The sequence below is a fragment of the Maylandia zebra genome, linkage group LG4 (assembly GCF_041146795.1).
Source record: "Maylandia zebra isolate NMK-2024a linkage group LG4, Mzebra_GT3a, whole genome shotgun sequence".
Lineage (NCBI taxonomy): Eukaryota > Metazoa > Chordata > Actinopteri > Cichliformes > Cichlidae > Maylandia > Maylandia zebra.
This window is the reverse complement of record NC_135170.1, coordinates 28,027,035-28,171,213: the sequence shown is the minus strand read 5'-3', so window position 1 is coordinate 28,171,213 and position 144,179 is coordinate 28,027,035. Positions and strand designations below refer to the sequence as shown.

The 144,179-nt window shown below is 37.8% G+C and overlaps 1 protein-coding gene and 1 long non-coding RNA gene across 3 annotated transcripts; one reads left to right on the top strand and one right to left on the bottom strand.

Moving 5' to 3' along the window:
• Nucleotides 1–41,860: 41,860 nt before the first annotated feature.
• elfn1a (extracellular leucine-rich repeat and fibronectin type III domain containing 1a) lies at nt 41,861–124,535 on the bottom strand. Its single transcript, XM_004552230.3, has 3 exons — nt 123,953–124,535; nt 68,441–68,521; nt 41,861–47,705 (listed from the first exon to the last, which is right to left on the bottom strand). The coding sequence occupies exon 3, from the start codon at nt 47,367–47,369 to the stop codon at nt 44,997–44,999; it is 2,373 nt and encodes a 790-aa protein (XP_004552287.1). The 5' UTR covers nt 47,370–47,705; nt 68,441–68,521; nt 123,953–124,535; the 3' UTR covers nt 41,861–44,996.
• LOC143418526 (uncharacterized) lies at nt 85,382–86,542 on the top strand. 2 transcript variants are annotated; one of them, XR_013098513.1, is made up of 4 exons: nt 85,382–85,551; nt 85,741–85,848; nt 85,967–86,174; nt 86,364–86,542. It is a non-coding gene; the product is annotated as an uncharacterized LOC143418526 (long non-coding RNA). The 2 variants fall into 2 exon arrangements; XR_013098512.1 differs by having other exon boundaries at nt 85,741–86,174.
• Nucleotides 124,536–144,179: the final 19,644 nt, after the last annotated feature.

The window sequence follows — 144,179 nt, the reverse complement described above, 5'->3', positions numbered from 1 at the left end:
TTTTCCAGTTTAGTAAAATAATTTGTTGGAAGATAGAAATGGCAGTGCTGTAATAGTATGTATAGTTTTTTTGTTGGTCACTGACCATTTTCACACTGACTACACAAGTTGCCTGACAAGGACTAACATCTACAAATAGTACTTGGACAAGGAAACAGGTTTGTAATCTTACCTCTGTGCATCACCACATTGGACTTTAAATCAAATCAAGATGTGAGTGAAGTTCATACTTTCAGCTTTAATTCAAGGGGTTTAACCAAAGTGGTGTGTTAACTGATTAGGAATTGAAGTCTTTTTCATTAATATGCCATCATTTTCAGAGGCTTAAATGTAATTGTAAAAACCAACATAATATCTGATGTAAGGATTGGTTTCGATACTTTGATGAAAATCTTTTGCAGTTTTGACTGCCTGGAGTCTAGAACCCACAGACATTACCAAGTGCTGTGTTTCTTTCCCTTGAGATGCTCTGCTAGGCCTTTACTACAAGGACCTTAAGTTATTGCTTGGTTGTGTGTCTATCCTGACTGAACAGCATCCTCTGTTGGATTGCAATTAGCTGCCTGACTTAGTCATGGAAGAATACTTCCTTTCTGTCTTCAGCTTACTGCATTTTGAAGGACAGTTCAGTCAGATTTGTAAGGTTGGGCTCGAATCTGAGCAAAGAGTATAATCCTGCACACGCCAGAATTCTTACTTCTCTATATTTTTCCTCATCTCATCATTTTGGTGCAAGTTACGATTTGTGTGACTTGTCCAAATGTTTTTTCCCCCTTCAGAACTGTGCAGGCTGTTTTAGATACTTGCTGGCAAAGTCTAATCTGACCCTCCTGTTCTTGAGCTTAACCAGTGGTTTATATTTGTTGTAAACCAGAGATGTCAAACTCATTATAGACCGTGGCCACATACTGCCCACTTCAATTTAAGTGGGCTGGACTGGTAAAAATCCCGAGTATAAAGAAATTTAACTGCATATTTAATCCCTCTGATATCCCCTGACTTCTTGAAAAGAAGTGCAATTTTAACAGTACTCAGTTTTTCTACATGATAAAGTATTACTACTGTAGTTAATGAATTAAATCTGTAAGCACAAATCTTTGGGCTTAGATTATAGAAATAAATCTATAAAATTAAAGAAAAAGTTCTGGTAGCTCATTGCTCAGTCTTATAATGATAAAGTTGTACGGGCATTGTAAAAACATAATTCTATTGTAGATATTCGGGAAAAAATGGGAATTTATTGTTTCCTCACTTTGATGTAGACACATTGTGTTAGGAATTGGCATCACTTTAATAATCGTGTTAGTATTAACACATCTGTTTTAAGAGTGTACTTCAAAATTGGCTTTAGTTACTTTTTGCCCATAAACATAGTATGGTGTTAAGTATAATGACATTCAAGAGATGGTGCAGAAAGCTGCATCAATATTGGAAGAGTTGGCCAGATTTGTGAAAAATAGCTGACAATGGACAGGTGCAAGGGTACCAATGGTTAAATCCTCATGCAATAAAGAGGTTACATGCTCGCAAAACACAAAAAGTGTCAGAGGGGACTGGAGGCCAGTACATGGGAGAGGACCAAGCGCAGAGACCAAGCAGAAACAACACTAAGATTTATTGCAAACACAAGGACAACAATTACAAGGCGTGGGTACGACACGTGGGGTCTCTGACATGAGGCACTACAACAGAGGTAGAGAGTGTAGTTAGACTTGGGAGTGAGGAATGAGTACCAGAAGGTGACAAGAATACTGATCTTAGCGCTTACTTGCAGGTGGAGGTTGTGAAGCTTTAAGGGAAGGCAGTCGAGTGAGCATCCGGAAGGTGATTGAGTGAGTGAGGTTCCAACTTTATGTTTCTGACGATCCAGAGGAGGCGGGCAGGAGGACAAGTAGGTGAACACGACGAGTAGTTTAGATTCCAAGGATTAGATTAGATTAGATGCAGAGAGGTGTGGTGAATCTTGCCGATATGACCGGTGTCCAGATAATTAACTGCAGGTGAGCAAGGTGATGACTTGATGAGGAGACCTGTAGACAGGGGGAAATCATGGTAAGTACAAAGCATGAGCAAAATCACAAGAAGCATTGAGGCCAAGTTACCACCATGAGGTAGCTGACAGACTGGTGGAGCAATGATGGCAGGGCTGGTCTTTTAAACAGCCTCACTGATTGCCATTAGCAGAAGAGAATAGATGGATGGATGGATGTCAGGTAAGCAGGGTAAGTTTCAGAACAATGACTCCACCCAGAAAGCGGATACAGGTAAACACAGGCAGGCAGTGGAAAACACCAGATGCTCACTCGGAAAAAAAAACCAGCTGATTAAGTCATTTCAATAACTTGTACGCACAGGCATTTTGTACAGGGTGGTCTTTAGCAGCTGTGTTAGTTGTATGACTTCAAACAAGAACTGTAATCTGTACTTTTCAATTTTATTCTCAAAATATTTTTTCAGTTTTATCTCTAAATTAACACCAATTTAAATATTTTTTTATGTGGCTCTAATATCCCGATGTACAACGTCGCTTGATGTGTTTTTTTTCCACAGTGTATTTTTCGAGAGTGAATTTTTCACAAAAACGCATCGCTTTTGGTGTGAAATGAGCCTGCACCTTAGGAAGCAAGAGTAAATACATTAGCCACAATCAGCTACACATGAGTGAAAACTGAAAATATTTACGTTCTATTTGTTGGATCATGAAATATGTAAAATAAAAAAGCATGTCTGAGCGATGAGTGGCAGTGTGAGATATCAATTTATCATGGACTGTTACTCAAATGATTGAAACAGGATTTGCTTAAAAGCTATTTTAATGCCATATGTATACGGAGACAGCTGTCATTAAGTACTCTCAATAAGTTGGTGAGCCAAACCTTCCCTGTGGGTAAGAAGTGTAATGAGAAAGACCTAACTCATATAGAGAACAGAGCAGAATCACATACACTTGACCTTGCAGGGCCACTGTAATGAGGAAAACCTTTGAAGGAGTGGACCACCACTTCAGTATTTCATTAAATGTAATGATTTCCTTTAATTACACTTTAATTGCACAACAAGTTTGAGCAATAACAGACAGACCTGTTTAATCATGCGATTCTTTCAGTTCACAGTAAGACGTGGTAGAACATGAATCTAGTTCTTTACAAGACAGAATTGTCAGTGGGTGATGGGGATCGTAAATGTAAAAGTACGTAAAAATTCTCTGCCACACCATGAGATAAGGGCTTAATTAAAAATTTAAATGGCTGCATTTACTCCAAACTTAGATTCTTGGGATGTCCGTTAATAATGTCTGTACTTAAATATGATGAAATTTAGCAGATCGGGATTCTCCTGCCTTAAGCTCACATAATAATTATGTAATTGGCGCTCAGAACACCGGATTGCAAAATATGCTACCTCTATTATTTGTGTCACTGCAGAGCATGAAATGGTATGTCTGGTTTAAAATTGCAGTGCATTTTTAGTGTTCACTAGTTTCTCTCTTACAGTTAAACCTGTGACCGATAACCTACACAGAAGCAGTGTTGTATGGGATCCCTGAGCCAGTTTGCCTTTGATCAATGTTTGTCAGATTGACTGAGTTAACAGCAGCCTGGAGTGTGCACCTGTGACTTGGCTGCAGAGATTATTTATGTCACTGTTCATTAAGCCAGGACCGTTGAAACTAGCAGGACCTGCTTTGTCCCTGCTCAGCGACACCCTCCCAACTTAATGTTATGTGCGTGCATTTAGCCCGCCTTCCACAATTTCCACAGCACAACTGGAACGTCGCATTAAAGTTTTATTGTTGACTGCTTTCACTAAGTACTTCAGACGAGAGGTGTTAATTTACATGGACACATTTTGCTGTCCTTACATTTCCAAGAATTTCTGGTGTTTCCCTTCCGTGGGTGTAATCTCTTCTTCAGTTAAAGGGAGCTGCTGCTCACTGCTTAGTCAGTGTAGGTCAAGTGAAGAGGATGAATTTCCCCATGAGGGTTTATCAAATAATATAATGCAGGTAGTGCTTTTAATTTCTGAGGAATAATCATAAGTCAGCTCATTATTGTTTCAACATTTAATAGACCTGGAACTAACATTTCTTTGTTTTTCCTTTTCCCTTTTTTAAAGCTCATTTCTATCACTAGATAAACAGCTAATTAGAATTATGAATAGTCTTTATCTTTAGCTCTATGGAGCTCTCAAGATGTCTCAAGGTTTAGCTACATACCACAGTTCATACAGAAACAGGCATTGAGCATGTTTTATATCCTAAGTAACTGTGTTCATAAAAGCGTTTATAAATTATGATGACAGAAACTGACTGATTGTTGATTGTTATTGTCCTATTATCAAATAAGATGACATGCACTGAAAGCAGAGGTCTATTTTGTAGCTGTTGTTTCAGATTAGTTTACTATGAAATATCTGTCTGTCTGTCTGTCTATCTATCTAGTAAACTGAATATGAATGCACCACACTCCTGCTCTCTGATGATGTATCTACTGTTGCTTTTTGGTTCACTTTGCCCAAAGACTAGAATCTATCTGTCCATCTGCTATAGCATTTGTTATTTCACTTGAGGACCATGGCCTCCCTTTAATTTGTAGAACTCCAACAAACTGTCAAGCACATATCAGTGTTATCTCTTCCACTTCAGAGAGCTCCTGTTTTGCCTGTTGCAGTAAACATCTCTAAGCTGTAACTTTAAGACTCTGCTCTTGTAATGCTCAACTTGGGAGCAACTTGAAATTACAAAGCAGGCTGTTCTTTCGACGGTTTTAATGCGATTTTGAGACATTCTTCAATAAAGATTAACACAACCAATAAAAGAAATGTCAATAAGAGTAACAGTGTAGTTGAAAGCTTATAAATATATAAAGAGATCTTTTCCTTTGATTCATTCCAATAATTGTCTCAAGCAGATCCGTTTAACTTTAGACTGCATATGAGGAAATAAAAGCTAAGCCACACATATGGCCCTCAGAGGACTCTTACTGTTGGCCTGTTGTTTGTTTGAATGTACGACAGAGGATTTCATTATTACTGGTGCTTTTAGAGCAAAAAATTTCAACATATACCTGCTGTTAGAAGACCCATAGAGCATATGTTGCCTGTTGATGCAACAGAGATTATACAATTAAGAGACACAGGTTAGCTGCTAAGCATATGTTGTTTGCTCATTCTCTGGTACTGAATGTCCAGAAGCCTCATTCCAAGAGATGCAAGAACCAGGGAGCCATGGCTCCTCTGGCTGTGTTTGCTTTTAGATCTAACTCATGTGAAATTGATGTGCACCAGACACTGATCCGTGCTAAATTGGGACAACCGCCGAAACAAATGTCAAAATCATTCTTATCTGTGTCTCTTTCAGTGTGCTACTATTTTTCTTGTCCACAGCAATGGCAGCAGTGGATTTCAGGCTTTCAATTTAAAGGGGCACAGGAAGAGCAAAGGGCGACTTTTTAAGCATCTCCACATGCCTAATGAATCAAAGTCAAGCCAACACATAATGAAGGGGTTTACTTCCTCCTCTTCAGGGACATCTGGCAAGGATAAGAATGTGCATCCATATCATTCTTCCCGTAAGTGTGACAGCAGTGCTAAAAGACAGCATGGATATTTTATGTCATATAATTGATGAAGCCATTTGTCCTCAAAATATAGAACTTTGTAAGCATACTGCCTCTTTTTAATACTTTTGAAATTATTGTAAGGTATCATTAACAGCATCTAAGTATTTATATTCATAAGTTTATTTTTATGCTTTTTGATTTGCTGTGTAAATGTACAGTGCTGCACAGTGTTTTTAAATGCTGGTTATTGAAACCTTTTAATGTTCTGTGTTTTTTAAAATTTCAGCTCAATCTATCTTCTGGTTAACTTAATTATTATATTGTATTTATGTGCTCTAATGGCAAACGAAGCACATGCGAGGCAAACTGGTTGAAAAACATAAAGCAAGCATCAGTGAGAGACTGGTAGCGATTTACAGAAGTTTGGTAAGAAGTTTGGTGAGCACACACAAATAAATCCAAACGCCTAAGCAGACATGGGGAACATGAAAATAAAATATGGTGACAAATACAAGGAGAGAAGGGAGGAAAACAGGCAGGTGAACAGGTGGGTAAACAGACAGAGTGACAAAGACTGAGAGAAAGACAAAACTGTATAAATACACACAGGGCTGCTTGTATGACAAGAAACAGGTGGAATCAATTACGGCAGGCAAGACAATCTCAAAGGTGGGAAATGAGTTAAAAATAGAAGACAACACTGGAGAGAAGTAAGGTAAGATATTTTTAAAGTATGAAATAATTAAAAGCGAGACAGAAAACACATATAAACAAACCACTGACAAAGAAGTGCAGGAGACATACAGCGTTAGTGAGACATATGAAATAAAATCCAAACCATGACAGTGACAAGATTCAAATGGCAATTTGCTTTATTGATGCTTCCAGGATACTTCTGTGAGATACAGATAAAGATCAAAATAAGACGATCAGTTTGTTATTTGATGTGCTCTTCTGAGAGTGTCTATGTGCTTTATTGCCAAGTTTCAATCTTCACATGCAGCATTTCAATAATGCATTCAGGCCCCTTCATATTTGCATTTGAACTGATTCGTTCCCACTTTTGTTCGACTCCCTCTTAATTTCATCTTTTTCATCAGAAAAACAAATAAGTGACATCTAGGGGGCCAGGTTGTGGGGGGCAGCAGCCTAACCAGGGAAGCCCAGGCCTTTCTCTCCCTAGCCATCTGCTTCAGCCTATCCAAGGGGATAGCTGAGAAAAATAATCTCTGGGTCCTGGGTCTTCCCTGGGACCTTCTCCCAGCAGCACATGCCTGGAACACCTCACACAGGAGGCATTCTTGCAGATCCCTGAACCACCTACTTTCGGTGCGGAGGGGTAGTGGTTCTACTCTGAGCCCATAAACTCCTCACCCGATCTCTAAGAGCTAGTCACCTCTCAGAGATGGCTCATTTCTGCTGTTTGTAGCCGCGACCTCATTCTTGTAGGGATGTAGATCAACTAGTAAATTGATAGCTTTTCTTTCAAGCTCAGCTCTCTCTTCATCATGAAAGATTGGTGCAGCATTCCCATCCTTTCAGATGCAGCCCCAGTCTGTCTGTTACCTCCTGTTACCCTCCCCCTTCATTCTTGAACAAGACCTCAAGATACTGAAACTCCTCCACTTGGGGTAACAACTCCCTGACCGGGAGTGGGCACGCCACCCTGTTCTGACTATAAACCATGGCCTCAGGCTTGGAGGTGCAAATTCCATGTCACACTTACCTGTGAACCATTCCAGTGTGAGCTGGAGGCCACCACTCGATGAAGGCAACAGAACCACATCATCGGAAGAAAGCAGACATGAGATTCTGATGCCATCAAAGTGGAAAACGATGTCCATAAAAATTACAAACAGAGTTGATGATGAAAAGCAGCACTGGTGGAGTCAACATCCAATGGGAAACAAGATCTCACAATGGTTATCCAGAGATCGACATACCTTGTAGCAACGGGACAGATACCTCATACTCCTGAAGCATCTTTTACTACACTGAGGGACGTGGTCAAACAACTTGTCCTAGTCGGAAAAAGATGTAGACTTGGCGGTGTAACTCTTAAGCACACTTGAATATCTTTGAGAGGATAAAGAGCTGCTCCAGTTTTCCACGGTTCTTCCTGAATCCAACTGTGTCAAACATTTTTTAGGTCAAACTTTGCAGTCGGATTGATGAACAGACTTAATGTACCGCATACCTATACAGCTCTTTTTAAATGTTTCTGTAAGAATCATGCAACGTACAACGTTAGTAATCAATGTATCAGTGTAACCCACTTCATCTACGGTTTGTATGAATTTTTTATAATATGTAAATGAAAATAATGACATTAATATTTAAGAAAGGCTGTAAAAGGCAGGTCCACTAGTCAGCAGTTCAGAGTGGGAGGGAGAAGGCGGTGTATGTAGCCTGCTGTGTTGAAGCATTATCACTAGCTATCACAGTACATGTCTGGATTTTCTGATGAAGCTGTCATTGCCTGAGAGCAATGATGCATTTTGCTGGAAAGCCAGTTTTTAGTTGATGGCCGTGGTATCAGTGGGCATCAGATGATAATGTTGCAAAGAAGGCGCTGAAAAGGATAATCAAGTAGCTTGCGGCCATCATGAGAGGGAACAATGCAAAAAAAGAGATGCCGAGCCGCTTTAATTATTAATACTCTGGCAGCAGCCTCGTGGGCATCGTTAACCTGCTGCTCGGCCATTCACAGGCAGAAAGGAACCATAGGAGGTTCTCATGTGCTAATGTGCTCTGCAAAGTGTCACTGCTCAGAGTACAGAGAAAAACCCACTTTCATTATCACTGTGACAGGACTAGATGGGAAAAATTCTCCTAAACACTTCTAAACTGCCATCTGGCCTAGCTGTCATCAGAACAAAGCAAAAATAAGAAATTCATTCGATTTTCTGTTTTATTTGTTGTACTTTCTTTGTTGCATTTTGTTTGAAGTGTTTGACATGCCATCTTAGCAAGTATACATATTTACATAATAATCACAATATTTATACAAGTTTGTGATGTCCCTGTTTATTTAATCTAAAAAATGCACTAAAGGAACAGCAAATACGGGTTTTGATAAAACATTACAATAATTACATTTTGAATAGGGAACTATTCAAAATGCTATAACTCAGCAAAAGGAATAAGGAGAGTGTCAATCCTAGAGCATTAAATGCATTTTTCTTTCTTTCCTTCAAAAAAAAAAGTAGTAGCTTAGAGAGAGTAAGAGTAATAGCTTAAAAGAATTGTTCTAGCAGTAAAAATGGTGTGCAGCACATATTGATTCAATAAGTACAGACAACAAAAGAGGTAAGAAAGTACCATTTTGCTGCGTATGCATTCTTGCTCTAAAGTAAGAAGCTGTTGCTGTGGTATTGCTATCTTAAAAAAAGCTTACACACAGGCTTTCTGCTTTGAGAACAATGTGTCATTTGGTACTGAATGGGCTGATGCCATTCAGTCAAAATACTGAAGCAGAATTTTCATTTGACAGGTTAGTGTTAAGGGGTTCGAGGCCTAAAAATAGGCTGTAAAAGCCCCACAAAGCTGGCGTAAAGTCTATTCAGTACTGATAAAACACACATGCAAACCCAAAGTTGAACTACAGAATAGAGATAGAGCAAAGTACACACACACAGTAAAAATGGTTGTCATTGTGAAAGAATAAAAGTCCAATCTCATGTAGGGCTCCATCTAAGGACAAAAAGAGAAGAGACAGGTTTACCAGATGGCTAGGTCCAAACATAAAACACAACATCAGCAAAACCACTAAAACCTCTGAATGATAAAAAATGATCAGTGAATATAAAAGCCAGTGCTCTAAAGGAAAAGAGCAGGGTGCTGAAGGACACCTGCCTTTCAGTTTAATTTAAGATCTTTAAAGTTGTTATGTATTTATTTATTTTTTTAGTTATAAGATAATTTACAGAATTATCCAGTGCATAAAAAAACAGAAACAGTGATGCTGCTATTTTGACTCAAACGATCACTTAGATAGGCCGTCCTCTTTTTTCTCTCTTTTAGTGTGCACAGCCTCTGCATGACAAACCACAAGAACAACACTCAGCATGTGCTCTTTCATGTTTGCTACTACTGTCTCTCCACATTCATTCACTGAACAGAGTAGATACAGAGAGAAGTGTGTTAGTAGTAGGGCAAGCCCATATAAAAAGAAATAGAAAAGCCTTCCCATTCTCAATTTCCATTTGCTTCCAAAAGTAAATGTTTGCACAACTTTAATAAGGTGTACATACATTTATTATGCTAATTTACTTGTGACTTTGTAATATTTAGCACGTAGTATATTTTTTCTTGATTCGTACTTAGTTCTTACAATCATATTGAATTAGGGAAATGTGATATTCATTAATAAATTGTAATACATGAAAAAAGTCTTTGTGCTTTATTAGACCTGTTATATGGAATGAACTGACAGACTGACTGACCAAACTGGAAACTTACTGACCAGTCAAAAGATTATTTTTATTATTAGTATTTGGCCCCAACTTTACCAGTTAACAAAATGTATCTGGTTTGTTTTTTAAGTGTCTGAGACAAAGGACAATGTTTAGTACAGTGTGGTGATAAGATAGTCAGAATTGACTTACTGATGAAGCAGCTGCCAAACAGACTGACCCTGATGGGTTGCCGGAGTCCTGGCCCCTGAGGTTAATTAGCCTGGACAGGCTAGTAGTCTATCATGCTTGATGCACGAGTTAGCATCTCTCTGTCTCCCTGACAGGCATCTGGCAGAATATTGACATACGTACACGTCAGGATGTCCTTTGTTGTAAATGGACTTAAAGTAAAATACAATACAATTCCTAAAGTCAGGAGCAAACTAGAGGAGAAACATGGAAACCCTGGTGACAGCTCAATTATCCACACATCAATCAGCAGGGGATGTGATTGGTTGTGTAAATGGAGCTGGAGTGATGTGTTGTGTTAGATCAATGGCCCAGCAGTCTCTTTCTCAGACAAGTCCAGCACCACTATCATCACGTTCACCCCCCCCACAGAGTTGTTTGCATCCTGTTTCTTATCATGCTGATGACTTAAATGATGCAAAGTTATCTGGAGTAAAACGATTAGTTGTTTTTTTTTTAAAAATCTATTGTTCAATTTGAAGACACGTTTACAGATTTGACTATGTGGGAGATCCCCTGATCGTGCTGTACAACACATAAATGGGGAACAATCCTCAAATTCAAATTCAAATTTATTTGTCACGTACACAGTCATACACAGTACGATATGTAGTGAAATGCTTGGACAACTGCTCATGACCTAAAGAAAACAAAAAAAGGAAAAGGCTATGAATAAGATAGGAAATAAATATGAAAAATTAAAAAGGGTAAATTTAACTAGGAAGGAATAAATATAAATTAAGGTTAAAAATGAAATAACTGTACAACACAAATTAGAATGAAATCCTAATACCATCATGATTACCACAGGTCTTGCAGCAATTATGATTAGGCCTCAACTGCATGTATGTGTTTTCAAACATTAGATTTTTCTTTGGAGACCCAGCACTTACATAAAAGAAATACTGTGTGTTATTAGCAATAGCAAAAAGACATTATTACAGTATACTGATACATTTTTACAATAATTCAAAGACGTCTGAGCATCTCTTACATTACATTCTGATGTGTGGTATCTTTCACAGTTATCACTGGTCAGTTGCTTGTGGTTTTTTACGATTGTGCACACTGCGTATTTACATATGCCCCACATAAGAGGCTTTTTAGTGGAAGCTTTTTAAGATCTGGTCAAAGTAAAGACTTGTTTAATTCAATAGGAACTTGTTGCACCTCTTCTGCTAGCTCTCTCTCTCTCTCTCTCTCTCTCTCTCTCTCTCTCTCACACACACACACACACACACACACACACACACACACACACACACACACACACACACACACACACACACACACACACAAAGCAATAACATGTATGTTATCCAGCATCCAACCCTGCAATTACAGAACAGCCCAGTGTACCACCTGAGCCATGTGTGGCGACAGTAATTAAACACCAACGTTTTTCGACGGAGAGCAGCGCTTGGGAGATATTCCAGCTTCCCAAGTTGAAAGTTAGGCCCAGAAAACTAGTTAGACACTCTATCATCTATGCTGAGTCAACTCAATTAACTACAAAGTGTAAGGTTCCTTCATCACTTATAACTTCTTTTGGGACTGCTATTTGCATACTGGTCGTTGTCAGATTTGAGCTCATATTGTCTGAGGTTATCATTATAAATGATCTGATTCATATATGCTGCAAATCTAATTTCTTATCAACAGTAACCTTACGTACATCTTTATTTCCAGAGCTGCTGTCAAAATACCTCCAGTATCAAAGAAAAGGCTGCTCTTCATTAAACCTGACAAGCCAGTGCTATGCCATCATGTAAATGTGACTGCAAGATACTAATATTAATTTCTTGACTGTGTCTCTATTAATTTATTGCAACACTGAGAACTCTGGGTTAAACAGGAAAGCACATTTCAACATACTGATAAAAAAGTATTCAATAATTGTTATTGAATTGTAAAAATTGTTACAGAAAAATATGAAAAAAATGTTTTAATTTTGACCCTTTTGACTCTTGAACCTTGTTAAATATAAATAGTGTGAGCAATACCATGCAATTTGGTGCATAACTCGACTCTACTTTAACAAGTTTCACAGTGTGGAGTCACGCTAGAGCCCTTCACTGATTTCAGAAGGAAAATATTGTGGATTTTCCAGCATTTAAGGCACTCTTGTCCAGCAACATGGCATCATCCTCGTAATGGTCAGCTGGTCATTGGTTTGGCAGACTTATGATGCTTAGAGCAGTGTGCAAAAAGACCAATCAAAAACACACTCCCTGCCAAATGAATGGAGCCTGACTTGACATAAAGACAGCTTGTTATAAGACAGTACTCAGAATTATCTCATTATTGCAGAATGTTGCAAAAGGTTCTGCCACAAAAAATAAAAGTTTATTGTAACTTTGGATTGTTATATAAGTTGTTTTTTTTTGTGCATATTCAGTGTGTGTATTTTCACATCAAAGATACTTATTTATGTTAAATTATGTAATAATTTTTCTTTGGCAACTTATATTATATTATATTATATTATATTATATTATATTATATTATATTATATTATATTATAAAAAAAAAACAAGATATAAAAATCCACTTATAACCTTTTTTTTTTTTTTTTTTTTACCCCAGATCATGTCTTTTCTTTTGTGTGTTAACTGCTTTGTGGAGATGTTTTCAGAATGCATAAACAGCATATGACACCCATAAAAACCAAAAGGGCATTCTTCACGGAGCATATGAGTGCAATGTAATGGAACAGGTAAGAGGCAGAGCTATAGTGATGGGAAGTTGATTGCAATGCCATTATCTATCATGCCTTAAAATGGAGCACTCTCACACCCATTTCTTATATTATGTGCCAACACCCCAGTCCCCTCTCAGTTCTCAACATCACTCTGATGTCCTCTCTTCTACTCACATGTACATCACAGGGAAGACAAGAGTGCTTTTAAGGAGTAATTTGCAGCACGCTGTTCTCTTTCTATTATCCTGCACTATTCCTGAAGTGACCCTATCGCCACTTCTTCTGTCCCCCACCACGTTGTCTTTCGGTTCACGATCATCTCTGATAATAGAGGGCACTTTTAATCTGAAATTGAACAAATAATTCACGTCTCCCCGCATTAGTGATCATACGCTTACTATGAATGCAACTCCTCTCCGTTAATCAACCTTGTTCATGCATGACGCTTCATCAGTCAGCTGCTGCAGTGAGATAGGATGTGTAGAAAATGGCCTCATTAAATTTTACAACAGTCTCCATCAATGGCAACCAATTCAAACCCTTTATTCCCGCTCCTTCGTCAGAGAAAATCGCAAACTTCTCCTCAAGTAATGAAAACTGTTTAGACAGCGTGTGGAGTGTATTGGCTTTATCAGACTGTCATACATACTGTACCTGTTTGAAAAGTTTTCAAATTGAGATTTTGATTTGAAGTTCGGGATGGCGTTTCCGCCTTTCTATCTGTGATAATCAAATGCAGCAGGTGGTGAGGAAATGTGCATCTCAGTAATCATCTCCATTGACATGTGTTAATAGCTCATCAGTCTAAATTGTACTAATAACTGCTTTCAGGGATCGTGATTACACATACTTCAAGGTCTTGATGCCAGGGGTTGTGTTTAATTTCTGAGTCATGCTTTTATGAAATGTTTTGTGAACCTATGCTGAAGTCTGACAGATGATTGAAATGTAATTGAACTGCTGTATACAGTGAAAAGTCAAACTGCCGTTGTTTTTGTTGAATGGTTATATAATTCTCTTTAGCTTTCTCACCGTTATACTCCAGCAGATGCCAACTAAAGCACTTCCATATCCAACAGCTGTCTACCCTGTTTTCTGATTTATTGCTTATTGCACCTAAATCTGAATTTAGCCTTAAGCTGGCAATGCTGGATGATGTTGTTGGCTGCATCCATGTGGCTAACAGCTTCACACACCTGTGTTGCAGAAAGCAGAACTGAGGTACCGAGGCCATATAATAGAATTGAATCATTCAAAAATTCCCCTTTAGGTTCACTGTTTGTTTAGGGACAGACTATCTACAGTTTGAAGGATATGTATGTAATGTCGATGTCTGACAAGAGGTATGTTTTCCATTGTCACCTTTATTGCAGTGTCAGGAAGTGAAGGAAGATATGTAAGGAATTTAATTATGCCTTTGTTGATAGCTTCTAGATGAAAATGGAGTCTGTGTTAGGCCTGTGATTGTGTGAAGACATGTCCATGGTGTTCAGTGATTTACCTTGTTACAACCCTTGCTGGATTGGCTGTTTTTGGATGCAGCTGGAAGTCGGATTTAGTCGTTCGTCACATCACATACAGATATTTTGGGATCAAATTTAGCCCACGTCACAATCACATAGTTTAAAAAAGCAATAAAATGAACTCTATGCTAAAAGTTCATTGCCATAATATTTTGCTGTGCAATCGTTTGGATCATTATTGGTTGCACATGTCTTTCCCTTCAAAGAGTTGATAATACAAATTTGTTGGCAGTATACAATTGGAAAGTAGAATGGAAATATTGGAAATATCTCAGAACCAATGTTTTCACACTATTTCAGCTGATATTGTGAACATCTATGTTAAAGTCAAATTATATTTTGCTGGGATCAGTTTTCATTGTAAGTCAGCTTCTTCCACTCCCTGTGTAGGCCTTCATATCTGCTACAGAAGCAACATGTCCAGCTTGTCAGCTCATCTGCTTTCATTAAGTGGTGCTCTCTCCTTTTACAATAATTGACATGTTGGTGAGCAATGACTTACAGTGTGGAGTTTCACAGACAAGCCAGCTGAAGTGTGTATCAAGAACCAATCAATATCGATAACAAACAGCCCAAATTAGAAGAGCAGACTGCTGGGAGGGAGTTTCTGTTTAACAGTCTGCAAGAGCGGACCGAGAGACTTCATGGGTAGCACTGGGAGTTTTAATAGCATAGAATCAATGAGCACTACCCGCAAACCTTTCACGGTGAAGTTATTAATTGGCAGTGGAACAATGCAAAACTGCAGAGCTGCAGTGCTGTGGGCTTCCAGCAATTTAAACAGGGTCCATTTACCACGACAGGAAGGATCCGTGTCTGATTTGTAATGATGCTTTGCAGTACTCAGCCAAGCTATGGCCACTCTCTCTCCTCTCTGTGTAGTTAACACCCATGGATTTGGAAGATGTGGAGAAATTCAGTCTGTGGTCTCCCGTGTAAAATGATGTTGCGAGAAACACCCTTTCAGTGTCTTGTTACTTCTCTATATGATCTAGAGGTTGCAGAGTAGGAGAGCTTTGTCCTGACAGTCCAGCATTACTCACCAAACAAAGCAGAGTGATTTATCTCAAAATCTATTATCAAAATGAGTAGGCAGAAACCAGGGCTCATAATTCAATTGACACTTTATGATGTTTGTTATTGGGAGCAGAGGGGTGGGAACAGATGTTAAAATATGGCTGCTGACAGAGTCACTAATAGAGCCACTGCTCTACGAATATAAAACACACACTGCAGTGCCCTCATTTTGAAAGTATCTACCTGACCAGAGTGTGGATGAGAGAGAAAAACTGAATACTGTGTTTTATTTATTTATTTATTTTAAAATCAGAATCATCCTGAACCCATGTCTTGATGGACCTTTAGATTTAAAAGAAAGAAAATGAATTTGTGCATTTTTGAAACAATATGATTCTGCTTAGTTAATTTGTTACACAGGATTTTAAGGTGTTTCTTTACATTTCTGCAGTCCTTCCTCACAGCAACAAAAAAGGACCCTAGGAGACAAACCTAAATCCTGCAAAAGCCAAGGTTGGCCTACGTGTGCAAAAGGACAATCCAGAATAATTTACTTTGTTCTTAAAGGTAGAAAAGCCAAATGGCTGCTCTCTGGGACGCTGTTCACATAACAACACATCAAATGCCAAAATGACGATAATGGAAAGCAGACTCTGAAGCAAAACCCAGGACATGCAGTTTCACTGGTATATTGAATCAAGGTGGATTTGCACTGCAGAGAATGTCAACGAAGAAAGTTCGAGGAGACTGAGTGTGTTACTGGGAGAGGTGTCAATGAGAAAAAAGAGAGGTAGGTTAGTCCAGGTGTATCTTGCCCAGGTTTAAATAGAGATTCTAGAGAGATGTTTCAAATAATGATTTGGAAAGTAAGTAATGTAGCTTACTTTGCAACTCCAGAGAGGGTAATCGGAGGGAGACCACTAATTAGTGGGCAGGCAGGTGAGTTGATGCAGTGAGTTCTCCGGTGTGGGATCTAAGATGGAATGGCTCAGCTCGACAAGAACAGATAAGATGAAATGAAAAGGGAATTGCTCTTTGGCCATTTGGAGAATATTGGAAATGACAAAACAAGGACTTGAGAGCAGAGAGTTTAATAGTCTGGACAGATAGACAATCCAGAGCTGGTCCTTAAGTACTGGTTGTTTACAATCACACTATAACTTTTGAAATAAATTTTATGAAATGGTGTTAAATGTGTTAAACAGTCAAAATTACTATTGATACTTAATAAGGATATTCAATATTTGAATAATATTGTCAAAATAAAAATGGGATCTGACTTAAATACTCCCATGGGAGTCAAAATACTTGGTAAGTCTTTGACCGTTTCTGTAATTTCCTTTGAAAGGTACTCAAAGACACCTTTGCCAATCGTTATAATTGGCCCATCTGGACATAATGTGCCTCTAATAAGAAGAATAACAGCACAGGCAGATCGCTGAAGTCATGCTGGATTTGGCTGATTTGCATCATTATAACCTGACACCGCTCACTATTACTCTACTGATGAGCTCATGTCAAACTGTTTCCTGCATCATCTCACTCCACCTGCTCTTTACCATTTAATGTGCTATTATTGAGATTAGACTGAGGTTCTTGTTCATTTACAATACTTAATTAATGTTTGTTAAATAGTGGGCTGTCGGTTCAAAGTTGAGAGCAGTTTTATTTGAGTTCTTTTTTATTTACACACTTACATGCCGATGATGTATCAGAGGACATTTGGAATTCAGTATTTGCCCAAGGACAACTACATGCAGACAAAAGGAGCCGCAGGTCACATCACTGACCTTCTGATTAAAGTATCTGATATGGTTCACCCGCTCCACGCTCTGAGTCACATGCACTCTCAGCATCCGTGCACTTGTGCTGATCCAACTTTTTCCATTTCCTATACATTAACCAATACTGCGACTTAAGGTATCTTTCAATGTAAAGATGCCTGATTAACAAGTACCAATCTGATTAATAAACACTATCCTCCACGTCTTTTGTGTAAGACAACATCTCACTCAAGTTAAACATTGTTATTGCTCCTCCTTTATCTTTAAAATGCAATGTTAAATTTAAAACAAAATTAAAAATTAAAATTGATTGTCAAGCGCGGCCTTTTATGATGTTTCTGATTTGCATCATTGTGCTTTGACTCTACATGAGAAGTCCTTTGATGTCAGTGCGGTGCATAAATAGACCAGGCACCTCTGTAAATGGTGCAGAGACTCCCATCCCTATAATTTCAGAGACTGATTAGAGATCTTATCTCATGTGAATTGTCCATTAACATTACAGATGCCCTATGATAGAAATTACTTTGTGACAGCCCAATCTGTTCATAAGGGACTTAAGATCATTATGAAGAGCTTTGTCAAAGTTGTGTATATTCACGCTGTGCTCTTGTGTTGCTTTGTTTTCTGAGTTGGGGTGCATCATGGCTGAACCCATTAATCTTCTTCAGCATGGTAATGAATGCAGTCTTGCCAGCCTGTGCTGTTTGTTCTTCAAATAATTATAAGAAGACTACACCTAAAGTTCACAAGGCTTATTAGATCAGTGATACTGAGTACATAGAAACTGACACTTTTGATGTTATATGAATGTCACATGGATGCTGACATTTGGCATTTTGTCACAGTGACACGTTCCATTCTGCAGAAAGTGCAGGTGTTTCAGGAGAGTGGCTACAATGGCCACCTTAACCCAGTCAGCTGCTGCAGGAAGACGATGAACTAAATAGGCTTTAGGCTTCAGGTGCTTGGCTGATCTGTCGTTGAAAGTCAAAACCAACAAAGGTGAGAGGGTTGCAGTAAGTGCAATCGAGTTCAAATCCTTAGCTTAGAATAGAGTTTCAGCATGAATTAATGCCATTGTGCTTGAGGGACTATAATATAAATGGGTTTCATGAGGACTGAAAAGGTCAATGCACAAAATAGTGGGGCAGCTGTGTGATGTTGAAACAACCTAGAGTGGTAATTTCCTGAGAGGCATTGTACTTAAATGCAATGTGAATGTTCAGATAGTAAACATAATTGTATTGGCAGACATGAAATGACACCTGTGTAACTCTAATGGCTTAAAGGTCCCAAGAAATGAAAAATGTCTTTTCTGTAGTGTTAGCCTGTGGCCCTTGGTCTGTTGTTCTGATTTCACATGGCAGAAATCAATGTTTGATCCATGTTTTGTATCTAAACATTTTTCCCCAATAAAATAATGACTCTATTTTTCATTGAGCACAAATGTATTCATAGAAATATATAAAACAGAATCTGTGATATAAGTACAGCCAACCTGGAATTGGACACAACACTTAAGCAACAGCCACTTCCATGAGGAAATGTCATCTTATTTGCCGACAAATCGACGACCGTCAACAAGGCAAATATCAGCTCATCGGATGTTTGGATGAATTTTTAAATATCTGTTTTGTAAATTAAAAAAGTGAGAAGTCTGAGCCTGTGTGCTCTTTATTTAATCAGCAAGCTTAATATTCACACAGTAACATGAACACCTGGGAGCTGCCCAAATGAACCATTATGTTCCGAGTCAATTTTAGACCAATTAGCAGCTCTACTGGAGCCAATAGTGGTGGTAATACTTTGCTCAAGGGCACTTTGGTAGCTGAGGAAACTTGTGCTAATTTTTATTTTTTGAATTTATTTTTTTAATTCCAGGGAGTTTGGCTGTGGGGGTTCAAATTGTAACATAGCACTAGCACTTGACAATAACATCCTGGCTCTATATTAATATCATACTGTTTACTTTTACTGGGACACTGTGAGCAACAATGTAACATTTTATTACATTGCATATTTGATGCAATTTTAAACAATCGAATAATTTTAGGAGTGCAGTATAACAATTAAACCGTTTTATGTAGGCTACAGAATAATATATTCACAATTTTAATGAAAATTAGACTGAGAACTAACATTGTGTGGCTTTTACACCTTTTTGTTGGAAGGTTTTGATTGTCATACGTTCCATCTAGTCAGTCAGGTTTACAGCCTAGAGCTGACAGCATGAGTAAGTAGTGCCACTAAAGCTGTCATTTCAGTGAGAGAAATTACTGCTGTCTGCCAGTTATTGTCGAGGGTTGAAACCTGTGTTACTCAGGTTATTGTCACCTGTGCACACTCCTACGCTTTTTATTTACATTTATTTAATCATGCCGTCACTGATGAATTGCATAGCTATATTTAATATTTCAGTTATTGTTTTAATTTTTAATCAAGATGGGTAAAGATCAAGATGTGTAAATAAGAAAAGAAAACATAGTTTAACAAGACAGGTAACGCAGAAAAAGTCATGGTAATGAAGTCTGTAGGAGGCAGTTATTTATGATGAAAATCATCATTTCTTCGACAGGATTTTAAAGACATTGACATAAGACAGTCTGTGATAAAACACTAAACATATTCTGACCATAATGAAGTTACATAATAAATAGCACTAAAAGAAACGGATTTAGTCATTTAAGTACATTTCACCGATAATCCCCATTTTCTGAAATATCACACCCTACAAAATTATATTGTAATGTATTATTATATTGTATTTAAGTGCAAAGAAAGTGAAGAAGAGTTGTTTTATGTGTTCAAAAATATATTCAGTGCTGTGCAAAAGCTTTATACTCACCCTTGACATTTATTTTTACGCCGTCTGCATAAGTATATAAGTATTTGAATATACTAGGCTATAATATATAATATAATGTATGATATTTCCAATGAACTACTGCAAACTAAGAAATATGCCAGTATCATACCTTTATGTAAGACAGTCCACTTTCCAGATGAAAAATCCAAAGCATAATTAACCAGAAAACTAAAACATGTTTATTCTTTTTTATATTGTGGAAAAAAACACACACTAAAGTTTAATGTGATGTTAAAGAAACTTGTTTCATCAAAATTTTTTATCCCATGGCAACAGTGAACACAGCAACAAGACACATGCTGGTCATCGTGCATCAGCCAGTTCTGTCAGGCAGAAAATTCGCAGCAGACAGGTGTTGCCAGATATTGGCTCTTCTACAGAAGCACAAAGGAAAGGACATGGTTGAGGACTGCAAACTGAGGAACTGGCAAAGAAAACCAAGCACAGCAGACTAAAGACAGATCAAGCTGACTTCCTTTCGAAAATGACCAGCAGCAACATCAGCACTGGACTGGCAGAAACCAGTAGGACCCTGGTACACCCGTACAGCTCACTGAAGCCAAGTGACTCAGCTATGCATGAAAACACAAAAACCTGTGTGTGGATAAATTGATGCAAGTCATCTGAATTGAAGAATGGAAATTTTAAATATTTGGCTCAGAAGGCACTTTGTTCACCCGAAGGAGTGCAACAATGAAGTAAGCTGGCTACCCCATTTCAGGTTTGGTGGGGTAGTTTTGCTACTGCAGTTAGGGACGCTGTGAACACTGAAATAAAATGATGCACAATGTGAAGCAGTCACCTTAGAAATAAACAGCACCACAGAGAGATAAAATAATTAACTGGAATTAAATTGTTTATCTTACCACTATGTGCACTAAATCGCCAGATTAATGATTTGCCACAACATTCATCACTTGTCCCTTTTACAACATTGTTGCAATTTACTGGTGTATATATATATATATATATATATATATATTTGTGTGTGTGTGTGTGTGTGTGTGTGTGTGTGTGTGTGTGTGTGTGTGTGTGTGTGTGTTGTTGTAAGTGGCACTAATAGGGATGATTTTCTTTGGAAGAAAAGTCATATAGCCTGCAAAACGTCCCATTTAGATTGGTTAGATGCTGCCAAGACCACCTCTTATATGTAAATGTGCTAATAGTGCTTAATAATATGTATAAGAGCCCCCTTTATTGTACAAATGTACAAATTGAAAATGTTCACATTCAGTGATTACAAAACAGATGATTAAAAGCCTGAAATAAGGCACTCAAGAGAAATAAGTACAATTAAGCAAAATGTTTCCAATCAGCTGCTGTTAGTTGTACGTTACAATTTTCTATATCACAAAGGATCTACAAAGCACAGATGTCAGGTTTTTGATAGAAGCAACATTATTTCAAAATTTTATCACCCAAACAATTACATTCTTATAATTTTTCTTGTATAGTAATGAGGCTTTCCTCACAGCTGGAATAGCACTTCATTTTATTGATAAAATTTTAATGACGCCTCTGCAAATTTCCCACTTGGCAAAGCAATTTAGTGGGACGTATTGGTCCCTGCGGCCAGCCGGTTTTGGCTCTTGGGCCACATATTAGACCGTGATAAACATAAACATGGAGGATTTTTTAAAAATGATCTACTCTTGTTGAGTACAGACATTCAGATTCGCGAGGTCACTTGTCTGGAAATGTGACCTTACAGTAAGTCAGCTTGATCAAACAAATTATGGGGAAAACTTCCATCTATACATTTAATGAATCACAGCACATATAAGAAAAATACGCCCATTTCCATACTTTCAGACAGATGAGTGAGTCCTTGTCTACTTTGTTATGTCTAGTCGCTCCAATGTGATGACCTTAGGTCGTCAGCACAGTTAAAGACAGGCAGCCTTGTAAATTTCCCTCACTTCAGTCTTTTCCTCTCTCTTAGGTTAGATTTTCAGAACCTGCCTTTATAATGAAAAGTGAAAATATTACATCAGATTTAGTTACACAGGGTTATAATTTTACCACACATGTTTGAGCTGTTTATTTTGCACAGGAAAAATCTGCTGTACCTTAACACAGATATTTGTTTTTGTTTCAAGTCTTGGTCACAGCCCATTTGCCACTGCTGTGATTTATGCCACAATCTAATTTCGAGTCTTTTATTATCCTGGTTGTTTAAATCATGCTACACGAGCACAAGGGAGATGTGGGAAGCATCAGCAAAGAGAAAGTGAAGAAGAATTCAAAGAGTCTGTAAGAGCGCGAACTGTCCCCTGCCTCAATGAGTTCATTTTACACAAATAAGACCTCCAAATCTTTAAAATAATCTGTGTGTTTCACAGAGAGGGGGGAAAAAATCTCTCTGCTTTAAACAATACTTATTTTAGCTTTTGTTTTCTATTTTGAGTCTTAGATAACACATCTATGAAAGAACACTGAGCGTCAGTATCTCTCGCAAGAAACATTTTTACCAAAGAGGAATTGCACTGTTTCACTGATGTGCTTCTCTTTGTTTAATGTCCTTGCATTATAATCACATTAGTGCATTGTCCATCTTGTTAGGAAACTTGCTGTGCGATTTCCAGCTATATGTGTAGATCAGAGCCAAGGGAAGTTAAATGAGAGCATTTCATTTTAATCTCATTCTCATTTGCAATGAAATACTTATTGACTTTTATTGGGATATATACATACTCCAGCCACATAGTGCCCAGAAAATAAAAGCTGTTTGTTATGTCATAATATAAAAGCAAAAATATGTATTGTGTACATACTTCTAATCATTAGTTTGATTGATTTATACAATATTCAGATTTAAAATCTGTGTTCTATGTTTTTGTGTATTTTATTGGTTCGTATATTTATTCGGCCATCATTTCTTTTATTCATCACAGTGATAAGGATTTATCATTTGGATTCTGGTGTGGATGATGTTAGGACATTTATAAAAACAGCTCTAATACACCGTATGTCCTTGGTTTATATACTTGAGTCATCTAATTTGCTGGATCTTTCCTTCATGTGTCAAGTCAGATCAAATCTATGAAACTGGTTATTTTGCTTTTAAGTCAGAAAGTGCAGAGGCCAGAATTTGTTGAAAGAGATCTTATCAAACAAGCTAACAAGACACTGGGAAAGTTTGCAGTTGAGCATTCATCTTACTACCCCCGCAGAAGCGTTAAAAAATGTCAACCCCTGCCACTGCTGCACCATGACCACAAGTAACACAAGATTAAACAACTGTGAAAATAAACGTGGATTGTTGGAGCTTATTTTGAAGCAGTCTGTATATTGGTGCTTACCAGGGCTTGAAATGAGCACTTACCTTCAATTAATAAGAGTGTAATTGTTGGGAGCAGTGAAATTTGCTACCCAATTTGACACGTGACAAATTACCTGTGTTGAATATACCTATGCAAAGTATAGTCACCTGAATAAATTCTGTGAATTTAGTCTTACTTAGTCATCCCGTGGAGCTTGATGACTTGACAGCATGCTCACATCACAGCAGCACATTAATATAGAATAATGATAAGACCCACTTTGTAAAAGCTATATCCTCTTATCTGAAATTAAACATCCCTCAAGTCATTCTGAATCAAGAATTTATTGCACCCACGGTGCAAAAGTGATTACATTTATTAGATCTAAAATTGTGTGATCCTGTTGTTATGACCAATGAGAATTTGAGACCCAAAAGCAGATTTGGGCTAAGAAAAGTACTTTAACAAGGTTTAAAGCATAATAACATGAAGCTGCAGTGCTAGTGGTGGTTGGGTGACTAAGAGGATGAGAAGAATGCTGCATGCAGCTCTGTGACGAGTGAGAAGAGCTGGCGTGGCTGATGAGGCAAGCTTGGTTGAAGCAGAGTTGGAGGCGGAGAGGAAGAGTAGGAACCTGAAGCACAGATGCAGACCTAGGAAGCCCGAGAGAATCTGCTAGCCAAGTACAGTGAGCAATCTTGTGAACAATGACTGAAAAACTGGGATCTAAATGCTGTTTGCTGATGAGATGAGGAATGAGGAAGAACATGCAATTTGGCAGAGGCATTGAGGACCAGGTGTATTGGCTGATGCAATCTGAAGGAGGTGTCACACCCAAACACAAAACAAACAAAAGCCACAAAAGCTGAAACCATATCGAGCAGGCACTAAGCAAAAGCAAAGAAGAGGGGAGAAAACTAACAGCATGGCCTAAGCAGTGAGACTTAGAAGAATAATGCCAGAGTTATTGAGCCTATTGCTCATCTCAAAGAAGAGAAATGGCTTTCTTTCCTCCACAGATATTTTGGTTCTATTCTCTGCACCAGAGGCTTTGATCTTAGATGTACTTACCTAATATCTCCCAGTGCCTACTCAGTGCATTTAAATGTTTATATAATTTGGATTTAGTCGTAGTTACTTGCAGTATTCCCGTGTGAGCACAAAAAGAGCTTGACTGCTCTATTTCTATTTTGCTCTGCGTTTTACCTGCTAACGAAAAAAAAATCAGTGGATTAGATGATGAAAGATTGGATCCCTTGATTTTCTTGCAGTCTGTCTGTCTTTCTGTCTGTCCTCCCATCCATAAATAAGCTGGAACATTGTAAGAGCAGCATATAATCACCACATTGTGCTCTTCAGTCCACCTACACTTTTTTTTATATAAAGACTGCTGCCAGGAGCCAAAATATGAAACTATTCTGTTCAGAGAGCTGACAGACGCGACAAGGATGTCAGAATCGAAGCTCCTTAGTGACTGATGTAGCGACCTGAAACAGTGAATTAACAGTAAATTGGTCCCGTTTTTGAAGACCTAACTTTAATACAATTGATCAATAACTGCAGAGGTCCCAACTCTCTGTGCTATTGTTAATTACCACTACCAGTGTACCGGCCAGGGGTGTGCTTAGATATATCACTTGTTTAAGTCACGATGCTCTCTGCAATGAATTTTGTTTAAATGCAGGGCAGCATTTGTTCTGGAACTCTGCTTAATGGTTTTAAACTTCATATAATTGTACTTGTCAGCGTAAAAACTAGCCACTGTCCACCATAATAATCATTTCTAGCAATTACTATAAACAGTTGTGGAATAAAATATGTGTATTTTGATCTGTGTTCAACTGGAGAAAAATTTACAATGCTGAGTGGAGTTTAGGGGTTCCTCTCATTTTCTACAGACTCCAATCTTCCCTCTTGATCACCACTGGAGTGAAGGGTGAAGTACTTTTGTGTTTTAACTGCCTTTTGTGCCATGTAGAGTCTTGATATCTGTCAGAATGAACAGAGTAGGTGATGAGAAATTTTTCCTTTTGTGTGACGGTGTTTGATTTCAGTATAATTTTCTTTTTTATGTATTTTAAAGCAGGACACATTGGGGTAATTTAAAGCTGAATATTGTATTATTGTGATTTTGTAAGGACATGTTAGTAAAATAAAATATTAGGAGGGTTGCGAAAAAGACTAAAGCATGTTACATATAGCACAACAAAGCACACATGTCAGAACAAGTATCCTGTACAATGTTTCATCTTTTAAGAGGTCCTCACTGGGGAAAACAGTGGCTTTGACTCTGATGATTACTGGCAATGTATGCACTGCTCCTAATTAAAAATTTCAATAAGCATATCTCTTTGTGAATCACAGTATGGGCAAAGAATCCAAGAGACACCCTCATTTGTAATGTAGTTTGTAATTTTCTGTTTAAAATAACAGATTAAGTGTACATCTTCTTTCATATCTTTCACTTCAACACACCTGCAGCAATTTTAATCAGAAGTTAAGTTCATCGATCTTCCAGATCTGTGCACTGCTTTTAATACATCTGTAAAAATTGTAGGATTAGAGGCATAATGGGAACAACCAGCAGATTGGACACACTGCTAATTTGCAGCTGCAGTGATATGCATGTGAATATGGCTTTAATTTATGCATAACATTATAATGCACACTTAATATTTTGCATTTTCAGTAGTTTGCAATGTAAAAAATATTTATGAAAATATTCAGATTGCACAAATGGTCATAAAAGGACAGACTCACCACTGGAAATTCCATTTAAATTTATATTTAAGCGCCTCTCTTCATAGTCAAAGCAGGTCATCGAAAAAGTTGTCGACCTGAAACTGATGATGTGCTGTCTTGAGTGCAGAAGCTGTGAAGGATTTTGAGTTTAAATATGCACATAGACTGAGTCTGTGCCCAGAACTGACCAGAGAACACTAATAGGAGCACAGGAGGCACTGGCTGAGGGACACTGTGTCTGACCATTGGGTACAATTACAGAGTTTCAGATTGCTTTATTGATTGTTGTTGTAAAAGGGCATTACCTTTAACTAAGTTTATTTTGAAATAGAGTAGCTATTAAGGCTGGGATAAAGACAATTGTCACTTGGCATACACAAGATTAATAATCACTAAAACAACACTGGCTTTACTTTGATATAAGTTTTCAATTTAAGGATCTGCTAATAGACCCCAGAGGCAGCACTGTTAGCCCTGATAAAGGATATTAAAGCCAAAACAGGAATAATCTTAGAAATCCAGCTAATGTTCCTTTTTCCTTTGATTATGTTTTGGGCTTTTCTTGCCTTAATTTGATAGTTGAAAGCAGGCAGGACCCATACACTAAAATATACACCACAAACACAATCAGGAGATTCCGTTTTGTGGCTTGAAATAGTTGAGATGAGTAAAATTAGACTTTACCTAACTCCTAATTTCAATTACTGAATTAAACAAAAATATTTCCTGTATTGATAACACAACTGAGGAAGTTATAGCAGATGAAGAGATTTTTTTTTTAAAGGAGCCTGTAAAGTTGTCTCAAGCCTGCCAATAAGCTGGAACCAACAGGCAATTTAGTTTGCCATTTATTTTTATCAATGAATGCCATGCATGATTAATCAATTTTAAAAATTGTTAGGAATTAATTTTCTGATTACTATTAATCATTCCACTTACACAACTGCATTATTGTGTCCATGAAATCTAATCTTGTCATTATTAACAATGCAAAGAAATGCTAGATATCGCAGTGAAGATTTGGGGTGGTATCAATAGAAGAGAGGTCAGAATGAATACATTTGATGGGAAAATCCAGCTTTTTTTTCAGCACAGAAAGAAATAAACAGGATTAACAGAGGTTTTTTTTTCCACACTTGATCATCCTTTCTGCACATGTCCCACCGACCTGCTGGACAGATTTCCAACTACTTCTGAGCCAACTCATTTCAGAGTAAATCAAAACCAGTCAGTACTTGAGTAGCTTGTGTGCAGTACTTCACAGTAATGAAGTGAATATATTCCAGTACAAATGGACACTTCACCCTCTCATTGAGACAGCCTACTTGCAGTAGTCCTAAAAAGAGAGTGAAAAATTAAAGCAGGAACCAGTCACTCAAGTTTTTTTTTAAACCTTTAGCCCAGTTTGATTTGAGAAGAGCTGATAGTGGAGTACAGTTAATTATATTCTGCACATATAATACTACATAATTAATGATGTAATTTGATTGCCCAGTATGGCAGTGAGACAGCATGCACAATACCATAAAACCTGAACAGGAAAAGCTATGAAGCTGAATATCTAATAATATTATTAGGTGACGAGAACATACATTTTCCTTATGCTTAGTTTTTGGGCAATTATAACTTGTAAATGCACTGGTATCAAATTGGTGTCATTTCAGTACCTGATTATAGTTGCCATGTTTGCCCCTAACATTTTAAAGATGATGATTAGGAGTCCAAAGTCTCTACACGCTGTGCTCCAGAGACTAAACTGAATGTTCGTTTAGTGAATAGTGAATGAGTAAAGTTGAGAGTGACAACCAGCCACCATGAAAAATACTTCAACCCTTAAACTTGAGCAGTTCAATAGAGTTCAGCCTTCATTAATTTTATTATTTACACAAGTACATTTTTCACCTCGACATGTTAAAATGTCTTTATTGAAAAAGGCACTGAAGCAGTGATTCAGTATTGTACTGCATAGCTTTACAGAGATTTGAGTGAGTTGTTAGCATCAGGTAGTCTTAGCCTGCAGCTACCAATAAGAACAGTACAATACAGTCAATGTGACTTTATTATTACAGCGTTAACATTGTTAACATTTTCCCAAACAAAACAGCTGGTCCTTGAAGAAATACCATCACAAATAGAACTGGCATATTTTAACAATAAATCCATTGTAAGAGCTCCTATCAAGTTTCAAGGTTGTCCTTAAATTTATGGCATATTACAGTGAGTGTTCCTTCCTGTCTATAAACATGCCCACACATATAAACTCAAAGCTGCAGAATGTTGCTGAGAGAAGGTAGGGCTATTAACATGTATATTTTTCTGTGTATGCCTTCTTGAACAGATACTTTATTTGTCTTTGAACTATGTAACTGAGCTTAATTTAAAATACCACTTTGCTACTGCTTTGATGTTTTCACTTACGAAATCCAAGGTCATTACTACTTATTTTCAGTGTCACAAAAGCTTCTACTGAGATCTAATAGAGATTCTTAGGACTCTATTTGTGAAACTACAGTTGGCTATAAAATGCCTTTTGAATTTATCAGTGTGAAGTTGCATCTTTGCAGCTTACGCATGTACGGGTGTTTTTTGGATGGTCCACATCTCCCATCCAACTCTCATCCTGCTCAGGTTCAGATGGGGCCTGACTATATCCCAGTAAGCAATCGGTAAGAGGTACCAGCACCTTCACACTCACATTCACAGCTACAGGCAATTTATAATTTCTTTTACCTGACCTGCAAGTCTTTGGGCTGTGGGAGGAAAACAGATCACTGACAAAGCATTCAAAAGAACCTCAAGACAGATGAAATAAAATAAATTCCCTTACTGTACAACCTGGCAAATTCCATCATTCATTGTGCAGCACATTTAAAAAAACAATCCATAAGTGCTCAATACTTGCTTTTGTTTCTATTATTTTAAAATATATATATTTTTATGCTTTATTACCAGTTAGAAACTGGGCCTTATTCACAACCACCTACAGAAGCTTTAATCTTAGAATTCAGAATGCATGCCAGAGATGAAAAACACAGAACAAAGCCTTATTTTAGTCACAGTACATACTAACACACCATTCCCTGGTCTGATGCACCTCATTCTCTATTCAGCATGAGTGTTGCTGCTAAGTAGAATGCAGAGGAGGTTGAGTCCAAATTATCACTAGCTTTTCTTTTTTTTTGTACACTTTATCCTTCAAAACTAGATTTTGTTGCAGTGACAAAGCACATTCTTATGTCAAAAAAATCTACAAAGAGCAATGGCTTGAAGGCCAAGTGATTTTTTCATAGTGGTCTTTCATACACAGTATTTAGTCACAGTATGAAGTCAGCATTTGTTATTCGTGTGAAGTTTGTTCAAAGTACCCAAAGGATTGAATGGAAGCACAAGCAGGGCCAATGGGCCCTCATACAATCTGATTGGCTGGCCCTGATCACAAAGGGATTCCTATGAAGAATAAAACAGATACAAACACCTCCAAAAACACTGCAGAGAGATATAAAATAATAATTAACTTTGAAAAAACCATAATACATAATCTATGGCAGTCTGCAAATTCCTATGATCAGGAGCTGACAAAGCAACCTTGCCACACAAGTAAGCTTCTGAAGATTATTATCTATGTCAGATATTACAGTGTCATCATGCTGTGTCGCAACTACTTAATTACAGGCTAAAATAACCTCTTACACAAGCACTGTATTGTAATTTCATGGCAATAGCATCTAATTACATCTACAAAACTTATGATGCACACTCATCTGCCACTCTATTAGGCACACCTATTCAGCTGCTTATTAACACAACTATCTAATCAATCAATCACATGGCAACAACTCAATGAATTTAGGCATGTAGAGCTGATCAAAACTGTTCAAACTGCCGAAGTTCAAACTGAAGATCAGAATGGATTATAAACATTGGTCTTTTCAAAAGCTGATAATCTACTATCTGTTTTCCCACACAACCATTTCTAGACTTACAGAGAATGGTCTGATGAGAAACCATCCAGTGGGCAGAAGTTCCCTTGATGCCAGAGGTCAGAAGATAATAGACTGACTGCTTTGAGCTGATAGGAACTCATTACAACCAAGCTATGAGGAAGAGGATTTCTGAAAGCTTACTGCAGTTTATTATTATTATTATTATTATTATTATTATTATTATTATTATTATTATCATTATTATTATTCCTTAGCTCCAGACCCCCTTTTGTCTGATCCATCATATTTAAAAGTCAGTGTCCTTCATGCTGTCTCCGTGCAGATGTTCCATTCATGCTAATCCCCCCCAAATGGTTCTAAGCTATTCTATTACAGCTTAATGTTTGGATTCTTATGTCAAAGAAGAGAGAAAAGAACACAAGAGTTCAGCATTTGCGAAAAAGTGTGACAGTGAGCAGACTGAGAGCTCCTGCCTATGAGAATCATGGCACTTCCTTCCTTCTCGGTGTGAGTAAATACTTAGTACATAAAGAATGATAAAGAAATGTTTCTTCCTAAAAGGAGAAAATGTATTTAGAGAAATCTTAACATGGTCTTATCAGAAATTCTTAGCAGTTTGATGTACATGCTGTTAAACATAATATAAAGACTAAAATAACATAATTCAGATCAACTTAGATCGTATAAAGAATAAAGTTAGCTAATATGGGGACACTGCAAGCTGTGTATTAAAGCTATTTATTTATCTAGATTTTTAAATACTGTTAGATTCCAGTTAATAATGTGAGCCAATTATTTTTTATTTACTTTTCTTTATGTTTTCAAAAATCATGTCACTATCAGGGCAATCAGGGACACCTTTCAGTGACTTTATGATTACTGAACAGCTCAGAGTACTGTAGTATGCATCAGAGCCTCATCCAGGAAATAATAAGTGCCTCAGCAATCAGAAACATGTCCTCTGGAGAAGAAAAAAACCCAGTGATTGTAGTGCTTTGAGATTAAAAGACATCACACTGAGGACATTGCTGTGGTGAATTCCCAGCTGGAAAAGCACCAACAAGTATGGGAGAAAGCAATCTCACATTTTGTGACATCGCTGTTCAAGAACATGCAGTGTTCACAAAAATCTAAAGGCATTTTATTTTATTTTATTTCGTTTCCAGAAAAACGTAGCTATTCTTATTGGGTAATGCATTTTATTTTATATTTAAAAATTGCAGATAAACACTGAAATGTGTGTAGACATCTGCACAATATGTTGAACACTGTATTGTGTACAGCCATGTCATTTGTTATCTGGACCACTCCCTTTTACTTTTATTTTTTTTGGTTTTTCACCTTTTTTTTGACATTTTACCACCACTTGAAAATTGTTGTGAAACCGTTCCATCTATTTTCTTAAACTTATCCAATTTATTGTCATGGGGGTCCTGGACCCTATCACTGTTTTCATAGGGAAAGAGGCTGGTTCACCTGGACAAGTTACCAATCTGTCACAGGGTAACCATCCATACCTATGGCCAATTTAGAAGCAAATTACTGGACGTGGGTTCCAGGAGAAACCCACAAGGACACAGGGATAACATCCAAGCTCCACATACCAAGCCCCAGGCTCCATTAAAACCCAGAATCTTCTTGTTATGAGGCAGTAGTGCTAATCATTGGCAGGAATACAAATGAATTGCATGTGCATCCTTGTGAATGACAAAAGACAAAACAGGTAGTGTTACAAACAACAAAATCTTCAGAGCGTACCTTCACAGGTATGGTTGTTATGGTTATTACAAACACTTTATTAAACACAACCACACACATTACTTATAATAACACAAAGCCATACAGGGGCTGCAACTTAATATTATATACAAACAGAGAAACAAACAAAACCCTGAAAATGTTTCGTTTACATAGCATATTGGTGCGATAACATCCAGGGCTCACTCTGGTTAGGTCAGAAATTTTCTTTGAGGAGTTTGGATGGCAAAAATACAACAGAAGTCTGTGGCACAACTTCACCTTTCAAAGTGTGCAGAGAGGAACAAAAAGTCTAAAGAGGTTAAAGCTCCAGCAACACTTGTAGCATAAAAAACGTTATAGTCTTTCTTATGCAGGCCTGTACCTGGGTATATAGGAAGAAGACTTTGTTTTTACTTAGGAGAAAAATACAGTTTGGTGGGAGCTCTACACTGATGATATTTTCCTGGTTTGGATCATAGGGAGAGCTATAGGCTGTTTAAATGTGTTTTTATTACATTAATCTCAATATTTAGCTATTTTTGCATAGCAACAACACATATGAAAACCAACAGACAGAAACAGTTCAATCAATTCCAATGTGTGAGGAGAATGTGTAACCAGGAAAGAAAGTCTGAAGCAAAATCTGAGGAAATGGATTCATATTTTCAGGATTACGGATATAAACCAAAACCAAATTGTGGCAGATGGATGCCCCTCCCAGAGGCTGGTTCTGCCACAGGTTTCTTCCTTTAAAATGGAGTTTTTCCTTCTTACTGTTGCCAAATGCTTGCTCATAGGGGGTCGTTTGATGGTTGAGGTTTTCACTGTATTGTCGTAGACTTTCTACCTTACAATATAAAGTACTTTGAGGCAACTGCTGTTGTTATTTGATGCTATATAAATCAAATTGAATTGAATTGAAATGAAAGACAGCCTACGCTAAGGCCAAACAGGCAACGACAACAAAATCTTCCCAAACAAACAAAAGATAGAGCAGCCTTTGTCACGACACAAACACTTATAGAGTTAATTATTTAATAGGTATATAGTAAATATTTAAACAGATAATTAAAAGGGAGTAGAGTATTATTGAGAGTGATGATGCAATGAGCCAGATCTTCCTTGAATCACTATTAATTACTTTTAGGAGACTTCCCACTCTGCAGGATAAACTTGCACATAGCCATCTTCAGCCAGACTCCCAGGAAACGTGACTGGACCCTAAACCTAGAGAATCCTAGAAGATCATTGCAGTGATAACTCAGATGTAGTACAGAGCTAGTCATTTGTTGATTCCACTTCTCAAAATAAGATTGCTCTAAAATCCTTATTTGTACTCTATGGAAGGCCCTTCTTGGTAAAACGGCACTAAAATATATTCAGTGTGTTCATGTACTCTTATTTCTATTGGTTAACGCCTATATGCTGAAATGCATTGGAAATGCATTAAATATATGCATGCCGTGAACATAAAGGTGATTAAATTTCATATCTGAAGAGTGTCTTGGAGTTTTTTTGATCAGGAGGTAGGGCAGTTCATCTGCTGATTGGAAGGTTGGTGGTTCGATCCCTGGCTCTTCCAGTCTGCATGTCAAATATCTTTGGGTATGATACTATCCCCAAAATATGTGAATGTTAAATACAAAGCACTCAGTACTCCGAAAGAGTAGAAAAGCACTATATAAGACACTCCATTTACCATTAATATTTAACCAGTGCATTCTGGTTTGTACCTTGTGACCCCGATAAAGACTACAGGGTGAAATGTGCCTGTCAGTTGAAATAAATTATAATTGCTGCTCTTTATACAAGCATACAAGTGCTGCTAAAGTACAGTGTTTCCCATGTGATGAAATTACATTTTCATCACACAATGAACAGGCACAGTAAACACATACAGTAGCAACCTGAAATGGGCTAATTAAGAACCTCCCCTCCAAACCCCCAAACTTTTATTAACATGCTATACAGTCACACTCACCATGTGGCCATCAGATTGATATCAGGGTTTTCGCTGATACTGTAAGATTAAAAGTGATTTTTTTTACCGTGAGTGAGCCAAATGAGCAAGATGAAACTCTCATAAAGGTTCTCACCCATCTCTGACACACATGCACATAGTGAGCAGCAGAAAAAGGCAGCATTGTAGCTGAAGATAACCGAGGAGAAGTAAATGAGTCTGTTATTCTAAGAGTAATCAAAATGTACAGAATACACCACATTTTCAACAAATATTTTTTTGACATTTTTTGAGATGACTGGCAGTAACCAATGTCATAGTTTTTTATGAATTTTTAAATCCATGAACTGCCTGTTGTGCCCAACAGTGTTGGGTACCCAATACTATAAAGTAAATTGTAATACATTTGATTGCAATGACCTTTTGTTAACTTTTAATGATGAAATTAAAACACTAATCAAAAAACAAACAAATAAAGAATCAAAGGATAAAGACTGTTGATTAAAAACAAGAGTCAAGATAGTTTAAATAGATTTCCTGCCTTTAATACAGTCACATAGCCACATGGGGCGATCGTGGCTCAAGAGTTGGGAGGTTGCCTTGTAATCGGAAGGTTGCCGGTTCGAGCCCCGGCTTGGACAGTCTCGGTCGTTGTGTCCTTGGGCAAGACACTTCACCCATTGCCTACTGGTGGTGGTCAGAGGGCCCGGTGGCGCCAGTGTCCGGCAGCCTCGCCTCTGTCAGTGCGCCCCAGGGTGGCTGTGGCTGCAATGTAGCTTGCCATGTGTGTGTGAATGGGTGGATGACTGGATATGTAAAGCGCTTTGGGGTCCTTAGGGACTAGTAAAGCGCTATATAAATACAGTACATTTACATAATTAGCATGATATTTTAGATGTGGTCAAAGAATGCGTAATGATCCAGCCTATTGTATCTGTGTTCAAGGAAGTCCTCAACTTTTATTTGAGTAGTAAGCAAATTCATAAAGAGACAAGGGGGAGATAATTACAACCTAAAAGCTTTTTATCTTCTACAAGAATGGAACCATTGATTTTTTTTTTTTTGGCTCCTCTCATGTGTACTCCGCTATGATCAGAGGACTCTTTGTTTGACAGCAAAAAAGAAGAGGAGGACTGAAGATGAGGGGAAGAGAAAGGATGGCTCATTATTTCTGGAAGCAAAAGTTTGGGGAACAGAAGTCACGTGACCTGTGTGGGTACACGTCTCATGTTTCCTAGTGTGTGAAAACTCTTTGATTTCCTCTCACTTTCATATCATAATCAACCGTTCAGACTCTCCTGTTCCTGTTCTCTGCCAGTAGTGTTGACCGGTGGTCCCTGTGACCTGCCTCTGCATGATGCTTATTTGAAAGATCATTCACGTAATTCGCTCGGTGCACACCGAAGCGTTCGTCTGGAGCTGCTGTGCCATGTATTAATGAGCAGGTCTTGTGTCTATTTGTCATCTATCAGCATAAATCTCCTTAACAAGAGTGAAGAGTTTTAGCCCATCAAAATGAAGGTGCTCGTAGATCACAGTCTTCAACACCCTTTGGTAAAAACATGATAGATTCATTCATAATGTTCTTTCTTGGGCAATAAGCCAGAACAGTAGGCATAATCCTTTAGCTGTAGTACAATGCTAACGGTGAACAACCTGAATAAAGTCCTGTGCTTTGTTGCTAAGGCACCAATAGCACCATTTAGTCGGCTGTTTCACAGTTGAGAAGCTTAAAAAAGTTAAATTAAGTGTGAAATTATCAATGGGAGGATAAAAATGGCATATGTAAATTTAAAAATATTATAACAATAATAATAATTAATATTTTGATGACTTAATTGATTAAAAGTGAAAATAATTATCCATTAACCAGTAATGAAAGCAGTCAGCAGTCCTTGAATGTTTTTGGTTTTTTAAAATAATTTTTGAAATGCATAACTTACTCTTGGGTGATTTAAAATTGGTGTTATCACATAGATTTTGTCCAACAGAGCAGCTCCAACTGCTTTGTTTAGAATACCTTTAGTCCTGCCTGCTGCACATACAGCAAATGACAAATTGCAATAGACTGGTGTAGAGTCAAGGGGCATGCTTACACTAACTTGATAAAATACGTGACATACATAGCAGGAGAGGTAAGAAACAAGGATTCAGTTTTCAGGATTTCTTCCAGATAATGTGTTATTTTCAGCTCTGGCTACTTTTTTCTGTGCAGACACATTATTACTGATGAAAGCTGAAACAGTACAAACTAGGCCTGACCCACCGCCTCCCACTACCTAAGCATAGGGTAATGTCATTTTTAAGATGTTTGGTAGTGTCATGTTTAAGATTTGCTTTGATTCAGTCACAGGTCTCATAGTTTCTTTGTCCAGTGGAAAAGTGGAACATGTTGTTCTTCAGCAGTGACATCTGTAACAGACTTCACTTTTTGCTGACATTTTTTGATGCTTTACAAGCATACCGTGACAAGGAATGTCAAACAGTGTAAAGGAAAAAAAAAGAACAAGAAAAAAGTACAGTGTAACCTGAATAAATATACTTTTTTACAATACACAGTAAAAAAAATTATATGAAAGGTTTATTTGCGTGAGAGCCTGGTTGTTTCATCAGCTTCTTGGCTGAAGTGGTTATTATTATATTTACATGCTTCCAGCTCCCGTTTTTCCTCGATGACAGCTCGTACCTTTCCACTCCCCTTTTTCTCCCTCCTCGCTCACAGACACATAACGTGTATGGCAGTCCATTCTCCCAGCAGCACGGACTACACTGCCCACGATGCTACATTCTTTAGAGCTATGCTTGTAGCATTCTGCCTGTTAGCTTAGCACAACAACAACAACAACAACAACGAAAAGGCGCTCTCTCACCCAGGAAGCACACAGTCGCAGAGAGAGAGAGAGCGTCGCCCTGTAACCATGGCAACCGTAATGCTGCCGCCTGGAACAACAGAACGTAGCTGTCAAACAAAACCCAAACAGTCCTGACCCGCGACAATATGAAACAGGAAAGTACCGCAGTGTAATCCATTTATTTCAACAAAGTAACTGTATTCTGAATACCACCTTTTTAAACGGTAACTGTAACGGAATACAGTTACTCATATTTTGTATTTTAAATACGTAACGGCGGTACATGTATTCCGTTACTCCCCAACACTGCTCATCACTAAACTTCTTTGTGGCTCATGTTCAAGTGTAAATGATTATTTTCTTGTTGTTTGTTTTTAGATAAAAATCAGTGATTAACATGAACATAAACCCTTGAATAATTTCTCAGTTCTGTCATTGGAGCACTGCGACGTTTCAAAGAATTATATCTATGGCTCCTCTTTCAGTTTGCGCTGTGTCCAAACCCACTCATCAAATAATTAGCCCATACGTTATAAACACTTAGCGGGTTATTTATTAAAGAAGCAGCAATTTAGACTTTTATGAATCATCTGGCATTAATCTAAAATACAAGCCTTGTAGACTCAGTAGGTACAGCTAGAGGAGCTGAGTCTTTGAAATACAATACTCACCCAAATATCAGCGAGCACACTGCACCGTTTAATTTTGATAGACTGTTGACTCTGCATTTAGTGTGTCGATCAAGATGCCATTGTTGGCCTGTCAATTCTGCAGTTGTTACATGAAAATAAGTCTTCCACTTTTGTCCCAGACTGCCATGTTCTGGCAATTACTTGTGTTCCACTGTTAATGACAAAATTTTGGCCCACCCACATGCTAAAACATTAAAATGTATCATGATATGGTAATGCTGGCTTTTAGCACAGAGATTTCAGAAATTTACTAAAGTCATCATTGTTTTGTATCATCAGAAATGATAGAGATGATGTTTTCTTCAAGGAAAACAGTCATGCAAACCCTTAAGACTTAGTTGAGATGGAAAAATGTTTTGCATTGAGTCAGATTTCCTGCATTTTTGTCGAGGATACTTTATCATTATTAATACTATTTGAATTTTAATTAGTGACTCACTATGAACAAACAACTTTGGTGCAGCTCAAAAAACTTTCCGCTTCTAGAAGTCATTGCTTCTGCAGACAAAGATTAACTGGGAAATTATGAGTCTGTGTGTAATTTCTGCCTTGTTGCCAACCTCTGTTGTTCAATGATGTGAGTAACAACAACAAATCAAAGAAGCCTTCTGGAGTCTCTCCCCTTCATTTCCCTCCAGGCAAGCCAAACAAGCAAACTGCAATAGAAAGGCAGAAAAAGCAGCACTGTAAACAAGCTATTGATGGCTGAGGTGAGTCAAGCAAAGTGCATCTATATGGTCAGTGCTTTGTTGTTAAAGTTCAGTGCATTTTATAGGAAAGTAGTAATGAGCACTTCCTAGGTAGTGTACAGTATACGAGGGTAGGTAGCTTGTTGATTTTCTTCTTTCGGCTGCAAACATCTAAGTGTTGCTATATATTTGGGGAATTAGTGGATATTACATAAAGACAATTTCAATATGTTGTGGAATATAGGAAACCTAAGCAAGGTAAATGAGACAACATGAATGATCAGAAAACAGTTTTGCAATTTTCCCAATGAATGTCTAACATTATACGTTTCGAATAATAACATCAGCACATGAAAAAATCAGCCTCTCAGAATAAAATTAGCCTAAGGACCAAGTCATAAAGGCTCAGAGACAGGCCGGTGACTTCCAGTAACCATCGGTCTTTACGGAAGGTAGTTGCAGGTAGTTGCTTGCTGTCAGAAGGTGAAATTGTTCACAAAGAGGTGGTTTGTATGGAAGATGCCTGCAAACATTCACAAACTACTTGCAAAGCAATAGTTAAAATATGAACAAACAGGAAACAGAGTGTGTTCCCTTTAAAAGTAAAAGCTGTGCCTTTTGATATGTGTTGAAATATTTCTGGTAGGTCAAAACTTTTACTTGAAGGGTGAACATTCTTCATTCACCAATTTCATCCAGCAATCACTGTCACATTCCTGGGTCTATTGACCCAGCTTTTTGAGTTTTAGTTTGAATGTTTTAAGTTGGATGTCAGTGTAGTCAGCTTTGGTTCCTTTGTCTCGTTATGTCAGACTAGTGTCAGCTGTTTCCCCATGTGTTTCCACTTCCCCTAATCACTCTTGTGTGTATTTAGTCTGTGTATTTCTGTTCATTCACTGTCAGGTTGTCACCACAGCTCATAGCAGCATGAGGTGGGTGATTATATTCTGAATCCACGTGGTTTTTCTAAGGAGAATATTGAAACAAACACTGTCTTAAAGATTCATGGGCATGTTTATGAGCTGACTGCACTGACATAGGACACAGACCTTCAAAATAAAACAGGAAACATGAGATGTAGACAAGACAAAATAAACTTGACACCATAAGAAACGCAGCATGAAACAGGGAGAGGGAAACTCAAATACAGGGGTAGAAAACACAAAGAGAAACTAATAAACAAATGAACTTAGCTACCCTAAAGAACTTAAAACATCCAAACTAAAACTCAAAACGCTGGGTCAATAGACCCAGGAATGTGACAATCACTTGCAAACCAGTCAGTGAATATGTTTCCCTACAGCTTCCAGCAGTCACCAGGGTGTTAGGCACTGGTCTCTAGACCTAATAAGTGATGGCGCCAAAGTGACTTCTTTAGACAAAGGATGAACTGAAAGGCTTCTCTTTGATCAGCATATGATATATAATCATTATTTTTAATTGTAAATCATGCAAACCTAATTTGCTTGAGCGTAACAAAACAAACACAGGGTTGGAAATTAGCATAACTAATTTCCAACCCTGTAATTCTTATACTGGCTTTCCAGGAAGCACAAATAGGATGAGCAAAATTAAAAAAATTAAATATGACGATTCTGACTTGTGAGGCTTTGTTTTTTGTGAAAGAGAAAGTAAAGTTTTGAAAGCCTTTTGCAGTCTCTCACAGTGAAAACTGTGCCGTCACGGCACTGGCTGAGTTTTTGCAACAGTAGCTACATTATGTTTTGGTCTATTGAAACAAAAGGTTTTTTGGTTCTCCTTTTGTCCCTGTGTGATGGGTTTAAAATGGCCTGGAAAGATGACATTCTGTAAACATAACCAGCAACATGGGTTTAGAAAATAGAATCCATCACTCAGTACTTAGTGTCCTCATTACCTTAATCACATTACAATGTGTGACTAGGTGAGCATAGAAACATATCTGCTGGATAAAGAAATATACAGACAAAATTAGTTAGACAAGCATAACCAAGATGAAAGGAGATTATGTGATTTTTAGCAAATGTGATGTTTCGCCATCAGGAACTGCAAGTTTACAGGATTTTAATGCATTTTAGTGCACCAAATGCCCATTATAACATATGTGATGCCACAATGTGCCACAACATGAGTATGAATAGAGTGACAAAAAAAAATCTGTTTATATGCTTAAAAATTTACACTGTAATATCCACAGGAAAAATATGCTGGCTTGAAGAAGGTCATACTGTTAAGTAACAAAAAATTTATTGTTGAATTAATCATATTAATAATTAAATATTGTAGCAATTAGTGTTTCCACATCATTTGGTAGTGTTAAATATATCTATTTCTTTTTTATTTAAATTTGCATATATTTATGGAACAAAAATATAATAAAAAATAATGATTAAAAAAACAATAGTTCGAACATTATTCTGGCAGGGAAAGTGGTAAACAGGTAAAAAGAGGGTTTGTTGCTTTATGCTGGACAGATATTTTTTGGCTAATGAAGTATTTTTCCAAACCTGCCTGAACCATGAAATATTGTCCAGAAAAGGAATGTTTAATGAAGTTTTTTGTTTTTACATGATGCTGTGATAAGTAAGTAATATGATAAGTAGTAAGATTGATTGTCTTTCACCTGTCATATAAATCCTCTTCTTTTGTCTACTCAAACAGAAGAAAACATGCCCAAATGCTGACCAATTTAATAACATGTAAAATTTCCATATAAATTTACCTCATTGGTATACACTCAAGCACATTTTCATTGATTAATTATGTTGTATGATTATTTGAATAAATAAACCTTTGTTTTCATATAGTTCAGTTGCATTTTATTCAAAAATGATGTCTTCATGTTTATTTGAGGGTGAATAATAATTTTTTTGAATGTGTAAGGTACCCTTGAATGCTCTGAAATCTGCCTAAAGTAAAAGGTATTCTTATTATTCATAGTCATTATTATTATTATTATTATTATTATTGTGTGAAAAGTGGTCAATAAAGAGATGCTGAAAAGCATGTTCATGCAAAACTCGTCTGGTCTGCCGTGGTAAGTTTACAATGGGACTTCTGCTTCTGAACCTCTGAGCACAGCGTCTGCAAATCAGGGCTGTACGAAGTCACTTTCATCTTCACGCAGGACTGTAAGCTGTCATCTGTGAGGGGTGAGCGGTGTTTGTTTTTAACATAGTTCACGGTGGAGAATAGCTGCTGACATAATGTGGATCCGAAGATCCATAACTGGCCTACCTGGGGTTGAAAGTCTCGATAAATGCATGGCGTTTCTGCGGGTATATCGGCTTCCGCGAGTGTGACGCTTATTTTGAGTGATGAAAAAATAACAGAATATAATTTTATTTTTATATTTCAATATCACAATAATCTTCCTATTTAGAACTACAAGTTAAAAAAGAACTAACGTAAATAAAATACACTTCAGCTAAATACTTCTAATTTATTTTCCCAAACCACGCGGAGCTGCACTATAAGGACTAAAGAGCCGCAGGTTGCCGACCCCTGCACTAGGGGGATGGGGAATTCAAATATATATTCCAGGCAAAAAGGTATGCATTTACTGCAGCCAAATTCAGGGAGGCAACCTGCACACTGAGGTCCACGGGATATCCAAGAGATGGTAATGCCGTTTGACTCGATTGTTCAGTAGGTCAAGCTGATCTATTATCATGAGTATAACCTGCATCAGGCAGTTTACGTATACAGAGTTAGTCATCATGGCATAAAATCTTGGGTAACCATTTCTTATAGCACAAGTTAAATGGGAAGTTATACCCAATTTCAAACAGTTACCCCTTAGGTTACTTATATAAGCCAGTTGCATTAATTTATAGTACAATACTTACATGGAGCAATTCTGATATGACAGCATATAATAAAGATGCTGAGTGTACACTGCATGTGCACCCTTAACTTTATTTCACAGTACTTTGTCTGAAAGCAGATAACATAGTATTAAGAAATAAAATAAAAAAAACACATTTTGTGCTCTTGTTTGTTTTGATGCACTTGGACAACAACTGTTGATCTTTCTAAAGGTTTTCTCAACACTTAAAACTCTTATTAGACACAGAAGTGCTACAATATGCAGTATAAAAACAGGTTGCTAAATAGCTAAATGAACAAGAAACCTGACAGCTCTCATGAGATACTGAAATGCTTTTTATAAAAAATAACAAATGGAGACTTAACGACAGTATCAACATTGGAAATAAAACAAAAGGAAGTTTACTCTTGTACACATACAGTATCCCAAAATCTTAAGGCGGTTGAAGTATTAAGTCAGACAACCCAGTTAACACTTTACAAGGTGCTTATATAAGACATTCACATCAGGCTCATGAATGCTTCATTTCACATTAATGAATAAAAACAGCTTCATGACACACTTAGATGGAATGGACACAGAATTATGACAGAAAAAATATAAATAGGGTAATAAATGCCTGCAGTTACACTTACACACTCAGTGTTGGATGAAAAGAAAGAGCTGATGAAAACATTTTTCACCAGACAATTGTCTTTCCTCGGGTTAGCTCTATTGTCAGATTGTAGACTCTCAATTCTCGCCTTAATACAAAATTCATACATAACAGCATATGTCTGCCATTCTTTCATGTTTTAATTCATTGATCATCTACTGTTTAATATTCATTTGCATTTGAAGTGCTTGCATTTGTACGCTACTAAGAAATGCATGTGGTGTTTTTTTAGAAACAGCAGCAAGGAGAGACATATTTTAGGTGATGCGTCATCAGCCATCTGAGGACTACAGCCTCTTTTATCTAACTCGGATTGTTGCAATAGGGTTGGATTCGTACCCAGAAAAAGATAACCAACTGGTTGTAATTTGATCTGTTAAGTGTAAAGGCTTTTGCGCTTGGCTAAGGAGGATGGATTTGTAAATCAGTGAAAACAAAAAGTGCACCAAGTGCGGTGGAGACAGGCTTAGTGTCACATATGTATCAAGTGAACAGATCTGATCTGTGTGAAGCAATGAGGAGACTTTATGTCTCTCAAAATAATGCAAAAAGCAAATCAAGATGTTATATTTACATAAATGGAAATTACTTCCACATTGCTTTTTTTCATTTGAAGTTTGACCAATGACTCTTTCAGGTACTTGATCTCACTACATTTTCTTCTTCTGCATCTTCAGTACTAGACTGTCCATCAACTGTTTTTATTCCGATTAACTGACTTTTAATTTTCATATAAAACTTGGACGGATGGAAAATGTACATTAATTTGCATTTTGCAAGAAAAAAAATCCATTGGACGAGTGAACACATGCAAAGAGATAATTGAAAATAAAACTACCTCTACTTGGATAAGCAGTTTTCCTTGTTTCCTTAAATTGACAGCGATGAGAACACTTTGAAATCATGACTATAGAGTAAATGATGTAAAATGTTACCACAAATTCTTTAATAAACCCAAATCCTACATTGAAGATACATTACATCATTGCCCTTCTTCAAAATGAGCAAGAGAGAAGCAACTAATTATTGATAAATATGTGATAAATCATCATGAGCCTGTTTGGAATGATTTATATAAACAACTTAGAAAGAAAAAAGTGTTAAGTATTATATGTATTTAAAAAAAACCTCAAAATATACAAATTCACAGCCAGTAAGTCAGAGGATTCAGTTTCACATTCTCAAATTTCACTCTAGCTGTTGATATTTGCCTGGTATGAAGCTTTCATAATATACAAAAAGATTTAATAGCCTAGCAGATAAAAAAGAAAATGAAACCTCTCAGCAAGCAACACGGCCCATCTGAAAAACCAACTACTTTCCTCCATTTATTGGATCAGACATTATGCAATATAATACACTGGAAGAAATATTGAAGCAAAGGAAAAACAAAAACACCGTAGTTTATAACATTAAATAAATATTTCCTTGAAAATATACATAAAAAGCTGCCATAGACAGATCAAAATACATATCTGTTACATTCATCCATCGGGCTCTCCTGCAGGGCACAACATCTGTCCATGTACCTAAATGACAGGTGACAAAGTATAGCCGTCTTCCCTTTGAAATTTTAGTGATTAATAGTAGGCTTGGACACCACATCCTGTGTGTAGATATTGTGATTTCCCAATGTTTCTCTTTTGAAGAAGTAACTGATAAGACAGAAAAAGCAAAATCTTCATGGACCCACTGCATGTTATGATCCCCAGGCCATGAAGAAATATTGTAAACATTTCAGCCTTTTTTTTTTTTTTTTTACTTTGGTACTAAAGTTACAAATGGTGGTTCGTGAAACTAAGAGAACATCACTAAAGTATGACATATACTGCACTTTTGAAGTCTTTCAAGATACTAAGTGAGTCAGGGTACTTAATCCATTTGAATCATGTAAAAGATGTAAAAGCCTTCATAGAAACAAAACAAAACAAAACAAAAAAACAAAAACAGAAATCAGGCATTGATAATGATAAAATGATAAATGATCTCATGGGTTTAAAGTGGGGCTTGCAGTTTTTTATAGACAAGATCATCTGAATGATCAGCGCTCCAATTGTTAAACCTGATTCATCCACTAACACTTTTCCATTTACACAGAAAACACTGCAAATATAGAAAGTCAAATCTGTACATAGTTTTGAATTAAATATATGCAAGGAGGGAAGAAAAAAAAGTTCAAATTGAGGGTCTGAACAGTTCTTCAAAAAATACTGAGGTTTCAGTAGACATATCTTCTTATAATAGTTTCATATTACACAACAGCAAATCCACTGTCACAGGACTTGGCCATGCGATACCCAAAAAACCTATTATCCATTTTAACATATATATTATTTATTTGCAATATAATTTTTCCCATGAATGCTTTACATAATAAGACAAATTGAAAGAATCTTAACCCCATTTTCGTCACAGTCGAAAGAGAATGTGGTACGTGTGAGTGAGAAGTTAATTCTATTATGGAAGTATCCACTGATTCAGTTGTCAGATGAGGTGGTTGTGTCATTTCTGCAATGTGTAGTCCACTAAAAAAAACAAAAACTAGATAGGTTACGATTTTTGTTGGGATGATACGCCTTTCCAGTAGTCTAAAATATCATGGAGGTCCTCATCCTTTGCAAACTGGACTTTCTTACGCAGTGCATGCCCTGCAGCCATGTACTCCTCATCTTTATGCCGTTTCCGGTGGAGTTTGAAACGCTCCCAGATGCTATGTGAAGGTTTGCAGTAGTATTCAGGACTGGAGGAATAGCTTAGATTGTGGTACTGAGAGGACATCTGTGAATATGTTAAGTCTCTGGAGCGGGAGTGAGTAAGAGGCTCCAACATGGAGGACTTGTGGCTGTCAGGTCCTTCGAGCTCCTCTATCTGAGCATCGGGATAGGAGTGTCGGTGGGCACTGTACTGACGGATCTTTTCTGCCTCGGCCCTCAGGATGGCAGCAGCAGGTGTTACAGTGAGGATGGTCTCTCCTGTTGGAGAAGTTTTCTCTATATACTTGGATTCAGAACGATAAGGCCTGGGGCTTCTCATGGGCCCTCCCGTGGCTGTACTGGGCCTCTTTGGAGAGACATCAGAAGACCGATGTCTCTGCAGAGAGTGGTGGTAGCTATCCTTATACACTGGAGACAGAAGGCCAGATTTATTCTGTGGGTGTTCTGATATTAGTACAAGCTGGGGCTCTGCAGTGGATACTGCTCCAGATTTCACTCCTTGAAAAGAGGTGGATTCTGACTTTAACGCATCTATGCAGTTGTTTATTATCTGATTGACTTTATCCACCTCTTTTGCAATTGTGGAAATTTCTGCCACTGATCCTTGACTATTCCCAGCCATTCCCATATCACACTCCCGGCGGTCATGGTGATCCACACTTCGCACCTCCATGTAATTTCCTTTCATCATCTTAGGAGTATCACTTATCTCTTGAAATTTGTACTGCTCCATTTCACTTGCAGATGGTAAGTATGGCATACGTGCCATGCTCTCTCCTGCCAACAACTGCTTCTGCGACATTCGAGATATAGTCCCACCCTCAAGCTCTTGTCCATATTTAAGTTCCATTATGTTTTTCTTTAAACTTCCTGATTTTTTGTGCTTTTCATCTTGTTGGCGCTTTCTTCGCAAGCAATAGTACACAACTCCAAGAAATATAACCATGCTGAATAGGCAGCCCAAAATTGTCATAACGTAGTGAGTAGGAGTCGGTTCTTTCACATTTACGCCCTTTCCATTTCGATGGCCAGTAGAGACTGTCAGACATGTGTGGTTGTGTCTAAGAGAATTGCGTATTGAAGCAACACAATATGTGTAGTTGGTGTGGGGTTTAAGGTTTTTTAATTCAATGTCCTCTTTTATATCTTTTAGGTTTTGAATGTCTGTGAAAAAACTGTTGTTATAAAGAACCAAGATGTACATCTTCTTATAGGGATGAGGAATCTGAACTGTGATGATAGCACCTGTGTGTGTTACTTGCTTCACTTCCATCAGAGGAGTTCCCTGAACATCATTTTCAGGTGTACTGATGGTAGTGTCTTCTGGTTCTGTGCCTGATGGACAGTCTTCCACTCCACAAAGCGTTGAGTCTGGTGGTAGTGTTGTTGACTCAATGGGCACAGTTATAAATGGTGTTACATATTCATCAGTGCACACTTTGGTAAGCATGTACAGTGCATTTCGATAGTTTGGATTGTTAGGAATCTGGCTCAGTAAGCTATAACCGGAGACCCCGGGTGGGGAGTCGCAAACCATTCGTTCATTTGTTCTGTTTGGGAAAACTGAGAGCCATTTGACAAAACCAAGTAATTCACATGAGCAGTTGAAGGGGTTTGTGTACAACTCACAGGTGGTGAGTTTAGTTAAACTGGCAAACGTAGACCCATCTAACTGCTGGATTCGGTTCATGGAGAGGTCAATATTCTCTAAGTTGGGGCATTCCCAAAAGGCATTAGGTGTCACAGTCTCAATCAGGTTTGCCTGGAGGTAGAGGTACTGCAGCTTTCCTAAACCCCTGAGGATCCCCTCTGTCAAGTTCCGCAACTTGTTGAAGCCCATTTGAAGGACTTGCAAGTTAAACTGAGCAGAAAAGGCCCCGTCTTCTATGTAGGAGATTTCATTCTTGGTCAGGTTCAGGTAGGTCAAGTTGGCAAAGCGGCTAAGGGCAGAATAGTGGATACTTTTGATTTTGTTTTCATTCAGACGAAGGTCCACAATGGTGCTGTTGATATGCTGTGGGATGGCCTCATAAGGTGGCTGGTTTTGACTACAAATTGCAAGCCATACAAAGCCCTTTTCACCCTCAATTAACCAGCAGTCTCCACTGACTCTGCCAATATGAGTCAAATATACAATGGCTACAGACCAAAACAAGGCACTCATCACCATGCCTAAGCTGCAGGCCATTGGTGCTTCTTTGAGAGTCATGTGCAGGGCCAAAAGAATCAAAGGGGTGTGATACCGCTGCCGTTTCAGTACAGCTGTTCAGCTAATCTCAGGGCCAGAGACAATCCTTTTATTTGCCTCCTCTTCATTGATAGATGTGTGATGCTGGATGTTATCGCCATGTATTAATTAGAAAAATCTGCTTTCAGATTGAGGCTTGCCTGCAGTGAACTTGTGGCAACACTTAAAAGAGCATCCAGCACCTCAACTTGGCTTGTGCTTTTTTCCTTAGTGGGTACCATCATTAAATGGTCTCATCTTGTTGTTTCTGCCAGTTTCCTGCATCCTTAGCCTCTCTGGTGTGCATGGATGAATAACCTGTAAAATACAGAAAGGGACACACAGTTGACATTAAGTACACTTACTCAAGCCCTCCTTGTTTATTCCTCACCAATTATTTTGTACACCATTTAAGAAGTGTTTGCTGTTGCCTATGGCAGCCTGCTATTAAAGAAGACTGTTGACCAATTACCATTTGACAGGTTGGGGGAAGCAGTGTCCCTGTTTTCACACCATTAACCTGAGGCCTGTCAGATGCAACTGAGGGAGGCCAATGTTAAGAAGCTGCATTAAATCAATTATACAGCACCATGCAAAATGACAATTTGCATCATGTATTTAGTTTTTCTCTCTGAAAACCTTCATGAATAAATTAAAACCTTTCTGAGCGCTGGATTATTTTGGAGGAAAGAGGGAAATCATGTAGCAGGTGTGATTACCATAGTGTTAAAATTCAATTAAAATCTTTTGCGTGAGGGAACGGGAAAGTGAGCAGCAACTCTCACTTTTAATTCTGCAAGTTTTTTGTTTTTATACAGACTCATCATTTTTCTTTGTAATATCTCTTTTGATCGCTGTTTTTACTCTTTGTACAGTTGATACTATTTCACTGTTGAAGACTTTATGGTAACATATCTTATTCCAGAATTTGGGTTAAGATAACTTTATTCTGCTCTTAGATTTCTGAGATTTTACTGAACATTTTGAGTCATATTTTTTTTAATAAAGTTAAAAAGTAAAGTTTAAAAAAAGCACTTGATCCTATTTTGTCATTGTACACAAATATCTAGTTGTTAGATAACATAGTAGTGCTGTTCCTCCAAAACCCCGACATATGGTAAACATATCAAGAGGGTTTTATAGCTTATATACACAACTTTTCAATGATAAAATAATAAAAATAATTAAATACTGAGTGTATTATTTTCTCTTTGAAAATTTCATAGCTTTGCAACAAATTGTAGTAATACATTCAGTTCCATTCCAGAGCACAGTCATATTCTGTTACATCACGACTCAGTATTACAGACTCCATTACAGTGTTTAATTGCTCAAGGGTCGATTTCCTACTGCTAACAAAGAAATAAAAAAAATGTCTGCCGCGCAGGTATACAGTGGTGGGGAAAACCTCAATCACCTATAATAGCATGTCATTAAAACAATTTCCTGGATCAATTTTAACTTGCAGTGTGGCCATATTTGTACCTAATTGCTATCTAAATGATGTTTTTGTGGAAACCAAATTTATTAACTGTTCTAATGTGAGAGAAAGGATTTCATCTGTCTACTTGTTAAAGCCAACTGTTTATGCATTTTAATCAGTCGAACCTATAATGAGCAATTTCTATATTAATTTGAACACAGTTAATTATGTAGTTACTAGCCTTTCTAATTATTTACGCCGAACTTCAATATCATTTTATTGTATAGCGTAGTTAACACGAATTATATTGTGAGAAAACTAACTGGACTTTAATTATGCAGATACTACAACCAAAATATAAACTACAAAAATCTTCTCAAGTTTGCTTATTGTGGGGAATTAGGGGTCACCTGGAGTGAGAATGTGCTTTTGTGTGTTAGAGGACATGGCTCTACACACCACACTCAAGTAGATGTGACAGTTTATGGCAGAAAGAATATACTTCAACTTGAAACCACACATGCCACTGTGGATTTAAAGACCATTCATGCTGTAATTTGACCTTTGTGTAGGTTTATCACATTACAGTCACACTATTTGTAGTTTTGCTTATCATACACTCTACACTCAGGGGTGCCTCCAGAATTTTTTCTTTAAAAAAGATGAGGGCGACTAAAAGTCTTGGGTGGCACACCAAAAAACATAATTTCCAGTTTTGGAAATGTCTGGCCGGGTGGCCTGTGCTCCTCCTGCCCTCCCCGATGGTGCTCCTGTCTACACTAAATAGTAATCCCTAATCTGTTGCCTTTTTGTCTTTTAATAGGATGAGCATCAATAACCATGTGTTGTGAGGCAAATACTTTAGGTCATAATAATGGCAGGAGTGTAAATGATGGCTTACCATTCAGTTAGCGTACATCCTCATGTCTCAATTGAATAACTGTCTGCCTGTAATGACTTTTACTTGCTGCTAATTTGCTTTGTGAATTAATTTGTGTGAATGTAAGTGTTGCCAAATTATGTTTAGTATATTTTTTTGTTTAGTCTTTCAAGGGAAGGAAAAGCCGTGATTTTACTGTATGCAAGTATGTAAGTAAGTTGGAGTGGGTGATGGAGATTCATTTTTCCTGAGGACTGTGTGGTAGGGTTATGTAACATGGTGATAGAGAAAGATGTGTTGTCTTGGGTCTGGTTAAGGTTAAGAAACGTCATTCATCCATCCATTTTCTTTACGCTTATCAAACTTAGAATTGTACAGGAGCTGCGGCCTATCCCAGCTGACTTTGAGTGAGTGGAAAGGCACACTCTGGACAGGTTGCCTGTCCATCACAGGAAGACAAGACAAGCACACACTCTCACATCCACAGCTATAGCCAAGTTAGAATCACCTATTAACCTAACATGGATGTCTGTGGGTGGAAGCTGGACTACCAGGAGAACACACAGATGTAATCAGACCTGGCCAAAACCTTCTTGTTCTGGTGAGTGTAGTACTGTACAGTGCCCATGGTTGAAATTCCACAATTGAAGCTCATATATTACAGAATGATTTTTCTGCATGTTTTCATCTGTTCCAGCTCTGAATTATTTCAAAAATTGAAAATACACAGCATACTGATAAACTGACATTGGACATTAGTACTGTTACCCAGGGCTTTGTATATTTAAAACTGATTTAAGTTGGTTTAGCACGGAGGTGTCAAACATAAGGCCTGGGGACTAGAATCAGCTTGGCATGGATTCCAATCCGGCCACTGGACAAGTTTGGAAAATGTGAATGGGGGCATACATTTTCTACAGGCCTCCTCCATGACCATTCATACTACACCAAAGTAATTAAGTAATTCATAAACAATTAAATGAAAGAAGCAAATGTTGTTTTTTTCACTATCTAATATAGATTTTTTTTTCTTCAAAACAGGTCCCAAAAAACAGTTTTCTGTGAATTAACAAAAAGTTCCTGCGTTATAATTACAACCCATTTGCCCAATGAGCTACCAGAAATACCAAAATACCAAAGATTTTATAAATGTAATTTAGCAAATTTATTAAAAAACTGGAACATAATGTTGGAACTGTGTTTATTTTTATTTTTATTTTATTTTATGTTATATTAATATATCCAAGGAAATAAAAGTGTGGTTAAACTTTACAGTGGCCGACTTACGATCAAAGTGGGCAGCATGTTGCCCAGACAATAACATGGCTTTGATATCTGTGGCCTAGAGGATGAGATTATATGTAATTTTAAATATACACATTAGCCTGTTTTTCCTTTTATAGTTGATAAAATCGCCAGGTACAAAGCTAGTATGTTTTCATTGTCAGTTCAGCATTTCCACGACATTATTGCTCGACCAAATGTGTAGATGCAGAGCACAGCAAGATGTTTACTGTATATATGGAAACAGGGCTTTGAATTACCTCTCATAATATTTTGTTTAGTGTCAGGCAGTTTGAGGATTTTATGCTGTTTCACAATTGAGTTCTATTTATTGATCTTTCAAGTTATGTCCGCAAATCTGTCCTTATAATCACTTAAAAGCAAATGGCTCAAATTTTATTCAAAAATGCAACAAAAGACATCGTTTTGCAACACAAATGAAGGGCAATTTAGGTGCAGAGAAACAGTTTTCAATTACAGTTCTCCTTGGTTCACACAGTACTAAGCAATTATCTGCAATGAGGCTAAGATAATCAAGTAAAAGCACTACTCAGCTATTCAAGTGCAGATAAAGAGCAGAAATAAATGCTGTGGTGGAGGACACTGGAACAGAATGCCAAAGGCTGCCATTACAAAACCACCTTCATGATGACAAAAGAGCAGTGGCAGAGGAGCATTGAAGAAAAGAACACTGAAAACCCCTGGGAGGAAAGAGGTTCCAAATCAAATGTTCCATGAAATGAATATGAAAAATACAGCTCTGCAGAATATCTGGTGATTTTCTAAGGAAAGGCTGTATTTTTATTTCTTGATCCACTATGGCAGACATGGAGCTCATCTGATCTAGGAACCAACTTGTGACATACAGACTCTTGGTCAGGACTGCTAGGTGAATGCACTGGGTATTATTTGGTAGGATTTTCTAGCATGCTTGGTTAACAGTGCAGCCATTGGTAATTTTCTCCTACTTTGTGGCCTTTTCCTAAAAATGGCCAAGTTTTTTCATCCATCAACCTAACCAAAGAGTGGGTAAAAAAGAAAGTGTATATTAAAAAGAAAGAACGAAAGAAAGAAAAACAAGGCACAAAAACAAGCCCTCCCACACAGGGCATAAGCTTCTGTCACCTAGTTGACATCTGTGTGATTTTATGCCAACGTTATCATACCTGCCACCTCATGGGGACTTTTTGGGTCTTTGCTTTCTCTGCCCAGGGTGTCAAGAAACCAGCGCCGAAGGGCATGTTGTATATATCTCAGAGATGCCAATGGCTTTGTCAAAAATTGTGATATTTGATACCCTGAGAATTAGACCAAGCTTGACCTAAACTGGCTCACAGCATGGCATTGGTGTTAGATTATTTTAGACTCTAAATTGAAGTTTAGCTTTAAATTTCCTTTAGAATGCATTACTTGTGTTTTGTTTATCCGCCATGACTCAATTAGATGAGCCTCCAAATGAGTCACTGCCTCACCACTGAAACCAGTGCACAAATTAGAGCCATGCTTGTTCCCCTTGTAAGGGTAAACACAACCATGGCCTTATACTGATAGTTAATACTGCAACTTTTAGTTAATAAAACATGGATTTTGCATTTAAATATTGCATAATATTTTACTTATTTGTATCCCAATGTATCCAAAACATATGGCAATAAAATCAAAGCCTGAGGTGTCAAGTTGTTAAGGGATAAACAAAGTAAGCTACATTAAAATTAATTTTTTGAGCTTTAGTTTCATGCAAATCACTCCATACTGTATATTCAGATCTCTACAGCAGTGTACGTTGCTTTGTGAGTGCTTAGGTCTATTTGCCACCACAGACCCACTTTCCATAATGGCAGCAATCTGTATGGTCCAGTGCTAGCCCTGAGTGCAGCAGGCCAGAACACCCAAGGCATCAGAGCTGAGTATATTCCCCTATCAGACACAGGCAGCCATTCCACAGTCTCTTTTCCATTTAGGCTTTATGCACTGGGTAATGAAAGCTTTTCTTTTTCTTTTCCTCTTCTGTGGATAACCTATTGAAACCCTGGTTTTGAAGAATGATTCAAACACAGCTTTGTAAATTTCTGTTCCAGTTGCTCGCTGCATCCTCACTTCTACTCTGTAAATGTTGGCTCCTTTTTCATGAAAAAGGTTACAAAATATGACAATACAAAAGCTGCTGTACATATAGACAGATGGGGACCTAGCCTGTGATTTTTGGTGGCCTATAAAACAACTAAATCTAAGAAAAGGAATGTGTCTGTAAAGTTATCCAGGTAGATGCCGCAACAGGTAAAATGTTGAGAGGATTGAAGTAGCTGGAGCTGCAATGGAGCTGGACTCTCTCTCATCTCTAACATAGAGCCTAAGCAGTGCTTCTCTTCCACAAGAGTCAGTGCTTCAAGGCAAACTTTGACAAAAGCGTCTGAAAGTCACATGGACAAAACAATTCTTGAAAATAGTTCACCACTCTCCCCACAAACATTTTATTGTATGCAAACCCACAAACACCTCACCACCCACTCTGGCTATCTCTGTCTGTCAGTCCCCTTCTGTTTGCCGCTGTGTCTGTCCAAACAATTTCCCTCTGCATGCTAAACAAACATTTTTCCTTTCATTGTCCAGGTTTCTACAAAAGTATGCTATCAAATTATCTGGTTTTAGAGTTTGTGGGCCCCACTTGTTCTTGTTTCGCCTTTTATTTCCTATTTGGTCTTTGTCATGGTGAAGGTGCCCCAGTCTCGGAGGGCCCTCCTCATCCATACCAATGATTGCCTTTTATTTGATGTTATTCAAAATGCAGGGACCATCTTGGTGGGACTGAAAAATGTGGCAACGGGAAACCACAAGTGCAAAATCAATTGAATTAAAATGGAACTACTTCTCTTGGGGAAGGGAACCATTACATTTTACTGGGCTTTTGAATTGCTTAGACGCAGTGAGAGCTTATATATTTTAGGTTATATGAGAGGATATTTAACTCATACATTGATTACTTTGAGATTATTGCCTGGAAAAAAGAGCTGATATTTCTGCCTTTGTTGAATACTGTTAAAAGTTCCATATGACCTCCTTTGGTGGTAAAAAAAAAAAGATAATGTGAAAAAATTCCATGTTTGATAAGCAAACTGAACTGATACAGCACTGTAGCTGGACCAAGATAATAAAAGATCATCAGGAGTTTAGCAACCAAACTACCAAGGTACATCTAAAGGCTCCAGTGTACCCATTGCAATGGTTGCATTGCAATGACCTCTGTAACCTCATCTCAGTCACTTATATTAAATGCAGGAATCTATCAATAGATAGATAATATATATCTACAGTGGTCCCTCATTTATCGCGGGGGTTTACGTTCTAAAAATAACCCGTGATATGTGAAATCCACGAAGTAGCCAACTTTAATTTTTACAATTATTATAGATGTTTTAAGGCACAAGTGTCGAACTCCAGGCCTCGAAAGCTGGTGTCCTGCAGGTTTTAGATGTGTCCTTGATCCAGCACAGCTGATTTAAATGGCTAAATTGTCTCCTCAACATGTCTTGAAGTTCTCCAGAGGACTGGTAATGAACTAATCATGTGATTCAGGTGTGTTGACCCAGGCTGATATCTAAAACCTGCAGGACACCGGCCCTCGAGCCCTGGAGTTTGACACCCCTGTTTTAAGGATGTAAAACCCCTCACTACACTCTTTATACACTTTTCTCAGAGAGGCACAAACACTTTCACACTTTTCTCTCTTGTTTAAACACTCTCAGAGTTCAAACCTTTGTAGAAAAACAAGTCCAGTATTATAGAATCAAAAGCACCCGCGGTTGCCTTTGAGGCTGCAAAACGTTTCGTCGACATTGTTGTGTTTGTTGGGGAGAAAACTTACAAACATACAGTACGGCACTTCAGAATCACACTGCTAGTGATCGATGATTTATGAGTGCATTGACACAATGCGCTTTAAGAAAAAAAAAAAGCATGCAAAATTGCACCCCAAAAAATTGCGAAACAGCGAGACCGCGAAAGGTGAACCACGTTATAGCGAGGGACCACTGTATATATATTATGACATCATTGCCTGGCAATTACATTTTTCTTTTACTTGCACAAAAAGGCCAAACAATATTTATCTGTAGCACTACTAGTATGTACTGGTAAGAGTTATACAGTATGAAAATAAGTAATTTAAGAAGAGTAGATGTGTTTTCTGTTTGACCTCCCTGGTTAATTGAGGTTTTTTTAATCACATAGTTTACATTAGATGTATTGGGATTACATGTGGATATTATCAGCGTTGGAGTGTTGTTTCAGACTCATCTGAATAGCTCTAACAATACTATACATGTTTTATATTTAATAGGGACAAGTTTGATGATCACAATCACAAATGCACCTTCACTTTAGCCAATCAGAATGGCAGTTCTAGAAGGGGAGACTGATGTATCCATGTACCCATCAATCTGGAAACCTACTGGCTAGGCAGCAGTAAAACTATTCTGTTATCTTGGTAGGAACTTTGACTCTTTGCCAGTCATTATTTAAGTGATGAATATAAAGCTAAATTTTTGTCACACCAGTGGTTTCCAGACTGCATTTACTCTTTCGCTCAAACATCACTGTTAAATACTACTTGAACTGCAATAAGATTAAAAATGGAAACCAGAAAGCTGCTTTTAATTAAAATGTTGTCTTTGCCTACATATTCTGAATATTTATATGCAGATATTTGTTTAAAGAAAACATATTTATATATGCATGTGCTCAGTTTAGATTGTTTGAGGTATAGCAAGGTTGCCATGGGTAGAATCATCGGTATCCTGCATTGTGTTCTGCACTATTATTTCTAAATGTAGTGTGTGGACATTTTAGATTTTCTCCTCATTCATGTGTTGAAACTTAAACTGAAATATAGTAAAAATTGTATTACTTCCATTGATTAAGCTAGAATGACAACAATAAAAACTAAGACTTATTCTAATAGGTATTTAAAATTCAGTTCAATTACATTCTGTTTTATTTATGTGCACAAAATCACAACAACAGTTTCCTCAAGGCACTTTATATCGTAAGGTCATAACCTTATAATAATAAAAAGAAAAAAGCTTACTGTCACATAGTGAGAGTGGAAAAAAATAATGTAAAAATGAAAAAAAAAGAGATTTAAATAAAAACCAAGAAGAAGAAAGAGAAAGACAAGCCAGAAAAAGCTGAATGAACACAATTCATGTCTCCTGTCTTAGCATCCTAGAATTGTTTATGTTTTCCTGAAATTAAATCAGACATAAAATCTTATAGCTGCCAATTAGTACTGGCCCCTGCTAATTAGCTCCAAATTAGCATTGGAATAATTAGTATTGCAGAAGTATTGGTTGATTTCAATTAATGCTGATGATACATTAGTGGTAAATGTCAAATAACATATCCTTTTTGGTTAATTAAAGCCTCAAGTGCAAAGGTTGGGCTTATACACACATGCACAGGCATCCTGAATTTTAACTGCCTCTTGGTCTATTCAAAAGTTACATTCAGCTCTCTTCCTACTTGGTATTCCACACAGGTGTCATACTTTGTAAAACTTTAAATGACTTACTGCCCTGCCATCTCTTGTAAATTCCCAATATCTCACTCTATTGTTCTTCAGTGTATCAAGAGTCCTTCAGCAGGCTCATGACCTAGTACGATTCAAGCTGAGACGAGAGCAAAAAATCTCATTACAAACTAAAAGCTCCACTTTGGGTGACACCTCTTATAAAGATGATAAGCCACGGAGAATGGCGTGGAATCACACTGCGTTGATGGAAACAGATGCATCAGTGAAACCCTGCAGGAGAATTAAAGCAGCCTAGGACAACAGTTGGCAGAAAACACAAAAGCAGAAACTGTATCCTGTCCAACTATCCTCAGCATCTTGAAGTGCTGTGATCTCTGTGCCGCAGAATAAAAAATTCCATCCTATAATAAAACCATAACAGGTCAGCTCTACAGAACGCATGCTGAACAGAGGAAAAGCAACTCGGCTATAGAGAGCATTTATCAAACGGACAGGAGAGAAGTAGAGTTTAATTTAATTCTGTGTTTGAGAGTAAGATACAACTTGGAATAACACCTAAAGGTTTAAATGCAATTTTCCAGGCCATCAACTGACCATCAACTTGCCACGTTATTCTGCCCTCCAAGCCAAAGCATCTGTCAGCAATGTCTCTAGCTGCTGACTCATGACATATTGAACTAAAGTAGGAGCTCCTGTGCAGTTCTGAGCATGACATAAAGTTATGCAGAATTTACAATCTATGAGGATTCAATTTACCTGCTTTTTGTTAACTTCTTTATAGTTTTAACGTTTACAGAAATGATAAAGTTCACATGTGCTGACAAAATCTGACAGATAAGACGGCAGTTCTTATCTTTGTCAATTGCCTTGCCATGCTCAGCAGAGGTTTCCCCACCAATTAACCTTCAGGAAGAGACAGTAGCTAATTCAATTATACTGGACTGCGGCGCCGTGTTTCTGAGTGACAGCTCAACCTGCCTTGGTGCTCTGATTGACAAGTTGTGAACCAGAGCAGTCATTCCCTGTGCTGAATGTTTATATCTGTGTGACCCAGTGGGCTACCTGACACATTTAGGAAGAGGACATTATCACTTTCAGATTAGCTCCATAAAGACAATGCAAGACGAGTTTGACTACAATAATCTACATAGTGGGAAGTTAGTTTTGGTATCAGGAAACTATAACAAATTTACCTTCTTCAGCAAATTTGACTTTTCAATCACTCAGCTGATGCTTTGAGGCCTGTGCCCAAATGTAATATTCCCTTCATGGCTGTTGCACTTAAGCATCTGGTGCTGAGTGACAGCCAGTAGGAGCATCAGAAAGAACAGATTTATTGAGAACATGTTGTAATCTGTTATGCAAATGAACTGTGTAGTTAGTGGCCAGAAAGATAAAGTGATTATTACTTGATATGATTGAAATCACGACTACATAGTCTCTCATGATCATTTCTTTCTGCAGAACACAAAAGTCCATTACGGATGGACAAGGTGGTAAGAAACAAAATCAATTGGTGGTAGCAAGGATGCAAGAAAAATGTAACTTTTGTAGGCACTGAAACATCTGCGATGAGTGCAAAAATGAAAAGGAACACCAGGGTGGCAAATGGAAACAACCACCTTGTGTGATCGCTACTCTAAGAAATAAAACGATCCCTGCCTTGAAAGGAAAGTTATTGTTTCTGACAGGACAAACTCTCTCAGGCTCAACAAGGGGCAGAGGATGTAATGCTGAGCTTGTGCTCTGCTATCAAAGGAGTGAAAGGCATTTTGGTCCACCACAGAAAACATGGGTGCAGACTGGAAGGAGATTGCAACAAGAGATGATAGCTACACTGCTGGGAGGACTTTTATCCCTGTTAGTATGCAGGATGCAATGGATAAATCCACAGAGAGCAAACATACATTTTGGATGATAAACAAATAAATGCTCTAATGATAGTGTCGCACAATTTGCATTTTTACTGTTGATGTCCATTTGAATTAACTTGCACATGCATAATGAGGAGTACTTGCTTTGCTATATTTTGAACTATTTCTTCATGAGGTTAAAATATCTTAAGTTATAGGTAAAAAATAGAGGTTAAAAACACTGCGTGTTGTGATGTAATGTGAGTGAGCCCCCTGTGTGATAGGCATTAAGGTAGATCTCGCTCTAGTTAGAGAGCCATTGCAGTCAGGCTTTTAACACCAGCCTCAGTCACCACTATAGATAATACAAATGTTCCAAATTAAAATAAATGCCTCTCTTGCAGACTCTCCTCATCTGTGTTGTATTTTGCATACTTCTTTTAAAGTACTTATACAGAGGTGTGCAGTCACCAAATGTCATCTGTGTCATAACCTACTAAGGGAAAGAGACAAAGGCAATTATCATTCAGCAGAGTCGAAAGGTCACATGACAAGTCACATTACACAGTGGACATAGACAGATGGTTTTGTGATGTGATTAATCATTTCACCAATGCAGGCACTCTGCTTTTATGGTGCTCTGTTGAAGTGATTGCTTTTAGTCATGATCATAGACTTTAAACTGTCAAACTGTCAGATAAATATGCTTTTTTTTCAAGATCCAAGTACGGCAGGAGCCTTGTAACATTAAAGCAAAGCTGAAGGTCTAGATCACACTTTGCAACCTTTATTAGTACATAAGGACTAGTGCTTCATTGCTATGTATTTATTTTTTGTTTGGTTAAAGGTCAGTCAGAAATTACGCTTTACTGGATGGAAGAAATCTGACAATGCGATGCCTCAGGAGAAAGAAGTGTGCTCATGGTCACCTGATGCATCACTTTAAGAGCTGGGAGAGTGAGCATTCTTCCACTGATGAGCTGCTTTTTGGTCACCGGGTCATGTCTGGAGAACAACCTCCCATCAGTGTTGATATCAAAATCGAAATCAGATTAATCTGTCATAGAAACTGAAGTTTGAGTTTCACTGTGTCAGTCACTGTCACGGTGAAAAACAACTACAAGCAAGTCACCAGATCCACGGAGCTATCTAAAAACACTGGTCAGGCTAGAAAGCTAACAGTCCTTCTAAGGAGCCAGACTTAATGGGGACAGCAGCCAAATGTATTGAGTGTATAGTCTGCACTTTTCTACGGTTGGAAATTTTTAAGAACCACTTACAGTGATGATAAATACCAATAAAATATTAAAAGTGCAACAACTGTTCCTTTTCATATTAATAAAGATATATCTAGTTGCTTGTAAAAACCACAGGGAGCCACTAGATGTGGGCAAAAGAGCAAGATGAAGCTCCAGAGCCACCTGTGACCTGTTCTCTTTCCCAGGGCATTGCTAAATGCAGTTTTGCCAAAGCCAATGGTGTATCATACTTATGGGTTACTTTGGCGATGCTACAGAATCCACCTGATTGTGAGAACAGTCTGTCAGTTCTCCTTTCAATATGCAGCATTACTTTTCAAAGGGGCATATTTTAATCCAAACCACTTTCCTTTTTGTAAACCTAACCAAGTAGTTTTTGGCATCAACACCTAAGCACCAAGTCAAAGTGTAAATAAAAACCAAATGAAAATTAAATGAATCACTGACTCAAATAAATTGTAAAACACAAAGGAGCGAACAGGATGCTGAAACAAAACAAATTTATTTCCATCTCTTTTAAAAAATGTGAAAAGAAGTGATGCTCTAGGAATTTTATAAAGCTAGATCCTCTCTGGCCTGTTCAGCAAAAGTACTTGCCGAGTATAAAGCACAGTTGCAAATTTCTTAAAACATTAATTAAATACCAATGTAACAAGCATCATATTCCCGCTTTCTCCACTCAGTTACATCTCTTAAATCTGGTTTTCAAAAGCAGTGTACTCATTAACAAAAAACAGCTTCTTTGTGGCTTGCTTACAGTATGTTTTATCACTGAAATTTCCCGTACAGGCAGGGGGTTTTGTTTTCAGTTGACTCACTAAATGAGTGGCATGTAATAAGATGGAAGAACTGAGGTGTCATTATGGGAAAAGTCCCCTGTCATGCAGAGAAAGGTGCTGCAGCATTTCATCAGCGGTGTGGAAAAAAAATCATTAGGGAGTCTGTAATGAATGGCTGACAGCTGTCTGTCAAAACTGGGCTTCCATGTTTTAAATTCTATTCATTTTCTCCATGATTGCTTTTCTCATTGCCGAGTCACAGACTGGTTTCCTGTGCACATCTTTATTAACAAAATAGAGGGTTTAATTAAAATAATGGAAATGACAATATAAGAACAAGCACTGTGTTGATTGGCTTTATGGTTGACTTGTAAGTATGTTTGTCGGGACTGTCAACATTTTGGAATCATGCATTTGTTCCAGTTTGTTTTTGCTCTTTTATGGTGAATTTAATATAATCTTGTCTTTGGACAGTGTGAATGAGAAACCTGCGGTTTGAATAAATATTTCCTTTGTTTCCATTTTGCTTCAATGAGATTGTACATCTGCACGTTTTATGTAAAATCTGACAACATGCAGTTACGCTGCAGTATGCATGCTTCACTCAGATGCTAACCTGAAAGTAAAGCACTGTAGTGCTGCTCCAGAGAGAAAAACACCCCCAGACTTTAAATATTCTCACCATCGTGGTTGCCGGTTGGTTTGATACATTGAATTATCATTATCTTTCTTGCTTGTCACCCCTTGGTTGCTGCCATAAATCTCAAACTTGGACTCATAAATAGGACTATTTTCCAGGCACACACTGTGAAATTCTTGTCTGTGTACTTGGCCTTGTTCCCCCTCCTCAGAAGTAGCTTAGCAGCCAATATTGGTTCCTTTGAGACCACCGCTACTTCTTTACAGGATTTTTCCTGATCATAGTCTCACATTCTACATTTTTCAAATTATCTATGCATGCTGAAGATGCTTAAAACATCTCTTAACATTGCTCTTCTGAAGGTGTAGGCACTTTTAGTGGATTTGATTATTTTCGGGTGCAACTGACCCATTTGCTGCAAAGCATTTTGAAGTGAAACGACCCCTTTTGAAATTTTACTTTTGTTTTTAATTTTTTTTAACACAAGTCTATATACAAAAGTAGTAGAAGGTGTACAGGATATTGGCTCATGTATATTTTTGATTTCAGTGGTGCAAATTCTAAAGCAATATTTCTAATAGATATATCTCATCAACAAATTAATGTACTGAGGTATCATCAAGTGAGTGAAGTGATTACTAAAACTGCAGTGCATTAAGGCTGATGACAGCCTGGGAAAGGCAAGTGGATGAGTTAATTTATGGGAAATGCACCAATAGAGAATTGCAACAGCACCACAGAAGATGCAGCAGTTTGGGATTTTCTTTTATTATGCTATAGCACTGTCATTCCCACCAGTAATGTTATCAAAGGCCTAAAAAAAGCCTTTTTATCTTTCAAATATGGTTGGTTCAGTCATATTCAGAGAATACAGCACGTTGCATCAGTCTTTCCTCAAAGACCATAATGATTTAAAGAGACTTTGGTCTCACACATACTCGCTGCAGTATGTGTTACCAGCTTGATGTCCTGGCAACTAAGTAATCAATGACAAACCAAAGCCATGTTTACGGTCAGTTGCACTTCTTTCCTCTAGGCATTGATCACAACATAGTGTACTCTGCCCATGCACATCACAGCCAACGTAAGGTTTAACAGGCCAAACTGATATCAATGCTTTGAGGAAATTACAAGAAGGGTTAAACTGCTTTGATAAGGAGGGAGCCCAATCACTGCCGACCATATGGATGTTTTATAATCACTTTATGTGACTAATTTAAGACTCCCTCAAGATCCATGTCTCTCACTAGCTAATCCATGATGCTCTTTACGGTAATCCATTCAAATAACTCTTCTCTAGCACTATCAATTAGGAATGCAGGTTAATGGAGGAGCTGGCACTATACAACTTGATAGGGCTAGCTGTCTAGGTAGGACAGTGATCGAAGACTCGATATTCAGAATCCTGTATCAATTTTGATTTAGATTTTCACAATAGAACTAAATTTCTGTTGAATTTCTGAGAAATTACTATTAAAAGAGGTTGGTGCAGCTGTAAAACTAAATCCTAAGGAAAAGGCAAAGGGGTTTAACAATCAATTTAAAAGAAAGATTATCCCTCAGTGTGATTTAGATGTTTCTTCCTTTCGTGCTCACTGCAAACCCAGCACAAATCAGTGAAGTAAAACCACATACGTCTCTACAGAATCGAGGAAATATGGGTGCCCTAAAACAATATTGCTCTAGACATTCTTTTCAAGAATAAAATAATTAAACTGGGAGTTTTGTGGTCCCTCTCCAACTCTGAACTCACAGATCTGTCACTTGAAACTCAGCAGACCCACATCTTTTATTGACAGTGGTTAAAGCATAGCTGCACTCCTTTTTTCAATGGCTGCCAAATTTGTTTTAGGATAGCAGTAAATAACAAGAGCAGATCAGCTTACTATGCTCTTTGCATAATATGGTTTAAAATTTATACCCTAGCAATGGGTAAAGAAGTAAAAAAAATAAATGAATCTCTTTAGCTGCACTTGAAAGGCAGCAAGGATTTAATCAAGTCAGTCAATTGATCACTGCATGCTTGATGTTGGGATTTGATGTTTGGTGCCTATTAAAACTGTTTATCCTTATATGATTGACAAGAATGTATATAAAGGATAAAGGACACTTAAAGACCCGTTGCCTTTGAAATTCTGGTTTTGATTAAAATGACATAAATCCACTCCCACTTTGAAGACAAACAAACAAAAAAACTGTTTTAAGGAGTGTTTTACATAAAAAGTACTAAAGATGATTTCTTTGGTAGATAAAAGATGAGAGTCACTATCCATTTAGGTGTTACCTCATACAATGAATGGCTTGTCAGCGGCACATCTAATTGATGACACAAAAAACCAAGGAAAACATCTCTAACAATGAAGGAAGCTTTATTATTGATGACTCATTAATTTTCTACAGAGTCATTATTATTATTATTATTATTATTATTATTATTATTATTATTTAATCTACTTCATTTAAAGATTGCATAGTCTTGTTTATTAGGGTTTGATTTGTGGAGAGTTATTAGGTATACTTTGAAATGATTACAAATAACTAAAATTTGTATTCATTTTTGTTTTTTCTTTAAAGGTGTAAGAATATACTGACCTAGTTTTGTTATGTAAATTTGTAATTAATTTTACTGGAGAAGCTTTTGGAAAGTGATTGGTTTATTAGCTTATGGACCCTCCCATTAATCAAGAGATTAAGAGCACCCTGGATGGGTGTGGTAAAGAGGTTTTTTGTTTTTTGTTTGCCAAATGTCAGATGGGAAGACGGGAGGGTTAGAAAATGATTTTTGAAGTTGTTAAAGCAAATTAAGTTAACTTTCGTTTAATTTTAAGTTTTAAGAAGTTATTTGACTGATTTCTGTTTATAATTTTCCACGAAATAAACGGCATATGACGGCATAACAATGGAGTCAGAAGTGCGTTCTAAAACAAACCTCCCGTTGCCACCCACAGCCTTTTCTTGGACTTTTTTGGTGTTTGGAACGTAAAAGGCCGCGACATATTTTCTTCATAGTGCCTGGATCACTTGTACCACAGCAGTTATTTATCAATCAGTATCAATATTTTTGTATACATATATGTATGTGTGTGTATTTTTTTTTGCTAGTGTGACTTATGTTTTCCTTAAATATGTCATTTGAGCATTCTGCATTCAAACTTCTATCAAAGCAATCTATAAATAATATTTGTTTACTATTATTATTATTATTATTATTATTATTATTATTATTATTATTATTATTATTATTGTTATTTAAATGCTATTAAGAGGTCATAATTACATTAAGGTCCTGTTGTTCAGAAAATGTCCTTTTCTCACCTGTGAATACACCAAGAAGGCCAGTCATTCACGTGTATTGTGCATGTATTTTTAATTGTGAAATTACCAACACATATAATTTTATTTTAGACACATTTTACTCATTTCGGGGTTTTTTTCAACTACTCATTTCAATTTGTTTAGCTCTTAGACCCCTGCCTCTACTCTTGTTCGGGGTAGGGGTCGAGGCTATAGTCAGCACGATATACTAAAAGGAAACTGATGTGATATTAATACACATTTTCATAACAGATCGTTAAACACAACCTTCTTTCAAGTCACTAAAAAAACATCAGCACTAATTGTTTTCTAACATGCTAACAGTAATGGACCAATTATGTCCCGAATGTACAGCTCAAAATGTAAATTAGTCATGAAAAGCAATGTATCTTTTCATGATACATGAGCATGAATTTTTAAGTAACGTAGTTCAATAGGAAGCATAAATTGTATTAGAATTTCATATTTTGTCCTTTGAAACCAGGCGAGTGTGACTGAGAAATCAAAGCTTTAAAGACATTGTTGCATTGTTAACCCAAATCCTGATCTTTTTCTAAGCCAGTAGTTTTTATGATTAAACCAAACCAAGTTTTTGTTATTTGACTACAATATTTATAATTAATTACATATTTTAAAAGAATGGAAATAAATGGAAAACTGGGACAGTAGTCCAGTAATGTAAGACTTTTAGAAAAATGCTATGCTACACCAGCAACCCATCCAGCCTCGTAATGTAGACTTTTTTTGGCTTTTAAATATAGAAAATATTGATTTCATGTACATAGACATTAATCATTGCGTACCAGACTAGGCTGATGAAAGGCTGTGTTCAGTGACACAAAAATATATGGAAATTTGGATTGTGGAATGTGAAAAAATGTCAAATTCATCCTTTTAAATAGTCTGAAGGACTGAATTAAATATCTAATGTACTTTATTTTTTTTTTTAAATCTTTTTACAGGCATGTTACAAAATCGCTGGAACACCAACATTATTGCAACTTCTTACACATGTTAGTACAAATTTAGCTGCCAATATGTAAGTGAACATGTTTACATATTGACTCAGTAGAGTTCATATTTCCGTCTATGCAATTTTTGTGTATTTTCACACAATTTTTGCACCAAATACAGTATGCTTTTGAGTTGGATGTAACAGTCTGTCAGAGCCTTTACGTTTATACAACTGGACCACAGCAGTAAAGCATTATTACAGCACCTCATCTGCCCACCCTCATTGCAATGTCAGAGGAAAATTGTCACTGTGTGAACATGGCCCATAGGGCACTTCCCTCCTACTCTCTGTTACATGACAGACAAGCTGAGTAACTAGTGAGTCAGCTAAGTTGAAAGGTTCTGCAGGTTATGTAAATATATATTGCAAGGAAGTGAGTCACTGATGATTCTGCATCTCTTTTGTGAAGGGCCACTTAATGAGTTCTAATTTTTCATTATTTTTCAGTTTTATCAGAGCAAGAAAGCATAAATAAATAAATGGGAATTATCATGGAAGGCAAAATTATACCTTTAAAACGGTCAGAAAAATGTCAGAAACGTATACTGTGATCATGAAAATCACCAACTTCAGTAAGACTTTCTATTCAGTATAACATAAGTGAGGTTGCAAAAATGCTTCTCCAGTAGGATCGTGATAAACAAAGTAAAAAAAAGAAAAAAGGTCCCAGTAGGGGAAAACCATAAGATTATACAGTATGAGGTAAAACAACTCTAATCAATAGTGTGATACAGTATCACTGTTATCAGACTGTAGATATTTTCATTCCCATTTTTGCGATGATAAATTATTATCCACTGCAACAACCAGGCTGGTGTGTGTGTGTGTGTTTGTCTGGGTGTGTACTATAACAAAGGCTGTTTCTAGTATTTTGGCAGGTGTTTGTATCTGCTGGTCTGTCTAGATTCACTGAATATATTATTAAAAAACAGCAACATTGTGATAAGGTATTTTATTTAAATGAGTTCAAATATGGCTTTGTCCCATGAATATGAAGCAATGGGACGTAGAAAGTGGACGTTGAGGTATAAGGCCACTGACCATACTTCTTCAAGGCCCTGTCCATTTTAATGTATTTATTTTAATGCAGTGTTAATATAGGATATACTACTATGCAAAGGTTTTGAGCCACCCTTCACATCTGCAGATATACTTGAAACTATACAGCAAAACACAATTTGTGTACCTCTAACAAGCCTGAAAGTCAACATTCCCTATGATATCGCTATGACGACCTTTATTATTCAGCACAGCCTAAACTTTCTTAAATAAGTTTCCTTGTAACTTCTTCAAGTATTCTTCAATAATCATTCTACAGGCTGCTTGAAGGTCATTTCAAAGCTCTTCTTTGAAAGTTGTCTGACTTTTGTTCTGTTCTCTGTTAAGATAATCCCACATTGCCTCAGTAATGTTGAAGTCCATATTGGGGATGTGAATTCATGAATTACAGTGTTCTATTATGTGTTTTTCTATTTTGTGTTTAACCCTTTAAGACCTACCATAGAACCAAGTCCGCCAGAGCTTATAGTATATTTTTACATGCTGTGGAGCCATTTTTTGGAGCATTTTAAGTTGCTATACATCAATACAACCACTATAGCCCAAAAACTTGAATCAAATAATATGTCTGCATTAAGTGCATAGTAATTACATAAATTGCAAAAAAGTGCAATATAATACAAAAAAATTTAAAATCGTTTTTGTTTTTTTAACATATATTTCTAGTTAGAGAAATTTAAGAGGCTTATCCCTCAAAACTGTAAATACAAAAAAGTTGCACAAACTAGTTTCCCACCAAAGGAAATTTATTTTAAGTGTCTTCATAGTTTTATTTTTGAGATACACCAATTTTCATGTACTGCAGGAAAAATGAAAAAATATATTATAGTGCAAATTTGCAAAATAACAGCATATGCATCAAAATAAAATATTTCCAGCAGTGCAATATGAGTCCTCAGCATCCCAGAAACGACACAGAAAGTCATAAAGTCAAATAAACTTTTAAAAACACAAGTATAGGCTCATGAGGCCACGATGGTAAAAAACCACATTTCCGCAAAATGACGTCACTTCCGCTTTCGGGCAGGTCATGCCGGACATGCGATAGTTCACGCTGATGGACATAGGAAGTGTTACAAACAGCTGATCGGATCGGCAAAGCGTGTTTCTGTGCTTTTTATGCAGTTTTTGAAAAGCTATATGTGGAAGGAAACTGTGACCTAGGACAAGCTGATGGCATAAGATGTAAGTACAACTCCTCCGGTTTCATATGCAAAAAAAATTATTGTGCTAGCTTACGTGGTTGCAGTGCTACCAGGATTTAAAAATAGTTACGCAAAATGGAGCGTGTCCGCTCCGACCGGCTTTAAAGGGTTAACTGCATTGGCAGTGTTCTTGGGATCATTGTCATGCTGATGCAGATGGTATTTCATGGTGGGTCAAAATATGATGGTACTTCTCTGGTCATAATTCAGTGAATTTTGACAAGATCCCCAACAACACTGACTAAAATCCAGCACCAAACCCTGACAGAGCCTCTACCATGGTTTACAGACTTCCAGCTTTAATGGTGGGGAGTCCCAGATTTAAACCTAAATCTGGGACTCCCCACCATTTGACCTTAGAACTGAAGAAGCTTCTCGGATGAGAGGTGAAACGTCTTCAAGCAACTTAAAGAAGTCCAGACGCTTTTCTTTGCAAGCTCCTTTGACTACAATGACCTGGATGACTGAGAACCTTCACAGACATATAGATAGATAGATATACATATAGATATATAGATATAGCCAGAAAGGCAGAAAGAGCGAGAGTAATCAAGTATGGACATTTCGGGTCCATATTTTTGAAAAAAGATAATTAATTTAAAAAAATTGAGATGGTGAAATGGTAAAAGAGTTGTCCACTCTCAGAATGACATGTCCTCTGAGTAGTTTGTCTTTGCTACTGTACTGTTCTTGTCATGCATATTGACCGGTGGATTAGCGATGGATTGCCTGTTATCCTCTTAGGAGGTGATTGCTCATGCAGCACTCGAGTTGACTCAAGCTATGTGAGACTGTACCAAACACCTGCACTTACCACTGTAGTCTAGGTTGAAATCCTCAGCGAGGGAAAGCATCCCTGGTGTCCTCCAGCAATACAGATGTCTGCAGATGTCAACTGAGGAACAATAATTGAAAGAGAATCATGTAAATATTTCAATTTCAACAAAGAGGTTCATAAAATTGATTTTTTTATGTCAGTATGTCAACCATTTAACCTTAAGTCAACATCTTAATAGAATCCATGGATACCATTCTCAATGAATCATGAATAAAACAAAACAAAACAAACAAACAACAATAACACCCCCCCTGCTTGTTCACCTTCATTTGGCTTATAGTCTCCAAAATGAATTCAGCTGCATGAATATATGTATTTTCTTTTCAAGAATTAGAACTACCTCATTAACCTTATCTAACAAGCACAAGCTAATGAAATCCTCTGTTTCAGTTTCCGGTCTTGCCAAACTTAGGCTCACTAATTAATCAAACATCACCCTCCACCCCATCCCCCATCGTCTTAATGACTGCCTATAAAGCAAAATAGAATATTCTACACACATTGCCCAGGGGAAAGCAACTTGTGCACAAATTCATGCATTTTTATTGGAAGTTAAAATAAAGAGAAAGAAAAGCTTTACACTCAAAAGAAAGCCACGCTTTGTATTCGCTGCAATAATCAAAACAGAAGGAAAACACAATTTCTTCATCCTTTGTCCATGCCTCATCCGTGCTGGTATATTTCTCTGTTCGCAATGCAAGGCTGCAATTTTCACACTTACATAAATATTAATATCTACATAAGCAAGCTCTAAATGACATTTACACTCAGTATTCATGTTACTCTAAGCAAACAATTCTTTGTTCTCATCTCTTGTGATTCAGAGTGTATAACATGTTGGGTCAAATGAAAAGCACTGGAAAAATCAAATCTCCAACAATCAGTTATGGAAAACGGCAAAATGGCTAGATTTTCAGTCTATGAGAGGACAATAGATAATGTGATCCAATTAGTGGTGGAGGCTGCTATTTGCATTCCAGTGAAAGGGGTGATAGTTAAAGTGGCCCAAGACAGCTGCCTTTCAGCAAAGACCCATGACAACACAAAAAGCAGCGGAACCAAGAGAAAGGGGGAATTTGGGAGTCTTTAGCCGTATTCTTTTAATTACTCATCATAATGACTCCATTTAGCTGTTCAATGACCCATTTTATGGCATTGAACAGGCATGGGAAGCTCTCCGTCCTTGGCAGGGTCAGTCCTGCAGCTGCCCCTGCTGCCATCTTTCAACCAATAGGGAACATTTTCCCTACACTGGGCTCTAACAGTCAGGTAGCTCAAGAATTCGCTCTCAAATACATTCACATACGCACACTGGCTTCATCACCACAAATTAGATATGCACCGAATGTCACTCCGCGAGGGAATTCAGTTCAAAGAGGTGCTCATTATATGGAAGACAATAATTATCAAATGCGCAAAACATTCATGAAGAATAAAGATAGTTTGTCGTGTTGGCACCTGCCATGAAGCTGGCAAGGAACAAGATATGCAAATAACTAGTTTTTGTTTTGTTTCTGCAGTGAATTGTTTAAAAAAGTTTTGCAACAAGACCACCTACAATTCTTTGTTAAAGACAAAGTCTTGTATTTAAAAAAAATGCAAAATAATTAAAAATCTAGATATTTTCATTTAAAGCTCCAACCTCCATTGTTATTCTTGTTAATATCAAAGATTGAACCATTGCACTAATAACAGGTTACTTAATAAAGTAAATTATGGCATAAATGTCAAGTTTTCATCATATATGTATTAATTTTAAATAATTTTCCCATCTAGACTTAAATGTTGGGATGCAAAGTAATATTCCTACTTGTTGTTAACAGAAAGTCTTATTGTTTTACTTTTTTCTTGCTTTTTATGCAAGAAGATATATTTGAAGATTTGTCAGGTGGCAGCCCTGGAGGTAGGGATGAAGGAGGGGAGGTGCGGAGGTGGTGAAGAGAAGCAGACCCCATATGGTCGCGAGAAGCTGGATTTTCTGGCACATCTCCAGGATGCTGACCCAGAGCGTTGGAAGGTTGAGCATTGGCACCAATCTGACTGATTTTTCTCAGCTGCTGACGTGCAGAGGAGCACACATGGATATGAGTACAAAAATAGCTTGTATCGACCACAGCGTGACGCAACTGTTCAGAATTTAAATCATTGCCATTTGTTTCTGTTCCATGTAAACTTTTTCCGAGATGACTCATACAGTTTCAATGAAAATAAAATCATGAAATGATTTATGCTTTTAAGACAAAGAAAGACTTGTCACAATAAAAGAGTGCTGTATGATATTGTGTATAAATGATGTTTCATGTAATTTCATTTTTTTTGTACTATTACTCTCTTAAGTGAAAGCTGTAAAATAAAAATACTTTTTAATGCTTGGAGAGATTCTCCTACTGTTTGCAGTCTGACATATAAAGAAAAAATGACAAGTCAAGTTCCAACTGCTTCCCTCTTCTTCTTTTGTAAAAATACAAATAATCTTGTTGTTTCTGTGCAGTAGCAGCAAAATGAATGCCTTAAGTGGTTTGCAGAGAAAGGTCTCCACATTAGCACTAAAAAAGAGACAGTAGAGAGATAATAAATAATATTCTGATTTTGTAATACATAAAAGAACAAGGAATGACCCAGAAAACGGTTATAGATTCTCCAACTGGGTGATGTCTCTATTCTCCTTGAACATCAAGAACTCAGTTCTATGATTTATATATTAATTCACAATGGCAACATCAGACATAATGTATCATGGCCCTTAATGTCAGCAACAGTAAGCCCTGTTATTGTAATCCACCATCAGCACCACCTCAGCTCATCTCACTGTTAAATCATAGGAGGCCACAATGGCTGGAAGCTGCTAGGCATTCTTTAACATTTAGTTTTACAGTCTGATTACAAAGTGTACAAACGCTTCCTGATGAGCAGCTCCATGTTTGTCAGTGACCTCAGTGACAAAGACCTTGGTGGGAGAATAAATTCACACAAAAGGAAATCCTCCAGGTTCTTTTGTCTGGAAACGCTCGGTTGGTTTAGGTTAGGGGTTTGCTTTGTATAGGAGAAGTGGTAGGGTGTTTGATGTCTGATTCAGCTCAGTCACAGAAGCCTAAAGAGCAGATCGTGACTCCCTGATAACCCACTGGCAACCTCTGGTCACTGGGGGAAAATGTGTTGTATTGGAAAGATGGTACCTCTTTGTGATTTGGTCAGTAGCAGATTGCCATGGTTGCCCATATTTGGCATGGAAGACAGCAACTTGTCTGCAAACACCCGCTTCCTGCCAGTGGTAAGACTTGAAAAAGTGGCAGAAAAGGAGTCCATTGACCTTCAAAGTAAAAAAGTTGCTCCTCTCTGCTTCAGCCGACATCTCAAAAGGCTCACCAGTTTCACCTTAACCCATTTTTCACTCGTGACCCAATTGCCAGATGTTCGCTGACCAGTCACTAGCCTAGTGTGGCATGGGGCTAATTTTAACATTTATATTCTCATACACATTTTCACAATTCTAATAGAAAGACTGCATTAAAAAGTTATAAATGTTACTTTAACTTTTGAGTCCACCTTCAGTGGAGCAACTCTGAAAATTAAACTGGTTCGAATTAACTGCATGTAGCTGTTACTCTGGCCAGTCCAGAGTGTTTCCATAAAGACATGATTTCAGCTCTTGCTCTGCCTCAAGAGAGTCGTCTCAAATGTTCCATTCCTGGATGAACCCTGTGGGCATCAGGTGGCAGCTACAACCATCTGCAATTTAGAGAACATGTCCTTAGAAAAGTATTGACCTTAGTACCTTAAGCTGTAGACAGCTATGTATGGCATACAACTTGAAAATACATTAAAACGAATGGAAATGAAATAGTTTTGTGAAGTTCAACTTAAAAATATGGACCATGTTATAAAAAATTCAAGTTCTTAATTGTTCATGATTATAAAGTCAAGCTGCATAGACTGACAGTTCTGATAAGGTTATTTTGTCTTGTAATATAACACATTTACTACTACTGGCTAAAGGCCAGATCTCACTCTGAGCTTGTGAGAGGTGTTAAGATGTGACAGGAGTCTTGCTTTTCAAAAACTGTACACAGGAATTACTATGAGTCACATTTCCTTTTATTACATCAAGACATTTTTTTATTTTGATAAGATGACAAGGTTATGCTGGTAAATACATTTTTCTGTTATGTACTTCCAGAGCTGTCATTCAGCAAGCGCTGAGATAATTTAGTTGCTCTTAAAATCATCCGAAGTAGGGTGGAGGAGGCACAACCCATCTTTGTAGCCCAACGCAGTCACAAGCAACAGCCCTGCAGTGAGAAGCAGACTAGCTAAAAGTATCGCTGCTCTTTAAAACTTCCACTCTGATGTAGAAAGAGACTGTGTGATAGGAGGTGTTTCATGAACACTGCACTGTGAGTCCATTTAGTTAAGCTTCCTGACTGCGTTGGTGTTGGGCAAGTGGGAACTAAAAAAAATGAGTGCAGGAAACCATCACCTGAGGCTGTGTGCAAATCTAAATTCAGGTGATTACACTATAGCCAAGCTTTCCAACCTACCATGAAATAACTGAACTAGAGGGTGAAGTCATTAAATTTACATATTGTCTGGTAATACTTGGGAGGTGATTTCTAGATTTTATATCTCAGTTACTAAGTCCCATTTAAGCCTAAAGGTAAGGAAGTGGAAAGTTTCACAGCTCGTTTCCTCTACAGAGGAAAGTATTTGCTACCTGTTAAAACTACAAACAAGCCCTAAGCAAAGCAAAAACACACACACACGTAAAGCACGCACACACACACACACACACACACACATGGAAATTCATCCTTTCATTTAAAAACTGGCCCATGTGCATGTGTATGAAGACAGAAAACTTTGAAATTGCATTTCTAAAAATAGACAGGCATACTTACTGTGCCCTCAACCCCTATCTACAGTAAAAAACACATTTGGAGACAGAATGGGTTTCCTGATAGCTTCATGAAAGCAAGATGTTGGTGTGCTGTTCCCTCACTCATTCAATATTAAAGTAGCATGGCATGCTGTCTAGAGCCACTATAATGATGTTGTAATGGGTTTACAGAAAATGGAACATGGCTTTGCTGCTTACAGTTTTTCTTAAATGCTTTGGTGCATTTCTCGCAATATTTTTGAAGTTGTCAGCTCCGAAGATGCATTTCCCTTCAAATCCTAAAACTTTTAATTAATCTGTCTGTTTTTGTGTCAGTGAATACATTATTGCGACAAAAATCAAAAGGTCCTTTGGCAATATGTAAACCAGGGTGGGTTTATGCATATTTAATATTTGAAATATTTACATTTTCTTTGTCCAATGATCGAGTCTAGAAGGCATTTCTCATTTTTAATTGAAAAATTATTGTCCCACATGTTTTTGCTAATATTGGACAGTGCACTTGACAATAACTTTTCTAGGGAGCATTGTCCTCTTTTATGTGTCAAAAGTAACATTATTCAAATGCTGATTTCCAGTGTTGGGTTGGCTGAGCTCAGGCGGTAGAGCCGTTCGTCTGCGAATTAGTACATGGTGGTTTGATCCCTGGCTGCTCCAGTCTGCATGCCACCTATCCTTGTGCAAGATGCATACATCGGCGTGTGAATGTGTTTGAATGTTAGAAAGAAAGCACTTAGCTATGAATGAGTGCTCAAGTAGAGTAGAAAAGCGCTATATAAGTACCAGTCAAAAGGCTTAAGGCATTATTAGTTTGTAAAGACAAAGAGCATGTACATTTGCATGTATGGAGAGAGAACAAAAATAATCCAGCCAGCCTTTAAATAATACAGTACACAGACTAAAGTAACAACAAAAAGAAAAATAATGCAGCACTTCACAGAACTAAACAAGAGGAATTAAACATAAGCCTACAAAGTGGAATTGTATATAACAGTGAAGGCAGTTGTTCTGTTTCTCGTATTCCTTTAGCCACAGATGTCACCGCCGTCACGTCTAACGCTGCTCCTTGCAATGCAACAGGGAAAGAACCAGCATTTAGACCACATCTGTCCTCTTTTGCAACTTTTCCAGGCAGCTGAAGGCTTAAATATTAATCTGAGCAGGCCGCCCCTTTTAGAATAATCATACACAATTAAAATCTTCTGGTGTATAATGGATAGTGAAACTGTGCAGCTAAAAGAAACATGACCCGATTTGCTCACAAAGCCATATACAGTAAACTAATATTTGTTCAAACTGTAGACAGCTGTCTAAAAATTCTAAAAAGTTTTCAAGAGCAAACAAAAAATTGACTTTCTTTTTATTTTGGAAACTGTGTAACTGTGATTTAAAAATAGTCAATTGGACAACTGAGAAAATCTGTAAAGTACAACATGAATGCTTGACACTAAATTTTGGTTATAGAATTTTACAGTTCAAACACATTTATTTATAGTTTATTGTTTTTAGGTTTTTACGTGAATTTGTATGTTTTAAAATTACAACAGATGAAACCTAAACTTTCTGTCAGGTTGTAGTTGTTTGCTAAACTATTACAGCTTTCTAATAGTGTGGTATTAGTGAGGTAACCAGGAGGCAATAAGAAGATAATAATATGGAAGAAGGAAATGATTACCACTTAATCACCAAAGTAATGGCCAAATAAGATTCTAATGTTATCGTGTAACAACAATGGTTATAGCTGAGTAATAAGACCTTTAATTAAATTTAATGACGGTAAATTTATGTATTGTAATAACTGGCTAGAAACTGGGGGTGATAATTTGGAAACAAATGTATGCCTGTGAAACAAAACCATTTAGTATTATCAGTATGATCACTGACTCTAGAGAAAAAGTGTTCCTGGACGGGTCACTGACTGCAAGGTGTCCAGGCCTGTGGCTTGTGGGTTCTTTGGATGCAACTTTGGAAAACTAAGCTGTGCTGCCATCTTCTCTTTAGAAAGAAGAGGCTTTCAAGAGGCAAACCTCTTCATTTTTTAAAAAAAATTCTTCTGTCATGGATACTCTTTCTCACCTTATTGTTTGGAAATAGCCTTATAACCCTTCCCAGAATAATGGACAGCAACAGTTGCTTCTCTAACATCATTGATGATGAGGAATGATCTTATAATAGTTGTGCCTGGCTGCTGCTTACTTACACAGAGGCAGAAAGGGTATAGAAACACTGCTATTTGAAATCCTCATACATAAAACCTTAGATTTAATTGAGGAATATTTCTTAGACAGGCAAATTAGACTAAATACATTGTTTTATCTTGGTAATAACTTTGCAATTTGTGTTTATTTATTAAGTTTAGGCATATTCTTTATAAAAGAGGAGGTGGTAACATTTTGCCGAGTAAAACATCCCTGGATATTCTCCTCTCAGAACGTTACAATGCCCTCTCTTTATTTTGCTTCACTAGTTCACCTAATAATTTTGTCCCTGATTAGCTCTTTGTAAATTCTAATATCAGTTTAGTATTTAGTATTTATTCAACCATACATTAACTAATATCAGTTAAATCAGTTAGCCCCAGCCTTTCAGAGTGTCAAAAGTTAGAAATAAGCAAGAGTGGGCAGGCAGAGACCCTAAACTTTCCTCTCTATATTTAGAGAGGAAGTATAAATTTCCAATCCTCCATCCTAGCTTGCTTGCATGTAGTTTAGACATCTCAGTCAAGACAACTTTCAGTAGAGTAGGCCTAATAGCAAAATGCTTAGTGGAATTTAAGATTTTAAATAGTTTAACCTCACTTTCAGTATTTTATAACAGAGTACTTCTTGTCTGTATTACTGTATATTGTATAAAACTGTTTTAAAATATGTGCACTACCTCCTGTGTTGCTTTAACCTAAACAAGCTGTGCACTTAACCTTTGCCATATTTAAAGACACCCTACTGTTGACACTTGGTTTCAGAGGTACATTCATAATCTTTTGTTAAAGCCATCTCTGTGCTCTGTGCGTAGACTGGACCCTAGGGTACAAAAGCAGAAAAGCTATTAAGTGGCACAAACTCTGGGGCTGTTTTGTTTTTCTGGAGAAGTCATTCATTTAATGTCTGATCTTTGTCTCGTAGTTTCTTCGTCCATGCTTCCAGGGCAACCCTGCGTAGTGATGAATGAATAACAGAGTGGCAGAGTGGTGTGATGAAGAGTGGCCTTTACACATGCATGTGATGAAGACATTATTGTACTCCCATGTCTGTTTTTGCTCTCGAGGATTGTTCATCAAGGACATCTTGTGAAGCACCATAATGACTTTTATTCTTGGCAAAAGCAGGATTTCTTGAGTGGCATGGCGAATAATTTGTTATTATCTGGAATAAGTGGGGTAGAATGATAAGGATGACAAGTATAGCAGGGGCTCTATGTGGTCTTACACTGTTGCTTTTATTGCTTTTAGCAGATTTTCTTCAGGGCAGGACCAGCTAAAGAGGGCATTTGGTATTCTTAGATTGTTTGAGAAGAACAGTTAGAGAGATGTGCACGCTGAGAACGGACTAATGCACAGAAGCTCTTTTAAGGAAAAGAAAAGAGTCATCCTGCATTGTTCAGTTGGAGTCACGTAAAACATATACTGTATGGTGTTCCTGTTCAGCAGTATTAAAAGTAAATATTTCTAAAAGACAACAGTAAAAGAAAAATACCAACAAGAGAATCTTTGCATCCTTTCATAACCACAGAACTGGCCATCCATGACAAAGACAGCAGAAAAGTTTTTTCATGTGAATCCTCTCTAAAATGCCCATGAGTAAACACCGAGGACATCGGGAAAGATATGATGCAATGGAGCATTGATGTTGCAGTGACACATTGTCCTTCACTTCTACTAGGCAAAGCTGAAGGACATCTCCTGAACTACAGCAAGAATTCAGTCAAGTTCAACACCAGAACAAATGGGCAGCTTAAGCATTAATTTGAGTCCTGTTATCAGGGCCATCATTAAACCTGATTTTAAACTGAGATTTACTGGTTTACAAAGGATGTCCGTGAAGCTTCCCACAATTTTCTCTAAGCGTTAATCAGTGTAATTGATATCATCAGTGGAAAATTAACACATAGGTCTGATTTAAAAAGATGTTTGCGTAGTTTGGCCACAACCTCCCACGATTATAGATGAGTCACTTTTTAAAAAACAAGGGTTTTTACAATGTAAATGCATACCAAGGCTTTTCTGATCTATAATGCAGCCACTTTTGCAATTTCCTTGCTTAAGGACTCTGTTTGTCCACATAAAATTGATTTTTTTGCTGTGTTTGGGAGACTCGAACTAGTATGTGAATCTAACAAAATTTATTCTCTTCATTCTTCCCAATTCATGTAGAGAACCGGTTCAAAGTATTTCAACTTCTTGGAATCGTTAGTCTGCTTGCCTATCGATACCACTTATCAGTTCTTGCACTCGCACTAAAGTCAGTTGATTTTAGTTCCCGTGCCAGAGGCGGAAAACAGTGGTGCAGTCTACAGGGTGGATTCAGAAATTAATAATATTTTTATAGCACAAAAGGACAAAAGCTTGATGGTAAAATAAAAACTGCATCCAGGACAGAAACAGCTGCATTATGCTAGCAAAACAACTTCAGCTCTTTGTAAGCACCTGCACATACTAAATGCTAACGCTAAGCTAGCAAAGAGCCGAGAGTGAAGTAAGCTGAGTGAATACAAACCCCAGTCCAGCAGCCAGACAGTGGCAGTGGCTAACAAAGACAGTGATGAGCAGTCAGGCTGCAGCCTCCATTTCTATCTGCACATGTTTCTAAAGTAAAACCATTGTGCCAGTTTCTTTTGTGCTGGTTTTCATCTTTGCTTTGTGCTTTCAGCTTTATGTTCATACCTAAAGATTTAGAGAAAGATCATATGTGTTTCCTCACTGGGATAGGGATTTGTGTTGGTGCGTGGAACTGTAGCCTGAGGTTTATTTTGTTAAATGGCAATTATAAGACGATGCATTTCAGGTCATTTTATAGAGATTCAAAAAAGTAATGTTATGCAATGCATTGCTTCAAAAAGTGTTCTGTGTAATCTGTATAATACATTGCAGGTTTCTGACTAACGACCATGACACTGATCACAACAAAGAAGGGACATACCCCTCACATGCACAAACATTTGAACACGCAGCATGCAATTTCCACCAATCTAATCTCTTCGGTATACTGGTGGCAATGGTGGTGACTCTCAAAGGAGAGCAAATAAGATCCCAATGAGAATCGAATCAATAAGTGATAATGATAATGGAATTATGGAATTGGATTTGTTATCAATCCCCATCCTTATTAGTTACATCAGAAAATGAGATGAGATGTGAGTGTGAGTTGGTTTAGGATTTGTAGGGTGGGGATGACCACATAGAGACTTTCCTTGAGTTGATGGTGAAATTATTTTTACTGACTAGAAGGGTTTTCCAGGAAGATCAAGTCAGGAGCGTTGCCACTCACTAGTACCTGACAAGGTAAGTTAAGGCACAACCCAACCTTCTTTTTTTTTTTTTTTTATTTAATTGTATTACATTTTGGATAGTATGGTGAGCATGGCGGCCTGTCTAAGACTGATCTTTGGACTGAGGCATTTACATCAAATTAATATTAATAATATTAATACTATTAATAGATATATTTCCTATATATGTCCTGGCAATGTTGTTGTTTGAGACACAGTAAAGGAAGCACATATCTTGACTTTATGATGTAGACATGCTTAACATTGTGTTAAAATGAAAAATTCTGCTTAATCTAGTTAGTTTAATCCCAGCATTTAAATTGTATTTGACTTTTAATCCTAATGAAACTGATGTATTGCTAATATTCTTTGATAGTAACTGTACATTACATTCAATATAATAAAATTTACACTCATGTCAATTTACTGTGAACGACTCAGTCAAGTTATGTGGAGGCTCTGTGCAACCTTGTCTGTGCAAAGGACGAAAGCCATAAGCCCTCTATAAAGAGAGGCCTGCAGTTTAATTGATGGGATCAGAGGAGACTTAGAGGACTGAAGATGTAAAAGCCAGAAAAAAAGGCCCTCAAGTTGTTTGTAGAAGTTGTCAAGATGACCGACTGCCATAAAATCCTTTTACTCATGTTTATTTTTATGCTATAACCTACTCATATTGAAGGTTTCACTATATGGGAGTGATAAAATATGTTAAATCTGGGACATGAACTTCTAAAACTCAACATGCACAGAAAGTGTTGGATTCATGGACTGCACTGTACATATGTTAACACAGAAACTTACAATAGCACAAATCTGTAAACCCAAGAAGAAGAGTATGTTCAAGCAGTTTACAGGGTCAAATCCCAGGCACTCATCTGAACATGCAGGAGAAAGATGCAAACATTCCCTCTCTGTTCATTATTTAGTGCAAATAGTCAGCGCTTTAGCCTCCTGCACACTTGTTTTTGTCCATTCATATATTCAACACTGATAAATGTTGAGAATTAATTTACTGCCGCAGACACGATTCCTGCAACTGTTCATTAATCCACTCATGAATATGGAATCATTCAGACCTCGGTGGCTCTTTTTACAGTAATGTGAGCAGTGAAGCCTCTGGAAAAAAAAAAAAAATCTCTCTGACCAAAGTGAGCCTCACTTTTCAGGTGAGAGCACTTTATTCTCCCTCCACTTCCCTCTGCAGTGGGGCCACTCAATAAATCACAGTGCAAAGCGCTACCTTTACACTGTAGCCGCTAAGACACTAATGTCAGTGGCTGTGAGGATGAATTGTCATGACTCAGCGGACTTGCCTGAAAAGGTTTGCTTTCTATTTCAAAAATCCCAACAAAAATATCTAAAAAAAAATGTAGAAAAATTAATTTGGATTATGAAAATTACATCAAACTGACGTTTTGGCCACTTCACTTTTACTGCAACATGAGAGATGAGTTGCTGTAATTTGCACCTGTAAATGATCTGAATAATTAAAAAGGGATAACGAAGGAACATCATCTATAATACAATGAGTAGAAAGTAACTTGAGAAACATGCATGTACAGGTATTGTTGTCTTTAAAAGCCTTGCGCAGAAACTGGTGTTACATTTCATGGTTCAATTTACAGGGTACCGCAAAGGAGCAAAACTATTTTATTTAAGATTTTAACCATCACTGCTACAACCTCATATATGACGAGACATTAATGTAAAAGTTATCTTTATGGGAAATTTATCAACTTAATGATATTACTGCATTTTAGGTTGGCAGCACAAATGAGAACAGTGCCTCCAAATTCCTGTTTCCTTAATCAACACTTGTAGAAGGACTGTGGGCCATTCCATCCCATTAAAATGTTATGACAGGAAATTTTAATATTTATAATAATTCCAGTGAAAATCTTAGCATCATATATTTTACTTTTCAATGTATATATATATATATATATATATATATATATATATATATATATATATATTTATATTTGAAAATAGTCTGTCTACCCACTGTCAAACCATTTTTTCAAAGTCTGTGGCAAAAAGAAAAAATAAATAAATTCACTTCTCTTTCTTACCATCAAAATGAATCCAGATCTGCAACAGATACATCAGATGCATTAAAAATGTCTGATGATGAGCTTACTAAATAAAAGAAAAAAGTCTAACATCTATGCAAAGTCGCATATTTGAGCGCAGAGTAAAAAAATCTTTTAAATTGCACTGAAGATTTCTGAATGATATGTTATTGAATTACACAACTCAAGGAGTGTGGAAGTTTTCATATTTTATCAAAGGAATACTCAGCAAAATTCAGATAATCTTTTATGTATCTTTAATAGTTTTTGACATACTCATGTTAAAAATTGCCTCAGATTTCAGTGTGTGACAAAAAAGCCTAAAGTGGATCAATGAACTGATTTTCAAAAACATATATAAGATATGATAAAACATATTATTTATGAAGCTAAAATTTCGCAGCAATCATTTTTCATTTTTATGCAACTCGTGTGGTCGATGTTGTTCAGGTCAATGCATGTTTTAAAATAATTATAGTGCAGGGTGGGCTATTTATATGGATACACCGTAATAACATGGGAATGGTTGGTGATATTAAAGTCCTGTTTGTGGCACATTAGTATACGTGAGGGGGCAAACTCTTCAAGATGGGTGGTGACCATGGTGGTCATTTAGAAGTCGGCCATCTTGGATACAACTTTTGTTTTTTCAATAGTAAAAGGGCCATGTGACACACCAAACTTATTGGTAATGTCACAAGAAAAACAATGGTGTGCTTGGTTTCAACGTAATTGATTATGAACAATCATGATATGGGATGAATTTGACCAGTTTTCTGCATTGCATCGGAGAATGTGAATTTTAAAAAATCATTGATTTATGCTTTTGATAGAGCATTACCTCATATCTTAATGGAAATTGCTTTAAAATCAACAGTGTCTCATATAGATACTCTCTCATCTCTTCTTGATCTCGTTTCCCTTTCAAAAAGAGTTTACGATCTAACATAAAGATAGCATACAGCACATTACTGAACAAACCAGCCAATATTTTGTCTCCTTTTTTCTCCATAAATTCGTCATTAGGTTTGTCATTGCTTGTCCTTCATTTAGCTGAAATTCTTTTTAAATGTAGCTTGGTTAGCGTGTGCTAAGAAGAATACTAAATGGCGGCTTACCGGGGCTTTTACTGTGCATAACTTTAAGATCAAATCAAATCAAAATTTATTTATATACCACACATTAAAAAGAACAAAGTTGACCGTAGTACTTCACAGTCAGTAAAAGCACAGTCAGTAAGATATTACTGCATACACTATATTAGCAAAAACCACTGGGTCAGCTAAAATTTGCACAGAGAAACTGTTCAGCCATGCAAACCCACGCCATAAAGCTCCTGGCACACAGTTTATGTGCTGATGTTAATGTCAGAAGAAGTTCGGAACTCTCCAGTTACTGAGTCAGCAGTGCATTGGTGACTTTTACACATGTGCCTTAGTACTTGGCAACCCTGCCCCTTACTTAGTCTGCCACTGAATGCTTCTATTTTGTAATAATACTACATTACAACTGACTGTAAAATATATAGGACAGGAGAAATTTCATAACCTGACTTGTTCAAATACCATCATGGGGAGTTTACGTCAGGCGAGCTGATGTTCGCGTCAGTTTTGTTTTAAATATTTAAATATTGATGACAGTACCACACTGGATTTTAGTGACCTCTTTAGAGTGAGCCAAATGTTTGCAGTGGCAGACTGCATGATTAGGTGCTTGATTTTGTATGACCTGCAGTTCATTGTATTCATAAAATTACACAGAAGATTTATGGATTTGGTGCTGGTCATGTAGAAACATTACATCCTTTTTCTTTGAATATTATAATTTTGGCATTAAACATTTATATTTCCCCAGGATGCCTCCTGGGCGCTTCCTGGGTGAGGTGTTCCGGGCATATCCCACCGGGAGGAGGCGCCAGGGCAGACCCAGGACACGCTGGAGAGATTATATCTCTCGGCTGGCCTGGGAACGCCTTGGTGTTCCCCCGGATAAGCTAGAGGAGGTGGCTGGGGAGAGGGAGGTCTGGGCTTCTCTGCTTAGGCTGCTGACCCCGCGACCCGGCTCCAGATAAGCGGAAGAAGATGGATGGATGGATGGATGGATGGACATTTATATTTCCATATTTATCTCATATTTATTTTTGGTACCACTTTACAATAAGGCTCCCCTTATAGATGCTAATAAATAGTTTATAGCTATATTATTAATTAATTTGTAAATGCTTTATAAACCATTATTAATGGTTTATTATGCATTAGTTAAGGGTGAGAAAGAGGAAAAAAACTGACTGGTTTCTTGCCAAATAGTGAGCCAAATGTGTTCACCTATATATTTCATCTAGAGTTGCTATATTAAACATTTCAGACTAAGTTACTATCCTGTAAGCACAATCAGCATTTGTAAACATATTTTTTATCATATAAAATTGTACTTCAGAAATGCATTATAAATATCCACAACTATCAATCGGAGCTTTGTTGTAAAGTGTAAAGCATAAAATCATTTATTAATGAATAATAAATATTTATAAATGCCAAATGGGAGCCTTATTGTAAAGTGTAAAGCATGAAACCATTTATTTATGACTAATAAACATTTATAAATGCCAAATGGGAGCCTTATTGTAAAGTGTAAAGCATAACACCATTTATTAATGACTACTAAACATAAATGACAAAAGAGAGTTTTGTTGTAAAGTTTAAAACATGTCAACATTTATTAAGGACTAATAAACATTTATAAATGCCAAATGGGAGCCTTATTGTAAAGTGTAAAGCATAACACCATTTATTAATGACTACTAAACATTATAAATGACAAAAGAGAGTTTTGTTGTAAAGTTTAAAACATGTCAACATTTATTAAGGACTAATAAACATTTATAAATGCCAAATGGGAGCCTTATTGTAAAGTGTAAAGCATAACACCATTTATTAATGACTACTAAACATAAATGACAAAAGAGAGTTTTGTTGTAAAGTTTAAAACATGTCAACATTTATTAAGGACTAATAAACATTTATAAATGCCAAATGGGAGCCTTATTGTAAAGTGTAAAGCATAACACCATTTATTAATCACTAGTAAACATTTATAAATGACAAAAGATAGCTCTGTCGTAAAGTTTAAAACATGTCAACATTTATTAATCACTAATAAACATTTATAATTGCCAAAAGTGAGTCTTAAATGTATAATGTCACCATTTATAACACTTAGACCTAAATTACAATCAGTGCTTGAAATAACATTTAACTACTGTCAAAAATGGCAATGTATTGTAAGAGTAACACATGTAAAATTAAATGTGTTTTTTAAAACACCAAACAGTCACCCACTCCAAAAAAAGTTCATGCCAGACTGGTTCAAACTGGAAATATTTTTTGTATGTCCTTAAATAAGCGTCCCAGTGGTCCATCAGGGTGTCGCGCTCCAGTTCCTCCTTAAGAAAAGTCAGTTTCTCTCGCTCCTTGTTAAGAAGGGCAGTTGCAGTAGGGGCAGGATTAGAAGAAGAATCTAAAGAACAAACAATTATTAAATTACAATACTAAAATAATTTATAATCTAAACTTGGGAAACTCAAATAAAATATTGATTAAAAACGGTTACAACTTGAATTTATAAAAAGCCACTTTGTAAAAATTATGTTATATACACATGTGGTGGTTCAGACATTTCTAAAACAAGGCAAATAATCCTTATGTGTACTGCCTTACCAGGGTGTTTAATATAAATTTAATGATGCACATAAACAAAACTAAAAATATACAACTAAGTGATATCAATCGTTTGGAATAACCAATAGTAATAGAGCTATTCACATGTTATGTGATGTTAGTTAGCCACTGTAGCTAGCAGCCAAATGGCTCGGTAGCTAGCTAGCTAGCATTATACTCACCTTCATGTCTAACTGCTGACGTCGTTGGCTTAGTGCAATCTAGATCATCCAGTCTCTGCTTTTTGTATCTCTTCGAACGTGTACTAACTGTGTAAGTCGCAGACGCACACAAATTTTTATCTTCTGCTCCATCCATGGCGCAGCAACTTGAACGAGCGCCTTCAGTGTGTCTGTTCGTGCCCCTTTGGCTTGACCTTCCAGAGCGCTCCACTGCCTGTCGCGCTCTGAGAGGAGGGGCTTTCCTTAATAAAGTTAACTGTGATTGGATGGTTGTATAAGCTCCTCTGCGTTTAAATTAAATTTGTTTTCCCTCCCTTTGGCAGCAGAACATATTTTTTTTAGCATGAATCCAGCGGGTTAGATCTACATAACAAAGTCGGAGATACATTATAACAGGTGAGACAATCCTCTTTTTTGCGTGGGACTATTTTTGATTATAGGGCTTGTTTTATATAGCATGTGAAGTTCTTTAACTCTGAACCGATTTGCACTAGACTCCCATAGAGTATTTTACGGTGTTTCGAGGTGATAATAAAATAAATTACTCATTTTTTTCCACCACAATGTCTTTGGGAATGAGATTGCGCGCCAGAATAGAAGGAAAACAAACTAAATATAAGGCACTAAGGCTCATTAAATGGCTGCAGAAGAAACACCTGCTAAAAAAGAAGCTTAGATGTCCTGTTTGTCACCATAAGATGAAAATGATTTCCGTGGTGAAGAAAGACCAATATATGTGGTATGTATAATGCATGATAATGTAGTGCATGTAGTAAATATAACAAAATATTTCGGTTATCAATGCAAGAGGGAGCATTAACCTCTTTTCATTATTATTTTCTTCATACTTAATTTTGTGATTATCTTTTCAATTAATGCTCTTGTTTAAGGGTCCATTTCTTTACTTAACTCATTGGTATGTTCTCAGGTGCTGCAAAAGAGCAAGTCATAGGAAAGTTTCCAGAACAATTAGAACTGGCTCCCTCTTTGAGAAATCAAAAACATCTCTTTTCAGTTGGATGAAGTTCATTTACAGGTATATGTAGATGTAGACATTAATAGCAATGCACCTTTCATAATTGAACACCAATACGAGACTTGTGAAATAAAATTAGGGCCTCAGTAAGTAATAATTGCCTCAATTTCTATCACAGATTTTCACAAGGGCTCAGGCTCAGACAAGTAGATATGATCGATGATGAAGTGGCTGGCAGCTCCAGAACACTAAGTAGCATGGCAAGACACATTCGACATGTTTGTATACGTGCAATTAAAAGACACAGAATAAACAATGGACACCGTCTTGGTGGTGACAGAGAATTTGTGGTTATAGATGAAAGCTGTCTCCGTCATCAGCGAAAGGTTGGTAAACTCTCAGACAGGTTTGTTAGAATCAATGCAGATCTGACTGTGTCCTCTAAACATGGAAACCTTTACCATAAGTAAAAAAAATTAGTAGAAGCAACCATCTTTTTGAATGTTTCTTTGTAGATATTTAATTTTATTCTTTTTCATTTTAATTCTGTTTAATTTTATTCTTTTTGTTTTCAGTATGCACGTGGACGCTTTGGAAATGCATGGAAAAGGAAGAAATGGGTATTTGGAATGATGGGAATTAAAGACAAAAGGCGAAGGCTCGTGTTAAAACTTGTTGAAAAACGATCAAGGCGCCACCTTGTTCCTCTGATCAGACAGCATGTTAAGTTGGGTAGTGCCATTATCAGTGATGAGTGGAGAGCCTACAAGAATGTTTTGACAAACATAAGGTACAGACATTACACTGTAAATCACAGCAGGTGGTTTGTAGATCCTCAATCTGGCAGTCATACACAGCATATCGAAAGGGCTTGGATGACCATCAAAGGACATGTCCGTAGACTAAGAGGAAATCGCACTGAGAAGTTGCTGGAGGAACACCTGATGGTTCTTGAGTGGTCATCTTGGCTTGGTTCGCGACACCCTGATGGACCACTGGGACGCTTATTTAAGGACATACAAAAAATATTTCCAGTTTGAACCAGTCTGGCATGAACTTTTTTTGGAGTGGGTGACTGTTTGGTGTTTTAAAAAACACATTTAATTTTACATGTGTTACTCTTACAATACATTGTCATTTTTGACAGTAGTTAAATGTTATTTCAAGCACTGATTGTAATTTAGGTCTAAGTGTTATAAATGGTGACATTATACATTTAAGACTCACTTTTGGCAATTATAAATGTTTATTAGTGATTAATAAATGTTGACATGTTTTAAACTTTACGACAAAGCTATCTTTTGTCATTTATAAATGTTTACTAGTGATTAATAAATGGTGTTATGCTTTACACTTTACAATAAGGCTCCCATTTGGCATTTATAAATGTTTATTAGTCCTTAATAAATGTTGACATGTTTTAAACTTTACAACAAAACTCTCTTTTGTCATTTATGTTTAGTAGTCATTAATAAATGGTGTTATGCTTTACACTTTACAATAAGGCTCCCATTTGGCATTTATAAATGTTTATTAGTCATAAATAAATGGTGTCATGCTTTACACTTTACAATAAGGCTCCCATTTGGCATTTATAAATATTTATTATTCATTAATAAATGGTTTTATGCTTTACACTTTACAACAAAGCTCCGATTGATAGTTGTGGATATTTATAATGCATTTCTGAAGTACAATTTTATATGATAAAAAATATGTTTACAAATGCTGATTGTGCTTACAGGATAGTAACTTAGTCTGAAATGTTTAATATAGCAACTCTAGATGAAATATATAGGTGAACACATTTGGCTCACTATTTGGCAAGAAACCGGTCACTTTTTTTCCTCTTTCTCACCCTTAACTAATGCATAATAAACCATTAATAATGGTTTATAAAGCATTTACAAATTAATTAATAATATAGCTATAAACTATTTATTAGCATCTATAAGGGGATATTGACATTATATATCTTGCGTACACAGCAAGTGTCAAAAATTAAGAAATTGTTGAATGAATAACGTATACAAAGAGCTGTCAGCATCATCTCGTTAAAATGATGTTAACGGCATAACCGCATTAACACGGATCGCCTGTGCGTGGGGCTGCACAGCGTCAACGCATTAGCATGGTTAGTTAGTTAACGCCTTAGCGCCGTGCATCCCCACGCATGGGGTGATCCGCTCTAACTCGCTAACAAAGATTTGCCGCATTAATACGGTTATGGCATTAACGTAATTTTAACGGACAGCACTAATATAAAGTAAATAGCTTGGTTTGAAAATCTTCAAGTAAAAAGGACTTACATTCAAATAGTTTGAAAAAACATCTTAAATTTGACTCAAAAGTCACTATAGAATATGTGTTCTATATAACAAAGTGACACAGTATTTACTCTCAAAAATGAAGACAAGTTCTACTGTGATATGAAGATTAAACTAACTAAATTATAGGCACTGGCATGTGCACCTAAAGCTTAAGGTTCAATCTCACTATGAAGATTCTCAGTAAGTTTGTATCTCTGCATGACAAAAGGAGTTTCTATTTAATCTTTCGTCTTTGTTTTTTACAGTTTCACTAATTCTTGTTCTAATTCTGGACACTATTAGCATCACAGGGCAAATGAATTTTGCACTGGCCTAATGTTCCACTGTGTGTGTTGATGAGTTAGAAGACCAAAACATGTTTGGTCATTTTCTTTATAAAAAATATGTATTGTTTTTTGTGTTTTAAAAAATAGAAAAGGTAACAAAGAATGAAAGAATACATTAACAACGTACTATAGGACATCCCTACAACTAATTCATTTTTAGGTATCATAGTATACTATCAATTCTCTGATATTTAATATATTTCAGTGTATTAAAACAGTGAATAAAACTGTGACATCTATAATTTGCAATCAAAGGTTTAGTTACTTGGGTTATCTTGGGGCTCTATGTATGCTAAGGCTAATGTCTCATTATTAATGCTGAAGTACAAAAGCAGACCCATTCCCCCTCCCTTTTCCAATTCTTCTCTCATTTCTTCTTGATCTTGTTTCCCCTCCCAAAAGGGTTCACGATCTAATAGGGCTTGATTGGTAGTAAGAAAGGGGAACAGAAGTGGGATTTTTTGTAGCATACTTTGACCTTGGACACAAATTGACTTAGAACAATAGCATCTCAGACTGGCTTTCAGTAGCAGTCAGACTTGCCGGTTCATCTGTCAGTCTAAAAAATGAGATTCTAGTTATCAATAGAGAACTGCATGTTAAGTACATTAAGTTGCATTTCCAGGTTCGATTTGCTTCCTTTGCTGTTTCCTATTACAGATGCAGTGTGTCGGAACTGAATCAAAGCTGAAAGATGCAATTTATAGTCTTTGAGCTTATTTGTGATGCTTTCTATTCTATTGTTTCCCTTGTAGATTGCTTGGTTTGAGCCTTCTTGTTGAACCACGTATTATATTCTTGTGACCTCCGAGGCCAGAGTTTGATCAAATTGGTCAGGCTCTTGACTTTTGTCTGCATTTGTGTTGCACTGTGGTTTTTTAGCTAATGCATTTGCCTTCCTTTTAAATGTCTTTTTGATCTTAATTTGTTATCTTGCATGCAGGCCTCTTACAAATTAGCAATGATTTGGTTAAGTTGACCTTTTCTAGCAGTTTTTTGTGTTTTTATTGGATTTTGGTACATTTTCCAACATCTGTTTGTGCTGGCTCTGTTCTTCAGCTTCAATTTTTTTTCTCTGCTTCCAGAACACCTCTGGGTTGGTGTTGTCCAGTGTCTGCATGCATTCCTTCTTGTTGATTATCTGCTGTGTGGTAGGCTTTTATATATCAGTTTCACGTGTTTTGATTGTATTGTCTTCGATACTCTCTAGGATATACCTCATTTTTAATCTCCCTTATATTATGGAAGTAAAAATGACTGATCTTTCCATTGCCTGTGGTATATAAGCTTTAAACTGTCAGAGGAGCAAAAAGTATAGCTTCCCATCCCCACCTCATAATATCTAATATTATCAAATTCTTAAAATAAATTAAATAAAATTACCCACCCCATTTACAAGGATAATTTTCTATCTCATTGCATTTAAAGGTTTCTTCATAATAAACTATCTGTGTTGCTTAATGGCTCCTACAGAAACTCTGCCACACCAACATCAGAGATGGTAACTTGACAAAATAATAAAGTCGACTACAATGCGTAAGTATCAGGAGAGAGCCAGGAGAAATGTTCACTGATGAGGTAATATATCACGATGCTAAGCACTGCAGCAACAATGCTGCTCTTTCTCATTTGCTTTTTGGCTTCAGATCAAAACTAGGTAGAGAGCATGGTGGCTTGCTCAGTGCATTAAATGTTGAAATAGAAATATCCCAGAAAACAACAGTTGGAAAGCTTTTATTTCAGAGATTGCAACTGAAAATAACAAATACCATCTCAAACCAAAAGTGAATCTAGAAGTCTTTCAACATACCAACTACTACATATTTAATACTTAATGTGTATTACGTATTACATGTCTATACAGTACAGTATCTTTACCATCTTGGCCTTGAGTTTTAAATTAACACATCTTAAATTTCACGTTTTCATTTCATATTTAAAAGCCCAGAAAATCACTTTCTTGTTGCAGTCAGTGGGGTCCATATGCTGAGAGTAGGATATATGATTCATATTTGAATCACGTAATAGTGTTAAGAAAAATGTGTAGCTATTTATTATGATAGCTGGTCAATCTGGCAGCACTCCAGTGCAGTGATTAGCACTGTTGCCTCAAAGCAAGAAGGTTCTGGTTTGAATCCTCTAGCTGACTGATGTCATTCTCTGTGGAGCTTGCATGAACTCACCACCTTCTGCCCATAGTCCAAAGACATGCATGGGTTAGGTTAATTGGCAATTTGAAAGTTGGCCATGTGTTAGCCCTGCAATAGACCTCCCTTTTGCCCAGTGACAGCTGAGAAATGCTCCAGCAAACCTTTAACACTGCATTGATTAGAAGTAGAACATAGATGGATTGGTGGTCAATCAAATATGATCAAAAAATACCCAAACATTCCTGATGAGAGTCCAGTGAAATGAAGCAGCATTTCTGAGTGTTACATTCCTGATGTGTACTAGGAGGAGCAGTGTGTGACTGGTTTTGCGATCTCCTTGTAGTTTCTTGTGGCTCTATGGCTGTGTGTGTGTGTCATCATGATATATTGCTAATTTTTCATGACCAATGATTTATCTTTGGCTAAAGTGTAAACCAATATGCTCTCACCAAAGGGCAGCAAATACTGTAGTTTTGTCAGAAGGTGCTGGAGAAACAGTGGTCTGGACAGAATCTACATAAGGAGGCAAAAGACTTTGTAGTGGCATTAATCAAAAAAAAAAAATGCCACCACTAACTGAAAAAAATGCAGCTTCACAACATTAATATTGCAAGTGAAAAATGATATTTTGCATTCCAACGTAATGCAAAGCAGTCCTGAATTAATATCCACATTTGAAAAATTGGAAGTGACACTCTCTCATGAGCACCAGTGCCAAAGTGTGAAACTCAGAGATACTAGTGTCTTAATTAAAAACAACAACAACAACAACAACAAAAAACAGCAATATTTAAAGCACTGAAAGTGTAAATTGGCTCTTAAAACACATTACACATAGTGGGTGTGGTGACATTCTTATGCTAGTAAGCAAAGTTAGGTAAAGTAGATATTTCAGTAATATAGCCTGAAAATATATGCAGAGAAAAAGAGCAAAGCTTCTATGTCACACCCGTGGACGTAATGTTTCCAGGTGCTATGCTAAAGCTTCCTAAGAGCCTCTCAGGGCTGTGACTGCCAGAGCTAACAGTTTTGGAAGCACCGGTAACAGGCTCTACAATGTAAACCTCTCAGGGCTTGCATGAATAGCGCCGCCGCTCGATATTACTCCACAGTCGCATTAGTAAAGTATCATAATAAATGAAACATTCTCCTGAACACCCCATTAGTAAACCTTATCTTTTCACAGCCACCAGCTATCGAACAAAAGCCCACAAGCTGTGAGAGGTAGAAAAGCTTTATTTTTCTCTCTCTGTCTTTCCTCTTTTCCCTCTTTGCCCTCTTTTTCACATCTGCCCTCATTTATTTATGACTTGTTTTCAGTGCTACTGTGTTAGTGGGTGCCTCACCTTAATATATACATTAGTCTTAATTTAAAAAAAATATTGCATATTATTAAAATGGCATATGTATTACAAAATTCAGAGTCTTAAAAGTGTGTACAGTACAGTAAAAGTGTGATTTCAGTGTATCAGAACTCAGTATTTTCATTTAAATGAAAAGTGATCTTGTCTCCTATCTATTGTCACCGTGCACTCTGTGTTTGTAACCTTACACATGTCTTACTCAGGTTCTTTCAGTGTCACTGCCCTCTGAAGTCTGATGTCCACCATGAAGTCAGACTTAATGCATTTGAGACATCTATTATTTAATGTGTCTCCTTAGCACATATCCACATACTTAGCTGTTCCATCCTCTTTAGCAGGGAAGTCTCTCTTGAAAAAAGAAACACCTGAGGAAAAACACTATTACCAGAATTTGTTTATGAATCTCTCTTTTATTTTTTTTCTAAATTCTGTACTGATACATTATTTCATTACTTTACTTATTACCCTGAAATTTAAGGCCCCATTGATAATAATCAAAAAGCTTAACCCTTGATTGAAAAAATAAAACACCAGAGGATAATTATATAGTCCTGATTAGGACCTAAATCCTTCTTATTTGACAATATCTCCAATACAAACACCGACTATTATTTACACACCTTTAACACTGTTTATCACACTATTTTATCACCTGAAGCTCAGCTGACTTCTCCGGACTTATCAGTATAAAGTCTTTAAAAATAGACAATTTAATATTTACATTAACTATGTAGTAAAAAAAAACTGAAATCACGATCAATTAGTTTAGGCTTCATCATTAATCTATTTGAACTGTGCTCAGCTGGACAAATGTCACTGAACCAGCCACTGATCTGTCTCTGCTGAACCTTGAGACCAGCATGGATAAGATTTATGTCAAGTTTTAAAATAGATCTGTACTTTTGAGGTCAAAGTTAAACAAGCAAAGTGGTATTTTCAGCCTACTCTATTAAATGCTTGGACTTAGTCTTCTACTATCATGTAGCTGCAGTCGATAAGAATATCTTCATTCCTTTCCTTTTTTTTAAACATGTGCACTTAAAAGTAGAGTTTCAAAGGTATTTGTCTTCACTCCTGGGAAATCCAAATGTTTTCCTTTGCATTATTTATGAAACCTGAAAGTCAAGGCAGAGATTGTGTTCACCTAAGTGTGATTTGCAGCACATTGCCTATGCCTCTTTGCCATATGTCATTCTACCTGGCTGCACACCAGCAAGCTAAAAGCCTGTGTGCTTACATCATCGTTCTACTGGGAAGAGATGTTTGCAAAAATGTCCACAACCATCTGATTCAGAAGACTATGGGAATACTGAAAAACACAGGCTATGTTACAAAGGATTGTTGTAGCTTTTATTACAGATTCATTATCCGTGTGATATACATTTTCAGGATTATGGAAATCGCCATATTAATACAGGTTTTGTTTTGTACAGCTCAAACTAACTAACAAAAACTCATGTTAAGGTAACATAACAAGAAACAGTTCCAACCATTATTTCGTCCATCTACTTTTTACTGCTTATCGTGGTCAGGGTTGCATCAAAGCAAAACTGCCCAGAACTCCCTCTCCCCCATCACCTTCTCTATCTCTTCTCAGGGGATACTCAGGCGTTCCCAAACAAGCCAAGAGAAACAATCTTTTACCCCAGACATTCTTTAGAAAAAGCTTTGAGCTGCTTGCATCCACAATCGTATTATTTCGGTCACTACACCTACCGGTCATGACCGTAGGTGTGGGCAGGAAAGTAGATCAACCAGTAAATGGACAGCTCAGATCGCTTTTCGCCAGAACAGATTGGTACAATATGTGCATCACTGCACATGGTGCCTATCATGCTCCCTGCTCCATTCTTCCTGCTCTATCCTTCCTCCCAGTCTTGACATCCACTTGTGGGGGAAATTCACCTTATCCCGTCATGAACCATGGCGAGTCCTCACCCAGATCACTTCGCACTTGGCTTCAGACCATCCTAGTGCAAGCTGGAGGTCAGCACTCCAGCACATTAACTGCAAAAAATCTGGAGCCCACCACACTGGACATCCTACACCTCTTGATTGCACCAAAAAAATGTTGTCCATAAGAGTTATGAACTGCATCTTTGACAAAGGGCAGAACTGGCATAATGCCCACTGAGAAAGAGTTATAACCTAATGCACACAAACTTTAAAAGAAGAACTTGTGGGTTGAGAAAATGTTTCTTTAAGTGCCAGTCAAAGTTCTTTGCTACCAGTAAAGTTGATCAAAGCAGCAGAAAATTTATTTTTATGTGATAGTTATCCTGAGTGGAAACATTCTTGTATTGTTTTTGTTACATAAGCTTGTGTGCTGATTCACTGAAGGAGCACTGCACAGTGTAAATGCATTAAGGTGTTAGAAATAAGTGCATTAGGAGAGTTAGATATTAACAACTGGTTTTATATGTCCAGTCATTCCAGATACAGTGCAACAAGTGGCATATCGGGCATTGTCTTTCCTGTCTGTTGTCCTACACAGTTGGATTCTCAGTTCACAGGTAAAAAGTTGCATCCGGTTACTCATCAGCTGCTGTATGAACAAAGGTTGTTGTTAGATTGCTCATATCAGACTTGAAAGGAAGTTATCTAGTGTTACTTGCCAGTGAGACACAACATATTTCATCAAGAGAATTGGCAGACTATCTCTGCTGACCTGTTACATGAGAGTTAAACATTGGACTAACTTCAGAGATAATTTTGTTGATGAGTAAGTGCCAGGACAGAGACCTAATTAGGAGCACTTTAACACAAAACCTAAGCGCAGTATGGTTTTGAAGCAGCTCCCATAGGGGCTGAATTAAATCATCCTGCCTGAATGAGCATATGCAAATTTAACCAAGATTCAGAAATAGGTGACAGAGAGCCCCATTAAACAGCCCAGCGTGATTATAGAGCTAGAGTTGCTATATGTAACTTTCATCACCATGGCAACTTTTAATCACACTTTCAGTAGCCTTACGCTTAATAGATGCTTTAGAACAATGGATCCACAGGTGCTGTCAAAACCAGCAGGTTTCCTGCTTACACCAATATCGTGCATCTCTAATGGCAACCCATGTGGTTGCTTTGATTTCATGACGTCCGATTCATGCAATCAGAAAAGCCTGAAATTTACCAACTAAGCTAATCACAAGTGCTTAATAATTCCCCCTTGGCTCTCATTAATTTCTGCACCCTTGGACTGTATAGACACCACAAAGAGGGATACGATTCCATCAGTAAAACCAAAAAAACAACCGCACTCTCTATAGCTGTCTGTTGGGCTGATTTACTGATTTAAAATCCTGACTATTGGTTCACAACGTCAATGTAAAGCAGATATTGATTATTTTCATTATTATTTAATGTGCTAATTTTCACAAGATCAGGCCCATTATTTACTGGGTATAAAATGTGAAAAGCATAATGAAAAACTTGATTTCTTTTGCAACCATTTGTGTAATGAAAACTTCAAAGACATAACAGTTTATACTTAAACTTTGACCTGAACGTATAAGAGTTTTGGACGTTTGCATGACATTTTGTCATAAATAGTACACTAAGTGTTACCTGAAGTCACAGTAATCTTGAACCTTGGGTGAGTTTTCCATTAATCTAAGTAAACATCAAAAATGTTAAAATGTTGAAGGACAGACAAACAAATGGACATGCAACTTGACTGGTTGACAGAGCTAGATAACTGTCAGTTGTAATTCTAATGACTGAAGCCAGGAAATGTTTAGCATTTTGCTTGGAAAATGTTTCATTGTTTTCAAAAGTTGCTGATTAATTATCTGTCCATCACTTTAGCATATTTAATAATCATCTAACCAATACATCTGTGCAAAAATCTTCTTTACCATTTGTTACCATCATTTGTAACATTTCCTGCAATTACTTCATGCAGTCTTGCTGGAAGTGTCAGAGCAGGTGTGACAAAAACCCCACCTTTCACAGTATTTCACAAATTGTAAAAACTTGCTTATTTGACAGGTGTGGTCACACCTATACGGCAGATATGGTGCCATCTGGGATTGTATTCAATGACTGTAGTGCATTCACAAATTGTCAGAACACTTGAGCCTTCTCTATAAACTAGTAGATAAGAAAACATTGTCCAGACCCGTTAGGAGATATACTCAGAGGAGTATTGTACAAGAAACAGTGTTTCAAAAATGGAACATTTTCACACCAAGCAGTCTACACCTTCTTTGAGGAAGACAAGAACCAACTGTCAGTTCAGTGAGTTTAACAGCTGATCTGTAGGAAGAGGCCTTCTTTTCCAAGAAAACTGAGCTACACTTTCGTCCTTTCTATCTTTCTTTTTACATTAAGCCACTGAGCTGCCGACATGTGAGGAAGCAAATGATTGGTGTATGTCACTTGACTTTTCCTTTATCAACTGACACAAATACATCACTCTACATAGAAGGAGCTGAGGGGTGATAGGACATGTAGGGATGTCCTGTGCTTAGAGTTGTGATTGAGTCATGCCTCAGTGCTCAGGAAGGTGCAGCACATCTCTCAGGTGCTTGTCAACTCTGTAGGCTGCCGTGGACCCAAACAAGCATCAGAGGACAAGCGTGTTTTCTCAGTATATAGGTTGTGGCTCAACATATGCAAGTTGAAAGCCTTGTAAAATCACAAATCAACAAATGAAAGGGCATATGTTCCCTCAGAGATTCAGAACAGCAGTGCTGCTCAGTGTGAGACTCACATAGCATGAATAATAACTATGAAAGACTCTTACAAGTGTCACTAAGCCAAACAGATTTAGTTCTAAAGATTATCTGGCCGTGTAGTACAAAGAAAAGTGAATCCACTTTTAAAATTAGATGATAACATTTTTTGCTATGTACTGAAAATTACACTCTTCTGAACAAGAGAACAGACTTTGAATGGTTCAGTAACATGATAGCTGAAATTGTTATGCAAATACATTTTTGGAATATCGCTCGCAGTGGCTGAAGCTGTCAGTGACATCGTGTTTCTGCTTCAGAGAGCTAAAACAGTGCTGCATATTGTACGGCTCAACTAGGGGCCGGACCAGTAAAACTATAGCATAGTTACGTATAAGAAGAAAATGGCAAATGGACTGGTAGTGTACTTATATAATGTTACTCTGAGCACTCAAATATAAGCCTCATTAACCCATAAATCGTTTTCAGTACCACAGCAGTTTTTACCTACCATTCACACACTCAGACTCCAGTGGATGCACTGGGGGTGACTCAGGGTTCAGGACTTTTCCCAAAGACACTTTGACATGCAGATGGGAGGAGCTGGGGATCAAACCAATGACCTTCTGGTTAGTAGATGATCCGCTTTTCCTCCTGAGCCACAGCAGCCCAACAAAAATCCTTCTTTTGTTTTTCCTCACCACACCAGTTTTTAGGTAGCTTGCCATTCAACAAGAATACTATAGTGTGTTTGAATACAGGGCACATGGTTGTGTTTCTTTAGAAAACTGCTGGGAAAGCTGCTGTATTTAACTTTGCCTCATTTAAGTCACTTTAAACAAGAGCAAAAAGTATTATTGAAGAAAGATTCTTAAGCTTAATGGGTTTCAGATCTGTTGCATGAGAATTTTTCATACAAATGCATTTTACAGAATAAGCTTAAAAATAAAATTACATATCTCATAAAGATGAGTTGGTTTAGTGAAATCCCACTAAACCCATTTTTCCTTCCTTCCTTCCTTAGCCGTTTAAATTCAACACAGCAGATTTAAACATGTCTTGAAGTTCTCCAGAGGCCTGGTATTAAACTAATCATTTGATTCAGGTGTGTTGACCCGGGGTGATATCTAAAACCTGCAGTACAATGGCCCTTGAGGCTTGGAGTTCCCCAACCCAGCTTTAAAGATTAAAACCAAAAATACAAACACTATTTTTTAATTGCATTTCATCTAGTTATTTATTTATTTGCAGTGATCCTTAGTTGTAAGTCTCTGTTGCTTATTCATTATCAACTTGCTCTACCTCCCTAAACAAGTTCAGACATTTAGCCATTTCTGAGCAAAATTCAAAATGTGCACTACATAAACCAGGAAAAAAAAAAGAAATAGGCTGCTCAACAGAAGTTGCAAACACAGAAATCACTCACTGTGAGGAGGTGGAAGTCGTACAAAAATGAGGGAACCTTTTCCTCTCAACAGGCTCAGTCAGTGCTCCTCTCTCTGTGGTGGATATTGTGGAGGCAGGCAGGATAAATGAAGAGAGAGACAGAGTGGCTGTGTTGTAGATTTGAAGTTGGACAGCCTGAAGGCAGCAGCAGAGAGGAGACTGAGGTCTAAACTGCATCTTAAACAACACCTGGTAAGCTTATGCACCTACACGATACCTCCAGCCTCCAGCTCAGCATATAAAGGTGTTATACTGCGCTCCATGGGGGCTCTGCAACCAGTGTAGTAGTACTTTATTATAATGCTTGGGTTTCTTTCCAAGTTTGGACAATGTTTGTGAACATTCTGCATGTAAAGAAATCCCAAGCTGTTCTAGATCATGAAAAAACAATGCAGAGATTGAGCCCTGCTTTGTTCTGGCTTTTTGCTCTAATCCTCTACACAAGCCAATAAGACACGGGGATATTTACTACAGAATTTAAGTGTTTGTTTTGCTTTGTAACTAACATCAAAGAAATGCATTTCTATTATTCAGAGACAAAAAAGGGAAAATTGTTTTTTCTTTGCATCATTTTTTAAAAATCTTACTTCTTAAGACAAGAAAAAACATTAACTTGCAGTTTGGCTAATTGACTGTTGGCCAAGCCCTCGGTGCAGACAGTGCCTGGCCAGTATATAGTCACATAGACTGTAAAAATTGAAGTATTTTTATACACGAAACACAATGGTCTTTTAACGGTAACAGTTCTTCTGTTTTTGTGCTTAGTTAATCAGCTGTACCTGACCTTGAATGGCATTAATTTTATGAAATAACTCTTCTTATTCTTAATAACTTCTTATTCTGACTGTTATCTCTGACTATCAGAGACTACAGATACATGCACAACCCCCCCCCCCCCCCCCAAACAAACAAGTTGAGCATTTAGGTGATGTATTTTGCATAGGATCTGTGATATTAAATCCTCTCTGTACAGTTGGCTCATATTCTGGACAACTTAGACGCATTAGATCGGTGAGCTCAACAAAGCAATGATGTCAACCTCAGGATAGGATATGCCCAAGGTGGTGTTGACTATCAGCTGATAACCACAGCTACTGAGTTCTTCTCCACCAGTAGCACTTGAGCCCACTTAAGTTCAAAAATGGCGAGCGCACACCGAGCATGACAAATATTATTAAGGGGATTAGAGGCAAGCAAACATAAAACGAATCATATGTTTTGAATTTTCTCATGACCTAGATGTGTTTTTGCACTAAGGAAAATATAAAGTGTAGTGTGCTTGCAGGTGTGCAGCATGACCACAAAGTGAGAGAAAAGGGATGCTGGACAGAGTGGGTTTTTTTATGTGCATGTCTTTGATGAGCAATTCGATGTGTGGTAGAAATCAATTTACAGAAGATAATTGTTCATTTCCAAGGGGAGAGGAGGAGGCAATGAAAGGCAATGAAAGATTAAGCCTACATCACTGTACACATATGGTACTAATGGGGACAATGATCATCTCCCAATGAATCCAATTACAAGGTTGTTATTTTCGTACCTCACAAGTCTTCACGTCTTCATAAAAGAACAGTTAGTCAGCCGTCCGCATCTAATAAAAAAAGTTACTGAACAGGTCATACTTTGCTGATAAACTCTCATTTGTCTGAACAGTTTGACAGTTAAATAAAAGGAGATGACAGCTGTCCAGGAAAGCTCAACCGTGGAGGTTGAGGCTGTAGTGAAGTCGATGGGATTAGCTAAGGGATTAGCTACTGTAAGTACAATAACAAAATGGCACGATGTGCACACAATTACCCTGCCGTGTTTGAGGAAAGTTGATAAAAGCAGGAAATGAGTCACATTTAAAAACATGATTTGAGCAAAGATCAAAATGTTGTAATAAAAAGACCAACACATCACTTATAGCCTGTTTTGATTTCAATAACATCACGACATTCGGAAGTCTAAATCATATACTAATAATAACAAACAGGGAGATTTTTTCCTATTATATTTGATGGGTGAAGTCTTTTTTTCTTTTAAGTTTGGGCCAAAACTGAGTCAGGTTTGAATTATTTTCCATGTTTAAGTTCATCCACATATTATAAACATCATAAACATACTGTTTTCATGATTTTGTTGAAGTCTGGAAATCAAAGGGAAATTCTGCAACAATAACATGACATGCAAATTGGCTCCGAGGTAGGTTGACTCCTAAGTGCTCAAAAAAATTGTAAAGAGTATTGGCACACTTAATAAAAAATTGGAATCACTTGATGTCCGCATACCATTGTTGAGATAGCTTAAATGTTTATATTCTCATTATGACTATACGTTGCATACAGTAATGATAAAAAAAATATGATTTATTCATCAGCACTGGAACCTAGCAGGTTCCTACTGATATTGTATTTTTAGTTTTAGAAACCACACAATGTCACTGCTTATTTCTCCTGGCAGTGAAAAGTCCTATTAGTATTTGTAAAATTGAAATCCATCTGAAGAAACCTAAAAATACTTTTTCCTGGTATCTACTTAATCCAACATATTGAAAATCTGCACACCATTTAGAGTATAATCAGCCCTCTTCTGAAATTATATTAGATTTCAGACTCCCTTCCAAGAGACTCTCATCAACCTAACATTAGGCTTGAAGCTAGCAAATTATGGAAGGCGTTCGTTTAAGGGCTGGCTTCTCTCCCCTGATGAAGCCTTTTGTGATGGTTTTAGAACACTGCAAAGTCACATATCATTTTCATAGGGTTTCAGAAACAATAATCAGAATCCATGATAATGAAAAAGTCACTCTCAAAGCCAGAGAAGCAATACTTATCTGCTGTGTCATATTGATGCACAGCCTAGAGCGCTGTCATTGATAATGAATAGGAAATACACTTTGATGACTCATAAATAGTTTGTCTGAACTTGACCCCAAGGAGCTTTACATCCTTTAACAGTAAAATAATCAATCCTTGTGCTAAGAATAGAAATCTTCTCTTCACTGCTAGTATTACCTTATCTGCCCGTCACTTTCTTTTGTATATTAAACATAGAGACATTAAATCTTTCTCTTTTTCTCCTGATAATGAAACAAAACGTCAGCAGATCAAAGTCCTCTAAAAATATTTGCCAGCTCTAAGCTGAAATCTTACTGAATAAGAACTATATTATGCATGTATTAATTGAAAACACATTTGCAGTACAAAAATTATTTTCATTTTTTATTCATTTTTTTAATTTTATTTATTATTGTTTAAAATGTTTTAACAAAGTTTAGTGCAGACTTGTTGCAACCACTGTTAGCATTGTTATTTACCTCTGGTAAGGCCTAACAGTGCCAAAGCAATTATCTTCTCTGTAAGGAGCAAAAGAGGAAGTAATGTGATGGGGACTTTCTCAAATATTTTCAAAAAATTGGCAAACAAAATTTGATTTCGGGCATGCATCTGTTGCTATTCCAATTTGTGGTTTTGATTCCAAGTTCTACTGCAGGTGAAACTGTGGTGAACATATGCCAGGAAGGTTATGCTTTTGTAATAAATGCACACATTTGCCCTACTACTGTTTTCAAAGGCCTCTGTGTTGTACTTTATCATATTTCAACTTCTCTGATTTTGAGCATGTTTATTATATAGACTTAAACATGCCCTTCTTCGTCTTTTTTTTTCTCTATATGTGACCATAATTTAAAAAATTCACATCTTGATGTATTCAATAAGACCAAGACTAATGACTGGGACCATAAACTCATCACAAAATGTTTACTGAGGTTTTATATTAGAAGTGTTATTTTCCTATTAAGTTCTATTTTGATCTCTATTTAAAATCAAGGGTGTTGCCCCCATCTGGTGCAGATTTAAGGCACTGTTCTCATTCACAGTGCCATCTTTTGTGTACAGTCTATTATTCTAACCTTGCACTTAATGTCAGCAAAAGATAATTTTATGCATTAAAGGCAAACCTAGAGTATGACTTTAAACATCAAGGCATTTCTTGCATTCTTAATACATAGTAGATGGTATTGTGCACTCTAACTATTGGGAAATGGCCTATTTAAATTTATGTATTTCCTATTTTCCAAAGCAAATGAACAGAATGCCACTTTTCTGCTTGGATAACAGCAGAAATGAGGCATTCTCTTTGGAATTTGCTGTCAACGAGGTGTGGCGAGAGAGATGAGGTTGAATAAAAGCAGACAGATAGCTTAGCAAGAGAGGTTAGAGAAGAGAGAACAAAAACAAGGACTGAAAACAAAGGTTAGAGGAGAGACAAGCAACATAGGCGATAGGGAGAAATGAACAGATGAGGACAGGGAGTGCTGCCAGCCTGGTGTGAGTGCATGTGTGTGGGGCTGGAGGATAATATGGCCACGGTGGCGGAACACACATCTCACATCACACTCAACAGGTGGGTCAACAAGGGGCATCTCAAACAGGCAGGCAGGAGCTTATCTTAATTCTGAGGGAGAGAAAATCCAAGATCCCATCCACACAGACTCTCTGTAATCGATGCTGACAGGTAATTCAGAGCAGTGCATGGGAGAGCTCACAGCTTCCACGACTGGCAGGGCATTTGTGTGGCCTTGGTTGTAACACTATAAGCAATCAAAGTGCTTGGCAGTTCTAATACATGTCCAGATAAACAGATATTTTAGAAGAGTTAAAACCTAATTTAGCAGGGCACCTAATGATGATGAATGTGACCAAAAAGCAAAACGTCAAATTCACGGTAGTTATTTGTCCATCTATTAGTGACAACAGGATTGGTCTCAAATCAAATTACTGATGAAAAAAAGAAGAAACTTTTAGTAGATCTGCATATTATTGTGGTATCATGATAGTCGTTCTTTTTTCATATAGACTTTTAGTGGTGTTCCTTGTCGTGGTTTTGTTATTCACTTATGTGTTACTTTATGTGTTTGCTTTATGTTTAAAATAACCACTGTAATGCATCCTGGTTCATTTTAATTCCTGGCTTTGCTTATTTTTTCTCCATTTTTGTGCGCTACCTGAATTCAATCACTCAGTCAGTCTCCTCTCTCTATATAACCCCCTGCTGCTCCTCATTCAGGAGCTGGATTGTCTTGTTGCTGCAGTCGAGCTTTACAGCCATTTCTAGGTTTGTTTTCTTTTTGTATGACCTTTGTGGCCATTTCCTGGATCTTTTGCTCTTGTGTGATCCTGTTTAATGAAGTAAGGTTCTACCTATACTTTTGGCTTTTCAAACTGTTTTTGGACTTTGCATTTTTGCTGTTCCTTCTTTATTTTGTTTACCTTGCTGAATGCCCCCAATTTTAAGACCTCCAAATTGATATTAAAGTTTTGGATTCTGGATTTTTGCCAAGCACAGGTGTCCGGTTCCTCTCTTCTCTGAAGTGTCACCAACAATTCCTGTCCAGATATGTCATAAACTATGCAATTTTTTTTTTTTTCACAATAAAATGTACTGAAATGCTAAGATTTTGGGAGGTGAATACACAATGAAGTCTTTTGGAATTTAAAATCAGAGATCAAGTTTTAAGCAGCAGAAATTACCTTCTTCTGAAATGTGTTTTCTGAAAGGGGTCATTGGGGAGCCCTCAAAGAAGAGCCCCTACTCCCTCACACTGAAGGAACCAGTTGAGATTGTTGGAGAATCTGCCTAGGTAGCTCCCGGACACCTCCCAGGTGAGGTGTCTTGCCAGGAGGAGGCCCCGAGGCAGATCCAGGACATACTGAAGACATTATGTCTCCTTAAGGACTGTCAACACCTTTGTGTTCTCCCCAGAAGAACTGGAGGAGGTGGCTGAGCGTACAACAGCAAAGATGAATGGATGAATGAATGTGATGGATGAATCAGTATTGGCCAATTGGCAAATAAAGTCTTGAGCTATCCCTCATTTCTTTGTATTTTGTTTCCCAGGAGTCAGGCCATCTTGTAATTTTTAAAGTGATCTTGAACAATAGTTCCTCAGGCTAATAGCATTTAAAAGTTTTTCTCTGGTCATTGTCCATTTTCAGTCCAGTTACCCTTTTTCTTGCCAAAGGCATCTTTTCTCAAGGAATGAACTAGTGTTATGTCTACACTTAACCAGCAAAGAAAGAGCCAATTTTAAATTCTAACTTTAGGCCCTTTGTTACTCTGAAAAATTTGTTTCTCCTTCTTTAGTTGAATCTATTAAAAATACCGCAGATAACACAGTTTCTCAGGGTCACTGGCAAGAAGCCATTCTTAAGAATGGGAAACAGGAAGAAAAGCTGAGGTATGCCTAATCAGACAAGATCTGGACTAAAAAACACCATCAACGCATCTTCAAGAAGCCTGGAGGACTATTACTGAAGAGAGTCCAGGTGGTGCTGAACAATTAAGATGGGCAGCATATTTTCTTTCAAACTCAAGTCTTTTGTGCAATATTGTGTATATATTTATTTTGATTGATTGATTGATTGGTTGGTTTATGTTACATTTTGACAAATTGGCAAATTAAAGTGTTTTCTGTTAATACTTGGTTGTTTTTCTTTTTAAATATATAGACTACTATGAGTCAGCATTTACCCCCATGTAAGTAAATTGGTTTTTTGGAGTTTGCATAATCTGATTAATTCTTATTTAATTTGTATCAGAAAAGCCTCATTCATCACAAGTGTATGTCATGCAAGAAAAAAAAAGAAAGAAAATGAATTATCATAATTAAGGCATCTTGACTGATTCATTCATCTTTCCATTTTCTTAACTGCTTATCCAATTCAGTGTTGTGGGCGGTCAGGGTAGGGACATGCATTTTAGTCAGCCTGACATGCGTTGCTTTGGACTGTCGGTGGAAGACAAGCAGAAGGAAAAGCAAGTGGGCACAAGAAGAACATGCAAAATTCCACAAAGATCACAGCCAACCATGTAAGGTTACTAAGGTAACATTGATATCATTTTTGTGGGTAGCAAGGTGGAGTGGTCAACACTTTCACCTCACTGTCCCCTCACAGCAAGAAGGTCATGGGTTCATGTGTGTGGAGATTGGATGCTTCATTGGTTTCCTCTGGATACCACAGCTTCCTTCCACACTTCAGAGACATGCATTTTAAGTTAACTGAGATTCTCAATTAGCCCCCTCAACCCTGAATTGAATAAGCAGAAGAAAACGGATGGATAATATAATTGTTTTCCGATTCATTCACATGAATATCTGAAAGCTGCTGTGCTTTTCTAATTGGCTTTGATAAACGTTGTTCTGGTCTGATCTGGTGCTTTCTGCATTATCATCTTGCCCAATTTAGCAGTGCAATACAATATTATGCTGCCATAGTATTAATGAGTCTCCCAACATAAACTGCCTAATACATAATGTGACACTTGCTTCCTCTCCCAAGTTTCTCACTCTGTGCTTTTCAACTGTCTGAGTCAATAAAAACAGCATACAAAGGTGAGCAATCCTCCCACTTACCCATTTAAACTAATGTTGTTGTTTTGAAAAATCTCAGATACTGCAGGATATAAAGACCAAATCCAGAGGCCAAAAAACGGAGGAGGGTGTATGTAGGCTAGCAGGGGAAGTGTGATAACACATGGCTTTGTATCCAGAGCACATTAAAAAGAGAAGAGAACTCATGTCTAACTGGTCCCTCAAAGCTGCCATTGGCATCTCTCCAGTTTTGCGAGAGGACTTGTTATGTAATTGCACAAGAGCCTGTTTTCTCATCCTTGTCTATTGCTAAAACCAACACGGCTGGCGGTCATCAAAAGCCCGGCCACTAAAGTAGCAAAAGAAGATGAAAGAAAATGTGCAGACTTTACGATATTTGTGAATGTGTACTCGCAAAGTCTTTAATGTTTCCTTTGAGGCACCGAATAATCCTGAAACTACAATGTCTTGTTTTGAATGTGGGTCACACACAAGCACAGTGACATTCACTCAAAACACCGAGCTGACAGTGCGAGCCAAGCATAAAATATGCTGCATATACTGTATTTTACTATGAGCATAAATTCCAAGTCTCATGAAAAAATAAACATTACGACAGACTACAATGTGTACTTATTCACAAAAACAAAGCATATAATTTACAGTCAGATAGTGCAATCCCTCTTTTCATTTTAAAGCAGAAAAAGCAAAAATCCAGGTGTTAAATCTATCTTATGAACATATTTTACAGTTTTTTCTGCATCCTGAATACTGTATATCATCCATTGCTGGCTGTCTATCTTAATATAAGCAGTCAAGCTCATTCATATGTACTGTGGCAGTTACAAAATGTAAATCTACATCCTGACACAGAGTAATTACTGGATACAGTAAGATGCATATAAATGCAAATGAATCATGACAGGGCAGTTCAGGTTACAGCAGAACCAGACAGCAGGCTTTATATAGAAAAATAGAAAGCAACAAAAGAGAACTAAAAATTCTTCTGAGATATGTATGTATATATATCTGATATATCTGATAGAGATAATAAAAACAATAGATAACTAAGCTTGCTGTGTTTTTAGACTCTCTGTCATCCGTTATAATTTATAATAGACTTCTGATAAAACTTTTGTGCACCTTAGGAAAAGAAAAGAAACACCAAAACAAACAAATAAAAGCTTCTAATGAAAGATGGGACAAAAAGGTCAAAGTCACTTAGTGTCAGGGAGTTCATTTTCACAGGAAACTTAGAAAACACACTCGATCAATAAAACAGAAAGTTCAAAATGGGGCTCTTTTATGAGGGGTTCCTTCATCCTTTTGTGGTTCTGCCTGAGTTGAAACGCTGGCTGCAGTCCGAGCTGCAGGGACGTCAGCCAAGATCGCCTGCAGAACCCAGCTCCTGTTTCTTGGCCTCCAGTCACCGATGCATTCAGCCACAAAAACTGTAAAAGCTTTGACGTACATGCAGGCAAATTTTATTTAATTTTTAAACTATGAGTACATGCTACGATCTTTGTATAGAAGCTGCATCGTCCCTGCTTTGAACATTGTCCACATAAAAGATCTATGCATCACGACTCCCTCAAGCTAATTTCACATGCAGAGCGGTAATTAATGTGGAAAGAGATGAGTATGCTTTGAACTTTGTTCTGCAACGTAGGCCTATTCGCTATGGGGTGCACACATTGTATATAGCTCTCATTATTGCACTGTTGCTTATGTAATATCTTAAGAAGGTATTAGAATCTTAATTAGGCAATAACTGTGTAAATTAAAGTGATTATTTACATTTTTCTGATAATTACAAGCCAGTGTGAAGTGATTGCTTCACCTGTTATCTAGGTTGCTATGCTCAGTGTCTCCAGTCAGAATCAGATGCAGCGTGTATCTTTGTAATCAGGTCATGGCGAACAGGGAATACAGAAAATCCTTCAACAGCAAGAATTATAGAAAATAAAAGATGTGGCATTTTTAATTAAAAGTACAGTGACAATACTGTAGACATAAGCATTTAGCTGTGTAAATCAGATTAGACCGAAAAAGATATAGTTCGTCAGCCTGAACCTTAATAAGAAGGTACAGAGCTCACTACAGTGTGCACTTTTTCCTCATGGACATATCTGCTTCCTCTGATGTGAGTTTATACGCTGGTCAAAATGGATTACTTTTTTTTTTAATCTGGCTCATATCTTAACAGACTATCAAACGAGGCTAAAATTAATTAAAATTTCAGCCTCTTTTATGCCCTGATTATTGTAATTATAATAAACCTAATTTTTGCATTACATGCTAATTTGGGGGTTGTCTCACACACACTTCCAGGAGTATATTTATCACAGAATGAATGGTGTTATTACAAATATGCGTGAACAATTTTGAAAAGTTGATTTTGTTATTGATTTAAATTAAGACCTCTGATCATTGTTGCAGTTACACTGGTTATTATAGTTGGCCTGTTTGATGTAGTAGATCTAAATGAACTGACAAAATCCTCTTGATAATTTGCAAAGATAAAAAAAGAAAAGAAACACTTACAAGCTGATCATCATGTTATCACTGACATTACTGTGACATAACAGATGTACCTCTTTGAAAACTTCCCTGGAGGAGACACTCGAGGTACAACACTGACGAGTTGACAGAGGGACTGTGCCCACAGCAGATAGGATTGAAGTCTGTTCAGGCACACCCCCAGGGCTAATAGGCACTCTGACCCTCAAGGGAAGCCCTGTCCTCGAATAAAACACACAGAATACTCTAGAAAGATTTTGTTCTCAGACTGATTTTTGAAGTTCATCCAGCACTCTGGGGATATTGAAGAGTGGTGACTTCATGGAGCAGGGAGATATATATTTGATATAATTGAATTGTATACTTTTGGACTATATTGTCATGTTTTAAAATTCAGCTAAAGCTCAATTGGCTATCTGGGAATCATTATACAACAGAAGTGCACGCCCTGGTACAATATCGCTTAAATTTCACATAATTCAGAATTGCATTACCTTTGTAAAGTTGACATGCACAATATTTCCTCTTGGTAATAAAAACATTTTCAAATGAAAACTGCCCTCCAGCACACTCCCTCACCCCTCACTCTTAACCCCAACCACTAACATGCAGATTAGAAAACCTGTGATCACTGAACCAAATGTAATGTACAATTATGAAATGACCTGTGAACACTATGTATACTATAGTGACAAAAAGTACTGGGCCACTACACATTACAACTACAGGGCATGCTCTGCCATGAAGCCTCCAGCACACAGTTTCTGTGCTGTTAATGCCGGAGGAGGTTTGGAACTCGTTGTTGAGTCAGTAGACCATTGCTGCCTTTCATATACAGTGCATCCAGCGCTCAGTGACCCCCACTCTTTACACGGTGAGTTTAATTATTTGTAGGGTCTTTACCTCATAGTATAAAGTGCCTGGAGGGGACTGTTGCTGTGATGTTATATAAATGGAACTGAATTGTACTGAACTGAGTTGGTGTCTTTCCTAAATATTGCCAAATCTTAATCATATTGCTTCCAATTCCTTTTGGAAGGGAAGAAATTTCAGCGGCATCCTATTACAGTATCACGCTCAAATTTTGTAAAGCGCTTTACACAACATGTCTCATTCACCCATTCATACACAGATTCAGACAAGCACTTTTTTTCTATGTTTCTATCTAATATTTACGCTCTCTTCAGAAAGTTTTGTCCACATAAGGTAGGTTTTTCACTTTTGGGCTTATAGGCTGTGTCTTTCTATATTAAGGCTACACGTGGAAAAAGAAGTGGAGAAGGAATTGAAAGATCTGCAAGTTTCACCAGTAATCAAGAGGTATGGAATGAGTCATACCTCTAATCCCAGAGACAATGACTGCCTCCTAAATTAAAGCAATGGACAATGCTCCTCTTGCTCAATGAATGGACAATTGGTGAACTGACATTGTATAAAGTTTGCCTTTGTGGACAAAATCCAAAAAATAATTAAATAATAAAGCCAGTTGAATATTGGGTATATTCGTTGTTCAGATAAGATCTGGATCAATTTGTTCTGCTTAAATAGAGTCTGGAGTTGCTGACATGAACCTAGCCAGGACAGTGAAGCAGACAGAGGAGGGAGTGGGATGATTATGAACTGCAAAGGAACAAAAGGCGCTGAGGAGATTATATTTATACTGTAGATGGCATGAAGGCTTGTGGATATACCAAACTACTGAATGACAAGATGAGGCCCCACAAGCTCTGCAGTAGAGGAATAGTCCAACATAATAACAATCCTAAGCACACTGACGGAGTTTTTAAAGAAGAACAAAAGGAGGTCATAGTTTTACCCAGCATGTATTACCAAAATAAAATCCCAAAGTGTGGAAGAACATATCTTATCTATGTATTAATATGTGTAGTATTAACAAGTTTTAATAAAGTTGTCAAATTTGATGTATTTTTGGGAGTTTCTTCCCAGTGCTTTCTCCCCCCAGCATACCTGTTTTCTCTCGGTCTAATACAACAAAAAAACTTGAATTATTTAAATCACCATTTTTTTATGCTCATTCTATGTTATCGCCATATCAATGCAGCAGTGAAGTTTAATTTTAAATTGAAAACAAAATTGTAGAAATGTTGTGTTGAAGATGTGTGGATGGTGGGGTGGGTGCAGTTTTCTCTGTGGTGGGGTTGGGTGGACTGTCCAGGGCTCTGTGGAGCCGGAGGGCGCTACTGCACTGGGCCCCGGTCTGATGGGCCTGGGCCCCCCTTCCCTGGCGGGTCGCGAAGGGTGGGAGTGCCTACTGGGGTCAGCGGGGGAGCTGGCCCCAGGGAGGGGTTATCTGCCCCTCCCTTCCTTCCCTCCCCATCTCCAGCTGCCTCCCTCTTCCTGCTCCTCCACAACCACACACACATGCAGGGCCTTGGAGTGGGGGTATGTCACCAGGGTGCAGAGGAGGCTACCCCCCCCCCCCCCCGTCCCCTTCTGGCTGCCTCTGCCTCAATTTTATCCCACAACTTAGACATTCACATTATTCACACTCTCATTACACATACATATAGGATCTTGGGGGTGGGCACAATCACGGAGTCCAAATTACCATCAGGGTGTATATCTCACCCCTGACGTCGTTGCCCACCTCTCAATTTTAAATACACGTAGACACTGAGGGCTAGCAGGAGGGACTATGCGCTTACCTGCTGCTCTCTGGCAGGTAGCTCCATGCCCTCCTGGGTTTTAATTGCACCTTAGAACACATATGCATCAACACTACAATGAGCGGGTGGAGGGAGGTTTGGAGTCTTCTCCCACCCCCATTCTCTGCGGCCTGCTGGAGCGGGAGGGCTAGTAGGAGGAGTTGGCCGTCCGACTGCGGTCTGGGGTGTGGGGCCTCCCTGCTGCTGCGGAGTCGGGGTGGTCTGCCTCTCCCCACCGCAGGGAAAAGGGTAACACCACCTGGGTCTGGGTGCAATTCCCCCCTCCAGGGGCAAGGGTACCTAGACCCGGTTTGTAGAGTACGCTTGGGGAGTGTGATTGTGTGTACAGCGTCTCTTTATGTCTGTCTCCACGTTGGTTGAGTGTGGAGTGAGTGCATATGAGAGCATGAGGGTGGGAATGGATGTTTGTGTCTGTGTGTGCCTGTATGTCTGTGTCTATATGTCAGGTTGGGTATCAGACGCCACCTCTCTGGGGACACCTCAGGCCCTCCAAGGTTTGGAGGCCTATCTCCACCCACCACCACTTCCCCTGCCGGTGGCGGACTCCCTCAGGTGTCGGTGTGTTGGTGGTTCTTTGTGTCTGGGGGTGGGCGTCCGGGTACACACCGGCTCACTCCTTGGCGGCCGCTTGTCGGGGCCTGGGGCCTGGGGCTCGCTCGGGCCCCTTTGGAGGTGGGGTGCCCCCGGCCTCTTGGCCTGGGGCTCGGTCACTCAGGCACAGCTGGGGGCCGGCGGAGCTCACGGGCGCGTCACTGCAACTCCCCCTGACTTCTGCTCCGCGGCTGCTGGGCGAGCCCTCATCTGGGACTCTCCTCAGCTCTTACTGGAACAGTGGCGCGGCTGCCCCTCTGTTGGTCTTCCATGGTCTCTTGTGTTCTGGGGGCCTCTGGATGTCTGGAGTTTTGATCTCCTCCATACCCGCTTCACACCCTGGAGGACGGGGCTGTGGCCCCCCCACACTCCCTAGCAGATCATTACATGGAGAAACCTTTGGAATGCAAGCATGCTGATCCACACAGGTATGCACACATGGGTATTCACAGACGCGGACTAAAGCTTTCTTGGCTGCTGCCTCAAAGCACACTGTGCGCTGTCTATCTTGCGTGCTGCACAATATCGTTTATTATTTAGTAACTATTGATATCTATGACTAGCTAGTTTATTGTGATGGTGCTTTGTTTTCTCTATTATTATGTTGCTCTTTGTTGTTTGCTGTCTCCTCTGTTTGTTTTTTTTTGTTTGTTTTTTTTCTCTCCATACAGGTGACCCAGGAGTTGTTGTTTTTTTTTTTCTTTTTTTTTTCTCTCTCTTCCCCCCCCTTCTCACCGTCTCTTCTCCCCTTTGGTTTTCTTTCTTTCTCTCCCCCTCTTTCTCTCATTCATTCCCCCTGTCCTATTTATTAAAAAAAAAAAAAAAAAAAAAGACAAAGGATGAACTGAAGCTCTGCCATCACGTAATGTCGCATACTGCTGTTTCTGATGTCATTTAAGAAAAAGAAAAAAAAAAAAAAAAAGAAATGTTGTGTTGAAGCTTTAAACTGTCTCGACACTCTCTGCTGTGCTTCTACAACACACAAATGGTCTTTTTGTTCAGTCTGTCAGCTGAAAACATTCTTAAATAGAAAACATCTTAGGGAAAGGCAGAAATCACTTTACTGAAATTGCTACCCACCAAACGCCACTGTTATTATTTATCTGCTGCAAATTACCGAGCAAAAGATGGCTGATGATAATAATTTGTATTCAACAGTGCGTGCTTGAGTTTTTTGATCAGCATTGCTGAATTTTACCAGCTATAAATGCATTTGGCAGATGTGTGCAAAGACTTGACTGTGGATCTGAATCCACTACTCATGTTGTCTAAGCTCTGGGCTGATAAGTGGATTTCTTATTTAAAGTGTCACTTAACTATAGACTGTAAGAAATAGACAGCAATCTTGAAGTCACCACTGGTATGTCATGGGTGGCATATCAGTCATGTTGAAGTCCTGCTCGAAGCCTTGACTTCAGCATTTTGCCCATTGCACTCTTATTCCTCTTTTTCTTGAAGCTAGATGTCACAACTGAGCGTTAAACTGACTGAAAAACCTGACTGATTGCAATTTACACCAAATTAGGTCTTTTTAAAAAAGTAACATCATATTCTGTTGGTTAAGGCATTGAACTAACAATTGAGGTTACAAATTCATCAGGAAGGTATACTAAGGTTTTAAGTCAAGTGACCAAAAGGTAATTTTTCCATAGTATTTATATTTCTTTTTACAACTACAGTCTCCCCCTGCTGGCCACAGGGAAGAATGCAGTGTTAAAGCACATCTGCATTAGCTGTATTTTTCAGAACAGAATCTGGTCTATTTTTATCTCCAGCCAACTTAGCACAAGTTAAAAGATTGTTTGTTAATGGCTAGTCTAAACATTCAATAAAGTCACTTTTTAAAATGAGAACAATCAAAAGATACCGATTGAAAGTCCAGTTGGTTGAAATTGTTAGTGCTATTTAATTTTTAAAAATCACATATATGATAACAGTTCTTCATTCATATTTAATCGGGTTTTTGAGTCCACATATGAACATGGAGAACAGAACTTAAACTTAAATACAATTTTTGTGACTTTGGTAAATATGTCAGTTATACATTTTTGGAAAGCTAACCCTAGGCACGCCACTAACCATGTCTCAGGCCTGCAATGGTAGAAAAACATGACACACTTTTGAATAAGCAATGCCCAAATATGTGGTAAAATCCCTTGATTGTTCAGTGTCCTACCACACAGGAAAAGATTTTGCAGGGTCAGTTAAGTTGACTGCCCAGCTCCTTCACGTGATCCACGTCGACAGACTGACCTAAACCCAGAGCTTGGGCTCAATCCGGATCTTTTTAAAGTTTGCATATGGAGAAGCACCTTAATGGTGAAGCACTGCTCACATTATGCAAGCCTACTACAAAGGACAGTCATACAAAACACTCACTGCCCCAGTGAATTGGCTTGTTGAGACACCAACAGAAGCTGTACAGAAACACAGTCTGTTAATGTCACCTGCTGTTGACTAAAGGCTCATTTTAACAGCATGTCCTGCAGTCATGCTCTATAGACCCTAACTGTGCATTTTAATCATTGTGCATAACTTTACACAGATTCCAAATGATCTTGCTAAAGAAGTGGGAAAGCATAATTGGCACACAGGCTTTACACATAATCTCCATATTTATTTGAGGAATAACACCTCACAGGTCTGACAATCTGGCACCCAGATCCTTTCTCTCTCTGTGTTCTAGTCTCACAGTGGGTGATCACCAGTCTGAGCTGATTCGGCCTGAAAGGCAGCACTGTTTAATGAGCAATGGAGGGCGTGAGTGAGAAGACAACAGGTGGAGCGTCAGATTGATGCTCTGCAGCTGGGGATGGACCACTTTTCTTGCCAGCTGTCGACCTAGATAATAATCATTAAAAAAGTATGTTTGCAAAAATGTTCATGCTACCAAGGTATTTGTCTGTGATTTCATAGCTGTTGAGAGAAATAACTTATATTCACAAGATGTTGTTCATCTGGCTGTTGTTCAGAGAATTAAGTTCTGAGCATGGCAGTTATCCAGGTAAATATTGATATGTTTCTGATTTGCTGCTGTAAGCAGCAAGGAAGCTGCCAAGAAAGATCTTGCATCCTATCTGAATCATGATCTGTAGTATTTGGTAACAGCACTCTAAAATCTTGGCACAGTACAACACTGACTTCATTGCTCTGGGCACACTGAATATAGAGATTCTTTTTCTTTTTTTTTTTTTTTGGTCCGTTGATGTGGCTTGGTTCAGTTAGCCCACTGTTCTGCCTTTATTTGTTGCTTTGCAATCAACCTACTCTGTAAAGCATAGCAACTGCATTGTTTGATTAGCCATAAAGATAACAACATAAGTGATTAAATGGAATTCTTTACTGTATGAGCCTTAATTAATTTAAAATGTTAGATGTTTTGAGGTCCTTTATGGAAGTCATTGTTTAGAGCACTTACACCAAGGCCTATTCAAGACTTCACTGAGATGACTGTGTAGAAATCAGGCTCTTTGAATAATTTGCATTACATTAAAGCCTTATGATAGTGTCAATGAACAGTAAGTCAAGTATGCGGCGATGCTCTCCAGTATGAGTGTTATGGTACACTGTGGCCTGCTAATGGTGTGAATACTGGCACATTTTTATAAGTAGATGCTAGTATGTTTGCTCCAAGTTTGGAATCAGTTTCTATGGTAACGGTGTCCTATCTTCACTTTCTCTGTGACAATCTGTAGATTTATACAGGATTACAGTTTAAAAATGAACTAACTCTATTCAAGACTGTCAAGAATTACTGTATGATCTAATAGGGAGCCAAGCGATCCGTGACATTGCACAGCTTGTTTGGAACATATCACGCTCTTGAATCATGACAGGGCATGCTCAGGTGAGCAAAACTATTTCCAAGCCTGCAGCATGAATGGTATGCACAAGACAAAAGTGCTTAAAGGTGTTTAAGTACAGATAGGTGTAGCTGTATCTGAGGAAATCTGGGATATTGCACACTTTGCATATCAGTAGCTATCAAAGACATTTTTCTTAATTATTTTTCTCATGAACTGACCTTTGATCTCTACATTACAGCCAACAAGGTCACTCACAGATTGCAAAAGCTAGACATATGGTTGATGAAATTATTGATGAGTCAGTGGCCCTTTTATTTAAAACCTGCTCTTCCCAGCTGGTCTTTAAAGCAGCCATCTTATCATTTGGTGCAGTTAATCTTTGTAGATCCTTTGTGATACTGAAAACTAACTGGTCCCTTGGAACTAAAGTTAGGGACTGATGGTTTGTGAATACCTCAGCTTCTCTTAAACAATGTTTTTTTTTTTTTAGATAGTACTTTGTTAAGTGTCTGTTAAATGTCCTGAAAATAAAAAGAAAGAAGTTCAAGTTTTCTTTTTCTACCACCTTTGAAAAGGCAAGAATACAGAATTTTAATAGAAAAACAGATGCTGGGATTGTTTTGAGATAAAAAGCCTTCTGTTACAACAGCCGCACACTGAGTCAAGAGCCTGTTATGGCAGGAAGTGGAAATTGTCACTTGCAATCACTTTGTGAAATTATTCTTCATTATGAATGAGAATTAAATTTGGAAGCCACAGTGTATCTCTCATAGTATATCTGCAGGAAAACACTCGAGAGGTGAATGTTCAGATCCTTTACTTAAGTAAATTAGCAGCACCCAGCTAAATGAGAACTACTGATACATTAATTTTTAATGACGCTTTTATGGCATCTAGTAGCTCAATAAGGTAGAGCTACATACGGGTGTATTTAAATTCACTGTAAATTGTCCATGCAAAATAAAGTAACCACAATTGTTACGTAAATGCAGTGGTGTTGAAAATCGCAACTTTAAGAAAACATAAAGAACATTAATGTTTTTATATATATGCGTATTTCATAGTTGTTTATCTGATGATTCGCTTCGATTAAGCAAATGCAATACCTTAAAGCGACTGCACTGTTAGTTAGACCCCCTCCAATTAAATCTCCATTCTAGGGGTTCTTCATTTAATTACCTGATTCCCTAATTTTATTTATCTAATCATAATTATTATTCATCTTTGCTCTTACATGTGGTTGCTCTGTTTCTTCCATCAGTGTGTACAAGTGCCTGTTTCACTGCTTGCTTGGCTGAGCAGAGGAAACTACACTGAAGTGACCATAATATTACTTGAGTTAACTCAGTATTTCTATTACTGCAAGTGCAATAAAAGCTTATTTGTTCTAAAATGAAAGAAGAAAACAAATGTCTTTTAGATTTGTCTTGTAGAGAGAGGCTGACAAGGAAAAGATACATTTTTCTCTAAAGTGTATATAATATCAGTTTGAGGTCCATCTGCCCTACGCTCTTAAACGACAGAGAATTGTGCTTGTTAGTTTGCAGTAAACCTTTAAGGAATGCCGGTTGCGATAGGTGACTCAAATGATGTGCTTCCTGTTTTGTTTATATTAACATTTCACCTTCAGGTGACCTTTTAAGGGAAGTGGTAAGAATAGTTATCCAAATAACTAGAAATAATTTTAGCAGGTCAGAAGTTCAGTCACAGTCCTTGAATTCCTATAACACTGTTTGATCGTGACCAAGATAACCTTGTTATCTGGGCCAGCTGGATGTTTGTGGGGGTTGCCCATCACTCATCAAGCACTCACAAGAATTGCAATATGTCCCCAGCATGGCTTTTACTGGGTTGGCTCAATGGGAAGCAATTGACTTGCTCAAATCATCCATCAGACATTTCTACTACAGCCAGTGTGTTTGGCTGTAGTGCTGGAGAAAGAATAAGGAATGACCTTCACACAACATCAAAGTGTAGATGAGTCTGATCACCTGATTGCTCCTTGTCTTCTAGGCTTCACTTCAGATAATTGTTCACTTACAGAAATGTTTGTTCAGCTGGCCAGGGCCAATTGGGGGTACAGAGGGAAAACAACTTGACCACTGGCGCTTTCAGTTAAAAAGTGGAGACACTATACAACATTATGAGCAGCGCAGGTCCTTCACAGTTTGTTTTTGAAATGTGAAGGACAGTTGGAGCATAATTGCGTGTGTTATTTTTAACTCTGTTCTCGTTTTACATTACTTTTCTGAAGGTTTGAAATAGTTTGCAGAAACTGTAAAGGAGGCACAGTTTTCTCTTTGACCTGCCTACAATTAAAAGGCTCATTTTAGAAGAGTTTTGTTTTTATTTTATTATGATAAAATGAAGCACTTATAAATGACTGTTCCCACCTTAATTTCCTTGCTATCATATTCTGCATGAGGAGGTCCTTACTGTTATGTATTTACATAGAAATGTTCTTAGGAATTAACTGCATTGCTTGGGTTGGAAAAAATATGGTAATTCAATCATCAAAGAATTTAAAAAATGAAAAATATAAACATTATATACCAGTATACGCTGGAATAAACTGGTAACTTAAATGTTTTAATAAAAAGTGTTGAAATAAAAAAAATAAAAAAAACATACTTATAAGCCAGGCCCGCACATTTAAATGCTGTCCACAATAAAAAAAAAAAGTAAATAAAAAAGAGACAACACATTTAGCGTTTCATGCTCGTAGAAGCCATTGAACAGGTTAATTACCTCAATTGCATCATTAGTGTACTACTTAAGCTGTTTACAAGCTCAGACCAGAGTTGCTTAACATTCATCGAGAGGAGGGCCATGTTTTGATTATCATGATGTGACTTTTGGCACCCATTAAACTTTTAAGAATTCCCTCACTTTTTGATAAACAGCATTTGCTTTCATGTTAGCATGTGGGAGTGGCTTTATTCACTGAGCATCTGTCGTCTTTAAAGGCGTGTTGGTTTAAATTTCATAATTGATAGGAAACTGCAAACTGCCTAATCATGCTGCATTACCAATCACTGATCTAATCAGAGGCGTCTTTGAGCACTATTTGCAACTGCACAGAAATCGAACTTAATTATCTAAACAGAAGTTGTATGGCTTGAAGCAGATCACAGGAAATCAAGTCTGCAGTATAAATGGCTTCAATTGACTGACTGCACACAACCTTAAATATATTTTCTTATTTGGTGGTCTTAGAAAGTCTTAGATTTTACAGAGCAGCTCCTTGCTTTTTATATTTCCCCAAGGAAGCAATTAATGTGACTGGTGTCCTGACTTCCCAGTGACAGAGATTATGTTTGTGTGCTTTGTACATATATGCCTCTTTCTGTGTAATGGAGTAGCGTACAAGGACCTTTTTTGGTCTGTCATTAAAATAATGGCCAGTGAATGAAGTATCGGTCATTTTAATGATTCTTAAGATGTTTTTAAACTCTAATTCATCTTGTACTTTGCAACAGCATTTCAACTGAAGGTGTTCAGCTTCCATAAAGGAAAATATGTCATTATGTCACCATTGTTAATTCACACCTGGTGGTACATTTACACCCAGTCTGATGAACTTTGGTATTTTATTCATATTAGCTTGCTTTGACTGAGCAGGTAAGAGCAGCACATGTTTAAACAAGTGCATCTGCAGCTGGTTTGTACAAATAACAGCGCTATGATTCATCCTTTCCATCATTAAGCTGCAATATATCATCCTTGTCTTGTTTTTGATATGCACTAAACTGTCTAGCTGTCAGATTCACCTATTTATTTATCAACTCTTTGCCAGACTATATTACAAAAACAAAAGCCTTTTTGCAAAGTAACAAGATCATATTTTGTTTTCAATCTTTCCTGGCATTAGGACAAATTGAATTATCAAGAAATGGAGAAACAAAGCTACCTTTACCACTCTTTTTTTAAATAAATATAGCTAAGCAAATCTATAAAGTATATATTATTGTGCTGTCATGTGCCTTTTGTCTAAAAGTAAGAAAAACATACTGTTTCATTAATAAAGTTATTTTTATGCCATGTATAATCTCTTTGTTTGTGCTGTGTTGCACACAATGCACAGAGGAAATATGTAGCATACCTCACTGAGCTACAGCAGCCAATCATATATATAGATACCTCTATGTCTGTGTACAATGTGTCTACAAATTCTACTTTAGTGGAACATTTCTCAACCTGTCTCCCTGCACTTTATCTACAACGTAAAAGGTCACAAGGTGTTAGAAAAAGCATTAATTGACAGTGATCAGTCCTCTGAAATACGAAATCCTGCAATTTAGAAATGAAACAGACTTGCCGCTTTTAATGGGCTCTCATGTGCAGGATATTCAAGCAGTGGAGTTGCCTGCAGATATGCGTTGTTTTGCATTCTAGGATCTAATTCTTTTGCATAGAAGACAGAAAGTGAACAGCAATGTTCAATTTGCCTCACTCTGCCATTTCAGGATCCTTGTTTACTAAAGGTTTTGTCTATCATAAGGCAGCCAGCAGGTGGTTGAGGAAACTACACAGAAATGTTTCTGGCATTCTCTGATGGATTAATTTTAGTGCACGCCTAAATTAATTATAACTCATTCACACCCTCAAGTGAATCCCTACATCTTTGGGTTGATCCCCACAATCTATCAGTGGTACAGTAACTGATTCCTACTTGCTTGTATGCAGCTGTCTTTTCATTTACATATCCGTAGCGCCGTGGGCTGATCAGTTTTTCAGGGAATATGTAAAAATCCCCATAAATGGCAGTCATCTCATTTCCTGCTAAACTGTAATCAGCATATAAGAAAATAAAAGGTTGAAGAGATAGGAGAGATAATGGTTAAACCTGCCATATTTTTTTTTCCCTTGAAACATGCCTGGAATCCAAAGGGCCATTGCTGCCACTTTCAGTAGCGTCCCCTGAGTAAACTCAAATACATTCTTTCCGGAGATGAGACTGGGCCACGGCTCTGTGAATGTGCAGTTAATGACTCATGAGGTGCTGATTCAAGGTGAAGTTTGCTAATGGTTTTGTCTTCTAGAAGATACTGTCTCCACAAAGGTGCACCCTTATTTTGCATTGGCTAAATAAAAGGTGCCCAAGGGCAGCTGCATTTGAAGGTACAGCAGTTTTTTTTGTTTGTTTGTTTGTTTGTTCAGGGGTTGTTTTTTTCTGTATTTTCAACCTTATCTGCTTGTTACAGCCTTCGTTAGACATTGAGAAATCCTCAACCAATTGCCAACCTTTCCCAATGTCTGTTGTCCTAAGGCATAGCTCTGACAGTGTCATTTATGGTCTTGTCCTTCACCGTCAACAACCTTTCAAAAGTTTTGCCACTGGAAAAAATATCTATCTATCTATCTATCTATCTATCTATCTATCTATCTATCTATCTATCTATCTATCTATCTATCTATCTATCTATCTATCTATCTATCTATCTATCTATCTATCTATCATATAAATGGCTAATAACACTGAAAAAGAATTCTGTAATATAACAGTATCAGAGGTAAAAAAGCAGAAATTGTTTTTTAGATCCAGTATGACTGTACTGTGCATGTGGGGTTTTACCTGTTCATTACTTTGAACACAGTTTTTGTCTTCCTTTCGTTTGTCTTCCCTCTGTGACTAATTTCATGATCCTGCCATTCTTCACCACAGAGGAAAACAAGCCCACCTGAGTGTCACATGGGATACTGCAGATTGAGGTGGTACAACAGCTCTTGTAAAAATGGCAAACACTATTCACAGCACAGGAAGTTTCAGTTTGAGCCTAACGGTTGTGGAGAGCCGTGGAACTGAAATGTGCCATGCTGTTGAACCATATGTTTCACAGCTTTGTCTACAAACCCTGCCTGGCCCCTTTGATTACACTTTACACATTGTTAACCATACAACCAGAGCATCGCTGCCTGAACATACAGTTGGCAAAGCCTGGGTAACTTTTTCAGAACATGACGTCAGTGTGAAAAGAAAAAAAAAATGCACAGCACATGAAACGTTTTGCAGTTTTTCTCTATCTTTCTCTTTGGAAATTGCACTATTTGGCTTTAAAGCTGAGACATATAGACAGGGGACAGACATATTGCCAGTTTAATACCATAAGTAGGATCAGCAATAAAGGAAGAGGGAAAAGAACATTTTATGTCCTTTTAGCCCCTAAATTGCCATAGAAAGTATCAGAACATGCAAGAAGCCATAACTGCCAATGATATACTGTAAAAGTTTCAAATTGCTAAGAATTTTCTGAGATTATAGCAGAAAAAAATGACTTTTTAAAAACGCTTCTTATTGTACAATTGTCTATGACGCTACTACTACTGTATTTACAGAAGGGAACAAATTATAGGAAAGAATACACTGTTTTAGTAGGGTGTTGTGTCAACATGTAAAGCAAAAAGGGCTCCGGTGCACCTTGGCACTGACTCTCTGACTCACTACAACTCTACTAGTGGAAGCAAACATCATTCTTTCAAAAAGCATCCCCTCATTTGGTCTTTTAATAATGTTAATGGGAGCACCGTCTGACGTGTCCATCCAAAATCTTCTGTGGGTGTATAGATGGGAACTAAATTCGTGAATGTGTCGACAATAATACATGATTCATTATTTATACTCATTAAACCACTCAGTAACCCCTTGAACTTTGTGAATAGGGCTATGAAAGAAATGTTTCATCTTACCATGCCAGCAGCATGCCCCCGACGTTATAATAAAGGCACTGGATCCTTTTACTGCAGAGGTCAAGGGTTCAGAGTTTTCCATAGATTTGTCACCTATCCCTATGTGTGCATTCAGGGTACAGTGCTTGCTGGTTTCACAGTCTTTCTCAGATGAATGAAATTGTTTTGTATCAGGATAACTTGGTAACCAAGACTTTTGGATGCCTAGTTCATGCTGTCTACAGTACAGAGCTGTGGAAAACTAATGCGCACTGCCATTTCCATTTAGAAAGGTTGGTCACATTTCCAAAACCACTGTCCCCCTAGGATATCTGTCTTTCTCTCAAACAGCAATTTATCGAACAGGGCAGCCTCGTCTTTTCTACTCCTCATCGCCATGAGAAGCTGTAATTCTCTCTCAGTATCCTCAGCACGATCTCTCTCTTTCTCTCTCCTCCAAAAAGAACCAAGCTAAGGCAACTTGCATACAAAATAGCTGACTCAATCATACAGCTGCATAATCAAGATAAGGGAGACGGGGACAGGAAAAGAGAGATATGAAGGCTAATGCGAGAGATAGCTTTAGCAACAGCAGCAAAACTAAGATGTTTTGAAACACTCCTAACTCCTGCCATAAAAAAATCTTCAAGAAGTAAGACACTTGTTCACACTGATGATAAGGGTTAAGCTGGGTCTGATCATCTTAATGAAATTATTGGAATGAGAGCGAGCATTGACAATCAATACATTGCCCGCAGTTTTGGTGGAATTGGACAGATTGTTTAAGCTTAATATCTTAAATGCTTCCCAGGCTCTAAATACCACTAGGACTGTAGCACCTTATTTAACCAGCAGAGGAATGATACAGCATTCCTACACCTACGTGCACAGTGGAAAACCACAGAATCATATCTATAGCTTCTAATTTCTTTGGTCGTTGTGTGACCGCAGGCGTAGTTTATATTAAACCTGGCATTGTTTCTGCATTTTCAAACCACTATTCCGCAGACTACAGATGCTTATTTGTGCAAACCACTTCAGAGCTGGCTGAATTTATTTGAAAATTAGGTCTTTGCTGAATTAAAAAAGAGAGAAATCAATCCCTATGAAGCCTTGGGCAATTCAAATAAATAAACACGTCTAGAATGCAGTATATAGATTGCATTTCCCAGACAGATGGCAGAGACGCAGCAAAATCCTCAGCTAATCTGTGTGAGACTGAACAGGGCTACACTAAGGACCAGACAGTGTAATAACAACATAGTACTGTATGTTCAGGTCATGCAATGCACTAATCATTTAAGATTGGGCTTTTAAGTTGCCTTAACCATGTCATGACCTCCCTTAATAGTGGCTTGTGAATTGTACGTGTACATTACTGAGACTAGATGTCATTTTGTCACTTTTGTGTAGGGTGTGTTGGCCTGGAGATGTAGGAAGCAGAAGAGGTGCAGTCGAGAGCACGTGTGTGTGTGTGTGTGTGTGTGTGTGTGTGTGTGTGTGTGTGTGTGTGTGTGTGTGCGTGCGTGTGTGTGTGTGTGTGTGTGTGTTTTCTATGCGCACTGTATGTGTTTGCTTAATGTGTTCATTTGACAAAGCAACAGCTAGCCCTCTCTACAGCAGGGTGCAAAGTCAAGTAACAGCAGTATCTTTGTGTAAAATAAAGTGGTTATGTAGAGTCGTGGAGGAACTGTCCGTGGTGCTGAAGCGACATCTCCAGCGGACAGTATTACTGGTGGTTTACAGTTGCAAAGTATCCACTTCACTTTGACTGGAGCTGTAGCAGACTGAATGCTTGCAGAGCAAATGCGCGCGTGGGTTGCGGTTTTTTTTAGTTAATGAAGAAAATAACTTACAAAAGAGGAGAAGAAGAAGAGGAAGGAAAACAAGGAACTTAATGCAGCTGCCGTAATTCGTAACACGAATCGCAGCCCAGACCAAAAAGTGCCCCCATGTCCCGTTTCAGTGCCCGTCAATGTGCTAAGATCTTAAAGAAGCAAATGCAAAATGCTGCGGCGGTAGCGTGCTGTTTTCCAAGTTAAACGGTGCATTTCGAAAGCTCTGTATTCACTTAGTAATATGAGTTATGTTATCTGCATGGCATGTGCACAACAGCTGAACAAAACTCAAATACTAAAACCACTGCTCCTTAATAGAAAACACAAGTGTCAAGTGCAATGCGAGCTCTGTAAAGTCTGCGAAATTAAAGTGCAAAATCGGGCAACAGTGTAACAGTGTAACAGCTTACCTGCTTAACGATCGCAGAGCAAGAGCCTCTTCCCGATACAAAGCTGTCTGCTTACTGTATCTCACCGCGAACACAAGACATATTCAAAGAGACGGGAGATGTTTCTGGCAGATAGTACAAAAATGAAAATAACAAAAGAAAAATCCAGATTTCTGTTTCGGTTTAAAGACGCGCAAAGCAGCAGCTGCCTGCGCCAAGGGTGAGTCTCAAAGATCCATTTAGCGGAGAGTGATTTAATTCAAGGCTGAGCTCCTCTCATTGCTCGCCTTTATGTATGCTGAAGAGACCCGGAGCCTGGCTTGGCTTTTTTTTCCCTCTCTCTTTTTTCTCTCTCTATTACACCGAGAGCTGACACCAGCGTTTAACCACAATAAAAGGAGCCGTGTAGGTAGGCAGAGTAGGTGTGTTATCAGTTGGGAAACGGCGGAGAATAACTGCGACAGGAGCGCGTGTTGATCCTCCAATCTAGCCGAGGTAAAGTTTAAATCTCATAATAAGATTGCCTGTCAGGCTATAAATGGTGGCCGGTTCAACACGGATGCCTGGAGGGTTTTACGGCAACTCCTGCGGCTGAAGTGGAAACTGAAGTGAAGTAAAAACTGAATCGGTTCGACTTAATGAAGACAGTCGGGGGGGGGGGGGGAGTGTCAGTTACGTCACCTGGGCTTTAGAGCTTGGGCAGTCCTATCTATGAGAAAACTTTTTTCCTCTGAGTATGGGCTGCACCAACGCGCTGGAAATGATTTTGAATTGCTCAATTTCACAGTCTGGTTAGGGGTATGTTTAATTTGGTACTGCTTGAAGGGAGACCATTTTCTTCCTCACATAAAGGTCCACTGCTCCAAACAGCAGGCGTGGGAGTTTAATAATCAAAGGAAGTTATTAGCATGACTATTTAATAATACTTGGTGAATATACTTTTAAAAATTTGCATCCGGGGAATACGGCTATGGGTGAGGCTATTGGGTAGGTATAATACACTCCCCCTGGTAACAACAAATAATATCCACCTTTGCCTGTTGTGTTTTCGGTCTTTATGTCCTCTGAAATTCATGGGATTACAGGCGTGGCCCGTGTCAATAGTCAGGCACACTAATCCAAATGAAAACCATTAAGGAGCTCCCTTAGAGTAGTGAAAAATACCCCACTGGGATTGGTAGAAGGTCTGTGAATTTCAGAGTTTTAATAATAAGAAGGCAGCAGAAGGAGGAGCTAAGAAATCTATTGAAGTACCCCATACTTCAGTGAAGAAGTCAGGCCTCAGCTCCTGTGATAGTAAATCAATACATATCATTGATAGATTATTGAATATAAAAACCTTCACAACACAATCCAAACCATATGGATATGTGTCCACACAATATGATACAGGATGGCATTCACAAGAAATAACTGCAGAAAGAGCTGAAAGCGTAACATTTTCCTGCTTAGAAAAGCTACGGAAAAACATCATCTGTACATCAAGGGTTAAACCCAGATTGTCTCTCCCTGTGTAAATGCAGTCCCAGATTTAATTTATGGAGAGTGCAGCCTGATGTCCTCTGTAATGACGTAGTCTGGGGGATGACCCGAGCAAGTCGGGAAGTGGCAGCCAGGATGCAGATGCTCTTCTCTGAGAGGGAGCAAGTGGTTGTGTTAGGACTTGGCACAGACGCTGCAATTCCTTGTCTCATTGCAGCAGTCACGTTGGAGCTGTGAAATGTGGAGATGGACAGCCTGGCCCAGGAAGTCAGAGCACTGCAGCTGCAGCTCTGAGAATGACAGACACACTGTATCATGCTCCCTAATATCTTCACAACCCTGAGGAGCGCCTGATATGTGACCCCATATAGACGCTGTAGCCTTTGAGCCTGTGCTGCCACTGCGCACCACGCTAAATTGAAAAATAAAGGTTTAAAGATATCAGGAACAGCAGCTGGCAGAATAAAGAAGAGCAGGATGAAGCCAAAAGTCTTATTCTTCTTTTGAGGAGGTAAAGTGAACGCTGCCAAATGCTAATGTTTCTGCTTCAATTCTGAAGCCTTACGTGCAAAGAAATTCTTAGGGTACATCAGAAATGCCTCAGTCAGTGGTTTTTATATGAAGTCTTTATGTTTTCTCTTTGTTGTGTTTATTTCAGCGACAACATGAAGACTCAAGTGCAGCAAATAGTGTGGGCTTGATGGGATGTCATAACCTTCCCAGTTGAATTTACCTAGAGGGCATGAATGCTTTCATGTCAACCTTGTATAAGCTTTGATTCCCAGTGGACGAATCTGTCTTTGTTCATCACACATTAATCATTTACAATGGATTGTAAGTATGTATTAGGTAGTCTGTTTCTCATTTCAAAGCCAAATGGCAACATGTCAGGCCAGCATTGAATTTATTGACATAAAGGCTGCCAGAGTTTGAGTGTCTCCCTTTCTTATATGTTTCAGTAGAAATGCATACTGCGTGCAACAGACTTTAGATATAATCAAAACTGGCAATAGGTTTATTGAAAATATTGAGCTCTTTTTGTTGTAATACTTATGACTTGACTGCATTTTCAGGTTCACAGGTTTTTAGGCTGATAATGCACATTACTGTATATTCAGGTTGACTGGTTTTTCAAAACAAGGAAGCACAACAATGAATTATGCTCTGTATAACAGTCTATATATCCTACATTTTATTACATTATTTTACTACTGGCACTTATTCTGCTTCTGTTCTATCACTGTCCAGTTAATTAAACTGAATATTGCAATACACATTCTTTGATCAAATCATTGGGTATGCCTGTTATGCTACTTGTTAATTGGAATATCTAATCGGCCCAAACAACAGCAGCACCTCAAGTTATTCAGGCATGTAAACACAGTCGAGACGACATGCTTAAGTTCAAACTGAACATCATAATGGAGGAGGTAGGTGATTTCAGTGAATTTGAATGCTGCATGATTGTGACGTTGTTGACGCGAGTACTTGAAAATGCTGATTTCCTCGGACTTTCCTGTAAATCTCTAGGGTTTACAAAGAATAATTCAAAAAAACAGAAAATACCAAGTGAGAGGCAGGTCTCTGGGTGAAAATGCCTTGTTGGCATCAGAGGAGAATGGCCAGACTGCTTTGAGCTGCTAGAACACATCAGTAATTTATATAACCACTTGTTACAACCAAGGTATGCAGAAAAGCATGTTTAAACACACAACACGTCAAATTTTGAGGCAGATGGGCAACAGCAGCAGAAGAGCATATGGAGTGCCTCTTCTGGCAGTTCCGAAGAGGAAACAGAGGCTACAGTTTACCAAAACTGGAAAAAATGTTGCCTGGTGTGAAGAGTCTCAATTTCTGATGTGACAGGTGGCAGGGTCAGAATTTGAACGATATGAAAGTATGCATCCACCCAGGCTAGTGGTCATGGTGGTGTGGGAAATAAATGACATTACATGATTACATATAATTATATCTATGGCACAAAAAATGTACAAATAAGGTAGTTCTGAAGGGAAACGGGTCCTTCTAGCTATTTCTAAGGTGTACCTAATCAAGTGGCTAGTGAGTGTATGCACCAACAAGTACATTTTTGACTTCAGCATATACAGTTTTCAATTTTAATATGTAAAATCTAAAGTATTTAAAAAGCAATGATATTCATATGAAATAATAGTATTTAATAATATGCAACAATGCAAACCTACTACTGGATCTTTCAAAAATACAACTGCCCCTGAAATTTTAACATTTGAGGAAATACAGTGATATCATTCTTGTTACTGTTTTCAACTCTACTGTGCTTGAGATGAAACATTTGTTAAAGTTAAAAAGCATAATTTATATTAAATTAAATCAATGGCACTTTCACTATCAGGCAGTTGGACTTGTTTTGCATTTGACTGGACAGGAAATGATTTGTTTATCTAAAAACAAAATGCTGAAAATGAAAAGATTATATTGTCAGTAAATGAAGTCCAGGCAGTGAGAGTGGAGAAAAAAAAAGGTGAACTGTATTATTCAAATCCTTCATTTACTGGCTAAGCCAATTTGGTGCTGAGGCAAGTGACAGGGCTGGTAATAATTCAGAGGAAGAGACGGTGACTGCTGGTTGATATAATGGAATATCTGCTGTCAGTGAAGTGCGGGAGATCTATCTTACTGGCTAAGCAGTGGGTATGACATCTGCAGCTACTTCACCAATGATAAGGTTATATGGGAGGTATAGGAAGGTGCACTCAGAGATGTTTGCTCCCTTTTAAAAGCTCTACTTGCATAACCTTTACTGTCCACCAAGCAACATGCAAACAGATGGAGTGCAGAATCTTTGATAGGCATCGAAACGAAGTGGATGAATGTGGCACGGCATTAATATGTCTGTTCTCTGTTATCACCACGGTTTACGGCCAAAAATACAGAAAGAAAAGACAAAGAGAGAAAATGATCAAACATTACAAATAAAGTGTCTGAAGTAAGTTAGCTGATCATGGTCAAATACCTAACATTGACCTTTAAGACTGAAGAAATCACTTGAATTCCAGATTCAAGATTCAAGATGGAGTTGAGAACATGCCTCTCCAGGTATCCTCTCATAGTCCAAAGACATGCATGCTAAGTTAATAGGCGATTCTAAATTGCACACAGGTGAGAATGGTTGTCTCTCTGTGTTAGCCCTGTGATAGAATGTATTCCACCTCTCATGCCCTGTGATAGCAGGGAATAACAACCCCCAAATACACACACACACAAACACACACACAAGCAGACACACACGCACACCCCACTCGACCCTGACCCTGAGTTAAGGTCTAGTTGATGCCTTCTCATGTCCTGTTATGTCTGACCAGCGGTCTGAATAAATTTGTCTTCTTTAATGTCATAACACCATAAATAAACTTGCCTGGAGTTTTAGCTTTAAAAATTTTAGTTTTTTCCATTGATACTATTTTACAATGATGTCAAAGTGTCACAGAATATTAAAGTAGTGGCTGCCACAATCGTGTGGGGGCAAATTAAATTGCAAGGCTAGGTCAAATCAGACTAGGAAGAGGGGATAGGAATGTATCCCAAAGAACTGCAAAAAGCAAACTAATGCTGAAGAATCATTTGCATAATCACTAGGTGGAGCACTGAGTGGGACCAGGTTAGGACACAGAACCAAAGCCCTGAGCTAATGTGGGAGTCCCATTTGCATTTTCTTTTTAATTTAGTTAGTGCAGACAAATTGAAATAGCTCATCTCAAACAACTGACTGTACTCTACAATGTGCTCTACATTGCAGATTTGAAAATGGAATCACTGAGCAAAGGATTTATTTTCACTTCATTCAGATCCACAGGTTTAGGTTTAGCTTATTAGAGATGTCTTCTGTTCTGACAGAATATCAATCACCTCTCAACTAAGACAAGGAGACCAATTTGAGATCTTATCTTTTTATTGGCAGCTCTCAAGGGATAGTGAAATTTTACTTAAACCAAGTTATTACCCTTAAGGATGTTTATTGTCTTTCTGCTTTGCCTGTGTCTGCACTCATCATCCAGCAGCCAGGTGACAATCCTACCTCCTAATTTCCAGAAGAGCTAGAAAAAAATAAATGAGTGAGGGTCATGCTTGGTCTGTAATTTAGAGAGAATTACGGCTCCTCTTGGCACCCCTCCTCTTGTATGTTTCCTGTGAAGATAGTTGACAACTTGGGTACTTGGTGAGGCAGACAACACACAGTGGAGAGCAGAGCGTGGGCAAACTCAGCCAACACTCAGAGAGGAGGGCTGAGGCCCCATGGTGGCTGCCTCAGCGTGACCGGTGGGATAAACACTACACCTACACTAAAAGCCTTACAAAAGAGACACGGCTATTCCGACAGCTGTGACATGCAGCCTGCACCCTGTGACTCTGAAATGAACAAGGTTTTATTTATGGTTTAGATGGAAGAAAGGCTGAAAATACCTGATGGGGGTACTTTCAGCTCTCAGAGCTCAGCTACTTCGGTTTAGGTCTAGGATTGGCTGCCCAGCCTCCAACTAAATGAAATGGAGCTCCAGATCCGTAAATAGTGACCAGCGTATATACTCTTACAAGGAAAGCACAGTGGGGTTATTTTGACAGGAATGCAAACCATATATAATTAAAAATGGCAAAGTGCCTGTGTGCCTACTCTGGTCTTATTTCTTTTTTTTCTTTAGCCAACTACTCCATCCATTAGCTTAGAGGCAAAAAGTGAAATAGGACCATACCTATATTTCACACATCACACCTTAGAGAATTGTAGTACATGCATGATTCAGGGGCCTGCTACTCCTCGCAGGCTCAATTTCTCCAATGTCAGTAAGTACAATGACTTGAAATTTGAAGTTCTTTGACAGATTGATTTAACCTCAATGTCGTGATGATTTGACAAGCAAATATTCAGGCAGTGAGCACTTCTTGTCTTTGATGCCGACAGCTTCACGAATACCTGAGTAATGAAAAATATTTAATTAGATTGTACCACGTATGATATTTATAGGGAATATATATATAAGAACAGCAAGGGTGTAGGTAAACTATAACTGTGTATTTGAATTATTCAAATTTTAAACTTTAAATTCAGTACAATACCCTACCTTTTATTAACAAGCTTGGCTGCATGCCTGTGAAACCATGAGATCCTCTGACTCAGTGCCATCGTTTATACAGTCAGCAATCCTCTCACCTGTCTGCACACAGACTGGCAGCAGCTTCATGGCCTAAAGGGGTAAAAATCACTAGTTAATTATTCATCTTGTGGAACTGATGCCTTCTTTCATCATATAAAATGTCTTTAGAAACATCTCAACTAGACAGTACAGACATGTAATAAAGCAGTCGGCATGGGGCTTAGTGGAAACTACTCGACCGTGAAGGATGTGCTGCCCATTCAGGTTCTTTATGATATTTCTTAATGGTAATTATGTGAGCTATAGTTATATATATATATAAACATAACCCTCCTAGTGTTAGCTGAAACACCATTTTTAAGTTATATAGGTACAAGGAAACTATTTGTTTATTAGATGAGATTAATATTACATTTGCATACTGCAAATATCAGCTTGTAGAATGGCTGCGACTGGATTTGATCAAAACCTGTTTTTTTTCTCTTTTTCCTTTTTTATTTTTTTTTTACCTTTTAATGCTAATGTTTGCTTTTAAAAATACTGAGATATTTCAGAGGCTGACAGCTACAACAGCAAAACACATCATGCCAGGTCTTATCTTAATAAACAACTTGTTGATAGTGTTTTTTAAGAATTTGTTTGACTTTTGACAAATACTGCATATTTGCTCACTTACCTTCTGGGAAGACTGATAATCGTGTCTGTATGATAAACATGAAGCTACAGTGAGCAGCTTTCTATGAAAACTGAAAACAGAGAGGCATAGACAGCAAAGCTCCCTCCAACATGAAGTAAATACACCCCTAAGCAAAGCCAAAGTTCAGAAATGTTTTACAGCTTGTTTGATTAATCAACTCCAACGTGCTATCTTGATGCAGTATTTTTCCACACTGATTTTAACTTTCTCAGATATTAAAAAAACCCCCAAAACAAATAGTAATATTTTTTCAAAAAAATTTCCATCAGCCAAAATAGTTATACGACTGGCACAGTCTGTCTGATTGTTTGTTTGGTGTTTTTAGGAGGATTACTCAAAAAGTTGTTTACAGATTTTCAAGAAATTTTCACCACAAGTGAGGCTTGGCCCAGATTAGAAGTGATTAACTTTTTGTATTTGATCCAACTCTGGATCTGGGACCAGGAAATTTTGGATGGATTATTTACGATTTGGATAGTGGACATTTGGCATCGTATCTTCACAAATGCATACTGTCTGACTGAAGTTTGTCTGACTGAAGTTTTCTGAATAAAAATGACACAGACTCATCCTGATCATCCAGAGACTCTGTTTTTGGTTTGCATGGAGGGAGTTTACAGCTTTGGCAGAGGTATAGGTGTGGTCTGATGTTTACATACACTCATCATGGGCATGAATGTCATCATAATTTTCAAAGGGTGGAATGATTGTACAGCATACATCTAGAATGATTTAAAAAAACAACAACAATTGGCTGCTTAAGTATAATCTACATTGGATTTTCTCTCATCCGTGTCAAAATGATACATTATACATAGAGGCTCAAAAGAAAAAAATACGTAGAAAGAGAGACAGACAGACAACTAAGGCTTTCAAACCTAAGAACACTACAACAAATGTCAAGCATGGTAGTGACAGCATCATGCTCTGCGACTGTTTTACTAGCAGAGGTGCTGATATATTGCTCAAATAATGAAGAAGAAGGATGATCTCCAAATTTAGCTAGATAATTGAAACTTGTACACAGTTGGGTGTTCCAACAGGACAGCGATTGCAAGCACACATCAGAAGTGGTTTTGAAATGAATAAAGCAGGCTAACAATAAGCTGCTGTAATGGCCTACCCAAAGACCCAATCTCAAACATATAAAAAATTTGTGCACTGTGTTTAAAAGCCAGTTCAGTGCCAGGAAACCAAGCAAATAAAAATGAACTCTACAAATTCTGCCACGCAGAGTGGTCAAATATCTAGCCATTATAATGCCTGCCAAAAGTTCCTGACCAAGGTGGAAGTTGTTAAGGGACATTTAGGCAAATATTAGCGGTGATGTATCCATATATTTGGGCTAGTATGCATACTTCTGAACCTGTGTGGATTAGATAAAACCCTAAATAAGTTGAAACTTTTAAGTCATTAAAGATTTATGCTGTACAATCATTCCACCCTGGTAAAAAAGAACAGTTCAAAGAAATCATTAAAAACCTAAAATACCATGAAATTCATGTCTGTGATGAGCATATGTAAGCCTCATTCCACAACTGTACATGTGGCTGAATGATACAAGAGCAAGTAACAGATAAAACAGTTATGGCAACAATATATGCATACATCCTGATAAAACATTCATCCTACACAGTCTTGTTTTTTCATTCACAACATCTGACTCATTTTATAGGATGTAAACAGACTGATGGTGGGTCAGAGGCCAGGGAAGTGGACTGAGGCACACATGTATATTATACACACATTACTCTTGCAGTGATTTCCAACTAAGTGTTGGTACATTGTAGCCTGTGCTGGTGCATCTGTCTGCAGGCAGTTAGCAATAAGGCGCCCACCAGTCTGCATCTGTCTGACTGCAGCTAGGGAGCTTGTGCTTTCCAGTGCCCTATCCATAAGAGAGCTGAGCCTAGCAGGCAGCCCACACAGATGCTGCGCACTGACAAAAGGACATCCGCCTACACTGTGTTGTCTAAATGATTCCCCAGCTCACGTAACGATGAAAAAACCAGAGCAGATTGTGAAGTGTATGATCAGCGGAGGTTGGAAAGTGTTCAGAGGAAATACTTGTTTCAGTTCCTTTAAAACTTTTCATTACTGGGCTGCCATGCTTGAATAAAAACCCCAAGGTTAAAGGTTACGAGCTGACCCATGATTTCTGACAGATGGTGCAGAGAAAGGGATTGTTTTGATAAACTCGGGCTAAAAGCACTTCATTCTTTTGAACACCACTGCTTCTGTTAAGGTGAGAAGAGGGCAAGTGAAGTGCACTCACACGCAGCAGGAACATGCTCACCTATTATTGCAGGTGGTGTTATTGTAGCTATAAAGCAATAAAAGCATGACTCACACACATAGGCATGCATGAACACTGACACAACTGCACACTCAGATTTCTGTTAAGTTGACTGGCATATACGGCCTCAGTCTCAGCAGAAATTTCCAAGGTTTTGATGAAGCACAAAATCCCCCATAAGCTTATTAGCTTGACATATTAATAACCAGTCATTAGGAGAAGAATTATTCATGAACTCATTTTAGACAAAGCATTATTTGTATTAACTTTGCTTGTATTATTATTGCATGACAATATTAATACAGGGATGCTGTTAAAATATCTCAGCATACAAGGATACTGCTTATTATATATATTCAAATATGCATAACTTCATTACTAGTTAGCCCCACTGCAGCAGGCTAATCTTACAAACACTCAGGCTTCGTAAACCAATCATCAGCCACCTCCGCTACATGGATGACAGCAAGCTGTGTGCCAAGAGTGAACAAGATATTGATTCACTGATCCATTCCACTAGAATCTACAGCAATCACATCGGAATGCCATACAGACTAGAGAAGTGTAGTTGGATGGCAACCAAAAGAGGGAAGACAGTCAGAACTGAGGGGATTGTACTACCAGAAGGCAATATTGCAGACATTGAGGGCAGCTACAATTACCTGAGAATCCCACAGACAAACGGGAACCACGAATAGTAAATAGTAAATTCCCTTAGAGCGCAGTCTTAGGAACAGCAAAGATATTGTTTAGGGGGCTGAAGTTCCTAAGCCTCTGGTAGAGGACCAGAGGTGGAGAATTGTAAAAATTCCCTTCTCGCCCCTTTTATCTGTAATGGAACACAGATCTTTAATCTGTCAAGATCCTTTTATCCTTTTATCCAAGCTCCTGTATCTGGAAGTCCCACAGGATTTTAGATCAGTCATTTTCGAGCAATGTAGGGGGCATCTCCCATTTTTCTCGGGACTTCCAGGCCATATTCAGCAGAGATGTTTCTGTATACTATGCCGACCACTTAGTTATGGAGTTCCATGTATGCCCTGCCTGCAAGCATCTTACACACAATCAATCACGACATATTAATTAATAAACTGGAACGGTGTGGGATCAGGGGGGTTGTACTGCATTGGGTGAAAAATAATTTAAGTGACAGGAAACAATTTGTGAAGCTGGGTGTCCATTCCTCATCATGCTTGGACATTGTTTGTGGTGTTCCACAAGGCTCTGTACTGGGTCCAAAATTATTTATTATTTATATAAATGATATTTGTAAGGCATCTGATATATTATAATTTGTATTATTTGCAGACCACACAAATGGGGAATCTAAAGGAGCTGCTGGATACAATTACTTCAGAAATGCACAAAATTTAAAAAATGGTTTAACAGGAACAAATTATCGCTAAATCGAAGTAAAACTAAAATAATCTTATTTGGGAATTCCCTTAGAAATGCACAAGTTCAGATTCATATAGATGGTGTGGAAATTGAAAGAGTACTTGAACATAAGTTTCTTGGTGTGATTATAGATGATAAATTAAACTGGAAGTCTCATATAAATCATATACATAACAAAACTTCAAGAAGTGTTTCAATCTTGAGTAAAGTAAAACACATTCTGGACCACAAATCACTCCACATTCTCTATTGTTCCCTAAATGCACAATATTTGCATTACTGTGCAGAGGTTTGGGGAAATACTTACAAATGTTCGCTATCATCAATCTTTATATTACAAAAAAGGGCCTTAAGGATAATCCATAAAACTGGTTACAGAGATCATACAAATCCACTATTCTTAAAATCAAAAATTCTAAAATTCACAGGTTCATTTTCTCACTGCACAAATTATGTATAAAGCAATAAATAACCTGCTTCCTGACAATATTCTAAAACTGTTTTCTAAAAGGGAACAGGGATACAATTTGAGGGGGGAATTAAATTTAAAACATCCTTGTATCGTACAACATTAAAAAGCTTTTGCATCTATGTGTGTGGAGTGAAGCTGTGAAACAGACTAAGTCCAGGATGAGACAACAAACATCCAAGAATACATTGGGAAGATGGCCCCAACTGACCGAGTGCTCAGTGAATACCTCAGGCAGCAGAAACCCAAGAAAGAGGAGGGCTACCAGTGGCTGGACAAAGCTGGACTGAAAGACAGCACAGAGGCACTAATCATGGCAGCACAAGAACAAGCTCTGAGTACAAGATCCATAGAGGCTGGGGTCTATCACACCAGGCAAGACCCCAGGTGCAGGCTGTGTAAAGATGCCCCTGACACTATCCAGCACATAACAGCAGGGTGCAAGATGCTAGCAGGCAAGGCATACATGGAACGCCATAACCAAGTGGCCGGCATAGTATACAGAAACATCTGTGCCGAATATGGCCTGGAAGTCCCGAGGTCAAAATGGGAGATGCCCCCAAGAGTGGTGGAGAATGACCGAGCTAAGATCCTGTGGGACTTCCAGATACAGACGGACAAAATGGTGGTGGCTAACCAACCGGACATAGTGGTGGTAGACAAGGAGAAGAAGACGGCCATAGTGATCGATGTAGCGGTTCCGAATGACAGCAACATCAGGAAGAAGGAACACGAGAAGCTCGAGAAATACCAAGGGCTCAGAGAATAGCTCGAGAGGATGTGGAGGGTGAAGGTAACGGTGGTCCCCGTGGTAATCGGAGCACTAGGTGCGGTGACTCCCAAGCTAGGCGAGTGGCTCCAGCAGATCCCGGGAACAACATCGGAGATCTCTGTCCAGAAGAGCGCAGTCCTGGGAACAACTAAGATACTGCGCAGGACCCTCAAGCTCCCAGGCCTCTGGTAGAGGACCCAAGCTTGAAGGATAAACCGCCCACAGGGGCAAGCTGGGTGTTTTTTTTTAATATAAAAATTAATAAATTAATAAATAAAAATACACGTAACATATAATGCAATTGCAAGGTGGTATTTCTGTAGTCTATTGATTACTAGATAATGGAAAAGGGGTGGGATCAAACAAGCTTATGCTTCTTCCTGCTCCTTTTTGAACATGAAAGTTATTTGTAGTTGTGGTTGCTTGTTTTCCTTTTGTTTTCCTTTGTTTATTTGTCTCTTTTTAATTCTATGTTGTTGTACTTTTTCAACATGTTCAAAATAAAGATTCAATCAATCAATCAATGTGCTGGATTGCCTCAGGGTCATCTTTACACAGCCTGCACCTGAGGTCTTGCTTGGTGTGATAGACCCCAGCCTCTACTGATTCTGTACTTAGAACTTGTTCCTGTGCATCCATGATTAGTGCCTCTGTGCTATCTTTCAGTCCAGCTTTGTCCAGCCAGTGGTGGGATTTCTGGATGTCAGCCACTTCCTGTATCTGCTGACGGGACATGGTCCTGTCCTTCCATGGTGGTTCCTTCTCTTGCGCCTCTTTCTTGGGTTTTTGCTGCATGAGGTATTCACTTAGGACACAGTCAGTCGTGGCCATCTTCCTGATGTACTTGTGGATGTTTGTTGCCTCATCCTTGACTGTGGCACTGACACTCACTAGTCTCCAGCCTCCTTTATTCTGCTTAACCTACAATCTTAGGGTTATGGACTTGGGGTGAATCCTCCATGCATGGTCAGAGGCTTCTATCTCCTTCTTTGGCCAGCTTATTATCCCAACAGGGTACTGGGGGGGATAATTTTTTAACTTTTGCTGCTTCCTTGTGGGTTGCCAAGTTTTTTAACTAGAGGGATATTTGGGAAATGGATTTTCACATTTTTGTGTGTAGCCTCTATTTAAAAAAAAAAAAAAAAAAGCTGTTTGCTTTAATTTGAAGAAATCAGATGTCTTCGGGCCTGTGGTGCTTCTTAATTAAAATGCAACACAGAACTCTCAAAACTTGTTTCAGAAATCAGAAATGTATTATTCAGTAAAATAATTATACTGAGTTTTCCTGCACCAGAACTCCAGCTACGCTTTTTTTCTCTCTGTCCTGAGCAAATATGATATGACTGCTTACAATGAAATACAATTATGAACAAAGTGAAGCCATGCATGAGCCTTATGCAGTTCAGACTGTTTAGATAGTTCCAGTTACTGATTTGTGATGTTAGCATGAATGATTTTTCAGTTAAAATTAATAAAATGTTTATGTAAAGAGATCTGATGTTCTTACAATAATAGATATATTAAACATAACAAAAATTAAACACACCCACTCTTTTTCTTTAGGTCAATGTAACTAGTCTAACTAGTCTTTAAACTTTATTTTTCATTACCATACACCCAAAGTTTTCTTTCAAACAGAACATAGTTTGTGTGTGTTTACCACACAATAGCTCCACTGTGTTAATATCATTAAAGCCTGACCACCTGTTTAACTCTGGATTACTCTATATGCCTGCTAGCTCTACCATGAATGCTATGTTGGTGTCTCTCAAGTCCTGCAAAGATGCACTGAACTGTATCAAAACACTGCAGCAGTTGGACAAATACTCCTATGTTGCCACTAAAAGTCTTATAGAAGCACTCAAAAGCCTTATACTGTACTTCCAATAAAATTCTAGAGGTTTTTCTTCCCTTTTTGCAAATCACATCATTTGTTCTTAGCAGAATGAGAGTACCACCTGATTCATGCCATCTGAAACATCTGTGCTTCTCCCAAAATGCTGGCTCCACGGTACATCTGAACTTTATTTTGATTAGAATTGTGACTAGCGGAGATAATCACGCATCACTTTCTAAAAGAGCTGCTCTCAGAGGAAAACACGTTGAATCGAGTGAGTACATCACCAGGGGGGTCCCTGAAACGAGCAAGGAGAAATAAATCATGAAATCTCTGCTGCATGCAAAAGCAGCATTTTAATTATTACTGTACATTTTAAAAAAATGCTCCAATTCTGCTCTATTCAGTGTGCCAGGAAGAGTTATGAATACTTCCACATTGAGTGCTTACAAAGGTGTCAAATACACACAAATCAGCGAGTATAAGGGCAGCAGCTGGTGTTACTATTATGATCTAATGAATAATCTGCTGTCAGCAAAAAGATTGTTACATCACTGTCAAATGGTTACATATTTGTCAAAAGTAAGACTTAGGACAAGTTCTTCAGTTTTAATTTTTTTTATAACTTGTAGTTTTAGGGGCAGATTAGGACAAATTCATTTAGGTTAAAGTGAGATAAAGTAGCTTAAGTAAATGGGGGTTTTTATGTGAAACAGAGGAAGGATTTTAATGCTGTATGAGTTTGGTCTCACACATGCAAACCCAAAAGCCCCAGAGACAGAGACAGCATGTCGTAAGGACCACTGAGAACAGCTTCTGCCTTGTTTCCGGCCTGCAGCTCTTATGTGTGAGGGATGCAGCATATGGACTCATTCATCCAAAAAAGCCCACTGGCTCTTTCAGCAAAGACAACGTAAAACTGTATTTTGCTCGGCGCGTATGTAAGCACCTTTCTGTATTAATCATAATAACAGATGAAAAGTCAACAGAAAAGGAAACATGCTCATTTGCTTTCTTCAGTCAGAGAAGACTGACACCACTCTCAAAAATGTAGTTAGCATGTGAAGTGGCAACCAGCAGGTACTTAGGGTTGATAACACAAAGACTGGAAACAGGAGGAAATCAGCTAGCCTCATTCTGTCCTAAGGCAATGAAATCTTTAATTAACACATCATATCTCACAAAAAACCACAGCTACACATACATTTCATTATCAACAATGTAGCCATTATCCATGCAACATTTAGTGAGGGAGATTTTAAAGACATTCCTTTTGGCATTTTATATAAACCTTGTTATTGAACAGGTAACTGGTGGGTGGCGGGAGGGAATTAAGCCTGAGCATGTATCGGTTCAAACTACACATTCTAGCACTAATACACAGACAAATTAATATAGCATATGTACATTTCTTACAAAGCCTAACATCTAACAGCAAATACATTTACAGCTTAGTAAGCCTTAATTCAAGGTAACTGTATTTACAGTCAATTCAAGAATCTTGAATCTTGAATTCAAGGTAGCTGTATTTACAGTCATGTATTATATATGTATATACACACAAATGCAGTCATGTGAAAAATCACGGGTACATAATATGAACACTGAGAATTCCATAGGAATTAAGAGGGTAAGCAGTGCTAAAATCAGGTGCATTACCTGATTACCTGATGATTAGCAAGTGTGACCACTTATTTAAAAGCTCAAGGATTCAGGTATGTGTTATCACAATGCTACAGTCTTCAACCCAAGGTCAGACGCTCAAAAGCCCAAGAGCTCCATCTCAGACTCTATGGGCCCGAGTTAGTATATTAAATGCTAAAGTTAATGACAGTACAATTAGAAAAAGGCTAAACAAGTTGAAAGGGCTGCAAGGAGAAAACTTCTTCTCTCTAAAAAGTACATGGCAGCACAGCCTAGGTTTGTAAAATGGTATCTAATCAAACCACAAGACTTCAGGAATAGTTTCCTTTAGACTGACCAGATGAGAGGTGGAGATGTCTGGTCATAATGCATAGTGCCTGATTTGGCAAAACTCTAATATGGTCACGTGTTTGTGCTGATAATGCATTATGTGCATTATGTGTACAAACACTCCATACCAACTGATATACACAGTGATAATTTAGGCTTGTTTTGCTGCCACAGTACCTAGACACACTGCAGTCACTGAGGTCAAGAGGAGATCCTCTGTATACCAAAGGATTCAAGAGTCAGATGTGAGGCCATCGATCCAACAGCTAAAGCTTGGACCAAATTGGCTCATGCAAGAAGAAATTGAGCCTAAGTACACCAGCAAATTTACAAGAGACTGGCTGAAAAAGAAAAGAATTAAGGTACCTCGACCTGGTTGAAATGCTGAGGGGATCTTAAGAGAGCTGTGCATAAATGAATGCCCACTAACCTTAATGAATTGAAAAAATACTGTAAATATGATTGGGCCAAAACTGCTCCACAATGACGTGAGAAACTGATAAAGTCATATAGAAAATAGTTACTTCAAGTTATTGCTGGTAAAAGTGGTTCTATAAGCTGCTGAACTGTGGGATGTACAAGAGGTTCCTGTGAAAACGTTCTCGTTTGCATGGCTGTACATGTATGTGCTAAATTGTGATTAAAGTGAGATATTTAACTGGGTTTTTTTTCCCACTTTGGATTACCAGGGAAGACAAAAAACATTACAAATGAGTGTTAGTGAGTTCTGACTTTGTAGGGTCTTCAGTCATACACTTATGTGACACTGTGATACCACCAGATTCAAGTGGTACAGATGCAGTCGCAGTAATCCTTCTTCATATCTCTCAGGCTCAAGCTAATCAAACCATTAAAATGATGCAGGTGTCAGGCAGGTTGGAGAGGCTTGGAGCCGAGCAATGACAACTCCGATGACTGGAGATGAAGATGTCTGCTTTTTGCTCATCCTAAGCTAGCACCTGCATTTGTTCAGCGTCTATGTGAGTTTGTGTGTGAGTGTGTATGTAGCTCTCTGTTGAATATTTCATTCAGGTCAAGGGCAAAAAGCACTTGTTCGCCAACACGAGGAATAACAGACTGCTAATGGCAGGCATATGGGCAGGCAAAGTGAGTTTTTTAATTGATAAATTAGATAACTGGTTTTTATTCAGCATTTAGGTACAATTCCAATTTATTGTTTCCACTGCTAGGATATCATTTCAGTTGTCCCCTGAGCAGAGAAAGCTGACTGAGTATACAAATAAGTCCATTTTATTTCTAAATAAATGGTAGCTGATGGGTTGTGGTAGCCATTTGTGCTGATCCCCATTAACAGATGATGCTTCCACATTTTACAGCTGCATCACTTGATGACACTCCAGGGGAACAGATGTGTTCAAATGAATTTACAGAGAACTCTGACGTGAAAGAGATGGTGTTCCATTATTTTTCTGTCATTTTGCTCGGCGCAAAGTCATCAGCTGTACAGCAAGAGGTTCAAAGCCCAGGAACAAACAATTTCAAAGTCTTAGTGTAGTTAAACAGCATGTACGGGACTACAAAATAACACATGCGTATTCATTATTATGCAAATTACTATGGGCTCTTCAGGGGCTCTATGATTTTGTTTTCAATTATACAGTCTCCTCTGTCACCTTACAAGTTTTCATTCCTCTTTCATTGTTTTTGAACATCAAATCCATAACAGCTTTGGCATTAAATTAAAGTCCAAATGGAAGTTTTAGAGGACGCCTTAGAGAATTTGGTTACATTATGTCACACCAAATGCATAATTCTCATTAAAGGATTTATAAAGTCTGCGTATGAATGAGCAAGTTCCTGGCAGCTTCACTTGAATATCTGTCACTATACTTCCAATAAAGTGTCAAACATTAAATTCTTCCAATATTAGTATTTTCCATTTTTTAACAACATAAATATGTGAACAGTAAAACTGTCATACTGTCTAAATCAATTATATAAAAAAATATTAATAAGCAGCACAAACATTATTTATACCTTCTCGTGGTTGATTGGTCCCATGTCTTCGGGTCTTCAGAGTGGCAACAAGCTGCTGCCATGAAAGCAAGCCTGACTTTCACCACCACTGACATTATCTCTGAGTAAGGCCTGATATGAGGTAAATACAGCTATTTAGTTAACTGACTATACAAAAAGAGCCAAGACAATTATTCCAAACAGACTGTTGGCTGCATCCCCTGGCAAATGTGTTTGCAGCTTGCATTAGTATTTATGACGTTACTGTGTGTCAACTACTGGGGCATGTGGGATGGATTAACTTTTCCAAAGAGAACAAATATATAAAGTTACAACTTTACTGCTTCTAGCAAATTCTGTAGAATTGTAATGTATCAAAACTTACTGGGTAAAGAACCTAACGGTGTCATGAGTGTTTGGCAGCACAAATGGCTAACTGAAGACCAAAAAGTCTTGATCCCCAAGGATCCTGAGAAAGGATCAATTCTATCCAACTACCTGCCAATAACCTTCATCAGTACAACATGAAAGCTCCTGTCAGGCTATGATGAACAGGCACATAGTTTCATACATGAACGTGGCTCAGGATGGTTTTGGATACCAACTACGGAATGGAGCAATCCTTAGCCACTTCCGCTACATGGATGACATTAAGCTATATGTCAAAAGTGAATGAGACATTGGTTCTGTCGTGGTCCTGGGTGTGACCCAGTGTTTTGTGTTTGATTTATAATTCTTGATTATTGTTAAAGAAGCTTGGAGTTTCTGTTTCTGTACCCTCCCTGTGTTTCACGTTTGGTTACCCTTTGTCTCCATGCTTCATGTTCCCTCTGTCTCCCCGGTCAGTCATGTCTCTCTGTCTCATTGTCAAGTCCGCATCTCTGCGTTATATTTCCTGTTTTACTTTGAAAGTCTGTGTCTCATGTCAGTGTTTCTAGTAAAGATGGACCGATCCGATATTACCTATCGGTATCAGTCCAATACTGATCTAAATTACTGGATCGGATATCAGAGAGAAATAAAAAAATGTAATCCGATCCATTAAATATCAAAAAAGCACCTCACAAAACTTGCAACATGGCATAACTCGGCTCATAACTGTAGCACGTCGGAGCAGTATGCATCACGTGATAGAGCGGCTGTGGCGTGCAAGACCTGTTGTCTGGTTGAGCATTGGAGCCTCACTACCAAACCGGCATTTCATCTCCGAGAAAGTTATCCCAGAAACAAGTAAAGCAAGTGTGTAAGTTCATCTCTGAATGTTTGTAAAGCATTCCAGCGTTAAGCTTAACAACCAATATATGGAGCGACTGCCTCTTCTCTCTCCCTTCCTCTCCTGCTGCTACTTCAATCATGAAACTGATTAATGATCAGCTGATCGGTTTTTCTGTCACGAGTCAGTCTCTCTTGTTTGTTTATCGCCCATTTCGCTCCAGAAAGAGGAAACCAGCGGCTGAACAACAGCAGCACGTTTAAGCTTGCTAATCTGTTGTTAGAATTTATTTAATATTACTTTCTAGACCAGGATCTTTTTCTACATAGCTGACACTGGTAACTGTGCAGGGGTGGATCTAGCAAAGTTTAGCCAAGGGGGCCGATAGGGCATGAACAGGGAAAAGGGGGCACAAAGACATACTTTTCTTTCTTATTCTCATTTAAAATGTCTAGCTTTTAATAAGTAAATATCTGAATCTTACACCCAAAGTTTTAATCTGATGAAAAATGTATAGAAGTCCATTACTGTATATAGTAACTATTAAGTCTGATATACCCTAGCATTTCTGTGCATTTTTTTTTTCACACTGCATCAAATTAAAGTTGATTACGTCGATTAAGCATCATGAGGTGGGGAGTGGTTCCCTATTTATTTATTTTTTGCTGGGAGTTTGCAACCCTATTAGTTAGGTTGCTTACTCTTTAAAATACCAGAATAGGGATGATGGAGTAGGTTTAAGTTTATTTGATTGATCAGTATTGCTGAACTATGAAATATTTTGGGTGCAGTGTATTTTTTGCATACAGGTATAACAGAATAGCTTTAGTGTGTTTTTTTTTAACTTGAGTTTGAACTTATACAAAATGCAGCAAGATGTTAAAAAACTGTTTTATTGATTAAAAAATACACTATATCGGATTCATATCGGTATCGGTCGATATCCAAATTTATGATATCGGTATCGGACATAAAAAAGTGGTATCGTGCCATCTCTAGTT

What these genes read in the sequence shown, in the direction of transcription:
- elfn1a (XM_004552230.3), bottom strand. Translation starts at nt 47,369, where the DNA reads ATGACTCTCAAAGAAGCACCAATGGCCTGCAGCTTAGGCATGGTGATG.